At 36.6% G+C, this 144,179-nt stretch overlaps 3 protein-coding genes and 1 non-coding gene across 4 annotated transcripts; 2 read left to right on the top strand and 2 right to left on the bottom strand.

Moving 5' to 3' along the window:
- Nucleotides 1–19,410: 19,410 nt before the first annotated feature.
- LOC132282646 (small nucleolar RNA R71) lies at nt 19,411–19,517 on the bottom strand. The gene has a single exon (XR_009471809.1). It is a non-coding gene; the product is annotated as a small nucleolar RNA R71 (small nucleolar RNA).
- Nucleotides 19,518–79,672: 60,155 nt separating this feature from the next.
- On the top strand, nt 79,673–117,997 carry LOC132282108 (probable sugar phosphate/phosphate translocator At1g48230). The gene is made up of 10 exons (XM_059783757.1): nt 79,673–79,983; nt 93,907–94,207; nt 110,163–110,270; nt 111,823–111,854; nt 111,952–112,002; nt 115,386–115,447; nt 115,536–115,797; nt 116,732–116,997; nt 117,224–117,318; nt 117,397–117,997. The coding sequence occupies exons 2-10, from the start codon at nt 94,124–94,126 to the stop codon at nt 117,583–117,585; spliced, it is 1,149 nt and encodes a 382-aa protein (XP_059639740.1). The 5' UTR covers nt 79,673–79,983; nt 93,907–94,123; the 3' UTR covers nt 117,586–117,997.
- Nucleotides 92,230–93,141, bottom strand: LOC132268941 (uncharacterized). Its single transcript, XM_059769876.1, has one exon. It carries the CDS (start codon nt 93,139–93,141, stop codon nt 92,230–92,232), a length of 912 nt encoding a protein of 303 aa, XP_059625859.1.
- Nucleotides 117,998–137,867: 19,870 nt separating the features above from the next.
- LOC132282016 (wall-associated receptor kinase-like 2) lies at nt 137,868–143,754 on the top strand. Its single transcript, XM_059783677.1, has 3 exons — nt 137,868–137,933; nt 138,221–138,262; nt 142,048–143,754. Exon 3 carries the CDS (start codon nt 142,308–142,310, stop codon nt 143,235–143,237), a length of 930 nt encoding a protein of 309 aa, XP_059639660.1. The 5' UTR covers nt 137,868–137,933; nt 138,221–138,262; nt 142,048–142,307; the 3' UTR covers nt 143,238–143,754.
- The last annotated feature ends 425 nt before the right edge of the window (nt 143,755–144,179 follow it).

Genomic DNA, 144,179 nt, shown 5'->3' with positions numbered 1-144,179 from the left:
TTCTTATGGTATACAATCATGGATTAATTAGCCTGTTAATTTACCATGCTTGTGTGTGGATTAAAATGCAATACCATGATATTGTGTATGAGTTAAGATTTCAATATTTATTTTATTGCTAGTACATCATGTTATACAAATGTACATACATCTCACATAAGCCTGGGGATGATGTTGGAATAAAAAGGAAAGTGCAAATGTTTCATTAAATGGTTTTGAAAATCGGATAACAGAGAGGTTCCTTGTATCCGTGAGTTTAGAAAAGAAAAGGGAATTGAATCAATGATTTCAAAACTGGATAAGGAGTTGCCTTGTCTATGCAGTTAATAAGAATCTAGAGAAAACGTAGGGAGTGGCTCTACGCGCAGTTGTGTCACTAGAGCCCCAAATGATCACAAGGAGTGGCCTTGTATCAGGGATAGATGACCAACTCTCTTCTCGTGGTACTGGGGAGCAGCCCTGGGCGGATTACATTAACTTTTTTGTGATGGAAATGAGATTTTGGGAAAGTGAGAAGTGTTAGTGGCATTAGCATTAGCATTCGCATTGCAAAGCACTTCATTTTATTATCCTACATGACATCATTTCTTTCCCGAGTTTGTATGATCCCATTATCCTTTATCTATTCTTTGTTTTGATTCAAGGAGGTACTAAGGAGTGCGCTTTAAGTAATTTCTGCTGAGTTGTGGTTGCTCATTCCTATTTTATTCATATCTTTTTAGGTCATAGCATGGATGGTGCGGAGTGTGTTCCTCCTCAGCTGTAGACAGACTCAGGGTTGGTGTTGTCATGTTTTCATTCCGCATAATAAACTACGTTTTGTATTATATTTCTTAGAATATCCCAGGCATGTAATAAATGTTATTTCTACCTTTAAAACTTTAAAGTTGTAATATTTTTATCTTATCTATTTATTTTCAGTCTTGTTTTGTAAAGGGAAATAGATAGGTGGATGTGTGGCTGAGATAGGTTACAGGGATATTCTTGATTTTAAGACTGTGATTGTTTGTGTGTTGTGTTCACAATCCGGACTACGATCTAGGGGCGTGACAGAAGTGGTATTAGAGCATGGTTCCTATAACCTAGGGACGACTAATAGAGGTCTGTCTTCAGCTGTGTGTGTAAGGGTTTGCATTGTCTTATATGCTTACATGTTTATCTATTATTTGCCTTGTAAGCATGCTTATGTGTATATGTGATTACGTGTTCATCTGATTATGACAAAGCATACTATGTGTTTAATGGCTTTTATTTATATGAGTCAGTTTAAGACTATGGATGGTGTCATTGTTATTGACTTGAATTTCATTTGAGTATGCCGCCTCATCGGAAGAGTAAGGCATTGGAAGGCCTAGGAGAGAATCCTAGTGTTAGACATGTTGGGGAGAGTTTAACGTCTTCTCCTATGAGACGGGAGGATGTACCGTCACCTGTAAAGGAGGGTGAACGACTTGTTTAATGGGCAGTGGTTTGGTGATAGAAGGCCAGTCTAGTAAAAGACCGAGAAGTGGTCTATCTTAGTCTGGAGGGTAGTAGCCAGTGCGACCTGCTCCTTCGACTCCTGTGCTATCGGGATCGGATAGGAGTGGAGTTGTATGTTTCCGATGCCAGCAGCTTGGGCACTATAAGACGGAGTGTCCGTAGTCATTTCGTACTAGAGTTTGCTTTGAGTGTGGTCAGCAAGGTCACAAGATTAGAGATTGTCCGAGGAGAGCTGGGGTTTGAGGTAGTGGTCGAGGTGCACAGCAAAAGCCGTCTCGGTCAGCCACAACACAGTTTGGATTTAGACCACCGCCACCACCACAGCCAATCTTCTCAGGGATCGTGGTGAGTTAGGAAGGATACTCCTATTGGGATTGGGCAGTAGCCTGGGGTTCAGGCTGGAAGTTCACAAGCTAGGCATCCCAGGGTTGTATGCTTGCAGTTGTTCTTGGGTTATTTTCAAGACCTTTAGCGGTGAAGGGTACATTTGTATTTGCATCGGGACTGGAGATCAGTTTTTTAGACAGAGCGTTATGGGGATATGCCGATTAGTGGTTCATGGGTATTGAGTAGCGTGGTGACCTCTATAGTAGTCAGATATCCTCATTGGACTTGGTTGGGTTTCTATTGTGAGGTGTTACCAATGTAGTGTAGTTTAGGGGTGCATTGATTAGTACTTAGCACATGTGAGCGTTTTACGTACATAATAGTGGAATGTTCAGTTATGATTAATAATTAAAGAGTCCAGAGTTGGATCCTGATGTTAGAGAAGTTTTCACTTAAAAGTCATGTTGGAAGTGAGCCTTAGTGACTTGTGCTTCGATTAAAGGGGGGTCAGTGATTCTGTTATTGTCGTTTGGGTATGGGATGGCCATATGGACAAGCCGAACATTTTGGATCATACCCAGCCCGAATGTACAATGTCAGGACATTGACAAAAAAGGGGATTGGTTGTAGCTTGAGTGATACTTGTTGTTCCGGAGGCTTCATAGTTGCCTTGAAAGGAGGATTTTGTTTTGATCTTATCCTTCTTGAGATGACAGGATTTGACGTCATTCTTGGGATGGATTGGTTATCATCATTTCATGCCACGATTGATTGCTTCAGTGGTAGAGTTTCAGTGTGTACGGCGGAAGGAGATTATTTTGTGTTTGTGGGAGATCGGGGCGATTCCCTGGTTTCAGCTTGTTATGGTGTTTGTGGTTGGGACTGCTGTGATTTCTTCTTAGTTAACATTTTAGCTAAAGAAGATGGTGATATGGGGACAGTTTCTCCATCAATTGTTTGTGAGTTCTTGGATGTGTTTCCGGATGACTTACCGAAATTTACCTCCCAGAAGAGAAGTTGAGTTTGTGATTAACTTGATGCCTGGTACAGCACCAATTTCTATGGCTCCATATCGTATGGCACCAGTAGAGCTGGAGGAATTAAAGAAGCAGTTGGATAATTTGAGGCTGAAGGGTTTTATTCGGCCTAGTGTTTCACCATGGGGCGTGCCAGTGTTGTTTGCAAAGAAAAAGGATGGTTCTATAAGGTTGTGGATCGATTATCGAAAATTGAATTATGCAACTATCGAGAACAAATATCCTTTACCGTGGATTGACGACTTATTTGATCAGTTGAGGGGACTTATTTGCTTTTCTAAGATTGATCTGAGATCTGGTTACTACCAGTTACGAGTTCGGGATGAGGATATTCCGAAGACAGCTTTTTGTACGTGGTATGGTCATTATGACTTCATTGTAATGCCCTTTGGGTTACCTAATACACCAACGGCATTCATGGATATGATGCACCATGTAATGACCATACCACGTACAAAAAGCAAATGTGGTAGCAGATGCCTTAAGCCGAAAATCTCATGGAGTTTTGGCTGGGTTAGCCATTCGGAAATGGAAGATGTTGGAGGATCTGGCAGAGATGGGTTACAGTGTTATGATAACAATGTTGGTTGTGAGACAGCTTTTCTGTTTAGTCTTGTGGTTCAACCTACTCTTGTTACACGAGTGATTGAAGCACAGAGACAGGACTCAGATTTAGCTGCCATTCATCAGTTGAGTTCAGGTGGGGACACCGTAAAGGACTGGACTTTACACACAAATGGTGGTTTACGGTTCAGAGGTTTTCTTGTGGTTCCTACGGTTTTTCGGGACGATGTGTTATGGGAGTTTCACACATCTCATTTTATTGTGCATCCAGGTGGTACTAAAATGTATCATAATTTGAGACGCCAGTATTGGTGGAATGGGATGAAGGCAGATGTAGCTCAGTTTGTTGCTAGATGTCTTACCTGTCAGTAGGTAAAGGCAGAGCATCAGAGACCTCCTGGTTTGTTGCAGCCATTGCCAGTAGCACAGTAGAAATGAGAGTGTATTGCTATGGATTTTGTGATAGGACTTCCAAGGTCACAGAGGGGTAATAAGTCTATTTGGGTCATTATTGATAGATTGACTAAGACCGCTCACTTTTTGCCTGTTAAGACGACAGATTCTGCTGAGGCACTTGACAGATTATGTGTCTGAGAGTTCGTTAGATTACATGGGGTTCCATTGTCCATTGTTTCGGACAGGGATGCCAAGTTCACGTTAAAGTTCTGGGATGGGCTTCATACAGCGTTTGGTTAACCGTTGCATTTCAATACGGCATTCATCCGCAAACGGATGGCCAGTCGGAGCGTACTATCCAGATCTTGGAAGATATGCTTCAGGCCTGTGTACTTGATTTTGGTGGTAGTTGGGAGGACCACTTACCTCTTGTTGAGTTTGCCTACAACAATAGCTATCAGTCGAGCATTGAGATGGCTCCTTTTAAGGCGTAGTATGGTAGGCCTTGTCGTTCTCCTATTTGTTGGACTGAGGTGGGTGAGACAGCTGCCTTAGGGCCATACATTGTCTTGGAAACCACTGAAAAAATTAAGTTGATGCGGCAGCGGTTGTTGACTGCTTAGAGCCGACAGAAAAGTTACGTAGATAGAAGGAGACGACCATTATCCTTTGAGGTGGGAGACCACGCATTTCTCAAGGTTTTTTCACAAAAAAGATTGCTACAGTTTGGAAAGAGTGGCAAGTTGTCACTTCATTTCATTGGGCCATTTGAGATTTTGGATCGAGTGGGTTAGGTTGCTTATAGATTGGCATTGCCACCACAGATGGACAGGGTCCATAATGTGTTTCATGTTTCGATGTTGCGGAAGTATGAGTCAGATCCATCACAGGTATTGAGTTGGGTTGATGTTGACATTGATGAGGATTTTTCTTACGAGGAGGGACCCGTTCAGATTCTTGACACTCGGGACATAGTGTTAAGGGGTAAAACGGTGACTCTTGTGAAGGTTTTGTGGCGACATCACGGTGTTGAGGAGGCTACGTGGGAACGGGAATAGGATGTTCGTTCTGCGTATCCGAGTTTGTTTTCTTCCCCAGGTACGACTTGATTTCGGGGACGAAATCCTTCTATGTTGGGGAGACTGTGAGGACTTGCATTTTTGCATTTTTATCATTTTTCGTACATGGTAGCATTCATGCATTTTATTTTATTTTTATTGTCAAAAATATGATTATTTTGCAAATGTGTGTTAAATTAATTAAATATCATTATGTGGTAAGAAGTATTATAGACTTTATTATGCAAATGGCATATTTGTCAATTAGTATTTCATAAAGGGCATTGTGGACTTCTTGTTCTACACATGGCATATATGGTATTTGATTATTTTATAAAGGGCAAAGTTGACTTTTATTTTTCAAATGGCATATTTGGCATTTGGTTATTTCATGGGGGTAGTGTGGACTTTTAACATGCAAATGGTATACTTGGAAATTGGTAAATGTGTGAAGGGTTTTTTAGTCATTTCATGGGTGCATGCTTTAGCTATGTATAGGCTTGACATGTGTGGGTGTATGTGGCTGCATTGTGTGTATGTATAGCTGACTATTACATTTCGTTGTGCACAAAGTATTTCGGCAGAACAATATTTCTCAGCATTTTGTTTCCTTCACCATGGTCATTGGCTTTATATGCTTAATTGGGGTTCTTGTGTGGGGATTTTGTTGTGGGTGTGTGAATGAGAAGTGAACTAGAGACCATGAGCTTACTTTTGGTGTAAAGCTTGTCATCATTTTTCCACTATTGGGTTGTTAAACTCTGTCTAGAAAGGGGAAGGTCTTTGGTTGGTCTACAAGGAGTGTTCTTCATTTTTCTCCAAAATTGGTGGCTTTGATTTAATCTTTTGGTTGCTTTAATTGTTCTTGCAAGGGTTTTCAAGCTTCTTTGAGGTACGATTACTTAACTGTCACACCCTTTACATTTAAGGAATCAATTCTATGTGTTTTATGCATAAAACAGTGCTGAAAAATGAATCTGCGAGCCTTAATTTCTACACAGCGACTTGAACTTCAAATGACCATAACTTCCTCATTTTAGATCCAAATTGAGTGATTTTTGAGTCTAAATTGATTAGCTCAAAACAAGATTTCTAATTATACCAATTTTAACCTTAGATTCCAACTGTGAAAAAAGTTATGACCCTTCAAACATAGGTTGCTACTTGTTTTTCACAATTCTGGAATCACAGCGACCTGAACTTCAACTGACCATAACTTCCTCATTTTAAATCCAAATTGAGCGATTTTTGAGTCTAAATTGACTAGCTCGAAACAAGATTTCCAATGATACTTATTTGAGCCTTGGTTTTCAACTGTGGAAAAAGTTCCTGTAAACATAGGCTGCTACTTGAAAAATTAGAATATAGGTTGTCATGATATTTCTTGAAATAGGAAGTGTTGTATTTGATTTTCTAAATGTTATTAAACACTATTTGTGTTGTTATGTGGTGAATGTGAGATAAAAATCATGTTTCTTATGTTATACAACCATAGATTAATTAGCCTATCAATTTACCATGCTTGTGTGTGGATTAAAATGCAATACCATGATATTGTGTATGAGTTGAGATTTAAATATTTATTTTATTGCTAGTACATCATCTTATACAAATGTACATACATCTCACATGAGCATGGGGATGATGTTGGAATAAAAAGGAAAGTGCAAATGTTTCATGAAATGGTTTTGAAAACCGGATAACAGGGAGGTGCCTTGTATCCGTGAGTTTAGAAAAGAAAAGGAAATTGAATCAATGATTTCAAAACCGGACAAGGAGTTGCCTTGTCTGTGTAGTTAATAGGAATCTAGAGGAGACGTAGGGAGTGGCTCTATGCGTAGTTGTGTCACTAGAGCCCCAAATAATCACAAAAAGTGGCCTTGTATCAGGGATAGATGACCAACTCTCTTCTCGTGGTACTGGGGAGCAGCCCTGGGCGGATTACATTAACTTTTTTGTGATGGAAATGGGATTGTGGGAAAGTGAGAAGTGTCAGTGGCATTAGCATTAGCATTAGCATTAGCATTAGCATTCACATTGCATGGCACTTCATTTTATTATCCTACATAACATCATTTTTTTCCCGAGTTTATATCATTTTTTATCCTTTATCTATTCTTTGTTTTGATTCACGAAGGTATCAAGGAATGCGCTTTAAGTAATTTTGCTGAGCTGTGGTTGCTCATTCCTATTTTATTCACATCTTTTCAGGTCATAGCATGGATGGTGTGGAGGGTGTTCCTCCTCAGCTGTAGACTGAGTCAAGGCTAGTGTTGTCATGTTTTCATTCCGCATAATAGACTATGTTTTGTATTATATTTCTTAGAATATCCTAGGCATGTAATAAATGTTATTTCTGCCTTTAAAACTTTAAAGTTGTAATATTTGCATCTTATCTATTTATTTTCAGTCTTGTTTTGTAAAGGGAAATGATAGGTGGATGTGTGGTTGAGATAGGTTACAGGGATATTCTTGATTTTGAGAATGTGATTGTTTGTGTGTTGTGTTCACAATTCGGACTACGATCTAAGGGCGTGACACTGATGGTCAATTGGAACGCACCATCCAGATATTGGAGGATATGTTACGGGCTTGTATCTTAGATTTCGATGGTAGTTAGGAGGACTACTTGCCTTTGGTTGAGTTTGCCTACAACAACAGTTACCAGACCAGTATTGCCATGGCACCTTTTAAGGCATTGTTTGGCAGGCCATGCAGATCTCCAGTTTGTTGGACTGAGGTCGGTGATGCCGTTGCCTTGGGTCCCAACATTGTCATTGAGACTACAGAGAAAATCAAGTTGATTCGACAGCAGTTGGTTACCGCACAGAGCAGACAGCAGAGTTATGCTGACAGGAGGAGACGACCCTTGTCTTTTGAGGTAGGAGACCATGTCTTTCTCAAGATTTCTCCATAGAAAGGGCTTTTGAGATTTCGACAGACTGGCAAGTTGTCTCCTAGGTTCACTGGAACCATTTGAGATATTGGAGCACGTCGATGAAGTTGCTTATCATTTGGCATTGCCGCCAGACCTAGATAGGGTTCACGACGTCTTTCATGTCTCTATGCTGAGAAAGTACGAGCCAGACCCATCGCATATTTTACGGTGGACTGATGTGGTAATTGACGAGGATGTTACCTACAAGGAAGGTCCAGTCAAGATTCTTGATTTATGGGAGCAGGTCTTGGGAACCAAGACCATTCCATTGGTCAAGGTCTTGTGGAGACACCACGGCATTGAGGACGCTACCTGGGAGCTCGAACAAGAGATTCACTCTTGATATCCCCATTTGTTTTCTCTTTCAGGTACGATTCAATTTCAGGGATGAAATCCTTTTAAGGAGGGTAGGTTGTAATGACCCAGTCATTTTCCTTCCTTTCCTTTTTTTCGGTAATTTCTTTTTTCGTCTTTTTCCCAATTTTGTCCTTTTCTCGTTTTTCATTTTTACTTGCATAACCTCACTTTTTGTGCCCGAATTTGATTCCGGCCTTGCATACATCCATGATATTTAAATTTCATGATATCTACATTTTTACTTTGTAGAAAAATATGTTATATATTTATTTTTCTTGTAAAGGGCATGGATGCATAACTTTTGGTAATTTTTTAAAACTTTTGGGGTTTTAGTGTAATTATGAAAAGTAATTATTTTTCGTCTTGGGGACCATTTTACAATTTAATTTGGAAGATATTTTTAAAAATGACCTTTTTGCAATTTCTGAAAAAGTGTGACAAGTGTCGCACTCTCATGGTGCCACTTGTTGGCATTGGGGTAGAGTAACTTGGAAGCTTAATTTCTTGACACATGGAGGGTGGAGGTTCACCCATTTGTTGGCCTAGGATTGGACCACTTGTAGGCTTAGATGGTTGATAAGTGTAGGCTTAGGATTAAGCCTAGGAAGGAGCCTTGGATTTGTGACAAGTGTAGGCATGAAATTAAGTCTTACAAGTGTGTGTGTGAGAGGTAGTGCAAGAGCACCTAGTGAGTGGAGAATCCCACCACATTTAACTTAAGGTTTTCATTACATTTTATTCATTCATCTATTTCCTCTCAAGAACCCTAAACTAGCCACCATTGAAGACAAAGCTTGGTTTAAGGCTTTGACTTCATTTTTTGATCTCCTTCCACTCACCTTAGACTTAAAACTTTGGAATACTTTTGCTTCCTCTCACTCTCCTCTTCAAAACCCTAGAAGGAAAACTTGAAATTCCTTTGCTTCCTTGGATTCAAGAGGAACAATCCTCTTGTGAGGTAGGGGGTGTTCTAAGTTATATTTTCAATGTTTTATATGCTTTATATCTTGATACAAATGGAATACATGTCTCTAATCTAAATTTTAAGTGAGTAATTAATAGTATATTGCATAAAATTAAGCTAGGGCATGATTTTTGGAAAGGCCATAACTTGATTCATAACATATATTAACTTGAAATCAGTGAGGGTTGTTTTGAAATCTAGAGAAATTAATCAATTAATTTAATAAATTTTCATTTATATGTTCCCATGATTTAAATTAAGTTTTGAAGGAAATTATGTAATGATCATGATATGTTTTAAATTAAGCATGTTTGGGTGAGAAATGAAATCTAGAGAAATTAATTATTTTTGTTTAATTAATTTCTATCCTTGTTATATCAATGATTTAAGTATGTATTTTATGTAGATTGCGTGTTTAATCATAATTCTAGACTTGTACTATAATTGTGAGATTGTGTTCTTAATATTGAAGGAATTATAATAAAGAGTAACAAGTTGCATAATGATTATTTAATATTCTTCATGCCATTATAGTGGTGAACTTAACGCATGTATTGTGTTTCCAAAATTGGTTTGTGCATGGTTGATAGTTTCACATTGTATATATATGTTTGTGTTAATATATATGCATTGTTGCACAAATTGTTGATTTTGGAAACTTGGGATGTCATTGTTATTACTAAGGCTAGGTTATGGTTCTAGTACGGGGGATTATCCCTCTACAAGTCTAGTGCGCACATAGGGAGGTTACCCATGGGCTAGTAACCCTAAAGTAACTATGGTATCGGTTTGATCCGGCATGATGTCCAAGTATCCACATTAGTTGATTTCGCACTTTAATTTCCAAGTTGATAACTTTGGGAAATTGTATTTTATTGTTCTATGTTAAAGGTTCCACTGTCATTTTAATAGCATGGACTAAATTCTATTGAATTGCAAATCTTGTAATATGTTAAACTTATGTATGCTCATTCCGTACGAGTAAACTTATTTACTCACCCCAAAGTTACCAGGTGCTTTTCAGGTAAAGAAGCTTTATTGTGGGATGCACAACACTCTTAGACTTGCTAGATTTCTTGGAGTAGTTTTGGCGACATTAAATATGCACTTGTTAGCATATCATGATCCTTTTTGGTGTATTGTATAAAAACTTGTATTTATTGTTCAAGCCATGTAACATGAACTTAAGTGCACCTTTTGTCACTCTTAGAATGTGTTTGTAATGAGGCCAAGGGCCAAAGACACTTATGTGATATGTATGCTAATTTTAACTTTATTCTTGCCTATGGAAGATATATGATTTAATGCATTGAAGGGTCATATTTTATTAATGACATGCCATGAGGCCGTAAGCCATTGAAATGCATCTACTTTATTGTATTAAGCATGCATACATGTTCACTTTGGCACACAATACCATTCTTAATGAACCAAAAACTTAAGGTTGCATTTTTTTTGGGTTTTTACCCTATTCTTTTCCAAGGGCATTTTGGGTATTTCATAATATGTTTTTTTTCATTTTTACCCACATTGTCGAGTAGAAAACTCAATTTTGAGGGGGGTTTCTCCTTTGTGTTTTTCCAGAAAATTTCATCTTGGCCCTCAAAATCCCAATTTTTTGCAAAAAAACCCTTGCTGCCAGGTTTTTGTTGACCTTTCTATTTTTTGCCTCGTAACCAGGTAGAAAGGATCTCGTAACCGGTTACATGTGCTTGGGCAGAATGCTGAACCTTCTATTTTGCTTCCTAACCGGTTAGGAAAGCTTGGTAACCGGTTAGATGACATAGGGTTGACTATTTTGACCTTTTTACCCCTATTTCTTCTATTAGCCATATTTTCTTCATCCGTACTCCGAATCAAGTGATTCTTGAGTCTAAGTTCATTAATTTTTTGTTGTCTTTCCAATGGTGTGCTCGGTAGTACCCACTTTTTCCTTGAAAATGACAATTTTTCCCCTATGTTCCTATTTGTCCTTTTTTGAAACGTCACTTTCGCATTTGTTTTTCTTTGGGTTCCGTGACCTCATTAAAAGTCACATGGATGTCTTAGAGATGCATTGTATCTCTAAAGACCGTTGTTTCACCTTTTGATTCCGCATTTTAGGTCCGTTAACGGGTCATCTTTTGGTCATCACTGACGCACTGGGTTTACAAAACTCGGGTCGTTACATGTGTCGTGTATACTTGTCTTATGCGCAATTCCATTTAGTTTAATATACTTATGTTGTGTACTTGATTTACAAGATTTTCATATTAAATGTATACTTGTGTAGATATACTTAGACATGGCATAACTTGTTTTAATATGGTTTAGTATACTTGAAAATGTATGCCTATTTGTCGTATAACATGTTTCAACATTGTTTAGTATACTTAAGCATATATACTTGTGTGCCATTTTTCATTTCAACTGCATAACTAACTTGAGATGATCCCTTAGTCCCACTTTTAACATAGACATTAGTTGGCATGATCCCTTTGAATTGTTTCACGTTAATGGGAAAACCTTGTAAAAGGTTAGGTCGATGCATGCTCATTCCCTACGAGTAACTTGTTTACTCACCCCAAAGTTATCAGGTTATTTTTAGGTATGGATGCCTTAGTTTGGGATGCATAATATAGTTTGGGATGCATAATATCCCTAGGTCATTTTGGTGGATTGAAGTTCTTTTAAATGTATTTATGTTCACATGCAAGTGTTAGCATATTTGATTTTTACTTTTAAAGTTATAATGCATAGATAGGCCAAAATGTCATTTTTTGCCTAGGACTTGTAATGTGTGCCTAAGCACACTTTTTGACACTTATTTCATGTATATGATATGTGGCCAATGGCCAAACTTCATTTGAAATCCATATATATTCGTAAATGTTGAAATTTGCCTTTAATGAGAATAATATGAAAAACTAGGGTTTAATATGTCATCTTTGCACCGGTGTGTGCATTGTGTATAAACTTCATCCTTTGGCATTCATTTACCATATATGAGGTGTGGCCAAGGGCCAAACACCATTTTTTTTTAGGTTTTACATTTTAGTTTCATATATTGTGGATTTGGTTCGAACCAGGATGGGGTTTCCCTTCCTTCGACTTCAAGACTTGATATCTTTGTCGTCCGAACTCCAAATCAAATGATTCTTAAGTCCATCTTTGTTAATTTTTCATTTTCTTTCCAATGGTGTGCACGGTGGTACACATTTTAGTATGGAATTACCATTTCTCCCTTAGTCCATTCCTTGGAGGGTTTTGAAACCCTAACTCCGGTCTTGCTCTGAGTCACGAGACTCCTCGGAAGGTCGTTCTTGTGTCTTAGGGATGACGTACATCTCTATAAACTTGTTCATGTTTAGCTTTCGCATTTGGGATCCGTTTCAGGTCATCATAAAACACACTGGGTTTGTAAAATCCAGGGTCATCATAAGAATCCTTCATAGCGTTATGATGTTGTATTGTGTGGTTAATATATAGTTGCACAATTATGGTAAAATGTAGTATGGCCAAGTTTAAATTTATAGAATGCCACTACCACTGCTAACTATTAATGTAGCTAGAGTAAGTAGGGATCGTCCCAAGGGAAATGAACAGTACTTTGGAATCAATGTTGGATTAGTAGGTCGAATGATCAAAAAAGGGTTTGTTGGTTGAATTATATTACAATTTAAACTAAAGAAATGCAATGTAAAACAACTAAAACAAATAAGATGTAGAGAATATGATAGAGGAGTCCTGGGATATAGAATTCACCACTAAGCATTACCTTCCTAGACATTTAACATTTGATGGATAAGGGGGATTATGTGTTGTAAACAAGGGGAGCACAATTAATTGGAATGACAAACTTGGATGGCCAAGTAAGCATACATTGTCTAAACAATCAAGTGAATAACACAACATATCAAATTAAGCCATTAATCCTTCTATAAGCCCATAACCAATACATACTCATGAATCTAGAGAAATATACTACTTCTACTCATAAGCATGGATTATTAAACAACAAGAATAAAATGTCCATCAATCTAAGAAAGTAAGGCAATTACACAACAACTATGCTAGTGACATGAAAAGTAAACTAATTAAACTAAGGAGGTGGCACAATCCATCAAGATATAAGTATGAATCATCAATAAACCATAAGAGTAATCCATTTAAGCATCATGCCTTGACCATCACTAGATTCATAATATCAACACACATAGACATGCATTAATGTCACAAAATCTAGAGATAAACACATGAACATCCATTCTTGTATACATTGACATATGGATAGAATTAAATGATCAATTAGAAGTATTAAACTACACAAATCATGTAGAAACAAGATTTATATATAAAAGAGGTCAAAACAATAGTTACAACACAAATCCCCATTAATTACGATCATCAAAGTCTAGGAAGCATGCTTAGGGCTATCTCTAGCCCCAAGAGAATAGTATAGCCACTCATGGTTGGTGTCATCCAACCCTCAAGGGCTTCCTCCATGGTTGAATTCATCCTCCTCCTTGGCTATTCTTGGTAGAAAACCTTAGAAGAATAAAGAACTCTCCCCAAAATACAATGTTTCTCTCCTCTAACTAACCAACTTCTTCTTTTTCTAAAATTAGCCAAATTCCTTATATAGGTAGCATAAATATCACACCCAATGGTCAGACCTCGTATACTAGGACCTCCCAATGATTGCACCACGAGCACACCTTCAATTCAGCGTGAAATTTATTTTGCACGCAATTTGAGATAGTTCAATCGATCACATGGTTGCTCTGATCGATCAAAGTAAGGCGGCGCATTTATTTGGATAAGGATAAAGGCTGAGATATTTATGGGAAAAGGACAAAAGTGGTAGGTGAGGATAAGATCAAAAGGTTCGATCAATCGAAAAAAATGTTGGATCGATCGAATAGGAAATTTTCTTGAAGATAAGGACAAGGGGTTCGATCCATCATGGCATAGTTAGAATGATCGGAGTGCGATCGATCATGGCTCGATTTGATCGATCATAAAAGACTTTTTCATCACTTTGCTCCTTTCTTCAACTAGACTTCAGATTATTTCCTCCAATGCTCTAATTCAGTTAATTTAACATGTTTTGGAGATAAGTACCTGAAAAGGGGGAAGACATGAAATTAGACTAAAACGGAAAAATAAGATAGATAAAGGTCCTAGAACATTCAAGCTTAGGGGGTTTAAATGCGCACTTTTCAGCGTTTATCATTGTATTTACGGCCAAGACGGCCCCACTTATATAGTTAAACTCTTTAAAATTGTGTAATGACAAATTGTATAATTTGATTGTTAAAGATGCACAGAATAATTGTTTAGATGGATGTATATATGTTGATCATGCATGCTTTCTGGACGTTGTATCATTTTTGCCATGAGTTGGGACGGTCTTATAGCAGTTTTAGCTCACAGATGAGCTAGGTTGATTTCAGGACCATAGAGGTCATAATCTGTAAATTTATCAATTTTCAGGGCCTGTCGTCCAGTTGGCAAAGCCTGCCTGTCGATCGACAATGCATTTCGAGGCAAGGGAGAAAGTTGACCGACCGACCGTGCAATTTCAGTGGCCGACATAAGGCTGTCAGCCAACCGACGCTGTCTTGCCATTAGCATTTGGGACCCTTCTGTGATATTTGGGATATGGTGTACTATGAACCTTGGAATGACATATATATATTATGCATTGACACTGGATTGGTCTTTAATGCGTTAGACAACCTCGAGTTCGGGTAAAGACCCGGATAGTGATTTGGACTACTGGGTTCGGGTCGTTACATGGCAAAAGCCTATGAAGTCCGATAACAGAATGGTCCAATTTTAAAGAAGACACCCTCAAACTTAGAATCAAAAACCTGCTTGAAAGAACCACAGTAGCACGACTCTCATCAATATCAATATAGAATATAGACAAGCAAACAATACACTATAAGGCAATATAGAACAAGATGAAAGAGAGAGATGAGAACAAGCCCTAGATAAAGAATGAAAGTATGAAAGATAATATATGACAGCACACAAGGGCAAAATAGTTTAAACCTGTTTAAATTATTATTATTATTATTATTATTATTATTATTATTATTATTATATTAAACTCGATCGATCACAGAGAAATTCGATCGATCACACAGGCAAATTATTTTTTATCTTTTTATTTTAGATAAAATAAAATAAATAAAAATAATTAAAAATAAATGAAAAATAAAAAGTCAAAAGTCAAAGGGTCAAAGCATGGATCAATCATAGAACTGGATCGATCATGCATAATCGATCGTACATGTTCGAACGTTCTATCTGAGAGGTGATTTTTGGGTAAAAACTCGAACTGTCAAACCGAGACCATGTTTTTTCGATGTTTCCAAAAAAATTCTAAGTATGGAACTGTAAGCGAACATGAGGAAACTTGGATCGATCATGACACAATTAGATTGATCATGAAGAACTCGAATAGTCAAAATGAGAGCTTGCATTTTGGAGATTTGAAAAATTTTCTAAGTATAGAACTATGATCAATTCAACACGAGTTCGAATGGTTAAACCGAGAGCTTATTTTTGGGAATCCCAAAATTTTTCTAAGTGTTGGAGTCCATGATCGATCCAAATCGTGGTTCGATTGATCTAACTGGCACTAAATGCCTCATTTTGAAATGGAAGTACAGAAAATCCTATGCTAAGACCCAATGAAGAAACACAAGGCTAGAAAATGAAGAATGGAGAATATACACAAGAACTTAGGGTTTGCAAACCCTAAAATGGCTAGGTTTAATGTCTCTAAGCGATGTCGATAATACTCATTAATCCAAGTAGATAGGATCCACCAAGAGGGCGGCTTTCACATCCCTTTAAATGGTATGTCCTTCAATATTGGGTTTTAACCTTTGGCTAATCACTTTGAAGGTTCTTTCAGCCTTCAAGCATTTGATCTCAACCACTCCATGGGGTGAGATAGAAATGATCTTATATAAACCATCCCACCTAGAGCAAAGCTTTTCAGGAAAGAAATTGAGTTTTGAGTTGAAGAGCCATGCTTTTTGCCTGGGTTCAAAAGTCTTTTTCACAATAAGACTATCGTGAAATGCTTTCAAACGTGCTTTATAGATTTTGGCATTGTCATAAGCATCATTTCTTAGCTCATCAAGCTCATTCAATTGAAGTGCACAGTTTTCTCCAGCTTTGTCAAGGTTAAGATTGAGTCTCTTGATTACCCATAATGCTTTGTGTTCTAGCTTGACCGAAAGGTGACAAGACTTCCAATAAACAAGTCTATAAGAAGACATGCCAATTGGAGTCTTGTAAGCCATCTGATAAGCCCATAATATATCGCTAAGGTTCCTTGACCAATCTTTCCGTTTTGGATTCACCGTCTTTTCTAGGATATGTGATAAGTGCTTAAATGTAATGCATTTTAGCACCTAAGTTAGGATATTTTAGTCCATTCATCTATCTTACTTTAATGTTTTAGTACTTATTTGTGTTTTTGTCTATTTCAGGTCAATAAGGTTCAAACAAGCTAAAAAGAGCCTTTTAGCTCAATTTTGGAGCTAAAGAGAAAACTCGGATGAAGTCAGGAAAATTTGCACTGAAGGATCTTTAATCAATCAAAGGAAGTCCCGATTGATCAAAAATATCTACAATTAATCGAGATCAAGGCAGTGCCAGCTCAATGGATAAGGTTGCCAGGTGTCAAAATATCTTTGGCACGTCAGCTTCGATCAATCGAAGTAAGTGTTAGATCGATCGAAGTCCTGTTCGATTGATCGAAGTGACTGCTGGTAATGTGCTGTCTAATTCCCAAGCGCACTCGGACTCTACTAACTTTTGTAGCTATGAATTTCCACCAATCAAATGCAGTATTTATGACTTGTTGCCTACCTAAAGAGGCTTGTATTGAAATTAAATGGACCAATTTGTATAGTTCCTCTATAATTGATTTTTTTTACCAATTACAGAATAGTTTCTCTCTAGAATTAGGATTTTGTGAAGAAAGCAAAGAGAAGGAAGATGGTGCCAACCTTGAAGATGATCCTTGAGGGTTCCATGGTCGCTACCATGAGTGGCTAGATCCTTCTCTTTGGGCTAGAGATAGCCCTTAGGCTTGCTTCCTAAACCTAGCATTTTGTAGATTTTTGGGGATTTTAGTTGTAAATGATGTTTTAATCATGAATAAATATAGATCTTGTGTTTTTACATGATTTGTATGAATTAATGCTTTCAATTGATCATTTAATTCTATCCATATGTTTATGTATGCTAGATTGATGTTCGCGTGCTTTTCTCTAAATTTTATGAAATTGATGCATGTCTATGTGTGTTGATATTATAGATCTAGTGATGGTCAAGGAATGGTGCTTAATTGATTATTCTCTTGGTTTGTTTGGTGGATCATGCTTATTTCTTGATAGATTGTGCTACCTTTTTAGCTTAATTAGTTTAATTTTCATGTCATTAGCATAGTTGTAGTGTAATTACTTTAATTTCCTAGATAGGTGGACAATCCATTCTTGTTATTTGATGATCCATGCTTATGAATGCAAGAAGTACATTTTTCTAGATTTTTGTATGCGCATTAATTGTGGTTTAATTGAATGGTTAATGGTTTTATTTGATAGATTGTGCTACTCACTAGATTGATTAGACAATCTATGCTTATTTGCCGTCCATGCTTAGTTTTCAATTGATGACACACACACATACAATTTACAACATGAATTTCCCCTTTAATTTACGATTGGTAGTGTTTGGTGAAGTGAAGCTTAGTGGTGAACTCTAAGCCCCAAGACCTTTCTCTCATACTCTTTTCCCTAATCTCTAGATTGTCATTTAATTTGCATTGTTTTAATTGAACCATTAGTTTAATCAACCAAACAAAACCCTATTTAATCATTCGACCTACTAATCCAACATTAATTCTAAAATACCTTGCAAATCCCTTGGGACAATCCCTACTCACTCTTCCTACGTTAGTAGTTAGTAGTGGTAGTGGCATTTTACAAATTTAAACTTGGCCACAACCAAATCACATCGCAAGTTTGGGACATCATAACGGCTAGTCACCAAGTTTTGGCGCCATTATTGGGGACTAGCAACATCATATTTGGAATTAATTAGGAATTAGTACTCCTTAGATCCTTATTTTTACTTTATTTTACTTTAATTTCTTATTGTATTTGTTCTTGATTGGCTAGGTACTGGGAGTAAAGAAAGCAAAGAAAATGGAACTTCAAAGCAAAGAAGCAAGCTAAGCTAAGCAAAAAGCATAAAAAAAATAAATAAATAATTGCAAAGCAAAGCAAAGCAAAAACCTTAATAATTTTTTGAAATTGCTTAAGGACCCTTTGTGAGCTATTCTAACTCCTCTTGCTTAGTTAAATCGTCGGCGCACATGGAGGCAATTTCTTTTCATTGTTTATCGTCGGCCCGCGTGGAGGCACTTTCTTTTTTTTGCAATTGTTGATAGCATGGGAGCATGGGATCAATGTATATAGAGGCTTGTTGTTGATTGATTTGTTGTGGAGGAGAAGTGATTGTTACTTGTTATGTTTGTTGATTGTTTTGATTTGCATTGTGCATGTATGGTCATAAGTCTTTGAATCCTACTGTTGTCCCATTGAATTTGAGTCTTGAATCGATTATTCGTAATCCAAGGGGAAGGGGTAATTCAAATGAGTACATTTCATCAATGGATGACCATATTAAGGACCATGTTGAAGACCTTGGTCACATAGAACAACAAAGTATTCTTCACCCTAATGTGCATCAACAACATAATAATATGCAAGTTCCTCTAGGCATGCCTAGACCTTTTGTTCCACAACCACAAGGGCAAGTTCCAACTGGAATGCCAAGGCCATTCTTTATACCACCTCCACTTCCAGTTGTTCAAGCAAATCATGGGGCTTATGTAGAGCCACCAATTGCAAATCCTCCCATTTCTTTAAAAGATCATTATGTGTCAAATGAGTATAATGCACCAACATGCATTCAACTTCCTCCATTTAGAGCACATCACTATGAAATCAAGCCACAAACTATTCAAATGCTACCCAATTATCATAGGCTACCTAATGAGAACCATAAAAGCATTTGGATGAATTTCTTAAAATTTGTACCACCGTAAAATATATTGACATGCCGGAAGAAGTTTTGAGATTAAAACTCTTCCCATTCACCTTAAAAGATAAAGCAAAATATTGGTTTAACAATTTGGGACCTTTTTCTATAACTTCTTGGGCAGAGATGCAACAAAAGTTATTGAGAAAGTACTATCCCATGTCTAAAACCAATGCAATGAGAACTTCAATTCGTGAATTTTCACAGGGGGATGGGGAAATGTTTCATGAGGCATGGGAACGGTTGAATGATTTGCTTAGGAAATGTCCTCATCACGACATTCCTAAATGGCAATTAGTTTAATATTTCTTTGAAAGTTTGTCAGATAACCATAAAGGTATGGTTGATGCTTCTATGGGAAGTTCCTATTTAGACAAGCATGAAGATAATGTGTGGCGCTTATATAAGAGCATGAGTGAAAACTCAATGCACATATCTTTATCGTCTAAAAATGGTAGAAATGTAGGCAGAAGGAAGAATGCAAGCTTATATCAAGTTGATAATTTTAATGATATAGTTGCTGAAGTGAAGTCTTTATCTTAAAGGTTTGATCAATTTTTTATTAACCAAAACTCGGCTCATCAAGTGTCTTCCTCCCCTAATCATAATCATCATCATTCCAATGAATCTTGTATGACTTGTTCTAGTGTGTTTCATTCTACTTCCAATTGTTCCCATGGACATGTGCATAGTTAACACCATGAACAAGTGAATATCGCTTTTGTTAATTAAGGGAATAATCCCTATGGTGCTCATTATAATCTCGGGTGGAGGAACCATCCAAACATCTCTTGGAAAAGCTAAGAGGAAGGCTCAAAGCCTCCCCAAAGTGGTTTCCAAAGCAAGTTTGTTCCACCCCCTATGCAAAGCCAAGGTCCCTAAGGTTATCGTTCATCTTACCAAGCATCAAATAGAAATCAATTTTCAAATTCTCATTTTCTAAACCAACCATCATATTCTCAAAGTCATTCTAGAAGTCCCGCATTTGAAGAGAAAGTTTTATCCGCTTTGGGTACTTTGGAGGCAAATACTCAATTGCTTTATTCCCACTCCCAATCGATTGCAAAGCTAGAAACCCAAGTAAGGCAAATAGCGAGCACTTTGAATGCGAGGGAGAAAAGAAAAATGCCTTTGAATCCTCCACTGAAGCAACAAATTGTTGTACAGACCACTCCCCCTTCGGAAGGTCATACACTTGAACATGGGAGTGCGGTGACTACATTGAGAAATGGAAAGGTTGTTGACAACCAAGGTGTTTCAAATGAAGAGAGTAAACCGGTGCAACCTAGTGTTGACACCCATCCCGTTTCACATCCCACTCCTCCTTCATTTAGTGAAAAGGAAAAAATTGTTCAAAATATTTCAAATAATGTTTTTAAAAAATCTTTTGAGCCAAAGGATCCATTTCTGAATGCTTTGAAAGCATCCACATCCTTTGAAAAATAACAAAGCAAAGCTAATGAAATCATTGATGTGTTTAGGCAAGTTAAAATCAATCTTCCTATCTTGGATGCAATTCGACAAATTTCGGCTTATGCCAAATTTTTGAAAGATCTTTGCACTCTTAAAAGGAAAAACAAAAGCCAAGCACCTAAGAAGGTCGTTCTTACTGAGCAAATGAGCTCCATCTTGCAACACAACACCCTCCCAAAATTTAAAAACCAGATTCACCCACTACTTCATGCACTATAGGTGATCATGTTATCAATCGGGCTCTTTTGGATTTAGGAGCGAGTGTGAATCTTCTCCCTTATTCGGTTCACGTTTAATTAGGCTTAGGTAATTTGAAACCGATGTCGGTAGTTTTGCAACTAACAGACCGATCCGTTAAGAAGGCCCGGGGTATTATAGAGGATGTTTTGATTAAGGTTGACAAATTATTCTTCCTGATTGATTTCGTTGTCATCGACACGGAACCGGTCCCAAATCCTAAGAGCTAAATTTCTGTTATCCTTGGTCGTCCTTTCTTGGCTACCATTAATGCCAACGTCAAATGTAGGACAAAGATAATGAAGATCTCTTTTGACCACATGAAAGTGAAGTTGAACATTTTTAATCCAACTCCCAATTCTATGGACAAACATGAAGATATATATGCTGTTGAAAAATGTTTTGCAAATGAATTTGAAAAGAATGAATCCTTGTTTATTGTTGAAAAACTGAATGATTTGTTTTTGAAAAAGTTTTCAAAAGATGTTGTTTTAAAATCTAATGTTGAATGGCCATGGAAGCCTAAAAGTTTTGATAATTAAGAGCCATTGAAAGCACTTGAACCAAATCCAACAATTTCCTTAAGGAATGGTTTGTTGGGTGGGGTTCGAAGTTCCATTCACCCCATCGAGAAGGGGATGTCTACTAAGATCTTTGATCCGAGCTAAAAGAGCCCAACGTCTTGCTAGAGACGTTAAAGACTAGTGCTTCGTAGGGTTTTCCAACCCTATTTCTCCCTCATTTCTTGTTTTGTTATTTTTTGCATGGTCTAGCATTTTGAGTTGATCAATCCAGTTTTCGGGCAGTTTCTTGCATTTCATCCATTTCCAGTGCCTTTTCGATCGATCGAAGCCAATCTCGATGGATCGAAGTTCCACTTCGATCGATTGAACCCTTTGAATTTATAGCTTTTCATCTTCCATTTGGATCGATCGAAGCTCATCTCAATCGATCAAAATTCATTTGGATCGATCGAAGTGATTGATCGATTGAAACCCCTTCGATTGATCGAAATTATGTCTTTTGAAATTCTGATAAATGCTTTAGCCGTTGGCCTTCCCACCCCAACCCTAATTTTTTTTCTTTTTTCTATTTTTCTCTCGACTCCCTTATTTTCTTTTTCTCTTTTCTTTCTTTTTCTCTCTCTCTACCTCCCTCTCAACTCTCGGTTTCCTCTCTCTCTCCCCACAAAATCTCTTCTCTCATTCTCAATCTCTTTCTTTCAATCCCTCTCAACTACGGTGAACCGAGAACCCAAGGTAAACCAAATCCCTCTCAACTACGTCACTCTATCTCTCTCGGAACCTCTCGTTTTAGTCATCTCTGGCCGATTTAGGCCAAGGAGACCCCGATCACCATCTCCAGTAACTCTCTGAACTTTCCGACAAACTCCGGCAAGCTTCTAGTCACCATCTTCGGCCACAGTGAAGCCAAACATTCTTCGATTCTTCCCAAATCCCTCTCTTTTCATTCTCTCTTCCAATCTTTGGCCCAGGTAAGTTGGTTTTCATTTTTATTGTTTACTTTATTTCATTCATTTTCTTTATTTTTTTTTTTATTTTCAATTTATTGTTGTTTAATTTTTATTTTTTATTTTATTTTTGTGTATATATCATGTTTGTTAAAATTTAAAAAAAAAATCAAAAATCAAAATAATATATATATATATATATATATTAAAAAATAAATAAATAATTAAAATTTTGTTTTAAAAAAAAATGGAACAATGAACCTTGGATTGTGACTATTGAATACTGTAATTTTGGTTGAATGGAGGATGGAAAAACCTTGTTAGAGAATGGATTATTGTTGTTGTTGTAGTTATAAAGAGAATGGGCATTTTTCATTATGGATTACGTTTGTGGGCAGTGTCCCTTGTGCTGTGACTGGAATTAATTGAATGTGTTGGTTGATGTTTACAAATATGCATGTGTGCCTTTATTTGAAAATTTTGGGAATATCCATTTTTAGGGGAAACCATGCCAAATTTTTGCAAAATAAATTTGAACTTTGATTTTAAATTCCAAATGGCATGTGGTCTATTTTTGAAAACTTGAATTGAAAATTGAAATTTAAAGTTAAAAGTTTGAATTGAAAAACAAAGAAAATAATCAAGTCTTTGAGAAATAAGTTTTGAAATTTCAAGTTGAAATGAAATGTGAAGTTGAAATAGTTTGATTGAATTTGGAATTTCTAAATGTCATGACTTTAAAAGTTGTTTGTTTTTCTTGAAATTTGACATGAAATGGAAATTTTCTTGAACTTGAAAAAATTCTTGATATTTTGAACTTGAAATGGCATTGCAAATTTGAATTGTTGTGAGACTGATTCCCGACTTGTTCATTTGATTGTTTTGAGTATGAAATGCATGGATGTGTTTGATCTTAAGTTATCTTAAATGCATGCAAGCATGACTTGACTTGAAACTCGTGCTTTTGAATTTGAAAATGCAAAGTCTTGTTTACAAATGCTTGAAAGTGTTTCAAATGGAAACTTTTTGAAAGTTTTGATCTTCACTTGCCTTTAGCTCATGACTCAAGTGCATTCCTTTGGTAAAATGATTTTTGAATGTTTCAAATGCTTTGAGATCACACTCGTTGGCATCCAATTGTTAAAAAAGAAATTTTTGAACTTTGTTTTGAAAATGAGAAGTCGAGTTGCTTAATTCCTTCTTTTGTTATTCATTCAATGCATGATTCTTATTATGAAGCTTTTATACAATGCATTCAAAAGTTTTGACTCTAAAGTTTTCAAAAATTCCAATTTGGCCCCAAAAGTGTTCAAAAATTCCAAAAGTTGACTAAAACGCCCTTGATTAAGTTAAAACTTGTTCCATTTAATTCTTTTCCATCTAATCTCATGTTCTAAGTGCTTTTGAACTTGTGTATGCTAAATTCTTAATTCTTGCCATGCTAGGGCAAAAGTTTGTTGTCTTTGCCCCACCTATCATGATTTTGAACTTATCTTGAAAAATAAGTTGAATTGCCATTCCAACCCAACTTTTTGAAGTCAAATGATTCCATTGTTTCTTTATGAACTTGAAACTTGTCAAATGTGATCTTCTTTGAATAATTGTGTGCAATTTGGAATAATTTGCAACTTGTTGCTTGTATATATACACTATTTTGCACACACTTATGTTACATTGATGGTTTTGAGAGTCTATATGCATCCTTAAAACATATCTTCTAGGAATTGATCTTTGAATAAGTTTAGGGGGATGTTTGGAGTTCCAAATTCATGTGTGGGATGTCATTGCTTTTCTTTGGCCTTAGTACCACTTCTTGAGCTTAATTAGAATTTTAAATGCAATTTGAACCAAGTTTGGGGGTACGTTTGTCTTGACTTGGAAAGATGTTGTTTAAATGCCATTTGCTAGTTTTTATACACTTGTGATCCATTTATGCAAAGCTAAGTAAGGGCTTGAGACTAATGTTCTTTCCGGTCCTGACTTTGATTCCAAAATGGTAAGCTTTTTTCATTCTCGGTTTTTGACCATTATTTGCTTCATTTAAGCTTTAAAGGGGGTCGCGAGCCATAATCGATCATTTTTCTATTTATCTATTGCTTAGAGGGGGTCACAAGCCATGAGTGATCATAGGATGTTGATTTTGTTGAAATATAGTATGGGATATTTCTTTGTCTGGAGTTTGTTGATATTTGTGCATCATTCAGATATATGCCATTTAGTTGTATAACATGTCCATGATTCATTCTTGAGCATGTGTGTCATAGCATGCCTTGGATTGAAGTGTTTTGCAACAGTACATTCCACTTAGTCTTTATTACATGATATACATGTTTCTTTAGTCCTAGGTTGACATTTGCTATGTTTATATGCTCCATGTTATCCTGCTTGCTCCATTTGATCTAAATTGCTGAATTTGTAGACATTCTTGCTTAGGAATTGATACGATGTCATCCTAGCGTCTACTTGCCATGAATTTCAATAATCTTCTTAAATTTTTGGTTTGTGAATGCACGTTACATCATTTATGCACATCACAGCCTATACTTGTCCTTTTGATCCTATTTCTGCTCAAAATGTTCCAAAAGTGACTTTTCTGCCCTCTATGATATCATTGTATTGTTTTGCTATCTAAGCTTGCTTATTATGCCATGATCTATTCTGTCTAGTTGAAGCATGTTGAATGATTTTCTTGAAGCTATCTTGATCATTTCTTGCACAAGCATGATCCTATTTGTCTATTCTCTGTTTCTACTTGATTTAGACATGCTTTGTGTTTTCTTATCAGATGCTTACCTTATTCTATACCTGTGCACTAATTTTTACTTGTTGCTTTTGCAGATACAGCGCAAACAAAAGACTCTTGCTAGAAAAAGAGTTTACAGAGCTCCACAGCCTCCTCCATCTCTAGAGGCAGAGTCTTTATCATCTACATTTTCTGTAGCTACAACATTTGCATCAGTCCATTCAGAGCCATCTCTTATAGAGGCACAGGGTCCTATTATCTGAGCAGTACCTTCTCCCTCTTACTCTAATAGGAAGCTTGAGCCAAAGTTCATATTCGACCACAATATATTTTTCGAGTTGGAGCAGACTAAGTGGTCTTATGATGAGCTCACTCATAAGGGCATCGATGTCATTATGACAGTGGCAGACACTGTAGTATATCCCCGGGTGGTTGCATTGTTCTTCCAGCACCTCCGGTTAGATGAGGATGACAGACTCTTGATGCATACGACTATAGATGGCCAGGAGATCGATATTTCTATCCTAGTCATAGCTGTTGCTTGCCGATGCCCCCATTTCTCTCCATTGGTCGCTGACTCTAAGGATCCATTATATCCCAACTCTTCACCTTATCCCTCCAAGATGACCATAGTTGTAACTCTATCTCCACATGCTACCTTTGAGGGCAATATATTTGCAGACCGGGTTGATATTGATCCCTAATACTGGTTTATAAATTATGTGTTTTACCTTAATGTATTTCCCTTAGGACATTGTATATAGAGGCAGAAGGGGATTTTCTAGGCTTTATACTATTTGAGCCAGGGTTATTAGAAGAATCAAATTTTGGAAGAATCAAATCTTCACACATAATTCTAAAGCTGATGTTTGGCCCTTACCATTTGGCTACCTGATTACACAGATGTTGATTGACCAGGGCTATCACTTTGACCCGGATGAGATTCCAGAGACTGATACACAGAGAGCTAGGAGGGAATATGACTTGGCAAAGTGGACAAAGACTCATAATTCTTGCCTCAAGAATAGGAAGAACCGAGATCAGAAGAGGAAACGAGTTTAGGAGAAAGTCGAAGAGGATGCAGCTGCAGAGGAGGAAGCCGATAGATCACCTCTTAGACAGAGTCGTCGCACGACTACTTCCGCATCTACCTCACAACCAGATGTACCTATTGCATCTCAGCAAGTCGGCCCCTCTCATGTCCCTCCTACAAAGCTGATGCCACAGGTCAACACTCGTTCCCCGCATGCCAGTTCAGATTCTAGCTACAAATCTAATGTCACTCAACTCATACAGACTTCATTTCCTTCAGAGCTGACATGACCGGGTGGCACGAGGATATTACAAGGTGGCATGATGATTTAGTGAGGAGACATGACGACTTAGTAGGGAGGCACAATGATTTAGTTCGGCGATCTGATGACTTGAGGACAGACATTGTTGAGGTAAGGCGAAACCTTGGAGCATTGTGGATAGATCTCATGACTTCTCTCACCCGACACAGCGGGAGATGTTTGACATGCCGCGGCACATTGCCTACATGATGACACCGGATCCTACTTCCTGATTCCACTATTTTCTCTCTCTATTACTCATTATCTGTTCTGATACACTGCTATTATTGGGATATTTTTACACTGTCTTGATATTTGCACTGGTTTTGGATACTTTGGATATTTTTGCACTGCACTTGATATACATTGATTTTTAGATTTTTGGTTTTGGATTTACTTGCTATATATGAAGTTTTGGATTTTGATATCGATTTTTGATATTCTGAATTTTACATTGATAGATGTCATGATTTTTTCCCTGTTCTCAGTTTCACCTCTCATTTAAATCATTAATGCATATGTTTCGACAGTTGCTAGTGTGACCATTTTCAGACAAGTTTTCAGAATCTAAGTTTGGGGGTGCTCCTTCCACTGCTAAGCTTCCGTTGCCGGGTCCCATTTGCTGCACCCACTTGTTATACTCTTTCCATTATTTGTTACTTCTTTACACGTTGAGGATAATGCACAGATTAAGTTTGGGGTGTGCTAGCATATTTTACATATCGCATTTAGTTTCTATGCATGTGGTATGAATTAAGAGTCTGAGCCAAGATTTTGATCTTTTGAGGATCATGATACTTAGAATTTAAAAATTACTTGACTTGAGAGTCCAATACTCCTTCTATGCCTTGTGAATGCCATTTAAGAGTAAATTTTTCAAAATATTGATTTCTTGCTTGCATTTGTGGTCCATATCATTGTAATGACCCGGTCATTTTCCTTCCTTTCCTTTTTCCTGAAATTTTACAGATAAATTTTTTCCGTTTAGTTTTCTTTTCTGAGCTCTGTTTCCTGTCGCTTAATGTCATCTCGAGTGCCTAGAATTGATTTCTGAGACTCTTTCATGTGGATTGACAACTTCTTTTGAGGATTGAGTCATTTTCGCATTTTCACTTTTCGGACACTATGCGCTATTTCGTCCTTTTCCCTATTCCGTCTTTTCCCCGTTTGTCACCTTGTTGGCATAACCTCACTTTTCATGCTCGGAGTTGGTTTTTGACTTCACGTGTCTTCATCTTCAGTGATTTTCTCAAAATACGTATCTTTACTTTTGCAAGAAAGTACTCTGGTTGCTCCCGGTGTCCATAGGGGCATGAATGCACAATTCTACAGAATCTTTTTCTTCTCTTGGGGTGTTTTTCATAAATATCTTTTGAAGATATTTTATTTCAGGGGCATCTAAGAAAATATCTTTTGGAAGATATTTTCATTCTGGGGCAGTTTCGCAGTTAACCCTTTTTGTAGGGACCATTGTGCAATTAACAAAAGTTATTGCAAAAATACCTCATTTGGAGCCTGGATCCTCGTACGTGATTCATTTTCACATTTCGTCGAGTCACGAACTCTTAGAATTTCCTTTTAGTCATTTTTCTCCAGTTTCAGAGTTTCTAGACCCGGTTGCCGCTGAATTTGTTTAGGGCATAACTCTATGCTCAGGACTCGATTTTTGACGCCGTTTCTTCCATTGTTCATATTTTCTCATTTTGAATCTTTTTCATTCACAGAGTTTCACTATTTGAGCGCATTGTCTTAAATTCCACTTTTTCGGACCTGACGGGGCCCTTTCGGGGCACTTTTTGAGACTTATTATAAATAGGGGACTTAAAGAAGAAAATTCAAATTTTCTTCATCTTTTCCACCATCTTGGCCGGAAGCCGTGGGAGCTCCTTGGCTGCCACCCTTTCTCCTTCTCCTCCACTTGATTTCCTTGGTAGAAATTCTTCGGCCTTTATATTTATTGTTCCCCTCGATGTGCTCTACCATTCCCCCTTATTAGAATCCATTTATGACCATTTCTTAAGTTTGGGTTTAAGGTCAAGTTGTGATTTTCATGGGGCTTCCTTCAGATTCATGTAGATCGTGTTATCCCCGACAAAACTCTTCGGTTTCGGTAGATTCGGAAAACTTTTGTTTTCAGTGGGGATTTGAGGTTTTCATCTCACAATTGAGTTAGAGGGTGTTATAATTTATTTTCTTGCCATATTACATGCTTGTGATGCTTATACAACTGGATTACATGGTTGGATATAAAATCTAGGGATTTTATTATTTATTTTTCTTGTGAAGGATTTAATTTTCCTGATTGTCCATAGCTTTGTTTAATCATGTGGCATGATAGAATATTATCCCTTAATATGTTGATTGACATACATTAAACCTAGATCATTTGGACAAGTATTGAAGATTTTATTTAATATTTATCTTGAATAAAATATTAAATCATGTGGCCTTAACTAGCTCGAAATCAATATGTATTAGGCCTTGGCATGCTCTCCAACATAGGTGAATTTGAGAGAAATTGGAAATGTTTTGAAATCTAGTAATATTTAATTAATTAGATTAATTAAATTGCTCCAAGTGTACTATTCATCCCGTTGGAATTCCGACTTGAAATTCTTGATGTGCATGGCATGTAGTTTCATATATATTAAATCTAGAATATTTGATTAGGTTTTGAAACCTTTCAATTATTATTTTTTTAGTATTAAAGTTTAATACTCAAGGTAGTATCTTACTTCAAACTTACTTGTATCATGGTTTTAAAACAAGTCTTGACATGTTGTATAACATACTTTAATTTGAGGTCATTTGGATGACTTTTAAAATCTAGAGATTTTAATTAAATGAATTAATTAAAATCCATTCAATGGTTCCATGAGCTAGATTAAGTTTCTAACATTGTATTCATAATTTCCTTGGCAAGTTCTTTCATGTGTATCAAATCAAGAATAATCGGATAAGTCTTCAAACTTATATTTAATTAATTTCCTTGTATGGAATTTAATTCACATGGTTGCATCTTGTATGTAATGGACTTGTAATTTGACAATGAACTTGACCTTGACATGATCCTTGAAATAACTTGTTCGTAGAACATTTTGACTCACCTTGAAATCTTGATAATTTAATCCTTGAGTAGATTAAATTTCCTTATATGTTTCCATCGAGTTAATCATGCCTTGTTAGTGAATTCTTGTTACACTTGTGAATTTGACTTGAATTCTATGGACTTTATTCTTTTTGTCAAGTATCGTGAACACTTGTATCTTGATCTCATTAATGTACTTAACGAACATGCACATTTGTCTTGCAATGGTTTAATCACACATGTGTTGCTTAGAAAGTAATTAAATCATGTATCTTATACTTGTGGTATATTTACTTCAATGAACTCCATGTGCTATGTATCTTGGATGTTGTCTATATAGTTGCACATTATAATTTCTTGACATTTCACATGCCATGATAATTGATGAACTTAGGGCATGACTTGTGTGTTCCAAAATCTTGGTTGTGCATGAAATGTGGTTAATGCATTTATTGTATTTGATACAATCTTGGGTGCACAACTTGTTGATTTTGGAACTTGGGATATCAATCAAGAATTGTCATGGCTAGGACTTGGTTCTAGTACGGGGGATTGTCCTTCTACACTATAGTGCGCAATAGGGGAAAGGTACCCATGGGTTAGTAGCCCTAAAGTGATCTCAAGAGTACGGTTTTATTCCGGGCGATATCCGAGTTTTCACATTTGTTGATTTCACTCTTTAAATTTCAAGTTGCTATTCCTTGAAGAATTAAACTTGTCGTGTATGTGAAATGCTCTAATCTTGTTTACTTGCATAGATATTATGCCTTATTCTTGATTCATGTATAACTCTTTTTGTGTTTCATGGAATGTTCCATTCTTGTTTACTTGCGTAGATATTATGTCTTGCTCTTGATTTCGTGTATTACTTCTATCGCGTTAATTGGAATGCTCCAATCATGTTAACTGCAGTGATAATGTAACTCGTGTTAAATTGTATCCGAGTATACTTCTTGTCGTGTTAATTGGTATGTTCTGAACCGTGTTCAGTTCCATTAATAATGTGATACTTGTATTCTAGTACTTTCTTGTCGTGTTGTACGAATTTTTCCAAACCTTGTTTAATTGAATTAAAAATGCAATTCATGTTGATCTGTACTCAAGCATCCTTCTTGTTGTGTTCTTTGGATTATCCAATCTTGACTTGCTTCATATATGTAGATATATCATGATTCTTGTTGCTTATGCTCTATAGTAGCATAGGATGATCCCTGAGTCTAATCTTTGACATAGGCGTTAGGTGGTATGATCCCTTTTGAACTATATCATGTTAGTCCTAAAAATTTCTAAAGAAATCGAGTTGATGCATGCTCATTCTCTACGAGTAAACTTGTTTACTCACCCCGAAGTTCCTGGGGGATTTGTTCAGGTCTGAAGACTTGGTTCGTGATGCTCGTCGCTCCTTCGAAGGCTTATAGCTTTTGCATTTCCATTTCATGCAAGTGTTCGCATGAAATGCCATGTTTGTAACCTTTTGTATCAAGCTTGTATTATTTGATTCCATTATGTAAAGTGTGCATAAGTACACTCTTTTCATTGTATTCAACATGTATCAAATGAGGCCGGAGGCCAATAACATGTAACATGTATTCCATACACTTTTGTTTTCAAGGCTAATTACGAAAATATTGAAAATTCATAAGTCATTGTAGCATAACTTTTGCATCGGGTGTGGGAATTCCATTCTTTCTTTTTGATACGGTTTCTATGATCGTGTATGAGGTGTGGCCAAGGGCCAAACACCATTTCATTCTAGGTCTTGCATTGTAGTTCCATTTATCCCATTTTTAGGCATTTTTGGCCATTGATAGGTCATATTTTGCATTCTTGACATTTTGAGGTCGCGGACCATTGGGACGCGTCTTAAATGTCTTTTTACGCGCGCGTGCATGTCCACATTTCACAAAACCCTTGAGTTTCAACTTTTGACCTATTTTTGGACGATTTATTGAATCTTTATGAAAAATTCCTCCATGGGGTGTCATTTTGAGTTTCCCCTTGTTTTAGTATGTTTTGAATGCTTCAATGATGTTAAGAGATGCTTTCAAACTTGTTCGGATCATGTATAAATCTTAGAGAGCCTTAGAAATGAACCTAGCATCGCATACACCATTACAGTAGCTTTTCATAGCAGCAGCAGGAGTTTCGGTCGGCTGATGAAGCTCCATCGGTCGGCTGACGATTCCCTCGAGACCATTCCAGTAGGCTTTTTAGGAAAAACCCTTATGTCGGCCGGTTGACTATTGGGGTTTGGCCGACCGACAATTGAGTTTCAGCCAGCTGACCCTTGCCTTCGGTCGACCGATCCTCCCTGGAACCCTCTCCCTCATAGCATCTATTGGACAGCTTTGTTGTTCCAACTTTGGGAGGTCATAACTCTTTTATCTCGAATCCAAATCTAGCCATTCTTGACTCTGGACTCAAGAGCTCGAAGTTAGCTATCCATTGGTACCAACCATTCACCAAAACTCCATCTGTAGTATGAGTTATTCCAGTTCTAGTGGGATAGGATTATGGTAATCCTTAAACAGTGAAGGCCTCCTTGTTTTAAATTCATACATTTTCCGTCCGTACTCCAAATCATGAGATTCTTGAGTCTATCCTTGTTCATTTTTTTGTTGTCTTTCCAATGGTGTGCAAGGTGGCACCCATTTCAGTGTGAAATGACCATTTTACCCTTGGTTCATTTCTTTTTGAGTTTGGCATTCTTGCTTCATTGTTTAGCTCATTTGAGTTTCGTGGCTTCATGGGGAGTCATCTAGGTGCCTTAGGGATGACGTACATCTCTTGAGGCAATTTTTCCTTCTTTTTTCTTCCGCATCCTGGATCCGGTTTGAGTCATCATAAGACACACTGGGTTGAAAAATCCAGGGTCATCACAGGTGGTATCAAAGCATCCGGGTTCAAATACCTTGGATGACGGGTTTTGGATGCATATCATGCTTGTGTTGCCATGCTCTACGTGTTTAAATGTTTTTTGATAACATGCCTTGTTTGATAACATGTTTTGTTTGATAACATGTCTTGTTTGATAATATGTCTGTTCCCATGCTTAGGTTTTTTGAGACGCCTATTATTTGTTAAGCATGTCTTATGTGTATATATGCTTCTTGATAACATGATCTAGGTGGCTATCATGTCCTACTGTGATAACATGTCTATGTGTTTATGTTAGCATGACCGTATGCGACGCATACCTTACGTTTTTCATTCACGTGTATTGTCGTACCATGTACTTATGTGCTTCTGGATAACACGTTTTGGTTTGATAACATGTCTGTTTACTTATGTGGCACCTTGAGTAGATAGTCCATTGTAATGTTGCATGCTAGTTGTTTACTTTTATGTCTTATTTTGGCATTGCCTCTTAAGATCTGTCGTATCCCTTGGATGCGTTCTTATTTCATGAGTTTCTTCCTTGGATATGAGAAATTCATTTTGTAAGGACCCATGTCGGGAACCTGTTTGTCTCTTTTCTTGGTTGGGTGTTTCGAGACCTTAGTCTATCGATTGATGCAAGTAAGCTAGGCTCATGTGAGCATAGTGGACTGCGATTCATTTCTTTTCCTTGTCTGGTGGAGTGAGACGTGGGCCAGGGAGGCACCGCTTCATTCCCTTTTCCTTCGTGGCTTCTGGATCTAAGGCCTTAAGCGAAATGGTGTTAGTGTCATTGTTGTCAGAGTTTTGGGATTAACTACCCCAAATCTCGCAGATGCCTGGTTCCCATGGTGCTTTTGGTAGTGATCATTTTCGACATTGATGTCATCCATATCAATTGGTTTCTCAGAGTTGACCTAGTTTGGGACATGTTATGAACTAGTACCTTATACTGTCATACTACCTTGCTGACGAGTAAGTGTGGGTGGGTTTCGGTCGCTATTCGTACTGCCTTGTCACTCTCTTCTTTTAGCGTGTTCTAACATTTCATTGTCTTGGGATTCTCTCAGTGGTTGACGTTGAGTTAATGTGCCGATTCGTATGAGGTGTTGTCTTCTATTCATGGTTTCGCGTTCCTCTAGTTAATCTTGAGATCTCTAGGGTTGTCCTTCAGTGCTTTATGAGCTGTCATTGGTTTGACCTTTTGTTCCGTCCGTGTTCTGTTCTTTTCCAGTATGTTCCAAATTTTAGGGACGAAATTTCTTTAAAGAGGGTAGGTTGTAATGACCCGGTTATTTTCCTTCCTTTCCTTTTTCCTAAAATTTTACGGATAAATTTTTTCCGTTTAATTTTCTTTTATGAGCTCTATTTCTTGTCGCTTAGTGTCATCTCGAGTGCTCAGAAATGATTTTTGAGACTCTTTCATGTGGATTGACAACTTCCTTTGAGGACCGAGTTATTTCCGCATTTTCACTTTTCAGACACTATGCGTTATTTCGTCCTTTTCCCTATTCTGTCCTTTCCCCGTTTGTCACCTTGTTGGCATAACCTCACTTTTCATGCTCGGAGTTGGTTTTTGACTTCACGTGTCTTCATCTTCAGTGGTTTTCTCGAAATACGTATCTTTACCATTGCAAGAAAGTACTTTGGTTGCTCCCGGTGTCCATAGGGGCATGAATGCACAATTCTTCAGAATCTTTTTCTTTTCTTGAGGTATTTTTCGTAAATATCTTTTGAAGATATTTTATTTCAGGGGCATCTAAGAAAATATCTTTTGAAAGATATTTTCATTCTGAGGCAGTTTTGTAGTTAACCCTTTTTGTAGGGGCCATTATGCAATTAATGAAAATTATTGCAAAAATACCTCATCTAGAGCCTGGATCCTCATACGGGATTCATTTTCACATTTCGTTGAGTCATGAACTCTTAGAATTTCCTTCTGGTCGTTTTTCTCCAGTTTCAGAGTTTTTGGATCCGGTTGCCGCTGAACTTGTTCGGGGCATAACTCTTTGCTCGGGACTCGGTTTTCGATGCCGTTTCTTCCGTTGTTCATATTTTCTAATTTTGAATCTTTTTTGTTCATGGAGTTTTTCCGTTTGAGCGTGTTTGCTCAAATTCCAATTTTCCGGACACGAAAGGGCCCTTTCGGGGCACTTTTTGAGACTTACTATAAATAGGGGACTTAAAGAAGAAAATTCAGATTTTCTTCATCTTCTCCACCATCTTGGCCGGAAGCCATGGGAGCTCCTTGGCTGCCACCCTTTCTCTTTCTCCTACACTTGATTTCCTTGGTAGAAATTCTTCGGTCTTTACATTTATTGTTCCCCTCGACGTGCTCTACCATTCCCCCTTATTAGAATCCATTTATGACCATTTCTTGAGTTTGGGTTTGAGGTCAAGTTGTGATTTTCATGGGGCTTCCTTCAGATTCATGTAAATCGTGTTGTCCCCGACAAAACCCATCGGTTTCGGCGGATTCGGAACACTTTTATTTCAGTGGGGATTTGAGGTTTTCATCTCAAATTGAGTTAGGGGGTGTTATAATTTATTTTCTTGCTATATTACAAGCTTGTGATGCTTATACAACTTGATTACATGCTTGGATATAAAATCTAGGGATTTTATTATTTATTTTTCTTGTGAAGGATTTAATTTTCCCAGTTGTCCATAGCTTTGTTTAATCATGTGGCATGATAGAATATTACCCCTTGATATGTTGATTGACATACATTAAATCTAGATCATTTGGACAAATATTGAATATTTTATTGAATATTTATCTTGAATAAAATATTAAATCACGTGGCCTTAACTAGCTTGAAATCAATATGTATTAGGCCTTGGCATGCTCTCCAACATAGGTGAATTTGAGAGAAAGTGGAAGTGTTTTGAAATCTAGTAATATTTAATTAATTAGATTAATTAAATTGCTCCAAGTGTACTATTCATCCCGTTGGAATTCCAACTTGAAATTCTTGATGTGCATGGCATGTAGTTTCATATATATTAAATCTAGAATATTTTATTAGGTTTTGAAACCTTTCAATTATTATTTTTCTAGTATTAAAGTTTAATACTCAAGGTAGTATCTTGCTTAGAACTTACTTGTATCATGGTTTTAAAACAAGTCTTGACATGTTGTATAACATACTTTAATTTGAGGTCATTTGGATGACTTTTAAAATTTAGAGATTTTAATTAAATGAATTAATTAAAATCCATTCAATGGTTCCATGAGCTAGATTAAGTTTCTAACCTTGTATTCATAATTTCCTTAACAAGTTCCTTCACGTGTATCAAATTAAGAATAATCGGATAAGTCTTCAAACTTATATTTAATTAATTCCCTTGTATGGAATTTAATTCAGATGGTTGCATCTTGTATATAATGGACTTGTAACTTGACAATGAACTTAGCCTTTACATGATCCTTGAAATAACTTGTTCGTAGAACATTTTGACTCACCTTGAAATCTTGATAATTTAATCATTGAGTAGATTAAATTTCCTTATATGCTTCCATCGAGTTAATCATGCCTTGTTAGTGAATTCTTATTAAACTTGTGAATTTGACTTGAATTCCATGGACTTTATTCTTTTTGTCAAGTATCGTGAACACTTGTATCTTGATCTCATTAATGTACTTAACGACATGCACATTTGTCTTGGAATGGTTTAATTACACATGTGTTACTTAGAAAGTAATTAAATCATATATCGTATACTTGTGGTATATTTACTTCAATGAACTCCATGTGCTATGTATCGTGGATATTGTCTATATAGTTGCACACTATAATTTCTTAACATTTCACATGCCATGATAATTGATGAACTTAGGGCATGACTTGTGTGTTCCAAAATCTTGGTTGTGCATGAAATGTGGTTAATGCATTTATTGTATTTGATATAATCTTGGGTGCACAACTTGTTAATTTTGGGACTTGGGATATCAATCAAGAATTGTCATGGCTAGGACTTGGTTCTAGTATGGGGGATTGTCCTCCTACACTATAGTGTGCACTAGGGGAAAGGTACCTATGGGTTAGTAGCCCTAAAGTGATCTCAAGAGTACGGTTTTAATCCGGGCGATATCCGAGTTTCCACATTGGTTGATTTCACTCTTTAAATTTCAAGTTGCTATTCCTTGAAGATTTAAACTTGTCGTGTATGTGAATGCTCTAATCTTGTTTACTTGCATAGATATTATGCCTTGTTCTTGATTCATGTATAACTCTTTTTGTGTTTCATAGAATGTTCCATTCTTGTTTATTTGTGTAGATATTATGTCTTGCTCTTGATTTCATGTATTACTTCTATCGCGTTAATTAGAATGTTCCAATCATGTTAATTGCAGTGATAATGTCACTCGTGTTAAATTGTATTCGAGTATACTTCTTGTCGTGTTAATTGGTATGTTCTAAACCTTGTTCAGTTCCATTAATAATGTGATACTTGTATTCTAGTACTTTCTTGTCGTGTTGTACGAATTTTTCCAAACCTTGTTTAATTGTATTAAAAATGCAATTCATGTTGATCTGTACTCAAGCATCCTTCTTGTCATGTTTTTTGGATTATCCAATCTTGACTTACTTCATATATGTAGATATATCATGATTCTTGTTGCTTATGCTCCATAGTAGCATAGGATGATCCCTGAGTCTAATCTTTGACATAAGCATTAGGTGGTATGATCCCTTTTGAACTATATCATGTTAGTCCTAAAAATCTCTAAAGAAATCGAGTCGATGCATGCTCATTCCCTACGAGTAAACTTGTTTACTCACCCCGAAGTTACTGGGGGATTTGTTCAGGTATGAAAACTTGGTTCGTGATGCTCGTCGCTCCTTCGAAGGCTTATAGCTTTCGCATTTCCATTTCATGCAAGTGTTCGCATGAAATGCCATGTTTGTAACCTTTTGTATCACGCTTGTTTTATTTTATTCCATTTATGTAAAGTGTGCATAAGTACACTCTTTTCATTGTATTCAACATGTATCAAATGAGGCCGGAGGCCAATGACATGTAGCATGTATTCTATGCACTTTTGTTTTCAAGGCTAATTTTGAAAATATTGAAAATTCATAAGTCATTGTAGCATAACTTTTGCATCAGATGTGGGAATTCCATTCTTTCTTTTTCATACGGTTTCTATGATCATGTATGAGGTGTGGCCAAGGGCCAAACACCATTTCATTCTAGGTCTTGCATTGTAGTTGCATTTATTCCATTTTTAGGCATTTTTGGCCGTTGAGAGGTTATATTTTACATTCTTGACATTTTAAGGTCGCGGACCATTGGGACGCGTCTTAAATGTCTTTTTACGCATGTGTGCATGTCCACATTTCACAAAACTCTTGAGTTTCAACTTTTGACCTATTTTTGGACAATTTATTGAATCTTTATGAAAAATTCCTCCACGGGGTGTCATTTTGAGTTTCCCCTTGTTTTAGCATGTTTTGAATGCTTCAATGATGTTAAGAGATGTTTTCAAACTAGTTCGGATCATGTATAAAGCTTAGAGAGCCTTAGAAATGAACCTAGCATCGCATACACCATTATAGCAGCTTTTCATAGCAGCAGCAGGAGTTTCGGTCGACTGATAAAGCTCCATCGATCGGCTGACGATTCCCTCGAGACCATTCCAGTAGGCTTTTTAGTAAAAACCCTTGTGTCGACCGGCTGACTATTGGGGTTCGGCCAACCGAAGGTTGAGTTTCGGCCAGCTGACCCTTGCCTTCGGTCGACCGATCCTCCCTGGAACCCTCTCCCTCTCAGCATCTATTGGACAGCTTTGTTGTTCCAACTTTAGGAGGTCATAACTCTTTTATTTCGAATCCAAATCTAGTTATTCTTGACTCTGGACTCAAGAGCTCGAAGTTAGCTATCCATTGGTACCAACTATTCTCCAAAACTCCACCCGTAGTGTGAGTTATTCCAATTCTAGTGGGATAGGATTATGGTAATCCTTAAATGGTGAAGGCCTCCTTATTTTAAATTCATACCTTTTCCGTCCGGACTCCGAATCAGGAGATTCTTGAGTCTATCCTTGTTCATTTTTTTGTTGTCTTTTCAATGGTGTGCTCGGTGGCACCCATTTCAATGTAAAATGACCATTTTGCCCTTGGTTCATTTCTTTTCGAGTTTGGCATTCTTGCTTCATTGTTTAGCTCATTTGAGTTTCGTGGCTTCATGGGGAGTCATCTAGGTTCCTTAGGGATGACGTATATCTCTTAAGGAAATTTTTCCTTCTTTTTTCTTCCGCATCTTGGATCCGGTTCGGGTCATCATAAGACACACTGGGTTGAAAAATCCAAGGTCGTCACAGATGGTATCAGAGAGTCCGGGTTCGAATACCTTGGACAAGGGGTTTTGGGTGCATATCATGCTTTTGTTGCCATGCTCTACGTGTTTAAATGCTTTTTGATAACATGCCTTGTTTGATAACATGTTTTATTTGATAACATGTCTTGTTTGATAATATGTCTCGTATGATAACTTGTTCCCATGCTTCGGTGTTTTGAGACGCTTATTATTTGTTAAGCATGTCTTATGTGTATATATGATTCTTGATAACATGATCTAGGTGGCTATCATGTCCTACTGTGATAACATTTATGTGTGCTTATGTTAGCATGACCATATGCGACGCATACCTTACGTTTTTCATTCACGTGTATTGTCCTACCATGTACTTACGTACTTCTTGATAACATGTTTTGATTTGATAACATGTCTATTTGCTTATATGGCACCTTGAGTAGATAGTCCATTGTTATGTTGCATGCTAGTTGTTTACTTTTATGTCTGGTTTTAGCATTGTCTCTTAGGATTTGTCGTATCCTTTGGATGCATTCTTGTTTCACGAGTTTCTTCTTTAGATAGGAGAAATTCATTCTGTAAGGACCCATGTCGGGAACCTGTTTGTTTGTTTTCTTGGTTGGGTGTTTTAAGACCTTAGTCTGTCGATTGATGCGAGTAAGCTAGGCTCATGTGAGCATAGAGGACTGCGATTCATTTTATTTTCTTTATCTGGTGGAGTGAGACGTGGGCCAGGGAGGCACCATTTCATTCCTTTTTCCTTCGTGGCTTCTGGATCTAAGGCCTTAAGCGAAATGGTGCAAATGTCATTGTTGTTAGAGTTTTGGGATTAGCTACCCCAACTCTCGCAGATGCTTGGTTCCCGTGGTGCTTTTGGTAGTGATCATTTTCGACATTGATGTCATCCATATCAATAGGTTTCTCAGAGTTGACCTGGTTTGGGACATGTTATGAACTAGTGCCTTATACTGTCATGCTACCTTGTTGACGAGTAAGTGTAGGCGGGTTTTGGTAGCTATTCGTACTGCCTTGTCACTCTCTTCTTTTAGCATGTTCTAACGTTTCGTTGTTTTGGGATTCTCTCGGTGGTTGACGTTGAGTTAATGTGCCAATTCGTATGAGGTGTTGTCTTCTGTTCATGGTTTCGCGTTCCTCTAGTTAATCTTGAGATCTCTAAGGTTGTCCTTTAGTGTTTTTTTAGCTGTCATTGGTTTGACCTTTTGTTCCGTCCGTGTTCTGTTCTTTTCCGGTATGTTCCAAATTTCAGGGACTAAATTTCTTTAAGGAGGGTAGGTTGTAATGACCCGGTCATTTTCCTTCCATTCATTTTTCCTGAAATTTTACGGATAAATTTTTTCCGTTTAATTTTCTTTTCTGAGCTTTATTTCTTGTCGCTTAGTGTCATCTCGAGTGCTCAGAAATGATTTCTGAGACTCTTTTATATGGATTGACAACTTCCTTTGAGGACCGAGTTATTTCCGCATTTTCACTTTTCGGACACTATGTGTTATTTCTTCCTTTTCCCTATTTTGTCTTTTTCCCGTTTGTCACCTTGTTGGCATAACCTCACTTTTCAGGCTCGGAGTTGGTCTTTGACTTCACTTGTCTTCATCTTTAGTGGTTTTCTCGAAATACGTATCTTTACCTTTGCAAGAAAGTACTCTGGTTGCTCTCGGTGTCCATAGGGGCATGAATGCACAATTCTTCATAATCTTTTTCTTTTCTTGGGGTATTTTTCGTAAATATCTTTTGAAGATATTTTATTTTAGGGGCATCTAAGAAAATATCTTTTGGAAGATATTTTCATTCTGGGGCAGTTTCGCAGTTAACCCTTTTTGTAGGGGCCATTATACAATTAACGAAAGTTGTTGCAAAAATAACTCGTCTGGAGCCTGGATCCTCATACGGGATTCATTTTCACATTTCGTTGAGTCATGAACTCTTAGAATTTCCTTTTGGTCGTTTTTCTCCAGTTTCAGAATTTCTGGACCCGGTTGCTGTTGAACTTGTTCAGGGCATAACTCTCTGCTCGGGACTCGATTTTCAACCCCATTTCTTCCATTGTTTATATTTTCTCATTTTGAATCTTTTTCATTCATAGAGTTTTGCCGTTTGAGCGCGTTTACTCAAATTCCATTTTTCTGGACCCGGCGGAGCCCTTTCGGGGCACTTTTTGAGACTTACTATAAATAAGGGACTTAAAGAAGAAAATTCAGATTTGCTTCATCTTCTCCACCATCTTGGCTAGCAGCTATGGGAGCTCCTTGGCTGCCACCCTTTCTCCGTCTCCTCCACTTGATTTTCTTGGTAGAAATTCTTGGGCCTTTACATTTATTGTTCCCCTCGACGTGCTCTACCATTCCCCCTTATTAGAATCCATTTTTGACCATTTCTTGAGTTTGGGTTTGAGGTCAAGTTGTGATTTTCATGGGGCTTCCTTCGGATTCATATAGATCGTGTTGTCACCGACAAAACCCTTCGGTTTCGACGGATTGTGAACACTTTTATTTCAGTAGGGATTTGAGGTTTTCATCTTAAATTGAGTTAGGGGGTGTTATAATTTATTTTCTTGCTATATTACATGCTTGTGATGCTTATACAACTTGATTACATTATTGGACATAAAATCTAGAGATTTTATTATTTATTTTTCTTGTGAAGGATTTAATTTTCCCGGTTGTCCATAACTTTGTTTAATCATGTGGCATGATAGAATATTACCCCTTGATATGTTGATTGACATATATTAGATCTAGATCATTTGGACAAGTATTGAAAATTTTATTTAATATTTATCTTAAATAAAATATTAAATCATGTGGCCTTAACTAGCTTGAAATCAATATGTATTTGGCCTTGGCATGCTCTCGAACATAGGTGAATTTGAGAGAAATTGGAAATGTTTTGAAGTCTAGTAATATTTAATTACTTAGATTAATTAAATTGCTCCAAGTGTACTATTCATCCCGTTGGAATTCCGACTTGAAATTCTTGATGTGCATGGCATGTAGTTTCATATATATTAAATCTAAAATATTTGATTAGGTTTTGAAACCTTTCAATTATTATTTTTCTAGTACTAAAGTTTAATATTCAAGGTAGTATCTTGCTTAGAACTTACTTGTATCATGGTTTTAAAACAAGTCTTGACATGTTGTATAACATACTTTAATTTGAGGTCATTTGGATGACTTTTAAAATCTAGAGATTTTAATGAGATGAATTAATTAAAATCTATTCAATGGTTCCATGAGCTAGATTAAGTTTCTAACCTTGTATTCATGATTTCCTTGGCAAGTTCCTTCACGTGTATCAAATCAAGAATAATCGAATAAGTCTTCAAACTTATATTTAATTAATTCCCTTCTATGGAATTTCATTCATATGGTTGCATCTTGTATGTAATGGACTTGTAACTTGACAATGAACTTGGCCTTGACATGATCCTTGAAATAACTTGTTCGTAGAACATTTTGACTCACCTTGAAATCTTGATAATTTAATCCTTGAGTAGATTAAATTTCCTTTTATGCTTCCATCGAGTTAATCATGCCTTGTTAGTGAATTCTTGTTACACTTATGAATTTGACTTGAATTCCATGGACTTTATTCTTTTTGTCAAGTATCGTGAACACTTATATCTTGATCTCATTAATGTACTTAACGAACATGCACATTTGTCTTGGAATGGTTTAATTACACATGTGTTGCTTAGAAAGTAATTAAATCATGTATCTTATACTTGTGGTAAATTTACTTCAATGAACTCCATGTGCTATGTATCTTGGTTGTTGTCTATATAGTTGCACACTATAATTTCTTGACATTTCACATGCCATGATAATTGATGAACTTTGGGCATGACTTGTGTGTTCCAAAATCTTGGTTGTGCAAGAAACGTGGTTAATGCATTTATTGTATTTGATACAATCTTGGGTGCACAACTTGTTGATTTTGGGACTTGCTATATCAATCAAGAATTGTCATGGCTAGGACTTGGTTCTAGTACCGGGGATTGTCCTCCTACACTATAGTGCGCACTAGGGGAAAGGTACCCATGGGTTAGTAGCCCTAAAGTGATCTCAAGAGTACAGTTTTATTCCGGGAGATATCCGAGTTTCCACATTGGTTGATTTCACTCTTTAAATTTCAAGTTGTTATTCCTTGAAGATTTAAACTTGTCGTGTATGTGAAATGCTCTAATCTTGTTTACTTGTATAGATATTATGCCATGTTCTTGATTCATGTATAACTCTTTTCGTGTTTCATGGAATTTTCCATTCTTGTTTATTTGCATAGATATTATGTCTTACTCTTGATTTCGTGTATTACTTCTATCGCGTTAATTGGAATGCTCCAATCATGTTAATTGCATTGATAATGTAACTCGTGTTGACTTGTATTCGAGTATACTTCTTGTCGTGTTAATTGTTATGTTCCAAACCTTATTCAATTCCATTAATAATTGATACTTGTATTCTAGTACTTTCTTGTCATGTTGTACGGATTATTCAAACCTTGTTTAATTGTATTAAAAATGAAATTCATGTTGATCTGTACTCTAGCATCCTTCTTGTCGTGTTCTTTGGATTATCCCAATCTTGACTTGCTTCATATATGTAGATATGTCATGATTCTTGTTGCTTATGCTCCATGGTAGCTTAGAATGATCCCTGAGTCTAATCATTGACATAGACGTTAGGTGGCATGATCCCTTTTGAACTATATCATGTTAGTCCTAAAAATCTCTAAAGAAATCGAGTCGATGCATGCTCATTCTCTACAAGTAAACTTGTTTACTCACCCTGAAGTTACTGGGGAATTTGTTCAAGTATGAAAACTTGGTTCGTGATGCTCGTCGCTCCTTCGAAGGCTTATAGCTTTCGCATTTCCATTTCATGCAAGTGTTCGCATGAAATGCCATGTTTGTAACCTTTTGTATCAAGCTTGTATTATTTGATTCCATTTATGTAAAGTGTGTATAAGTACACTCTTTTCATTGTATTCAACATGTATCAAATGAGGCCGGAGGCCAATGACATGTAGCATGTATTCTATGCACTTTTGTTTTCAAGGCTAATTTTGAAAATATTGAAAATTAGCATAACTTTTGCATCGGGTGTGGGAATTCCATTCTTTCTTTTTCATATGGTTTCTATGATCGTGTATGAGGTGTGGCCAAGGGCCAAACACCATTTCATTCTAGGTCTTGCATTGTAGTTGCATTTATTCCATTTTTAGGCATTTTTGGGCGTTGAGAGGTCATATTTTACATTCTTGATATTTTAAGGTCGCGGACTATTGGGACGCGTCTTAAATGTCTTTTTACGCGTGCGTGCATGTCCACATTTCACAAAACCCTTGAGTTTCAACTTTTGACCTATTTTTGGACGATTTATTTAATCTTTATGAAAAATTCCTCCACGGGGTGTCATTTTGAGTTTCCCCTTGTTTTAACATGTTTTGAATGCTTCAATGATGTTAAGAGCTTTTTTTAAACTTGTCTGGATCTTGTATAAAGCTTAGAGAGCCTTAGAAATGAACCTAGCATCGCATACACCATTACAACAGCTTTTCATAGCAGCAGCAGGAGTTTCGGTCGGCTGATGAAGCTCCATTGGTCAGCTGATGATTCCCTCGAGACCATTCCAGTAGGCTTTTTAGGAAAAATCCTTGTGTCGGCCCACTGACGATTGGGGTTCGGCTGACCGATGGTTGAGTTTCTGTCAGCTGACCCTTGCCTTCGGTCGACCGATCCTCCCTGGAACCCTCTCCCTCTCAGCATCTATTGGACAACTTTGTTATTCCAACTTTGGGAGGTCATAACTCTTTCATTTCGAATCCAAATCTGGCCATTCTTGACTCTAGACTCAAGGGCTCGAAGTTAGCTATCCATTGGTACCAACCATTCACCTAAACTCCACCCGTAGTGTGAGTTATTCTAGTTCTAGTGGGATAGGATTATGGTAATCCTTAAACGGTGAAGGCCTCCTTGTTTTAAATTCATACATTTTCCATCCGGACTCTGAATCATAAGATTCTTAAGTCTATCCTTGTCCATTTTTTTTTTGTTGTCTTTCCAATGGTGTGCTCGGTGGCACCCATTTTAGTGTGAAATGACCATTTTGCCCTTGGTTCATTTCTTTTCGAGTTTGGCATTCTTGCTTCATTGTTTAGCTCATTTGAGTTTCGTGGCTTCATGGGGAGTCATCTAGGTGCCTTAGGGATGACGTACATCTCTTAAGGCCATTTTTCCTTCTTTTGCTTCGGCATCTTGGATCCGGTTCGGGTCATCATAGGACACACTGGGTTGAAAAATCCAGGGTCGTCACAATCATCCTAATTTTGTGATTGTTTTGAGATTCAGTCTAGGATTCTACACTAGCACAGGCACACACTAGTATTCATTTATGGGGTACATGCTTTGTTGACTATTGATTTGGTTATATCCCAATTAAGCTAATAGTGCATTGAAAGCTTTCATTCTTGACAAAGGTGGATAACAAACCCTTTTCACTAAGTAGCCGGGATTCTAGCCTCATCAAGCACTAAAAGTTTGCAAAAGCAAATAAAAGTAAGGACTTCTCCTAAAAGGTGAGAAGTGAGAAATGATTAGATGGAGGTTATTTTGATTTGTAGCCTAGTTGATTTGAGCTTGTAAGTCCTTAAGGGTGTTTTAACACCTAATGCCCTAAAACCGTATGGTTTGGGAGTCATTGACCTAATACTCGACCTCATAAATAGCTAGAAAGCTTAATAGATCACAATATTGCACTATGCTTCCATCTTTGATCCTATTAAAAAAATAAAAAGAAAAAAAATTCGAGTAAAAAGAATAAGTGTACCTAGATGAATAAAGCATTAATAAAATATTCATTCTTTGTCTTGATGATCGGTACTAGATTTGTGTGCTAGCTTGAGACCAGATGTGATCGTTTCTTTAGTTGGCTTAGGTTGCAATATATTTGATGTTGGTTCACTTAAAAGGATTCTAGAGTTATTTTGATTTGCATGATCATTGTTGTGATGTGTGGAGGACCATACTTGCTTACTTGATGTTGAGATTTTGGAAGGTTGCTTGGAAATGGTTGAAAAATTGCATACTTAAGGTAGTTTTCTCCCAATGTTTGTCTTGTATGTCGGTGCCTCTTTAGTGAGAAAGAGCTAAATGTTTATGAGAATCATTTCTGGAAACCCTCACGAGACTTCACTCGTCTACTAGGGGGTAACCTAGGGGTTTAAAAGGCTTGTTGCATATGTTAAATGCAATCCTTTTCCCTATGAAAGTGGCGCTATCATTTCATTGATTTCTAGTTCATAGTTACTTAATTGTTTATTTCTTATTTTTCTTGCAGTTTATTGCTAGGGACTAGTAATATCTACGTTTGGGGGTGTGATAAGTGCTCAAATGTAACGACCGAGTCATTTGCCTTCCTTTCCTTTTTCCTGAAATTTTATGAATGAATTTTTTTCGTTTAATTTTCTTTTCTGAGCTCTGTTTCGTGTCGCTTAGTGTCATCTCGAGTGCTCGAAATTGGTTCCTGAGACTCTTTTCCATGGATTGACAACTTCCTTTAAAGACCAAGTCATTTTCACATTTTTTCGTTTTTCGGCACTATGCGCTATTTCGTCTTTTTCCCTATTTTGTCTTATCTTCGTTTGTTAGTTTTTGGCGCAACCTTACTTCTCATGCTCGGAGTTGGTTTTTGACTTCACGTGCCTTCATCTTGAGTGATTTCCTCGAAATACGTATCTTTACTTTTGCAAGAAAGTACTGTGGTTGCTCCCGGTGCCCACAGAGGTAAATGCACAATTCTTTAGAATCTTTTTCATTTCTTGGGGTATTTTTCTTAAATATCTTTTGAAGATATTTTATTTCAGGGGCATCTAAGAAAATATCCTTTGGAAGATATTTTCATTCTGGAGCAATTTCGCAGTTAACCCTTTTTGTAGGGGCCATTGTGCAATTAACGAAAGTTATTGCAAAAATTTCTCGTCTGGAGCCTGGATCCTCGTACGGGATTCATTTTCACTTTTCGTTGACTTGTAAATTCATAGAATTTCCTTCTGGTCATTTTCCTCCAGTTTCAGAGTTTCTGGACCCGGTTGCCGCCGAACTTGTTCGGGGCATAACTTTCTGCTCGGGACTCGGTTTTCGATGTCATTTCTTCCATTATTCATATTTTGTTATTTTAAATCTTTTTTGTTCACTGAGTTTTGCCGTTTGAGTGCGTTTGCTCAAAATCCACTTTTCCGGACCCGACGGGGCACTTTTTGAGATTTCTATAAATAGGTTGCCCTAATTTTTAAAATCAGATTTTTAGACCTTCTTCCTCCTCTTGGCTGGCAGCCATGGGAGCCCAAGGGGCTGCCTTCACTCTTTCTTCTCCTCCACTTGATTTCCTTGGTAGAAATCCTTCAGCCTTAGCATTTATTGCTTCCCTCGACGTGCTCTACCTTTTGCCCTTATTAGAATCCATTTTCGACGATTTTTTGAGTTCGGGTTTGGAGTCAAGTTGAGATTTTCATGGGCCTTCTTGCGGATTCTTGTTCACGGCGTTGTCCCTGACAAAACCTAGTAGTTTCGTCGGATTCGGAGCCTTTCCATTTTGATGGCTTTTGAGATTTTCATCTCAAATTGAGATAGGAGATGTTCTAGGTTTAAATTCTTGTTATATAGCATGCTTGTGATGCTTATACTACTTGTTTGCATGATTAAATATAAAATCTAGAAATTTTATTATCTATTTTTCTTGTACGGGATCTAATTTTCCCGGTTGCTTATGACTTTGTTTAAATATGTAGCATGATTTTATATTGCCCCTTGATATTCTCATTGTCGTGTATTAAAATTGGAACATTTGAATAAGTATTAAAGATTTAATTTTAGATTTATCTTAGGTGAAAGATTAATTCACATGGCATTAACTAGCTTGAAATTAATATGTGTTAGCATATTAAATTAGGCCTTAGCATGCTCTCCAACATAATTGAATTTGAAAGTGATTGGAAGTGTTTAGAAAATTAGTAATTATTAATTAATTTGTCCCGAGTGCACTATTCACCCCATTTGAATTCCGACTTGATATTCTTGATCTACATGCCATATAGCTTCACATATATTTGATTTAGAATATTCGGTGAGGTTTTGAAACCTTTCATTTAATTAATTTCCTTGTTTAAAATTTAATTCTCATGGTGATATACAACTTGGAATTGAATTGTGGCATGCTAGAAAATTAAGCTTTGGTGTGGTTGTTCACATATATTAAATTGGGATTAATTGCATGAGAATTGTAACCTTTATTTTATATTTAATTTTAGTGAAAGTTTAATTTACATTGATGTAACTTGCATGAAATAAGCTTGTAATATGATATTACATTAGTCATTGGCATGTTCTCTAAGATATGTTAAATTGAGAGCATTTGGTTAAGTTTGAAAATCTAGAGATTTTAATTAAAAGAATTAATTAAAATCTCTTTTGTGGTCCCATTAGCTTAATTAAGGTTTTAACTTGATGTTTGTATTGGCCATGACTTGTTTACTAGTATATATTAATTTGGGACTGTTTGAAGTTGTTTTAGAACCTTGGGATTTAAATTAGCATGATTTAATTAAAGTTCTACTTTGTTGTTCTAACAACCTAATTGAGTTTTAGAATGGATATAGGTGATGACCTTGCCATGTCCTTTAACATATGTTAAATTGAGGTTAATTGGAATTGAATCGGAATCTATAGAATTTAATTGTGTTTATCTATTTAAATTCTATCAATTTGCTCCATGATCTAGTTGTGTTTTAGAAGTGGTTTCTATATTCAAATCATGGACTTCGACTTGTTGTATATTCATTTGGTTATGTTTTGAACATTGGATAACATAGTTACTATATTTGTACTCATGAGAATATGTTTTTCTTATTGAATATATTGTTGCCTTGTGTAATGATTTGCACACTTCTTATTTAACATCATTCATGCATAGCGTGTAACGAATCGCACACTGAAAATTCGACATTCATCATATCATATTAGTTGTGGATTTAGAGCATGTATTGTATAGGTTCCCAAATTTGGTTGTGCATAGTAGATAGTTGATTATCTTGCATATTCCTGTTGATATATGCGTTGTTGCACAACTTGTTGATTTTGGAAACTTGGGGATGTCGTTGTTTGACTATGGCTAGGACGTGGTTCTAATACGGGGGATAGTCCCTCTATATATGGTCTAGTGCGCACATAGGGAGATTAACCATGGGCTAGTAACCCTAAAGTAACTATGTTGTCGGTCTAATCCAGCGTGACGTCCGAGTATCCACTTTGTTTGATTTCGCATTTCGTTTTCAAGTTGATAACTAGATGATGTTGTAACTTGTTGTTTCTTATTTGTCGTCCCATTTTAAGTTACATGATGTTAACTTTGCGAAATTGTGCTTTATGTGTTCTATTGGAAGTTCCAACGTTGGTTAAATTGCATCGATATTGAAAATTGTGTTTTGACGTTCTAACAAAGCTTAGGATTGATCCTATTAATTCATTTATAACTTAGACGTTAGGTGGTATGACCCACTTCTGTTGTTTTCGTGCTTTAGATTTCAAGTTGATAGCTTTAAGAAATTGTATTTTGCTGCCTTGTATAATATGCTTTTATGTGGTTAGATTACATTGAAGTTGAAAATTGTGTTTTGATTGTTCAGCATGGCCTAGGATGATTCATTAGACTTATTTAGAACATAGACGTTAGGTGACATGATCACTTTAGTTGTTTCTGTATTCGAGATTGCAAGTTAATACCTTTAAGAACCTATATCTTATTGCTTTGTATAACGTGCTTCCATATTGTTTAAATGGCATAGATGATGTGATTTATGCTAGAAACACTCTAGGGTAGCTTAGGATGCTCTCTGAGTCTCATTTCGATATAGACGTTAGGTGGCATGAACCCCTTTAACATGTTTCACCTTAAGTTGCTAAATTTGTAAAATGCTAGGTCAATGCATGCTCATCTCCTACGAGTAGCTTTATGTTACTCACCCCTACTATACTGGGGCATATTTTAGGTACGAAGACTTGGTTCGTGAAGCCTAGCATTCCTTGGATGTCGTGTAGCTTTCAAGTTTCCATTTCATGCAAATGTTAGCATGAAATGTCATTTTGTAGACTTATATGTCAAAATATGTATATTTGATTCCATGTATGTAATGTGTACTTAAATACACTTCTTTCAATGTATTTGATATGTATTAGATGAGGCCGGAGGCTAATGACAATTATATTGTGTTCTATGTACTTTTTAACTTCGTGAAATATTGTGAAAATCTTGAAAAATCGCAAGTCATTGCTTCACCATGGTTGCATCGGGTGTGGGAATTCCATTTTCATTCTTTCATAGGGTCTTATTAATCATGTTTGAAGTGTGGCCAAGGGCCAAACGGTCATTTGATCCCGTTTTGTATTTTTGGATTCCGAGTTTTCATTCCAAGTTCCATTTTTGCCTTTTTGCCCGTTAGGGGGTCGGATTTTGTATCGGTGGTATATTTAAGTCGTGGACCATTGTAGCACGTCCAAATAAGTAAGTTACGTTTGCGTGCAAGGTCGTTTCCAGGCAAAACCTTATCGTTTGTGTTTTGAGCCTCTTGTGAACTCATTTCGCTTTTTTTTTTGCATATTCTGATCTAGGAGCATTATGGACCTTTCACGGTAGGTTTTTTTTCCTCTTTCAACATGGTTGAATAGAAAACATGATTTTAGGGGGGGTTTTTTTTCCGTGTTTTTCCAGAAAATGTCGTCTTGATAACGGAAATCGCATCCGAAGTTCAGCTCTCAGTTTTTAAATTTAACAGCTTTTTGGACCCTCTGGACCAGTTTTCTTGGGAAAGCATTTTGAGAATTTCACAATGAGTTTTTTTCGATTTTCTTTGCTAGTCATGTTGAAAACTCAATTTTGAGGGGGGTTTCTTCTTTATGTTTTTGCAAAAAAATTCATCTAGGCTTCCAAATTCAGCTTCTGATCTGGATTTTTCTGGAAAATAACCCCATAGCAGCTTTTGGGCTGCTGCTGCCAGCCATGGTGCACTCAGCGCGCGCGCGGCGTGCATGGGCGCGCGCATGGGGGTGCGCATGGGGCTGTCATGGCCCCTCATCGAGTCGCCGCAACGTCAATTCTTCTTTTGGGCTTTTCTCCTTCGTCCGGACTCCAATTCAAGTGAATTTTTTTTTTGAACTTGACTAATTTTTCGCTATCTTTCCAACGGTGTGCTCGATTGCACCCGGTTCTTCCTGGATAATTACCGCTTTACCCTTTTTGCCTTAAGTGCTCGTTTTTCTTCGTCATGCCATTTCTCCTTCGTCCAGACTCCGAATCATGCGATTCTTGAGTCCATCTTGATTAATTTTTCGTTGTCCTTCCAGCGGTGTGCTCGGTGGCACCGAATCTACAGTTTTCAGAAATAACTATTTTGCCCCTGGGGGCTTATTTGTTATATTTTTTATCTTTTGCTTCCGCATCAGTTCTTGTTGAGTTCCACGACCTCATGGAAGGTCACTTTGACTTCTTAGAGTCTTATTTTCTGTTTTGCTTCCGCATTCGGATCCGTTATCATATCATTCTTAAGGTTCATCACAGGACACACTGGCCTAAAAACCAGGGTCATCACATCAAATGTGATGCATTTTAGCACCTAAGCTAGGTATTTTAGTCTATTCATCTATCTTACTTTCATGTTTTACTACTTATTTGTGTTTTTGTCTATTTCAGGTCAATAAGATTCAAACAAGCTAAAAAGAGCCTTTTAGCTCAATTTTGGAACTAAGGAGAAGACCCGGATGAAGTCAGGAAAATTTGCACTAAAGGATCTTCGATCGATCAAAGGAAATCCCGATCGATCGAAGATATCTACAATCGATCGAGATCAAGGTGGTGCCAGCTCAATGGATAAGGTTGCCAAGTGTCAAAATATCTTTGTCACGTTAGCTTCGATCGATCGAAGCAAGTGTTAGATCGATCGAAGTCCTGTTCGATCGATCAAAGTGACTGCTGGCAGTGTGCTGTCTAATTCCTGAACGTGCCCGGACTCTACCAACTTTTGTAACTATGAATTTCCACTAATCAAATGCAATATTTCTGACTTGTTGCCTACTCAAAGAGGCTTGTATTGAAATTAAATGGACCAATTTGTATAGTTCCTCTAGAGTTGATTTTTTTTACCAATTATAAAAATAGTTTCTCTCTCTAAAACTAATGTTTTGTGAAGAAAGCAAGGAGGAAGAAGATGGTGTCAACCTTGAAGACAACCCTTGAGGGTTCCATGGCCACTATCATGAGTGGCTAGATCCTTCTCTTAGGGCTAAAGATAACCCTTAGGCTTGCTTCCTAAACCTAGCATTTTGTTGATTTTTAGGGATTTTAGTTATAAATGATGTTTTGACCATGAATAAATATAGATCTTGTGTTTTTACATGATTTGTATGTATTAGTGCTTTCAATTGATCATTTAATTATATCCATATGTCTATGTATGCTAGAATGATATTCATGTGTTTTTCTCTAGATTTTATGAAATTGATACATGTCTATGTGTGTTGATATTATAGATCTAGTAATGGTCAAGGCATGGTGCTTAATTAATTACTCTTGTGGTTTGTTTGATGGATCATGCTTATTTGTTGATGGATTGTGCTACCTCCTTAGCTTAATTAGTTTAATTTTCATGTCATTAGCATAGTTGTAGTGTAATTTCTTTAATTTCCTAGATAGGTGGACAATCCATTCTTGTTGTTTGATGATCCATGCTTATGAGTGCAAGAAGTAAATTTCTTTATATTTTTGTGTGTGCATTAATTGTGGTTTAATTGAATGGTTAATGGTCTTATTTGATAGGTTGTGCTACTCACTAGATTACTTAGACAATCTATACTTATTTTCCATCCATGCTTAGTTTTCAATTGATGACACACACACACACACACAATTTACAACATGAATTTCCCCTTTAATTTACAATTGCTAGTGTTTGATGAAGTGAAGCTTAGTGGTGAACTCTAAGCCCTAAGACATTTCTCTCATACTTTTTTCCCTAATCTCTAGATTGTTATTTAATTTGCATTGTTTTAATTGAACCATTAGTTTAATCAACCAAACAAAACCCTATTTGATCATTCGACCTACTAATCTAACATTGATTCTAGAATACCTTGCAAATCCCTCGGGACGATCCCTACTCATTCTTGCTACGTTAGTAGTTAGAAGTGGTAGTGGCATTTTACAAATTTAAACTTGGCCACAACCAAATCACATCTCAATTTTGGGACATCATAACGACTAGTCACCAATATGCTTAATTTGCTGATCAGATACCTCAACTTGCCCGCTTGTTTATGGATGATAAGGGGTGGCAACCTTATAAGTGACGAAGTACTTCAAGAAGAGTTGTCACATGAAGTGATTACAAAAATGTTTTCCTCCATCATTAATATTTGCTCGAGGCATCCCAAAATGACTAAAGATGTTTGATTTAATAAAAATAATAACTACGGAGTGGTCATTCATTTTGGTTGCACAAGCTTTGATGAGTGCTCAAATGTGTTGCATATTAGCACCTAAGTTAGGGTATTTTAGTCCATTCATCTATCTTACTTTCCTGTTTTAGTTCTAACTTGTGTTTTTGTCATTTTCAGGTCAACAAGGTTCAAATAGGCTAAAAAGAGCATATTAGCTCCTTTTTAGAGTCAAAAAGAAAATCCAAAAAAAGTCAAAAAAATTGCATTGGTTAACCTTCGATCGATCGAAGGAGTTCCCGATCGATCAAAAATATCTACGATCGATCAAAATAAAGGTGGTGCCAACTCAATGGATAAGGTCACCAGTTGTCAAAATATCTTTGCTACGTCATCTTTGATCGATCGAAGTAAGCTTCAATCCAACGAAGCTACTGCTGGCAGTGAGCTATTTAATTCCCGAGCGCGCCCGAACTCCACCAACTTTTGTAGCTGCAAGATTGCACCAATCAAGGCCTATTTTCTAACTTGTTGCCTACTCAAATAGGCTTGTATTTAAATGAAATTGGACCATTTTGTGTGTTACTTTTTAGCTCCAACTTTTGTTCCTAATTTTAGCTAAAAAATAATATAGTTCTGAGATAATTTTCTCTCTCTAGATTGGGGTTTTTGGGAGACCAAAGCAAGAGGAAGAAGATGATGCCTACATTGAAGAAAGCCCTTGAGGGTTGGATGACAACAACCATGAGTGGCTAGGTCCTTCTCTTGGGGCTAGAGGTGGCCCCTAGGCTTGCTTCCTAAACTTTAGTACTTTGTAATTTTTGGGGATTTTAGTTGTAATTGATGTTTTGACTTATAATTATATAGATCTTGTGTTTTTACATGATTTGTATGGATTAATTCTTCTAATTGATCTTTTATTTATATTCATATGTCTATGTATGTTAGAATGAATGGTCATGTGCTTACACTAGATTTTATAAATTTAATGCATGTCTATATGTGTTAGTCAAGGCATGGTGCTTAATTGACTGCTCTTATAGGTTATTTGATGGATTATGATTATTTCTTGATGGATGGTGCTACCTCATTAGTTTAATTAGTTTAATTTCCTTGTCATTGGTATAATTGTAGTGTAGTTGCTTTAAATTCCTAGATAGGTAAACAATCCATTCTTATTGTTTGATGATCCATGCTTATGAGTGCAAGTAATAGATTTCTCTAGATTTTTGTGTGCATCAATTGTGGGTTTATTGAATGGTTATTGGCTTAATTTGATAGGTTGTACTACTCACTAACTTGATTAGACAATTTATGTTTACTTTGTCATCCATGATTAATATTACAATTAATAGCACACGCTTATTTTATAACATGAAATTCCCTTAAATTGTCAAATGCTAAATATTTAGTGAAGTGAAGCTTAGTGGTGAACTCTATACCTCAAGACATCTCTCTCATTCTCTACACCTTAATCTTTAGATTGCTTTTAATGTGCATGTTTTTAATTAAATCATTAGCTTAATACAACTAATCAAACCTCTTTTTGATCATTCGACTTACTAACCCGAATTCAATTCTATAGTACCTTGCAAATCCCTTGGGACGATCCCTTTTCACTCATACTATATAGTATAGTGTTAAGTGGTTTTTATAAATTTTAAATGTAGTGGCCACTTCTTACACTTACACTTTTTACATCATTTTGAGGTCTCGGTCCGGTATCACACCACGTTTTTGGCGCCATTGCCGGGGATTAGCAACGCCATATTAGGAATTGAATAGGAATTAGTACTCTTTTGATCCTTGCTTTATTTTATTTTATTTGGTTTCTCACTTTGTTACTCTTGATTGACTAGGTGCTTGGAGCAAAGGAAAGCAAAGCAAAGGAACCTCAAAGCAAACAAGCAAAGCATAAAAGTAAAAATTGCAGAAGCATAAAAATAAAAATTGCAAAAGCAAAGCAAAAGGATGATGAGTGCTCAAATGTAACGCATTTTAGCACCTAAGTAATGGTATTTTAGTCCACTCATCTATCATTATTTTCCCATTTTAGTACTAATTTGTGTTTTTGTCGATTTCATGTCAATAAGGTTTAAACGGCTAATTTTGGTCCATTAAGGCCTTTTTGGAGTCAAACTAAGTCTTGATGAGAAGCTGGAGCAAAAGGAGGCTGATGCTGAAAACTGCCAAGTTGGATCGATCAAACCCTGATTGATCACACCATACCTCTGATCAATCACACTGTTGGTTGGATCGATCGAACTATTCGCAGAAGTTATAAAAAAACAGATCTAAAGCTCATTTCAATCCAACTCGGGCTGTGCTTAAAAGGGGAGATCCTAGGGTCGAGTTCTCGCATTTTTAGGCTCTAAAAGCCTTGTACATAAGAGAGATTAAACCATTTTTGTAGAGAAATTCATATTTTTTTCATTGTAATTTCTATATTGTTGTAGTTTCTCTCTCTAGAAAGTTAGAGATTATGGTTAGAAGAAAAGAGGGAAGTGGAGGCATATCTCAAGAACACATCTCTAGATCAACATACTCTCTATCTCTAGAGCTTCGAAGAAGAAGATGAAGAAGAAGAGAAAGAAGAAGATGGAGCCATGTTTGGAGCTTGCCTTTGAGGACTTCATGACCATATCCACCTCCTCCATGATTGGCTAGATCTACACTTAGGGCTTAGATGAGCACTAAGTCTTGTGTAATCTAAACCTCTGTATTTTTATTTTTGGGGATTTATATATATATTGTTATGATTAGTGGTTAGTCTTGTGATTGTTGATTCAATTCTTCCTAGTGATTCTTTATTTTAATTACATGTTGTCTTATGTGTGATTATTTGGGAATTGATCTCTACACTAGATTCTCTATGTTGGTTGCATGTCTATGTGTAATTAATTAAGGATTTAGTGATGGCTAAGCATGGGTTTTCATTGAATGGGCTTATAAACTAATTTGATGGATTATGCTTATACTTGATGGGTTGTTCTACAATTTAATTCATACTTGTAGGTAGGTAGACAATCTTTGCTTGGTTTGATACTCCACACTTATTATTGCAAATTCCATGATTCTCTAGATTGATGTGTGCTCTCATTAGATACATTTGTTAATTAATTGATGGATTATGCCTTTGTCTTGGTGGGTTGTTCTACACTTAGTTTACTTATTGGTTAGGTAGACAGTTCACTCTTGCATTAGATAGTTCACACTTTTACATGCAAATTGTGTTTATGTTTATGGCCACATCTTAATTGCAACAATGTATTCCCCATTAATGGAAAGCAAGTGATTAACTACACGAGCTTAGTGGTGGTTCCAACACCCTAAGACCTCTTTTCATATTTCTTAAATCCCTACCTCTCAATAGTTTACTTCACTTGCATTTTAATTTCAGTTTACCTTAGTTTAATCAACCAAACCCTCCTTTGTAATCATTTGATACTTTAGAGTCGAAGTTAAATTCCAACACGTATAATCTTTGTAGACGATCCCTATTCGCTATACTTCATTAGTTGTAGTAGTGGTTTTTATAAATGTAAATTTGACTAGAAAGGCTTCCGAAACCACATTCATATTTTGACCTTGCGAAGCGACCTCTCGCATTAAAAAGTTCATTTCTAAACACTTAGAAAGGGGCTCATCAAAAGGCTTAAAAATTCTTGACGTAGCTTAAGGACCTTTGTGAGCATTTTTAAACTCCTCTTACTTAATTAAATCATCAGCCCATGTGGAGGCATTTTATTTTATTGTTGATCATCGGCCCATATGGAGGCAACTTAATTTCTTGCATTGTTGAAAAGTATGGGAACAATGTATGTGGAGGAGTATTGTTGATTGTTTTGGGTTGTAGAGGAGAAGTGTATTTGTTATTTGTTGTTTTTGTTGTTTGTGTTGACTTATATGTGCATGCATGGTCATAGATCTTTAAATCCCCCTCTTGTTTCTTTAAATCTTAATCTCGAGTCATTTGTGTGAAATCCAAGGGGTAAGAGCAATTTGAGTGAATCCATTGTATCAATGGACGATCGTATTGAAGACCTTGGTCATGTAGACCAATAAGGCATACTTCATCCTAATGTGCAACAACATGATAATATACATGTTCCCTTAGGTATGCCTAGACCTCTTGCTCCTCAACCACAAGGCTAAGTTCCACTTGGAATGCCAAGGCCATACTTTATGCCACCACCACCACCACCCATGGTCCAAGCTAATAATGGAGCTCATGTAGAGCCACCCATTGCAAATCCTCCAATTGCTTTAAAGGATCACTATGTGCCTAATGAATATAATGCACCCACATGCATTCGTCTTCCTCCATTTGGAGCACATTATTATGAAATTAAGCCACAAACCATCCAAATGCTCCTAAACTATTTTGAGCTAACCAATGAGGAACCTTATAACCATTTGGATGAGTTTCTTGAAGTTTGTTCCACCATAAAGTATATGGACATGCAAAATGAAAAGCCTTTTTCTTTTATTCTTCACGTCCAAGATTACGTCCAGGATCATTAGATAGGAATCCAAAGATGAAAAGAGAAACAAAGAATATCAACAACTCAAGATAATCTACTTAGGGAATATAAATATACAAGTACGTTATATACGATCGAGAGTAATAGCAAAAAAGATTACGATAGCTCTAATGTTGAATTATGGAATATTCATCTTGACAAGAAATTATCTACACAATAAAATAGGTATTACAAACACGAGCAAAGAAGAAAATATGCCAAGTGCCAAGGAAATTCTTCACTTGCAGATGTCACTTGGTATGAGTAGAATGATCTTTCTGTCGATGCTTTTCATATAGTAATTAGATACAATATTTCGAGCAGAAAGAAGGCAAAAAATCATCCAAAATTCATCAATACATTGCATCCTCCCTCCGAGCATGAACCTGGTCTGGAGGGCGGAAAAACTATAATTTAGCTACGAGGTGCCCAACGAACCTTTTTAATCTTATAAAACCTTTCCGGGCTTTGGATTGATGCAAAAATGACTTTTTTTTTACCTCTTAACCAATTTTTCCATTGATTCATTCCAAAATTCCAAAGTTTCTTATGGCTTAATTCAACATGAAATATACCTTGTGTTCCAAAATAATCCTTTATTGTTCAATTCTATTTAAATATTTTTTAATTTGAATCCTTTTATTCGCGAGGAGCTGGATATATAGTTCATCTGGGGGAGAGATCAAGCTTCAAGAAATAGTGAATGGTCTTATCAATACACAAATGTATAACTCCCCAGGAATTTCAATTGTGCTCATATTCATCACTGTAGGAATTGGGTTCAAGTTTTCCCTAGCCCCTTCTCTCTTTTAGTATCTCATCAAAATTTACATTTTTTTTATAAGTTTATTGAAAAAGTTTTATTTACTCAATAAATTTCCCTCTCTTTTTTTGTTTGTCCGCTACTTATTATATTATATGTAAAAAAAATAAAAAAATAAAAATAAAAATAAAAAATGGTATGGTTTGTTACTCTAATGATGAATTAAAAACATGCAAAGTAAAACAATTTAAAGCTAAGATAGTAGAGTTTAGAAAATAGGAGAAGAGTCTTATGGCATAAGAATCACCACTAAGCTCATTCACTAAACCATGAGCCTTCGTCTAATTGGGAAAAAATCATGTTATAAACCAAATGTGACTACTAATTGCAACAATTGGCATAAATATCAAATTCAAGAATGAATTATCTACTTAACAACAAGTAAACTAATGTATAGTACAACTCATCAAGTCTAAGCATAAACCATCCAATTAATCAACAATTGTAGCACACATCAATATAAAGAATCATACAACTTGTAAAAATAAGCATGGATTATCAAACTCAAGCATGGATTGTCTACCTATCTATGAATTTAAATGCAATTACACTACAATCAAACTAAGACAATGAAATAGACAATTAACTAAAGGTATAGTACAATCCATCAACTACAAGCATAATCCATCAAATTAATCAACAAGTGTATACAATAAAAACCATGCATAGCCATCACTAAACACAAGCATAACATAGATCTAGTGTAGAGCATAACCCTCCATTAATTACACATAGACATGCAACATAGAGAATTAGTAGGAATAATTTAACTATAGAAATCATAGGAAAACCCAAATTTCATTATATACACAAGGCTAAGCATCCATTACAAAATAAATTCCCCAAAAAGATAAAGAACAACGGTTTAGATTACAAGCCTAGGGCTCATCCAAGTCCTAAGATCGTGTCTAGCCACTCATGGAGGAGATAGATGTGGTCATGGAACCCTCAAGGGCAATCTCCAAACATGCCTTCATCTTCTTCCTTTAGGTCTTCTTGGTAGAAACCCTAGAAATCTTGATGTTCTTGCCTTTTTTGTTCACAAAACCCTAATTCTAAAAAGAGAAAACTATGTAACAAAATATCTATCTAATGAAATATTAGCTAACCCTTACAAAAGTGGTTCATTTGCCCTTTTATACAAGATCTTTAGAGCCCAAAACAAGTCAGAAATGTGCCCAAAATTGATTCAATCCCGTAGCCATGTTTATAGGTGAAATTGGGTGTAGAGACCGATTCCTCTTTTCCCATTTTTGTGTATTTTCCTTTTCTTTTATTTTGTTCTATTTTTCTGTGTTTAGGTTTTGTCCATTCGGGTTGAGTCGAGTGCTCGGGAATAGTTCCCGACACTTCTTCCATTTGATATATGTATTGTCCTTGTTTTTACCCATCTTTCATTACTTGGGGGTATTTGTGTAATTAAGTTTAGAGAGTATTTTCATTTTTGTGGATACTTATGTAAATATTTTTTGGAGATATTTTATTTTAGGGGTTTCTGAGAAAGTATCTTTTGAAAGATATTTTTCTTTTGGGTCATTTGTGTGAATTTTTTTATAGATATTTTAATAAAGGGGCCCTTGTGCAATTAATGAAAGTTAATGCCAAGTGTCCTGTTTTGGGCTAGGATCCTCGTACGGGATTCATTTTCGCATTTCATCGAGCCACGTAATCTTAGAAATGAATTCTCGACTTTTTCCCAATTTTCGGGTTTTTTGACCCCGCGAGTCGCCGTTCTTGCTCGGGGCATATCTTTCTACTCGGGACTTATTTTTCGACACCGTTTCTTTCGTTGTTCATCATTTTTCATATCAGTGCTTTTTTGTTTACGGTTTTATTCCGTTTGAGTACATTTCGATGATTTTCACTTTTCGGGGCCGCATAAGGCCCGTTCAGGAGATATTTTCAAATTTCTATAAATAGGGGCAAGGAGAGAGAAAATTCAAATTTTTCCTCTCTTCCCACGCCATTTTTTCTTTTTCTTTTCTCCTCTTCCTTCTCTCCTACTTTCGGCTTTCCCCTTTGATTCACCCTTGGCAAGGTCTTCGTTTCCATCCATTTAGATTTTAGTTTTGTCCATTTTTGAATCTCAGTTTTGAGCTCGGGTTTGGATTTGGGTGTTGCCGCAAGAGAACTTGTCGTTCTCCCCATTGTCCCCGTCATAACCCCGAAGTTTCGTCGCATTCAGAATAATTCCGTTTTGGTGTCATTTTAGATTTTCATCTCAAATTAAGGTAGGGGTGGCTTATGTTTGTACCTTGCAATTTCTTTGGGTTTTTTAGGATGTAGATTGCAAAGCATGCATATTTATTATATGATGAAGTGAGCCTAATTGTTTATTTTGTATATGTCGTTGTTTATATTATTTAAAGCATGTTATTATTTGCGTCTTAGGCTTTCATTAGGTTTTAGAAATGTCAAGCATGATGGGATAGGGTAAATTGTGATATTTGGTTAATATATATATTTGCCTAATCATGTTTACACGTATTTTGTATCGTTGTGGATAATTATGAGTGTATGTGTTTGTATACTTTTAGAGTATTTGATTAAATGTCTACTCGAGTAGTTTAGTCATTTTCATTGCATTGAGATGCATTAGGTTATTTTCATCATGTTTGGGTCATAGTGTGTATACCACTTTGGCCATGGGTTCATTGTGGTCATCTTTGGGTTCATGAGTGCATTAAGTGCGTAGCACGGCATTCATGACATATATATATATATATATATATATATATATATATATATATATTATTTGATCGATAGATGTTATCCATAGGATGCGGAAGGGCATTCATTCATTTTTAGGTGCAGATTTGATCTGGCACAACATCATTTCGCATTCATAGAGTTATATGTGTGAGTAACATCATGGTGGAGTTCATAGATTGTATTGAGTTCATAATTCATAGGATTATGTGATTTTTGTTTCGGACATAGCTCTATGGTAGCCATTATCTGATAAGGTGCCTTATGTGATTTTTGGTTCATTGTGTTAGTTTTGGAAGACTTAGTACATAAATGCGTGATTTGATTCTATGCCTACTTGAGTTGAGTCGGACTATCATGTTACGGAAATTAAAGTTAAGATGTATGATCCCCTTTTTATTTCACGAAGCTTAGGCATTAGGGTGTATGACCTTTCATCCTTGGGAGGCCTAGCATTTTGCATGTCTTTGGGATTCCAAAAGACACATTTACTTATATAATACATTCCCTACTAAGAGGCTTGCTCACCCCCTATATTCCAAACATTTTTCAGGAATGGAATAGCATCGGATGATTTGAGTTGAAGACTCACCTTTGGGTTCCATTACAAACATTTGTCCATTTTTTTTTTTTTTTGCTTTTCGAATTTATTTCAAATGTAATCATACTATCATGTATATTTTATGATTTCAAACTTGTTGTAGTTGATGTATTAACCTTTTACTTTTGGAAATGTAAATCCATGTTTAATTTGGAAAAGTATGCATAATTGTCTTCGAGGATAGTAATTGAAGCCAATAAGTCGTTTTTAAATGTTTAATGTATGTTTCACATGTCGTATAGTTAGTTATGCATGTTATGAGAATTTATCAATGCTTCTTAGCACTACCATGCCATATTCCATCTTGCATATCACGTAGGAATTTCAATTTTGAGGTCTTTTGCATTATAGGTTCATAGCAGAGTTTTCCGCATTTTTTCGAGCTAATTCGGTTAACTGAATTCCCATTTTGGGCGACCGGTTGCTTTTTGATCCAAATTTAGTTCATTTTCTAGTAACCAAGTCTCATTTTGGGTCACAACCGGACGACCAGTTTCCCATTCTAGACGACTGAAGTACCTGGCTTCATTTCAGTTGAGCCTCCTTCGCACTTCAGACGGTTGAAGTGATTGGGTTCATTTCAGACGACCGAAATGCAACAGGTTCACCTGCTTTGATTTTGATTGTTGACCTTGCATGTTAGTACCATCTATTATGCTTCCTTTTATACTTTGACCTTGCAAAAGCCATTTTATTGCGTTCATGGCCTAGTTTGACCTAGTTCATGTTTTTTGACCGTCATCGATGCTGGAAGGTTCTGTTTAACCTTTTTAACCTTAGCTTCCGCATTTGTTTCATATTGAGTTTCGTTACCTCATTAGAGGATCTTCCTTTGTCCTAGAGGTGGTATTCGCCTCTATTGACCTTCTCTGTTGTTTCATTTCCGCGTTCGTTTTTTACTCGAGACTTATGATCTCTCGGGAGGTCACTTCGTTGTCTTAGAGGTAGTGACTATCTCTAGAGACTCTTATCCTTTTTTGCTTCAGTATTTCAAACTTGATGTCGGGTTAAGTTCTGGGTTACGCACTGACACACCGGGTTCTTAGAATTCGGGCCGTCACATTGGGCGAAATCGAAAATAAAATAGCTTGCTGCTAGCACATTACGATTGAATATAAATTAGGTGTGATCGATCATAAATTTTGTGATTGATCATTCTGACGTGGCATCGATCCTTATCCATTTTTGAACTTATCCGCTGACTCATCACTGCAATCGATCGTGATTCATCTACGATCGATCGTGAATTCTTTGAATGATAACGTGGCAGCCTTATTCAATTGCTGACATAGCTACGAACGATGACGTGGCCAGCGATCAATCGTGAAGGATTTGTGATTGATCTTGACTTCTACCTTAGCATTTTTCTGACTTTTTTGAATTTTTTTGATGCATTTGTTTAACTCCAAAAAGGCTTTAATAGACCATTTTTAGCCCGTTTGAACCTTATTGACCTGAAATTGATAAAAACACAAATTAGAACTAAAACGAAAAAGTAAGATAGATGAAAGCACTAAAATACCCTAGCTTAGGGCTAAAATGTGCAACATTTAAGCACTTATCACTTGTTCCTCCTCGATGTGCATGGACACTTCTTCTTCTATTTTAGACACATTATTCCAGAATTTCAGCCACGTTGTCCATGATCCCTGACCAGCCCCTTTCGAGTTCCAATTTAATTTAAGAGGTCGCTTTACAATATCAAAATATGAATATGGTTTTGGAAGCTTTGTTTAATCAAATTTACATTTATAAAACCACTACTACAACTAATAAAGTATAGCGAGTTGAGATCGTCTGCATGGATTAAACACTTAGTTGGGATTTTAACTTCGACTCTACTGATTCAAGAGATTGCAATGAGGGTTGGTTGGTTGATTACACTAAGATTCAATTAATGAAATTGCAATTAAAATAAAACTAAGTAGAGATAGGGATTAAAGAGATGGGAAGTGAGGTCTTGGGGTGCATTAGAATTGCCACCAAAATCGTTCACCAAACCACACACTTTTAACTAATTTAGGGAAAACATTCTTGTAATCTAGATGTGACTACCATTTGCGATATTAAGAATGGACCATCAAATTCAAGCATGAATTGTCTACCTAACCGACAAATAAACTAAGTATTGCACAACCCATCAACTCTAAGCATGACCCATCAAATTAGTTACAATTGTAGCACACATCAATCTAGAGAATAATGGAAGTTGCAACAATAAGCAATGGAATATCAAATTCAAGCATAGATTGTCAACCTAACCAACAAATAAACTAAGTGTAGCACAACCCATCAAGCATAAGTATAATACATCAAATTAATTGACAAATCCATTCAATAAAAACTATGCATAGCCATCACTGGATCATCATCTAATCACACATAGACATGCAACCATCTAGAGAAACTAGTGTAGAGATCAATTCCTAAATAATCACACATAAGACAACATGTAATCACATAGAGAATTAATAAGAAAAATTAAACTATTGAAATCAAGAGAGAACCCAAGATTCATTAAATTCATAAGGCTATAACATTAATCACAAGATATTATTCCCCAAAAAAATGAAAGATAAGGGTTTCGATTACAAGCTTGGGGCTCATCCAAGCCCCAAGGAGAAGCCTAGCCAATCATGGAAGAAGTGGATATGGTCATGGAAACCTCAACGGCTATCTCCAAACATAGCTCCATCTTCTTCCTTTTCTTTTTTGTTAAATTCTAGAAAGAAAGTGTGTAGATTTAGAGAGATGTTCTTCCTTGTGTCTCCACTTTCCTCTTTTCTTCTAACCCTAATCTCTAAATTTTCTAGAGAGAGAAACTAAAAATTACAATATAAAATAATTGATACAATGAAGATTGAAAGATACAATGAAATGGTTCAATTCCCCCTTTTATACAAGTCTATTGGAGCTCAAAAATGTCAGAAAATAAGTCTTGAAAATATCTAATCCCACAGCCAAAAGTTAGGTGAAGTTCAGACACGTTCAAGAATTAAACAGCTCACTGCCAGTAGGATCAATTGCCAAGTTCGGTGATTGATCGTAGATGACGTGGCAATCCTATCTTAACAACTGGCAACCTAATCCTCTTAGCTGGAGATGACGTGACACTACAAACGATATCTAATCTCAGAAATCGATCGTGACTTTGACGATTGATGACATAGCAGCCTTATCCAATGCTGAAGTGGCTACGATGGATCGAGGACTTTGGCGATCAATCATGGCTTTTGGCGATCGATCGTAGATGCTCCAGTGCAATTTTTTTGACTTTTTCTGGATTTTCTGCTTGACTCCAAAAAGGGCTTAATAGGCTATTTTTAGCCCGTTTGAACCTTATTGACCTGCATAGACAAAAACACAAATTAAAAGTAAAACGGGAAGGTAATATAGATGAATGGACTAAAATACCCTAACTTAGGTGCTAAAATGTGTCACATTTGAGCACTTATCACACCCCCAAACTTAGATATTACTAGTCCCTAACAATGAACTTACGAAGTAAAGAAAGAAATGTACAACTATACAACTATGAACTAGAAAGCAATAAAAGGATAACGCCACTTTCGTAGGGATCAAGGTTGCATTTAGCATATGCAACAAGCCTTTTAAACCCCTATGTTACCCCTAGTGGACGAGTGAAGTCTCGTGAGGGTTTTCAAAAATGATACCCATAAACATCAAGCTCTTTCTCACTTAAAAGGCACTAATATTCCAAACAAGCAATGAAAGAAAACTACCTCAAGTATGCCATTTTTCAACCATCTCTAAGCAATTCTCAAAAATTCAATAACAAACAAGCAAATATGGTCCTCCACACATCAAGCAAGATAATCATGCAAATCAAATAAATTCTAGCATGCTTTTGAGTGAACCGGCATCAAGTATGTTGCTATCTTAGCAAATCAATGAAATGGGTAAACCGGCCTCAAACTAGCACACAACTCTAGTACCAATCACCAAGACAAAGAACGAACCTCTTTATTCAATTTATTTGCACCATGCTCTCTTTTTCTTTCCTTTTTTTTTTTTTTTTTCTTTTAGATTATAGATAAGAGTATGGTGCAATTTAGTGATCGCTTAAGCTTTCTAGAATATTCATGTAACGAGCGTTAGGCCAATGACTCCCAAACCAGATGGCTTTAGGGCACTAGGGGTAGAGACACCCCTAAGGACTTACAAGCTTGAATCAACTAAGTTACAAATCAAAACAATTCTCATTATGTCATTTCCCTACTTCCCACCATTGGTGAGAAGTGCCCACTTTTTTTTTTCTTTTTTTTTTTTATGTGTGTGGGCCCTTCACTTTTCTGCGCGAGAATTCAATGCTTAATGAGGCTAGAATCTGAGCTACTTAGTAATAGGGTTTGTTATTAGCATGCAAGGTCACTTTGTCAAGAATTAAAGCTTTCAAAGCTTACTAGCTCAATTGTGATATAACCATCACAATAATTAACTAAGCATGTACCCCACAAATGAATGCTAGTGTACGCATGTGTAATTATAGTACTCAAAAATTAATCTTCAAAGCATTCTCACAAACAAGATGATGTGGACCACAAAAGCAAGTATGAAATCAAACAAGGCAAAACACAAGCCTCAATTCATGATCCCGAGAGCTATAAAACAGGGCAAAACAGGGGAGGTGAGGGTGGCGATCAATCGCACTAGGCGCTACCTGGGCACAAAATGCTAAATTTTGAAAAAATTTCAAAGGCAGAAATTTTTTTTCTAAGGCCAAAAATGCAAGACATTGGTCAATGAAATGCCATGGATCATATTTAGACGACACAAGAATGAAAAATAAAAAGAAATGAAGGAGGAATAGAGTTGTAAAACTCTATGAAAAATTTGTATTTAATGTCCCTACCAAGACATTAGATCGACTCACTAGTCAAAAGAATCAAAAATCGGATATGAACCATCATCATTGACCCTCTTTTCAATTTTCTCATTTAATTCCTCACTTATAACAATGAAATCATCCTCCAAAAGAATGACTTAAAAAGAAATAAAAGAAATAATTTCGTTCCTTTCATCCACGATCTTGAAAACAAAATCAATAATGGTTGCCCTTACATCTTTTTTGTGGTCTTGAAGTGTATTCAAAGAAGGATCAAAAGAGTGATCAAGTCCATAATAAGATAATACATGTTGAAATAAATTGGACTCAATTTCATAAAGAATAAAATATAATGAAGGAGCATAAGGTTGAGGGAAGTAATTCCCCCCCAAACGTGGATCAAATAATTCCTCCATTCACACTCAAAATCCAAATGCAAGAAAAATTAGCCTCGACAAAGACCGATGCATATAACAATGAAAGTAAATGGCCTTGACAAGGACCTATGCTTGGCAAAAATATAACAATAAAATTAGCCTCAATAAGGTTTATTCCTTAAGCATATAAAGAAGTGCACAATTAAACTACAAAAGTTTCAACAATCGCTCACAAAGGTCCCAAGCAACATCGGTTCCTAAGTACCTAATTGAACAAATAATAACAAGAATGAGAGAAGAATAAAAAATAGAAAATAAAATAAAATAAAAATAAACAACTAAGTGAGCACTATTGTCTAATTTAACTCCAATAAAACCGTTAATCCCCGGCAACGGCGCCAAAATTTAACCGGCCCCTTTCGAGTACCAATTTAATGTGAGAGGTTACTTCACAATGTCAAAATATGAATGTAGTTTTGGAAGCTTTGTTTAGTCAAATTTAAATTTATAAAACCACTACTACAACTAATGATCTATAGTGAGTAGGGATCGTCTGCAGGGATTAAACACGTAGTTGGAATTTTAACTTCGACTCTAGTGATTCAAGAAATTGCAATGAGGGTTGGTTGGTTGATTACACTAAGATTCAATTAATGAAATTGCAATTAAAATAAAACTAAGTTGAGATAGGGATTTAAGATATGAGAAGTGAGGTCTTAGGGTGCATTGGAATCGCCACCAAGCTCGTTCACCAAACCACACACTTTCAACTAATTTAAGAAAAGCATTCTTGTAATCTAGATGTGACTACCATTTGCGATATTAAGAATTGACGAGCCCTCTCTTATACGATAGAAAACTGACTTTGTAATGCGAGAGATCGCTTCGCAAGGTCAAAATATGATTGTGGTTTAGGAAGCCTTTAAAAGTCAAATTTACATTTATAGAACCACTACTACAACTAATGAAGTATAGCGAGTAGGGATCATCTGCAAAGATTATACGTGTTAGAGTTTAACTTCAACTCTAGCGTATCAAAAGATTGCAAAAGGAGAGTTGGTTGTTTGATTACACTAAAATGCAATTAATTAAAATGCAAGTAAAGTAAACTAATGAGATATAAGGATTTAAGAGATATGAAGAGAGGTCTTAGGGTGTTGGAATCACCATTAAGCTCATGTAATTAACTACTTGTTTTCCATTAATGGGGAATACATTGTTGCAATCTAGATATGGCCATAAACATAAACACAATTTGCATGTAAAAGTGTGGACTATCTAATACAAGTGTGAATTGTCTACCTAACCAACAAGTAAACTAAGTGTAGAATAACCCAATAAGACAAAGGCATAATCCATCAATTAATTAACAAATGTATCTAATGAGAGCACATATCAATCTAGAGAATCATGGAATTTGCAGTAATAAGTGTGGAGTATCAAATCAAGTATAGATTGTCTACCTACCTACAAAAATGAATTAAATTGTAGAACAACCCATCAAGTGTAAGCATAATCCATCAAATTAATTTATAAACCCATTCAATGAAAACCATGCTTAACTATCACTAAATCCTTAATTAATCACACATAGACATACAACTAACATAGAGAATCTAGTGTAGAAATCAATTCTCAAATAATTACACATAAGATAACATGTAATTAAAATAGAGAATCACTAGGAAGAATTAAATCAACAATCACAAGGCTAACCACTAATCACAACAATATATATTAATCCCTAAAAATAAAAATACAATGCATTTAAAACTCAACTTTAAGTAGAATGCAATAAAGACACCTTACCCCCAAATGTAAACCGTACATTATCCTCAATGTGCAATGAGAATAATGGAAAATATGGAAAGAGTATACCATGGTGGCGAAAGCCTATGAAGCCCAGCAATGATCCAATATGAAGGATGTCTCCCCCAAACTTGGAGTCAACAACCTATTTGAATAACCACACTAGCAAACTCACATCAAATATCAAATGGGATAAGAATAATCAAATTATCCGTTCTAAGGCAATATAACACAAGATAAGAGAGATATGAGATCAAGCCCAATAGAAAATATAAAAATAGCATAACTACACGTAAGGGCACAATGATGAAAAGTTTTTATATATATTTTTTTTTATGAAAATATGTACAATGAAACAAAATGCAAGAAAAATAAAGAAATGAAAATCAAGATGAACTATACAAGAGATAAAAGACACAATGTGTCATGTGCGTGCTAAGTTTAACGTCTCTAACAAGACGGAATGTTACTTTGAACAACCATTTTTTTCTTCTTCTAAGAACATAACATGTATGTACACAAACAACAATAAAATGCAAAGAAATAAAAATGCAATGAATGAAAATGCAATGAAATAAAGAATGCAAAAAAAATTTATTTTTATTTTTATTTTTATTATGAATAGTGGTAGGACTCCGATCGATCAGGCTTGGATCGATTAAACCTTTGATCGATCCAAAGGTTCGAACGATGGATAGAGACTTGAAAATCGACAGAAAAATTCGAACGATGGGACAGAGGCCTGAAATTTGCAGAACTTGACTACAACAAGGTTCGATCGATCGAGCTTGCACTTGTGATCGATCGAACCAGCACTAAATGCCTAATTTTGAGTTAAAAGTGCAAAAAATCCTATGCTAAGCCCTAATGATGGTAACAAGAATGGAGATTGAAAAATGGATAGAAGAATGTACACAAGAACGAAAAATAAAAAGAAATGAGGGAGGAATAGAGTTTTAAAACTCTAGGAAAATTAATGTTTAACGTCTCTAGCAAGACGTTGGGTCGACTCACTAGTCGAATGAATCAAAAACTGGATATGAAACATCCTTATTGACCCTTTTTTCAATTTTCTCATTTGATGCCTCACTTACAACAATGAAATCATCCTCCAAAAGAATGACTTGAAAAGAAATGAAAGAGATTATATTGTTCCTTTCATCCACGGTCTTGAAAACAAAATCAATAATGGTTGCCTTTGCATCATTTTTGTGCTATTGAAGTATATTCAAAGAATCACTTTCCTTGTAAATTGGCAAGGTAATGTCTTTCAAAGACTCATTTGAAATATCAAGAAACACTTTCTCTTCATCCCTCTTCTCTTCCTCAAAAATAACCATCTCCTCACCCTTTAAGATAGCCACGGAGTCCATTAGAGAGTTCACTTCATATATGGAGCTCTTAATGTCAAAACCACATCTTTCATACATTTTCAAAAGGCACTCCTCAAGAAGGTCCTTGGAGAGAATAAAAGGAAGGTTTTCTTCAAGTTTTCTCTCCTCTACCTCTATAGTGGTTAACATCTCCTCACTCTTAAAAGTATTAATGGTCGGAATTAAATCATGATCAAAATAAGGAAAATCCTCATAAGTCATGTTATGCTCTATTAGATTAGCCATTAGTGGATTCATCAACTCCTCAAATTACTCACTTGCTACTTCTTCCTCACTCTCCTCATCCTCATCTATGTAAATTAGAGTTCTTGCCATTTTTTCATTTGCCTCTTCTTCCTCCTCTTGACGAGAAAGGGTACTTGCAATTTGCTCAACTTGAGCTTCTAACTTGGCTCACATTTGAGAATGAGAATTGATAAGTTGAGTTTGTGAAATATACATATCAAGTAAAGCTAACACTTTTTCTTGAAATTCGGGTAAATACCTAGAAGGTGGTGGATTTGGTTCTTCATAAAATGGTGGGGGAGGGTAATAATCATAAAAAGTATCAAAAGAGTGCTTAAGTCCATAATAAGATAATGCATGTTGAATATTGGACTCAATCGCATAAGGATTAAAATATGATGGAGGGGCATAAGGTGAAGGGATATAATTTCCCCCCATACTTGGATCAAACAATTCCTCCTATCATAATTAAAATCCAAATGCAAGAAAAAAAAAAATTTGGCCTCCACATGGGCCGATACTTGGACTTAAAATAAAGCAATGAAATTAGCCTCAACAAGGGCTATTACAAGTATGCAAAGAAGTGCACAATTGAAATACAAGAGTTCCAAGAATTGCTTACAAAGGTCTTTAAGCAACTTCAAATTCCAATGTTAGCTTTAAACTCTAATGATTGTTTTAAGATTCAATGTTTGCCTTCCTTGTAGTTAAGTACCTAATTGACAAATAATATCAAGAATAAGAAAAGAAAATACAATAGAAAATAAAATATATAAAAAATAGAAGCAATCAAATGAACACTATTGTCTAGTCTAATTCCAACAAAGCCGTTAATCCCCGGCAACGGCGCCAAAATTTGATGAGCCCTCTTCTATATGTTAAAAAACCGACTTTGTAATGCGAGAGGTCGCTTTGCAAGGTCAAAATATGATTGTGGTTTAAGAAGCCTTTAAAAGTCAAATTTACATTTATAAAACCACTACTATAACTAATGAAGTATAACGAGTAGAGATTATCCGCAGAGATTATACGTATTGGAATTTAACTTCGGATCTAGTGTATCAAAAGATTGCAAAGGAGGGTTGGTTGTTTGATTACACTAAGATGCAATTAATAAAATGCAAGTAAAGTAAACTAATGAGATATAGGGATTTAAGAGATATGAAGAGAGGTCTTAGGGTATTGGAATCACTACTAAGCTCATGTAATCAACCACTTGCTTTCCATTAATGGGGAATACATTATTGCAATCTAGATGTGGCCACAAACATAAACACAATTTATATGTAAAAGTGTGGACTATCTAATGTAAGTGTGAATTGTCTACCTAACCTACAAGTAAACTAAGTGTAGAACAACCCAACAAGACAAAGGTATAATCCATCAATTAATTAACAAATGTATCTAATGAGAGCATACATCAATCTAGAGAATCATGGAATTTGCAATAATAAGTGTGGAGTATCAAATCAAGCATAGGTTGTCTACCTACCTACAATAATGAATTAAATTGTAGAACAACCCATCAAGTGTAAGCATAATCCATCAAATTAATTTACAAACCCATTTAATGAAAATCATGCTTAGCCATCACTAAATCCTTAATTAATCACACATAGACATACAACCAATATAAAGAATCTAGTGTAGAGATCAATTCCCAAATAATCTGTGATGTTTCCAATTTTCGGCATTTTTCCTTTTTCCGGAATTTTTGTCATCTCAAGGGCATTTTTGTCTTTTGCCATTTTTCGTACCGGACACTAAGGAGTGTGTCGGTTGTGTCCAAGAGTGGTTTGGAGCATTTCATTAAGTCCAGGACTCTTTGAATGCAAGGGTGATCGTTTTGGCATTTTTTTATTTTTTATTTTTTTTTTGTGCCGGACGGTTCCGTGTGGGATCCGCTACCGGAATTGTTACATGCGGGAATTTTAATTTGGTCCATTTGCATTATATTAATTTTTATTTAATGTGTTCCAAGTGATTTTGAATTAAATTTGTATAAATGCATATGTGTGTGTGTGTGATGTAAAATGAAAATAAAAGGAAAAAGGAAAAATGAAATAAAAATGGTGGGACCCACCACCACTATTATAGTGGTCTAGAGACCACAAGGGTCTCAATTCTCTCTCACTCCCGTAACCCTCTCTCTCACCCTCTCAAAGTTTCTTTTTCTTTTTCTTTTCACTTCAAAACTTTGATCCTAGATTTCTCCATCAATATTTGGAATTTTTGGAAGCCGTTTGCGGCAATTCGAAGAGCTCGGCGAGACCTTTACGTTGATGTAAACAATATCTTGTTTGGCTAAGCTTGCAATTTTGAAAATTCTAGGGTATAAATTGGGAATTTTCATCTAGCTTGAGGTAGGGGTCTCTCATCCATACAATCTTGTACCTTTGTGAGTTAATTTTACTTGATTTATGTCATAACATGCTAATTTGTGTTGATTTTATTCTAAAGTGATTTAATTGTGTATATGAATTATATGACTTTATGTGTAGTTAATATTGTGCAAATTAACATGCTTAATTGGTAATATTTCTTGCCTATTGTACTTAGAATTTGCTAAATTTTATGTTGAGAAAGCATGATATTCTTTTGGGATTTCTTATGATATTATGTTATGTGATATGAACTTAAATTTGGTGTATGATAATGGATAATGGTATAACATGATGCATTCATGCGTAATATCGGGCAAGGAAAAATAGGAAAGTTGTTTTGGAATTTTAAGAAAGGGGTTTTGGGAAAAAAATTTGATAAAAAGAGTTTTATAAAAAAAAAACCCGGACGCCAAAGGAGTATCGAGGGTCCGTGACGTTAATGTAGCCTAGAGGGAACTAGGGAGATCGCCCTAGTGTGGTTGAGCTATCTGGGTCCAAATGACGCTGCGGGGTTACCAAGAGTCAGGGACAGTAGCCAATCCTTCTCTCGTGTCGCCAAGGGAGTACTGAGGGACGGGTTACGTTAACGGTTTGAAAAGTGAAGTTTTTGAGGTGAATTAAAAATTGGGAGTGACATGCGTAGCATTGCATTCATAGCATGGAAATTTGTTAGTCTTGAACTTGAGAAACTTATGTTGTATTTCCCCGGCTTTACATGACCCTAATTCCTATTGTTCTATTCATTGTTTGAATTCACGGGGTTACAAGAGGTATATCTTAAGCATTACCAACTGAGCAATTTGCTCACCCCTTTATATTTTACATTTTTTTTCAGGCCACGAAAAAGAAGTAGTGAAAGATAATCCACCCCATTCTTAGCTCGGAGTAGGAAAATGTCTCTTTTGCTATCTTTTGTATTTGGGCCTAATTTTGTAAAGTGTTGACTAAAGATGTATTACTTTGCAACAAGTGATTATTTAGGTTCATTTTGTATATGACCATTGGGGAAATGTAATTAAGTTTTAATCACACTAAATCCTTTAGTGTATTTAAGTACCGTGTGGTAAATTATGTTAACAATGTGGTTGTTGTTATTGTGTTAGGTGTTGAAATGTATTTAAACATGTACGTGAGTGTAGTGGTGTGGGTGGTTGGGTATCAAAGTTGGTGTATCTCGGTTTCCTTCAGACAGTGGCATTTTGGGTGAGGATAACCCAACCAGTCGACGTAAAATCCCATACGTTGACCGAATGACCTGAACCCATCGACGTGAATTTCCCACACATTGACCGGTATCTTGGCAGTAAGCATTTCCACTGTACAAGTCTTTAACCAGTCGACGTGTAGCCTTCCATACGTCGACCGATATACTGGCAATGGGCTTTTCCACTGTACACGTCCCAAACCTGTAATGTATACACATTGACTGGTTCCTGTTCCATACATTTTTTATTTAGTTTCCCTAAATATTTCTTACCACCTATCTAAAGTTGTGAAATTTACTTTATAACCCAAATAAAATACATTAATTATATTTTAATAACGGAAATGACTGTTTGGCCCCCAGATTTTTACATTAATTAATATGCTACATAAGTAAATAACTAATATGCCTTTTGAGTCTTAAACCATTAGAACTGTGACAAATGACCATCTTATCCTTGTTGGACTTTAAAAATATAAATTTAATGTGAAAGGACCGTGTTACCCTTGGATGATCTAGGGTCAGGCAAGGACCCGTTTAGTGATCCGAATCCAGTGGATTTGGGTCGTTACATAATTACACATAAGATAATATGTAATTAAAATAAAGAATCACTAGGAAGAATTAAATCAACAATCATAAGGCTAACCACTAATCACAATAATATATATAAATCCCCAAAAATAGAAATACAAGGGTTTAGATTACACAATACTTAGGGCTCATCCAAGCCCTAAGTGAAGATCTAGCCCATGGTGGTAGAGGTGGTCAAGGTGCCAATAAGGTCCTCCTCTAAGCATGGCAACATCATCATCTTTTTCTTCTTCTTTTAAGCTCTTTAGAGAGAGTGTGTGTAGATGTTCTTCAAACCCTTGTGCCTCCACTTTCCCCTCTTCTTCTAACCCTAATACCTGACTTTCTAAAGAGAGAAACTAACTATTACAATGTAAATTAAAACATTATCTTTACAAATGGTTCAATTGGCCTTTTATATGTGGCCTTCGGAGTCCCAAACAAGTCAAAAATACGCCTAAAAATGGTCCAAACCCATAGCCCACTCGTCCATGAAGTTTAAGTCCGAACTGATACTAAAACTGCTTTCAGCACGATCATTCACATGTATGTTCGATCGTTCAAAGCTCGCTCGATCGATTAAAGCTGTGGTTCGATCGATCATAGCATGTCGGTGCATAATGTGGATAATGACAAAAGCTGAGATATTTATGGGGATAAGGGCAAAAGTAGTTATGAGGATAACATCAAAAGGTTTAATCGTTCAGAGCTCGATCGTTCAGAGTTTGATCGTTTAGGGTTCGATCATTCAGAGCATGCAGTTTTTAGCATCAGCCTCCTTTTGCTCCAACTTCTCACCAAGACTCAGTTTGACTCCAAAAAGGCCTTAATGGATCGAAATTAGCCCGTTTGAACCTTATTGACCTGAAATAGACAAAAACATAAATTAGTACTAAAATGGGAAAGTAAGATAGATGAATGGACTAAAATACCCTAACTTAGGTGCTAAAATGCATCATATTTGAGCACTCATCAAGAATGGACAATCAAATTCAAGTATGAATTGTCTACCTAACTGACAAATAAACTAAGTGTAGCACAACCTATCAAGTCTAAGCATTACCCATCAAATTAGTCACAATTGTAGCACACATCAATCTAGAGAATAATGGAAGTTACAACAATAAGCCATGAAATATCAAATTCAAGTATAGATTGTCTACCTAACCAACAAATAAACTAAGTGTAGCTTAACCCATCAAGCATAAGTATAATCCATCAAATTAATTGACAAATCCATTCAATGAAAACTATGCATAGCCATCACTAGATCCTCATCTAATAACACATAGACATGCAACCATCTAGAGAAACTAGTGTAGAAATCAATTCCCAAATAATCACACATAAGACAACATGTAATCACATAAAGAATTAATAAGAAGAATTAAACCAAAGAAATCAAGAGACAACCCAAGATTCATCAAATTCATAAGGCTATAACATTAATCACGAGATATTATTCCCCAAAAAGAATGAAAGATAAGGATTTAGATTACAAGCTTAGGGCTCATTCAAGCCCTAAGAAGAAGCCTAGCCAATCATGGAGGAGGTGGATGTGGTCATGGAACCCTCAAGGGCTATCTCTAAACATGGCTCCATCTTCTTCTTTTTCTTCTTTGTTGAATTTTAGAGAGAGAAAGGGAGAGTAGATCTAGAAAGATGTTTTTCCTTGTGCCTCCACTCTCCTCTTTTCTTCTAACCCTAATTTTTAACTTTTTAGAGAGAGAAACTAAAAATTACAATTTAAAATAATTGATACAATGAAAGATTGAAAGATAAATGAAATGGTTCAATTCCCCGGCACTTTTATACAAGTCCATTGAAGCTTAAATTGTCAAAAAATAAGCCTTCAAAATATTTAATCCTGCAGCCAAAAGTTAGGTGAAGTTTGGGCGTGTTCGGGAATTAAACAGCTCACTGCCAACAAAATGGTGATTGATCGCCAAGTTTAACGATCGATCGTCAATTTCGGCGATCGATCATAGATGGCGTGGCAATCCTATCTTGACAACTGGCAACCTTATCCTCTTAGCTGGCGCTGACGTGGCACTACGAGAGATCGCCAATCTCGACGATCGATTATGACTTTGACTATTGATGACGTGGCAGCCTTATCCAATGTTAAAGTGGCTGCAATGGATCGAGGACTTCGGCGATTAATCGTGGCTTTCGGCAATCGATCGCATATGCTCCAGTTTAGTTTTTTTTACTTTTTTTTAATTTTCTGCTTGACTCCAAAAAGGGCTTAATAGGCTATTTTTAGCCCATTTGAACCTTGTTGACTTGAAATAGACAAAAATACAAATTAGAACTAAAACGGGAAAGTAAGATAGATGAATGGACTAAAATACCCAAGCTTAGGTGCTAAAATGTGTAACATTTGAGTACTTATCAATCCCAACCCATTCTATCAGTCAACGGTAGCAGTTTGCATGGAAAGTTATCAATCTTCATCTGATGCACAAGCATACAACCAAGTGTCCCACGTCTTTGATGATTCCCACTTTGTATTCTCCTCATATAGATTACATATGTATCATGCATATATGTGTCTGTCATTGTGCATGCATGTTTTTCCTTAATTTTAGTAACTTCTCTTTTGGTTAGACTTTCCTTTTGGTACACTTCTATGGCATCACGTACTCCACGGTTAAGTAACCTCTTTTCTGTGTATATAAAATTGGCATACATATACATATATATATTTATTTATACACTTCCCATTTTTCGGATGATCACCAATGTCCCTATTTTTAGAAGTTTTTTTTGACTTGGCATGAAGATTTGATGAACTTGGACATAATGGCTGAATATCTGTTGAAACTTCCCTACAAAATGGGTGAAATTACAGCACCACATTTCCACTTCCCTTCTATTACTCAGTTAATCCATCTTGCGAAATCTTAGGGGTTACCATGTGGCAATCGCATGCCATATAGACTAAAACTACTCTGACGCCACATAGCAACATCTAACTGGCTCCATTAAAAAAAACTAACTGTAACGTAGTAGTGCAGACCGAGTACTAACATCCTGGTTATTTGATCTCAAGGATTTTAATAAGATATGGCAAGTTTTATGGAACTCGCCATATGTTCTTCTCTGATTGGTCTAAACAACATTGTTTCCTTTAATCCTTTTCACAAATCCCATGTGGCAATGTCTGATAGCTCCACGTGTCATGTCTTGAATAGTCAAGTGAGATTGAAATCTCTATGCAATCTTTACTTTCAAGAGATCGGTGGGAGATTGTGAGAAATTGATCTGGTGTGGCAGGTCTTATGAGACTCTCCATATTCTTGCTTAATGGATTCCATGTGGCGGAACACAATTGGCTTAATGGTCTTTGCCCTAGATTACTACGTGAAGTCATATATGTGTAATAATGCTTGTGACCTTCTTTTCCAAGTTTGTTAGAATTGTGATATAATAGGGCAAGCTCTATTAAAACTTGCCATATGCTTCTTTCTTATTGGTAGACAATTTCTTTCTTAATTCTCACCTTATGTGTGAGTTCATGTGGCAATACTTGGATGCGGTGTCCCTTATTTGATTTAAGTAAACTTGAATATATGATTTTCTAATTTAATTCTCCTTTTCTTTGAACTTGCCATATTTCGTATTTTCATTTGTCCAAAAATAATGAAATAAACACTTTATTTTTCAAGTTTTTAGAATTGAATACAGCCTAATCAGGTACATTCAATCTTCAATACTCCAATGATTAAAAAACTCAATTTTATCTCTTGAACTATGTGTCAATTTCTTTTCTTCATCAAGCTGCACCAACTACAAGAAAAGACCCCATCCACCCCACTCGTTTACTTGTTCAAAGTATGGAATTCAGTGTAGGCTGTGTAGCATAGCTCAAAGTGCTGTTGTTGTTGCATTTATAATCACCATTATCCCTGGACTATTAAACATTCCTTTACTTTTTATATTAAGATCATTTCAAGTGTGACTCAAAGGTATTCCATACATGTTTTCAAGCCATTCTGAAAAATTATTGTATTGAAACTCATCTCAGTTTCATAATATACTGACTCAATAACTAAGTACTACAATTAACATAAAGAATACATTAAAGAATGAAACGACACTTTAGAATTGAAGTTGAAATGAAAGGAAATTTTAATATTTAATTCCTAGACAATTTGATATTTCTAGACTCTCATATATATATATATTTTCAATGGTAATATACTTACGGACCCATAACTTGAATTCTTACTAAATTATTTTAGGAGGCAGATGAGACACTATGATATAACTTTTAATGACATCACTATGATATAACCTTTAATCTTGAAGGATTGGAAATGCAAAAATTCAATCCTATCACATAAACATTGGTATATACTATATACCAATTTATTCTCATCAAAAATCATTTTTTTTTTCAAAAAGAATTAAGAAAGTTAGGTGCGACCTGGAAGATTTAAAATAATTTTTATTTATTTTTTATTTTTTAAAATCATAAAAATATTATATATTTTCACGTGATAAAAAAAGGTTACATCTACAAAAATTCAACATTATCATTAAATATATAACTCCAACATTTTAATTTTTTTTCAGATCATATCATGATCTGAAAAAAAGATTAAAAGATTCGGGTTCGAATTCAGATTCTATTCAAATTCATTCAGGTGATGCTAATTTAAGTTTTCGAATTGATAGATGAGAGTCTAGAATAGTGTTTGCAATCAAACAATTACCACGCGGAATAAACTTTGTACAGACAATAGATGCAAATTTGGGCAAATTGGAGGTCCATCACAGATCAAAAAAAGGCTCATTTGTAGCCGTCTGATGATACTCTCTATCGCTCTCATTGTATAGTCATGTCTGCCAGTAGAATAGGGGAAATTTAGAGAGAGAAACAGGTGTTGGACCCACTGTACGAAAATAGATTGATTTCTTCACACAGAAAAGCTCTGATTTCTCACATGCTTTGTGTTGTGTTAGTGTTCTTCTGATCCCCACCATCGATAACTCCTATCCAAGCATTTACTTCTACTACTGCCTTCCAAGTTCCAATACTCCTGCTTCCGAGTTCCCCCATATACTCTCTCTCTCTCTACAGAAACCTCTCTCTCTACGTAAACTCTCTCGAACTGTCTTTCTCCTTCCTGTCTCTCTATTGTCTTCATTGATCGGTGAAGGAAGAGTAGGGATCTGTAGAGGCACCGACATATTTGCAGTTGTTTGAAGGTGTCGGCAATCGATCTTCAGGTAAAGTCCTGTTGAACTTTGAAGGAGTTTTTGGTTGTTATGCTTGTAGTTTTTTGGATTTTCTTTCTAACGTATTAGATCTGGTTTCGCATTGAATGTTCTAAGTAATTTTACTAAGGTTACACAAAAATGCAAGATTGGTAGTTGTTTCTGAAACTGTATTTTGTGTTTTTTTTTTGTCTGTTACTATAATTTGTTGCATGATTTGTGGGATAGAATTAGAAATGAGCACATTGGGGAGATGGTTGAACACCCATTATAGACTAAATGAGAGAATCAATTAAGATGGTTTGAACATGTGCAAAGAAGACCACTAAGTACATATGTTAGATAGAGTGACAAGGTCCACATTGACTGTAATGCTAGAAGCTCAAAATTAACATGTGTAGAGTTAGTAATGGAAGACATGATAAAATCTGGTTTGACTAAAGCTGTAACTTCAGATAGAGCACAATGTAAAAATATTATTCATGTAGCTGACTCAAGCAGTTCGGAAAAGGATTTGCTGAGCTGATTTGGGAGAGAACAAGGCTCTCTGTATTGAGATGTATGCGGGTCTGTGTCAATCTCTGGATTATACGTGTTTATTGTTTAGATGCATGTATGAACTGTTTTAATACTAAAGACATAATTATGCAGGATAACACTAGATTTTCTTCTAGTAATAGGTAAGTTCTAGAAAACATACAATTTTGCTCACTGATAGAGGCTATGATAAGCTTGTGGGTTTAGTATTCTGAAAATTTGAACAGAGGTTATCAGCTTTAAGAATTGAAAACAAGTTGTAATTTACTTTGTTTTTAAATTGATTCATCGTTTCTTGGGATTTCTAGACATCTAAGTATTTTGTGGTTGTGATGTCAAAATAAATACTGATGTTTTGCTGGAAAGAGATTGAATTGATCAAATATGGTTGTTTTTGCCCTTGTAATGAAGGTAAAGAAAACATTACCCTCATGAAACGATATAGAATTCACTTTATTCTTGACCGCTTTCCTCGTGACCAACCTCTTGCTTCTTTGTGCGATCCCTTCTTAAAATCTTTATTTATCTCTTCAATCTTATGTTATTCTACCAATATGGCTTTGGAGTTACACGTGGAACCTTGGAGTTCGTCGATGGCGAACAACATTGTAGAAAACCCAATGTGCAGTCCGTTGAAAGCGCGAGGTCTTAGGCAAGGCTTATTGATGTCATTCTTATAGATAACCTTGCTTGCTTTAAGTGCCCAGTTCGTACTCATCAAACAAATCGTTGATACCATCAAACTCTTTTTTTTGGGGAGGTCAGTGTAATTTCTGAAAACATAGGAAAGTTCCACATAATTTTGCTGAATCTCTTGGAAGGCTGTGTAATTTATCCAAAAGCAAGGTGAAATCATTGGTCACTTATTCCTTCCCCCCCTCCACACCCCCCCCACCCCCCCCCCCCCCCCCCCCCCCCCACACACACACACACACACACACACTAACAAACAGAGACAGCAAGTCAGGTGCAACACTAAAAAACATAAAAATGGAATACGTGAGAAAGAGCTACATGAGGAAGCCCTCACTTGCCCTCAATTGTTGGAGTAATAAACTATGAAATCAAACATTCGATCCAACAATTGAGAACACAATCTTATTGTGGGAGTGCCCTCATGATAAAATATACTCTACAGTAAATGTGACTATTTTCTCATTTTTGATACACTTAACCATAGACGTATAATATTATCATTAAATTAATAACTGCAATCCTTCAAAAAGTGTTTTTAAAGTTCATTGTAACTCAAAAAAAGAGTTAAGGCTCTAATCAGATCAGATAAATGAATGGATTTCAAATGAAGAAATTTGAGTTTAAAAATAATATTGCTCTTTGAAATTGGATTTAGAAACTCAAAAGGGAATATTATATTAGAGGTAGTAGACATTTTATTTCAATATTGTGTAGTTAAATTCCTTGCTGCCAGATTTCAAATAGCTTCTTTTAAATTTGGAGGGGATTAGTCTCACCCAAAGGGTGTCTCCATAGGTTGTTTGAGACTTACGACACCCTTTGGGTGAGACTAATCCCCTCCAGATTTCTAAGGGAACTTAATGGAGTTTAGAATGGCTTTGGTTCAATTCTCGTAAGGGTAAAAATTAAGGTAAATAGAAAGATGCAATCCTTAGATGTTCCATGATCAATTTTCTTTCATTTTCTTATTCAAAATATAGAGTCTAGTCTAGGTGGCTCATTTACCTGTTTTTGTTAGAAAGTGAGCTTTCTTCGATCATGACGTTTTTACCTTTACCATTGGGATCAGCCTGGGCCTGTTCCTCTATCACGAGTGGAACAAACTGGACATTGAAGCGCTCTGTCAGCATCTGGAAATTCTCAGATAGCTGCTTGAAAGCCTCTGGAGTGATGACCGGATTGTCATTAGTGGGATTGTCAGTGCTTGTATCTTGTTAAACCATTATTTACTTTTTATATCAAAGGATAAAGTCAAGGCAAGTATGGCTAGGTCTTGCTCCTGTCAAAGGTTCAAATGGAGCGTAGCATACCCTACTAGATGTTCCATACATGCTTTCAACCCTTTCTAAAAAAATAAAATTTGAACCAAAATATTTTCTTATTTCAAGCCAATTTCTGAATATAAAACTTGTTTTTAAGTGTCTTGACACAATCTAACTAGATATTAAGTGACCCCTATGTATTAATCTATCAATAATCTAATTTACTTATCAAAAAAAAAAAAAAAAAAAAAAAAAAAACTATCAATAATCGAATTAACCAGTAAGCCGTGTTATATAAATGAACAGTATTCTAGCTTACTAAAAACATTTAGTTTTTCTTTTGAAAAGCAAGGAAGTCGGGTGCGACAATAAAAGTCTTAGGGCCTGTTTGGCAACCTTTCGGTTTTCGTTTCTGTTGTAAAGCATAAAACGAAAGCGAAGAGATAAATAAAGCAAGTAGAACACACAAATATTATGTGGTTCAGCCATTAGGGCCTACATCCATCGCACAAAAAGCCCAAAGGGCTACATCACTTTTATAATACTCTCTCAATTCATACACTATAATGGTGGAGGCTCATTTATATAAGAGAAGAAATAATGATAATGGAAAGAATTAGAAAATAGGAAAACGAGGAGAATTTTTCTCCACTGATACCTCTAGTAACACCAAATCTTCAATAATAGAAAACAACGTCAATTACTGAAAGATTTTCCTCCACTGATTCCTCCATTAAATCTTCAATAGTTTTTGTTTTCCTCCGAAACAGAAACAACATTTTTGTTGTTGAGTGTGTTCAATAGTGATTGGAAGCATGTTTGGTAACGTAAAATTTGTTGCAAGATTTTTGGAAGCAATAACATGAAAACATGTTTGGTAAAAAAATGTTGCAAGATTGAGAAACAAAATGGATAGTTAAAAAAGACCATCTAGAGTGTTTTTGTTTTTCTTGTTGGTACTATTCACAGCTACATTGTTTTTTCTACAATGTGAAAACATTAAGAAATACCAAGTTTCTATTTTGGGCCTCTTTTCGGCAACAAATGCAGTATTATTTGAATGACAACAAAATTACCAAACGTGTTGCAGTGTTTTGATTCGCTATAGTACACCACTCGCAACATAGAACACGAAACAGAAACGGTTGCCAAACAGACCCTTAAAAATGAAATAGGTGAGAAAAGCTACATGAAGGCACTCTCACAAGCCCTTAATTGTTGGGTTAGTAAAGTATGAGATCAAACATTCAATCCAACAATTGGGAACATGAGCTTATTGTGGGAGCACCCTCATGATAAATGTGCTCTACAATAAATGCAGTTATTTTCTCCGTGCATAAATACAGTACGTCAACAACAACCAAGCCTCTTTACCAACTACCGGGGGTTGGTTACATAAATCCTATGTTTCCATTCTGCTCTTTTTCTTTGATAAGTATGTTTCCATTCTGCTCTTCATAGGATTCATGTTCATATTGGTCATGACAAAGTTTTACGCTGGCTGTCAAGGTACCTAACACAAACCTCTTTTAACGGGCTTGGGACCGGCTGTGTAAAGAAATACAGGTGGAGTTTCCATGCACAAATACAACATTATCATTAAAAAAAATAAAATCCTTAAAAAAATAAAATAAAGTATATCATGATTGAAAAAAGATTAAGGCTCCAATCAAATAAATAATAGAAAGGATTTGAGTTTCAAATAGGACCATGCTACTTAAACCGAGGACTTAGGCTGAAGTCCTCGGCCAAATAAGTTGCATCCATTAGATGCATATAATGGGACCCAAACTTTGGTTCCACCATATGCATCTAAAAGATGCAATTGCTTCTGCTGAGGACTTCGGTTGAAGTTTTCAGTTTAACTGTCTTTTCAAATAACTCCTATTTTGGTGACTAGAGGGGTGTCCCCATCCTTTGGGTGAGACTAATCCCCTTTGGACTTCAAATAAATCCTTCCACTCTGTTATTTGAAATCCAAACATATAATACATTTGCATATTGTTAAATTTTAACTTAAAATTACTCAGTTTAGATTTCTATTACAATCCATTAAATGATTGAGCATAAATCTATTCCTTTCAAATCCTTCAATCCAAATGTAGCTTATGATTTATACTAATGCGAGTAACATTAATAATTTAATAAAAGACTATGAATTAACTAGATTAGGGAGTAATACAAATTTCCTTCTGTTATATTTGCATTCAGCAACTACCATGCAACTAACTTGCATACACAATATATGCAAATGTTGGCAAAATGGAGGTCTGTCACCAATGATAATTATCAATGATAGGCTCAACTGTAGCCTCCTGATAATATCATCTAGCCATGCTAGTCAATAGGTGCAGCAGAGAAGCAATTCTTCTCACATGCTCTGTACTCTGATCCATCATCAATAACTCAAATCAGCACCCCAAACATTTAAGTCTACTGTTTGTCTGAAGGCATCGGTAATTGAGCTTGAGGTATAGTCCTATTCAACTTTGTTGGATTATGGATTTTTGGTTCTTCTTGCTTCTCGTATTACATCTGGTTCCGCATTTCATTCTACATCTTGTTTTCAATATTTTTCATATCATCATTTGGTTCCGTTTTGCTAATAGTTTGTATTGTACGAGGTTGTTTATAATTTGATGTAAAACATATAGGGGTACTTATGCATATATGCAAAATGATATACTCAGTAATAAATATTAAATGCAATTTTACTATGTGACACAAAATAGGCAATCTTAAAGATAATGTAAGGTTGGTAGTTGTTCCAAAACTGTGTTGTTGTCTGATAGTAGAGTTTATTGCAAGATTTGCAATGGAGAACAAGCCTCTCTGTATCTAGATGCATATGTATATGGGTGTAGGTCAATGTCTGGATATATCTGTATATTATTTGAATTCATTTATGAATTGTTTTGACAGTAAAAGAACATAATTATGTAGTATAGCACTAGACATCTTCGTAATTTGGGGTCGTGATGTCAAATTATATTCCGACGTTTTGTGGGAAAGAGATTGAACTATGAAATTAGGCCTTTGGAATAAAAAGTAAAGAGAGTGTTGGTTGTGAAAATACAATCGAATAAAATTTAAGAAAAGAAGAAGAATGAGTAGTAGAAGGACAATCTTCTAGGAGTTTCACCCAAAATTCATTAATCTACATCCCTTGAGGTTGTATTTCACCACCATCATGCAATATTTAGTTTGTCAAAATATCAACTCTATATATTGATATCTGTTACTGAAGTTCTCCTACTTCTATTTTGACTAGAACTCCAAATTAACATTCTGAGTTCTCTCCTTTTTTTATGGTATAGGAAGGGTTTGTAACTTTGGGAGGATTTTCTCGATATTTTGGATAGCTTAAGGATGTAAAGATGTATTCTTTTGTGCTGTTGTTCTTTGCCTTTGTTCTGGTTTAAGTGTTTTTTTTTTTTTTTAAATGAATTTTTACTTAACAAAAATAAATAAAGTGTTTTTTTTTTTTTTTTTTTTTTTTTTTTTTTAATGAATTTTTACTTAACAAAAATAAATAAATAAACTTTGACTACTAAGTTCATTCTAGACTTGTAATGGACTATATACGAAAATCCAATAGCTTCATATGGGAACAAGACAAGGATGCTGACGACGACGATGGCATCGAAGATCCAACAGCATTCTAGACCTATAATAAGACTGGACCACCATTACAGCTAATGTTGAATAAATCCATATAATTGAAAATTAATAACAATTATAAAATTAACCAACAACATATTGATTCAAATTAAACATTAAGTAAGTACTCGACAAATCGAAAATTTATTACACAAGGTCCAACGTGTATTCCATATGAAAATTTCAATTTATTTATTTTATTTTATTTTTTTATTTATTTTATTGCTTCTTTTCCTTGTTGTCATCTTTGCATCAGATAACTCTCTCTGTTACTTATACCGTGGGTTTGGTATTCTGGTTTAAGTTCGAGATGTCTTACAAGCTGACTACGTTACATGGACTCTTCAAAATCAGTGAAGTATCCGTGTCGGACACATATTGCTCGGACATGGGTATGGGATATGTGTCCGATACTTTTTGTTAGACATGTACTTAAAAGGCATATCCAAGCATTCAATTATATTATATTATTACTTTAAAATGAGTTAAATGCCTATATTGAACATTTTATTAGATAAAAACATTGTTTTACTCTAGAAAATAAAATAAAATAATTAATAAAGTGAATATTTAGCTGTGTCCGTGTGTCCTTCTATTTGGAGATTTGACACGTCCGACACATGGATACATACTCGTGTCTGACACACGTACTTGAGTCCATGTAACATAGCAAGCTGATCTCTCTTTTACTATTCGTGACTCACTATTAATAGGTGACCTATATATATATATATATATATTTAGTGATTTTACAAAATTTTGGAGGGACCGCATATTAAGTTTTTCTTACTATTTTCAAACTCTTGAAATATTACAACCATGGTCCAATGGCAACCTCACCACAATCAACTTCATTTGCAAAGTTTCATAGTTCTAACTAGTCTCTCAAGGTTCTATCATACCAAGGGGATTGCATCTGAGCTTCATATTCAATTTTCTTTCCTCAACAACCATGTAGAGTTGTTCAAATGAAAAGAGAAACTGTTAAGAGTACAAGTTTTACTGTTCTTTTGGAAAATCCTTTATCCCAGTTATGCTTCAGAGGATTTCTTGGCATAATTTGAAGTTGACCAAAGTGCAATTCAAAAGTGCAACTGCTTCTTTTAATGGTTGTATGTTGGGTATAGGGCCTTTTGAATTGCTTTGAGTGCGCTTTTAATGAATTTACTTATAAAAAAATATGTAAGAACTAGAATTACAATGCAAAGAATTTTAAGATAACTTATTTCGTTACAAAAAGAAATTAGAATGATATGATACTCATTATATCACAATTGTGAGCATTAACTGTCTTTTTAGTTGTGCACCCTAAGTACAAGTACTCCAAAACATCTGATAAATTCATCAAATCACTAAGGCTGTCCTGCTCATTAAACGATATTATCAGACATATATAACAATTTAATGTGTCATAATGAAATGCAATCCAGCAAACATAAACAAATTAATTGGATTTAAAATCAGATTTGAATTGAGCATATGCATATTTGAATCTAAACAAGCCAAAACTTTTGATAAATTTGGAAGTTTTAAATTGGGTTATGAATAAAGTACCAAAATACACTTGTTCTGTAAAACACAAAATACTCTTTTTATTTGATAAGTAAGTAGGATTGTGCCAATTCATTTTCCTCTAATTATTTTATTGACGTAAAAAAAATAATATGTGAGACATTAACTTTTGTTGTGACATATAAGCCGCCGTTTGGAACTTTCAAATTGTCATCACCCCCTTGTTTGAAATACATACCTTCACTGAGCTATATATTATTGTGAAATTGATGACACATATTAGCTGGGAACTGAAGTAGTAACAAGTAAAACCACTCCTATGTAACCTGGAACATAGGTGGAGAACTCCCTCTGACCATGAAATGATTAAGAAGGGGGTTCTTTGTCAAGAATGAGAAATGAACGCCTGCTGTATCTTCCCATTCCGGTGAAGTTTTTTTCAACTGTTTTTTTGTTTTATTGAACATAAATGTATACCTTCCTTGATTGCAAATAAAGCTAAGAAGTCTTTAAGGATTTCAATGTTTTTGTACTTGTTAATTTTTCAGACAAGATTGTCTTCTTAACACAGTTATAAATGAGAAAACCTACCCTTGAAGCTATCATTTATTAATTTTTTTGTGCTCTTATATAATAATCTTGTACATTTTCTATAGAATAATATTGTCCGGAGGTTATTTAGCAGTTTTCCTCCATGCTTACTCTTCATTTTCTCAATTTTTGTGAAATAATTTATTTCTTTCCAATTTATCAGATCAACCTGTGGGTTGTGTTACTCATTTTGGTTGTCTTTCAGATCGTTACAGTAGAAATATATAAAAAGAAGAGAAAAGAGAGAATTGCGTAAAGGCTTGAATGAGATGAATTACTCATTCACAGCTCTAGTATTTATAGATAAAATGAGCACATGCTCATATTACAAGAAAGGAAACTAAATCAAATCACAACTTATTCTAAAGCATATTCTATGGCATATTCTATAGCAAAATCAACTCTCTGCTATTATGGTAAGTCATACCATAAATCGTGGTATCATATATATGCTATTATATGCATAGTCAAATCTCTACTATTTTGGTAAGTTATTCCATAAATCGTGGTATCATAAATGCTAACACTCCCCCTCAAGTTGGTGCGTGGATATCTGAAATGCCCAACTTGGACAGTGCATTCTCAAACACAATCTTGCTGATGCCCTTTGTAAGAATGTCTGCAAGCTGCTGAGAGCTTGTGACAAATGGAGTGCAAATTTGACCAGAGATGATCTTCTCTCGAATGAAGTGACGGTCCACCTCTATATGCTTAGTCCTGTCATGCTGAACGGGATTTGTTGCCATGCTAATGGCAGACTTGTTGTCGCAGTAGAGTGAGAATGGAAGTGACACTGGAAGGCACAAGTCTGTCATCAAGGTTTTCAGCCAAAGCAACTCACCCACCCCAAGAGCCGTAGCTCTATAGTCTGCCTCTGCACTAGATCGAGAGACAACATCCTGCTTCTTACTGCGCCAAGTAACCAAGTTACCACCAATAGTGGTACAAAAACCTGAAGTAGACCTCCTATCTGAAATTGAACCTGCATAATCAGCATCTGTCCAAGCTTCAACACGTAAGTGACCATGATTAGTAAACAAAATGCCACGGCCTGGACACCCTTTTAAGTAGCGAAGAATCCGAATAGCTGCATCAAGGTGTGGGGCACGAGGAGAGTGCATGAATTGACTCACGACACTCATGGCATAAGCAATGTCAGGTCGAGTCATGGATAAATAGAGGAGCTTCTGCATCAAGGTGTGGGGCACGAGGAGAGTGCATGAATTGACTCACGACACTCACGGCATAAGCAATGTCAGGTCGAGTCATGGATAAATAGATGAGCTTCCCCACAAGTCGTTGATACTGACCAATATCTGACAACAACTCCCCCTCAGAATCAGCCAACCGATGATTCTGCTCAATCGGAGTATCAGTAGGACGAGCGCTAAGCTGACCAGAAGTAGAAAGCAAGTCAAGAACATACTTGCGTTGAGAGATGAAAATGCCAGTCTTGGAGCGAGCCACCTCAATACCCAAGAAGTACCGTAGGGGACCAAGATCCTTAATCTCAAACTGACGGCCAAGATAGCTCTTAACCTCATTAATTCCGGTAGTATCATCGCCGGTAAGAATAATATCATCGACATACACAATGAGAGCAACTGTCTTACCGCCTGAATGACGTAAAAACAAGGTATGATCAGCTGTACTTTGATGGAAACCAAACTTGAGCATAGTAGTGCCAAAGCGATCAGACCAAGCTCGAGGAGATTGCTTGAGGCCATATAGAGAACGACGAAGACGACATACCATACCAGAATGAGCAGGAGAACGAAAGCCCGGAGGAGGAACCATGTACACCTCTTCCTGCAAATCACCATTAAGAAAGGCATTCTTGACATCTAACTGAAATAGAGGCTAAGATCGAATTGCAACAACGGAAAATAATACACGGATGGTATTCATCTTGGCAACAGGGGCAAAAGTCTCTTGATAATCTATGCTTGTAACGAGCAACTGACCCATCTGGATTATGTTTAACTGTAAACACCCAACGACAACCCACAACCTTTCGTCCAATAGGAAGCGGAACCATGTCCCAAGTCTGATTTTTCTCAAGTGCTTGTAGTTCTTCTGTCATAGCATCATGCCATTGAGGTTGTGCTAGTGCATCTGCAACACTGGAAGGAACAGGAACCGAGGCAACAGAAATAAGAAAACTCCGATAGGATGGTGAGAGAGCATAATCAGAAACAAAATTAGAAATAGGGTAAGTGCAAGAACGCTTATCCTTTCGAAGAGCAATGGGGCGATCATCAAGCGAAACAATAGCTTGAGAAGGCGGAGCTGGTGCCGAAGGAACAGGGCAGTCGATCGTGGGAGTAGAAGCTTGTACCTGTTGTCTCCGACTATAAACCAGTGAAAAAGGAACAATTCCCCCTGCTGGAGGGGTATCACGAGGAGGAATTATAGAAGAAGAAACAGGTAATGGTAGAGGAGTTGAAGACGGAAGAAGGTGATCATCCATTATATTCAATGGGAACCATTCACTCTGAGAACCACCTGAACCACTATAGTATGGTGTATGCTCAAAGAAAGAAACATCCATGAATATAAACCGCCGATGACTGGGAGGATGGTAACACCTATAACCTTTTTGAGAGTGAGAATAGCCTAAAAATACACACTTCAAAGCCTTGGGGTCAAGCTTTGTACGAGTTTGCCCTAATTGCTGAACAAAGCACACACACCCGAAGACTCGCGGAGGAATCAAAAATAGAGATGAATTGGGATGTAAGATTGAGAGTGGGGTTGCAAAGTTAAGAATCCTAGAAGGAGTCCTATTAATGATGTAAACAGCGGTAAGAACTGCATCTCTCCAAAATGACTAGGGAACATTCATACCAATGCAGATTGCTCTGGCTAAGTCAAGGATGTGACGATTCTTTCTCTCAAAACGACCATTTTGTTGAGGAGTTTTAACATTAGCCAGCTGATGCTCAATCCCAAATTTTGTACATACTTGTTGTACCTCCCCATAAGTGTACTCTGTACCCTGGTCAGATCGGAATTTTTTTATGGTACGACCATATTGAGTCTGAACCATTGTCATAAAATTTTTAAAAATGGTGTATACCTCATTTTTGGTTTTCATAAGATAAACCCAAGTAACACGACTACGATCATCAATGAACAACACGAAATATCGAAATCCAAGACTAGAAGTAACTGGGCAAGGACCCCACATATCTGAATGAACAAGATCAAAAGGTGTTAAAGCAGATTTATTACTACTAGCAGGATAATTGGAACGAACATGTTTAGCCATATGACATGTTTCACAGGATAAATCTGACACTGCCATGTTGCAAAATAAGGAAGGAAATAAATGTTTCAAATAACCAAAAGAAATATGTCCTAAACGCATGTGCCAACGCATAAGTTGGGCTTTATTAGATGAAACAATATTAGAAAATGAAGCTGAATGTGCTTGAGGTGACAAAGGAGCATCCAACAGGTATAAACCGTCCACTTCACGCCCACTGCCAATCGTCCGTTTCGACACCAGATCCTGAAAAATACAATGAGAGGGAAAGAACGTTACACTACAATTTAATTGTTTGGTAACGCTACTAATAGAAATAAGATTTGTAGTCAACTTTGGAACATGAAGTGTATTTGACAAAGTTAATGAAGGAGTAACTGATATGTGACCCTTCCTAGCAATGAAAGATGGAGAGTCATCCGCAAGGCGGACCTTGCGTTGGCCAGAGCAGATACTATAAGATTAGAAGAGTGAGGACATACCAGTCATATTGTCTGAAGTACCAGAATCAATGATCCATGGTGTTGAAGATGTAGATACGCTATGTGCAGACGCAATAGTACCTGAGTGGGCATAAGTGGAGGTTGGCTGAGATGATGCCTCGATTTGGTTGAAGAATTGCTTGAACTTGTCCAAATCAGCTTGAGTTAAGGTAACTGTGGCAGAAGATGTAGAGGCAGGGTTGTCAGGAGTTGACAACGAGACTAGTTATGTAACAGAATGTGTAGAGGATCAAGGCTGTTGTTTCTGTTGCGGTGGACGTCCATGTAGAGCATAACAACGAGATTTGATGTGACCAATTTTTCCGCAATGGTCACACCGTCCACGTTGTCGTCCCAGAGGAGGACCGGTGGTAGTGCTCTGAATTGACTGGGATGGTGAAGTTCCTGAAAGGTTGGGAATCCGAACTGCCATAGCAGAACGATCAACAGAAGTAACACCTAATGGATGAGTCCGGCGGCTCTCATCTGACAACACATGGGAATATGCATCCTTAAGAGTAGGGAATGAAGATAAGCCCAATAAATGAATACGAGCATACTCAAACTCGTCGTTCAACCCGGCAAGAAACTGAAACACTCGATTCTTTTCCACAATTCCTGCATATAAAACTGCATCATCTGGATCCTTCCAAGAGTGGAAGGAATCATAATATGACATCTCCTCCCAAATAGCACGAAGCTTGGCGATGTAACCTGAAACTGTCAAGTCACTCTGAGAAATCCTGGTGATATCTCGCCCCAGTTGGAAAATTCGTGCATTATTCTGCCTCTGAGAATAAGTGCGTTGAACTGAATCCCAAATCTGCTTAGCAGTCTTCATAAACATATAACCAACAACTATGTTTGGTTGCATCGAATTGACTAGCCAAGACATAACCATAGCATTATCTGCAAACCACTGTGGATATGCCTTCTCTGACTCAGCTAGCTCTTTCTCAGAACCAGTAATATAGCCAATCTTGCCTTTGCCACCAATGAACATCTTGGCAGACTGTGCCCAAATCAAATAGTTGGAACCATCCAACTTCACTGTGGTGATTTGAAGTCCTGGATTTTCTGATGAGTTGGTGGGAAAAATGGCACCACCACCCACAGAACGTGAGCCAAGAGAATTAACAGTCGAGGACTCTGAATCTGCCATAATCTGTCACACGATAATAAAAAGAACTCCAAAAAACACCACAAATTCTGTTAATAAATCAAAGGGTCTCCTTAGACCATTAACAATGTCTCCTCAGACCATTCCCGAAAAATCCAAATACATACCTTTTTTTTAAGGAGCGCTGCCCGCTTATATATAGCCAGACAGCCTCCTCCTTAATATTCGGAACCTCTTTGTAAACTATTTTTTTTTTACCCAAGCCCTTCTAAATGATGGAAACCAACTATCCCAATTTACCCGATCCTAGAAGAGTGAAAAAGAAATTGTAAAACTTAAAAATACCTGTTTTCGATCACAAAACAGCAACACAGAAAAACATGTTTAGGCAACGTCACATGATGTCACAAACAGCCTAAGGTAGCTGTCGTACAAGTAGTAAGGCTGCTGAAAGGTGTGGAAAGGTATTGGCTCTGATACCAAGTAGAAATATATAAAAAGAAGAGAAAAGAGAGAATTGCGTAAAGGCTTGAATGAGATGAATTACTCATTCACAGCTCTAGTATTTATAGATAAAATGAGCACATGCTCATATTACAAGAAAAGAAACTAAATCAAATCAAAATCAAATCACAACTTATTTTAAAGCATATTCTATGGCATAGTCAACTTTCTGCTATTATGGTAAGTCATACCATAAATCGTGGTATCATATATACGCTATTATATGCATAGTCAAATCTCTGCTATTATGGTAAGTTATTCCATAAATCGTGGTATCATAAATGCTAACAGTTACCTTTGCAGATTGCTGAAGTATAGTAGCTGGTTCATGAATTCATCATAAAGATTATTGGTGGTTGTGGAGATCAATTTCCTCTTTGAATTTTGGTAACTGTATTAAAAGTCTGGTTCAACATATCAGGAATTACTATATTTCTGGTTTCAGTGGAAAGCTATTTTTTGGATGGTTTAGAGTTCAGAAACTGTTAGAGCGTCGATTGTGAAAGAAAAGAACAGGAAAATGATCAACAAATCACTTTTGTTGACCTATCTGTATCTGCTAATCTACATTTTGCTTTCATCCGGTGTTATATTGTACAATAAGGTAATGCACGTTACTGTTCGATTTATATTATCAACATCTGTAATTATTGGCTGGCCTATCAATTTCTATTCTGTACCATTATCTCAATAGTTTTTCCCTTTAAGATTGCATTCGAATAATATTTTCATGCAAGTATTGGAGTTCTAAGCTTTGAAATTCCACATAAAAAATGTGTAGAAGATGCCGACACATTCTGGAAATTGCATTGTCATATTGATATTTGGCTAATCGCTCTCATAAATTTGTACTTTACCACCTAGCTTTCATTCTTATATGTATGACACGTGAAACCATATAGAAGAGCTCATTCAGTCATAATTACTGAGTCCAGATTTTAGTTAAATGGGTATTGATGTTCTCCTTTCCATAAATCCTGTTTATCATATGACGAATACTCGTGTACAATTTTTCTCGTTCTTTCCAAAATTTACGCAGAGCTATTGTTTCCACCTTCATTCATTAACCCCTCAAGCTTCAGCTTTTATCTGCATCCTTCAATAATTCATTGTAACATGTCAGTGATATTTTATATCCTACTTAGTTTGTCTGAATATAGATGATAAAATAACAGAGGTTAAGACTTAAGGCTATCTGTATTGATCAATTGCCGTTTTGTTCTTAATTTATATTGCAAGAATTTGAATTATCTTTTCCTTGAACATCTAAAAAGAGAGCATTATTGGCCCTTGTTAGATTCTTTGCTGTATGAGCAAGTTCAGGTCCAATGAATCTGAACAGGAAAACTTAAAGTATCTAAAGAAGGTCCTTGCCGACTACGACCTTGATTATCAAATTGGCTACCTATTTTTCTACCCTAGGTTCTTCTTGCTCCCTTGTATGCAGTAGCTTTTTAGAGATTGATTTACCAAGTTGTTGCACTCATTTGGTAGTTTGTAATGCATAGTGAACATTCTGTGAGATGCAGGAAAGCCTATGGTTTCTCAGTGTTTGTAGAGCTGAACTACGATGGAGTAGTGGGCTAGTTGATGAAAAATAAGGGTATAAAGTTAGGGTTCGTAAATCAGTGAATTTAAATCCATTGATTCAGATTTTTCTATTTAAAAGAGAGTGAACAGTGTTATAACTGAATAATATTCGGTGAACTCGGAAGAAAATAAAGTGAAATAGGGAAAAAGTACCCTACTTTACTAAGGCTTGATTGAGATGCACTCATCAATCAACAGAAGGCTTCTTATTCATTCCTACCAACAAAATCTATTCATTAACTGCTAATCTCATTTTACTGCAATATTTCTTATCAATATATGTTAGAAAACACTAGACACACATGTAAATCTTCTAAAATTTGGGCCATCCGGATTTGCACCAAACATGAATCGGTTACATCAAAATATAATATATCTGAGGTAGCAATGGACTAGATTGCAATCCAATAAAGCTTCAAATCTAATTCAAAGTAGGACTCAGAATATAGAAAGAAAAAAAAAAAATTTGCAACTTGAGTAATTATAATTTTTTTTGATAGGTAATCAGTCAATATTATTAATAAAAATGCTCGGCAGAAAAAAGGGGAGCGAACACTTTACAAAAAGTAAAAAACGAATACAAAAAAAACACCACTATAGAGAGAAGTTGTTCATAAAGTCCATCAAAGAAGACGTAGATGAACAGCTTCTCCCGGTCACCCAGAAATAAATAGAGTGCAAGATATTTGATTTAAGCACCCAAATAGGAGATACAACTCCATCAAATGCTGTACTATTTCTCTCACACCAAATGCCCCACCACAAACAGAGTGGAGTAGCCCTCCATACATCTCTAACTCTCTTAGCCCCTTGCCGACCATGCCAAGCCTCGATCATTCCTTTTGTGTCCTTGGAAACAACCCAATCCACAACAAATAAAACCAAGAACATGGCCTAGATTTCTGATGCAACAGGACAATGTAACAAAAGATGATTCACAGATTCCCCTGCTTTTTTTGCACATAAAGCACCAATTAACAGCAATCTGGTGCCTTTTCCTTAGATTATCCAATGTAAGAATGCTTCCAAGAGACGCCGTCCATGTGAAGAAGGCTACCTTAACTGGTGTTGAAGTCCTCCAAACAGCTTTCCAAGGAAAAACCGTGCGAATGGACTCCGTGAGACTTCGATAAAATAGCCTTATCTCAAACCCTCCTTAGATCCTCCTTCCCGCATCATTACATCCCTGTCCTCCCACTTTAGAGCTTGCTGATACAGTAAACCCATAAAATCTGTTATCTCCAAAAGCTCCCAATCATTAAAACATCTACGGAATAGCACATCCCAAGTTACTCTCCCATTTTCAAGCCGATAATAATCTGCAACCATGGCATGCTGATTCACAACAATCCTACACAAACGTGGGAATCTACTCTCCAAAACTTCATCTCCACACCATAAATCCTTCCAAAATCTAACCTGATTCCCATCCCCTAATATGTTTTGAAAACTCATCCCATCCCCTCTGAATTCCTTTCCAAACACCTACACCCGCTGAATGAGTCACCTCACTAGACTTCCATCCACCCCCCTCTTCTCTATGGCGGCAAGCAATAATCCGCCTCCACAACACATGCCTCTCATTCCCAAATCTCCACAACCACTTACCCAGGAGAGCTTTATTTGCCAAAACCAGCTTGCGAATCCCTAGCCCCCCTTTAACAATAGGGGTACAAACTTTTTCCTAATTAACAAGGTGATATTTAAACTCCTCCCCCATACTACCCCACAGAAAATTTGCTTGAAAACGGTTAAGCGTTTTTGCCACAGTGCTGGGAATCGGAAACAAAGACATAAAATACGTAGGCAAATTGGAGAGAGTGCTTTTCAAAAGGGTAAGTTTGCCTCCTTTTGACAAGTATTGCTTCTTCCACCCAGAAAGCCTCTTCTGGAATCGCTCAATAATAGGATCCCACACAGCCACCCTCCTCATAGAAGCTCCCAAAGGTAGTCCTAGATAAGAAATCGGCAAAGACTCCACCCCACATCCCAATATTCCTGCTAGTTCTTGAATATTCGGCACCTCCCCTACTGGTACAATCACACTTTTCCCGACATTTATTTTCAGTCCTGAGACCACTTGAAAGCAAGCCAAAACACATCTCAAATGTCTCATCTAGTCACATTTGCATCACAAAAAACTATAGTGTCATCTGCAAATAGAAGGTGTGATGTAGTAATCTGGTTTGAGATGCTCCCAACTGAAAAGCCTTGAATAAAACCCGGCTGCTCCGCCGTTTTCATTAATCTTCTAAGTGCTTCCATAACAATAATAAAAAGAAAAGGGGAAAGAGGATCCCCTTGACGTAACCCTCTGGAGCTTGCAAAGAAGCCTGCTGGAGTCCCATTCGCTAGAATAGAAAAGCGAGCTGTAGCAATACAGTGAAAAATCCAGCCCCTCCATTTGGGCCCAAATCCCAGCCTTTCCAACAAGTACATCAAGAACTGCCAGTTCACATGGTCAAAAGCTTTATGAATATCTAATTTGCATACAATCCCCGGCTCCCCACTCTTCAATCTAGCATCAATGCATTCACTTGCAATAAGGACTGGGTCAAGAATCTGTCTTCCTCCTACAAAGGCATTTTGGGATTCGGATATCACTCCATCCAATACCTTCCACTATCTAATGGATAAAACTTTAGCAATAATTTTATACATTGATCCCACCAAGCTTATGGGCCGGAAATCCTTGGCCTCCACAGCCCCTCCCTTCTTAGGGATGAGAGTAATGAACATTGCATTCAAACTTCTTTCGAAATAGCCATTCACAAAGAAAGCATCCAATGTTCTCATAACCTCCATCTTCAATACCTCCCGGTTCTTTTGAAAAAAGGTAGTGGTAAACCCATCTGGACCCGGCGCTTTATCCCCATCACAACTCCTTAAGGCTTCCAATACTTCATCTTCCCCGAATGGTCTTTCTAACCAATCCTTGTCTTCATCAGAAATGCTGTTGAACTCAAGATCATCCAATAAAGGCCTCCAACTTGCAGTCTCTGTAAGAAGATTCTGATAATATGATACGAAGCCTGCCCGAACATCCTCATCAGATGACGCCAAAACCCCATCAAAAATAATTCTCCTTATATAGTTCCCTCTTCTATGGGCATTAGCTAAATGATGGAAAAACCTTGTATTCCGATCTCCTCCTTTAAGCCATAAAGCTCTAGATTTTTGTCTCCATGATATTTCCTCCATCGTCAAAATCTCTCCAAACTGAGTATTACATTCCTCTCTCCTGTTTCTATCAAACGGAATCAACCCTTCAGCCCCCTCCTTTCTATCCAACTCTGCTATTTCATTAAGAAGACGATTCTTTCTCCATTCCAGTTTTCCAAACTCCTCCTTATTCCAAATTTTGATATCATTCTTCAAACGTTTTAAATTTTCTGCTAACTGAAAGCTGGGACTTCCCCTAATATCGTACATACACCACCAGTTCTTTACCCTTTCGCTGAAATCTTCCACCCGCAGCCACATATTTTCGAATCTGAAAGGAGATCTTCCTCTCCGAATTCCTCCACGGTCAAGTAGGATGGGAATATGATCAGAAACAACCCTAACACAAGCCACCTGAGACACATCAGGAAATTTCTCTTCCATGTCCGCAGACAGTAGAAATCTATCCAATCGAGACATGACAGGAACTTCGCGCCCACTAGACCAAGTAAATTGACCTCCTTCCATAGGTAAATCCAGTAAGCAATGAGCCTCCACAAAATCTGAGAACCCTATCATCGCTCCATCTAAAGACCCCTAGAGGATCTCTCATTTGGTCTGAGAACAGCATTGAAATCTCCCCCTATACACCAGGGAGCGTCCCATCTGCTTCTAGCTTCACCCAGTTCCTCCCACAACGCTTTACGCTCACTATCAATCACTGGCCCATGTACTCCAGAGAAAAACCACTCTGATCTATCTTCATCAATCTTGAATAGAATGGACAGTGAGTGCCTCCCTTTCCATACATCGACCTTCGTCACCCATCTTTTATCCCAAAGAACAGCAATGCCCCCGGCCGTCCCCACCACATCAATGATCTCCCATTCCACAAACCCACCTCCCCATAAACTTTTCATGACCTTGCTCTCTGTAACCGCAAGCTTAGTTTCCTGCAGACAGACAACATGAGCCTCCCACGTCCTAATTAACTCCTTCACCACCCTCCTTTTGTTCGGGTCATTTAGACCCCGAACAATCCATGACAGAATGTTTAATTTCATTAGGACAACTTGATCCCTCCACCCCCCCTCCTCCTCTCTGTCCCTCCTTTGCTCCTCCCTTCATAGTTGATATCTAAAACAGGCTTTTCAACTCCCTTATTCCCTTTGAGTTGGACCCCATCGTCTTCTTATTCTTCATACCCCATTCATCATCAACTGCTTGAAATAAGCCCTGCACTTGCTTGTCTTCACTTGCCCAAGATAGCCCCAACTGCTTGCTTTCCCCTTCGATATAACTCATAAACCAGTCATCATTCGCATCTTCCAGTTCCTCGATAAATTAGTCTTCTCTATTCACTGCAAAAGGAGTGTGTACTCTGACCCACCCTTCATCATCTGTATTTTCTTCCCTAACAGAGGCGGGAAGGTCCATAGGTAGACTGAAATCAGGAAAGCTCTCAGAAAAATCGCAAGGAGACAGTGAGCACACGTCGTCATTACCATTAGCCCCTTCCCATCTTTTCTTTAACTCTGCTCTCAGGACTTCTGCAGCTTCCCCATTGAAAATCATTTTAATCCCGCGTCCCACGCACAGAACAGTCCTATTAACAGAGAAACTCGGATCCAGCTTGGTCAAGTCACAGTTATCGCCATCCTTTGTAATAACAGCAGTTGCATCATCCCCTGCATCAATAGACCCGTGGAGCTCCCCATCTGGCAATTCAACATTCTCTCCTTCACCCTCTGATTCAGGCACCGGCGAAAGACACATAGATCCCAGATCAACCCTTCTACCTTTCATCTTGCCCATTTTCCTCATCACCCCAGGAGGAGTAGAAGTAGAGGAGAGAGAAGAGACAGTAGGGAGAGGATTAGAGGACATACTTGGATGCACTCTACTGGAGGCTACCCATTTTTGCTTCTGATTTTGCGACCTTCTAGCCCCTTTCGATCGTGTCTGAACCTTCGCGATACTTCTCTCTCGTTGCAAAGTATCTTTCCACCCAATGTTGCCCTTATCGATGATATCGAGAGTCCCAATATTACTCCCATATTGGTCGATACCAGTCAGCACTGCTTCCACCTGGGCCTCAACATGTCCATCCTCACACAATGGCCCAAATTGATTATCCAGAGCAAGTCCATTCAGCCCAAAAACCGCATAATCTTTAGTTGGCCCATTTGGCTGGAAGCGGTTATTGAACCTAAAACTCTGGTCCAAACAAGACAGCCCATCCCCTTTGTTCAGTCCATGTCTTCCTTGGACCCTCTCCCAACCTAAATCCCTTTTGGCTCCTTTATGCTTGGGCTCAACTTGGGCCCGATCAAAAGGCCTGTTCAAACGACCACGATCGCTGGCCCTATTGAGAGCGGCAGAATGATCACGTGGCCGCCTCTCCTTATTGCTCATCCCAAAGCACTTGGGTGATTTATTCAAATCTGCTACAGAAAAGTTAGTGCGATCTGGTTTCGCAAATCGAGGATCTCCATGCGTGTCATTTCTCCCTTCCCTTGGAACGCTTCTGATCGGCGCGTGACGAGACATCGTCTTCCTCCCACAAACCTCAATCCTCTGAAACTCTCTCCTTCAACCACTCCTGAATTTCCATGGCCCCCTTCACCCCCTTACTATGGATCCTACACCATTCCTAATATATATATTTTTTTTTCCTAGTTGGGACTCACACACACTGCCTCCACTAAGGTTCGAACCCCTGACCTCCTTTTGGGAAGTAGAAGCCTTGTACCGCTAGGCCATAGGCCTGTTGGTCTACACCATTCCTTCTCTGTCATCAGAAAAGCCCCATCACTTCCTTCTAAGCTCTCTGTTGTGGGCACAAGATCACATTGTGTCTCTTCCCACACTGAAACTTTATAGCAGAGATTGTTATCATGTATGAATACAAATTTCGGGCAAATAGATCCAACTCTCACTGTGATCTTAACACTTTCTACGTCTCTTGATTCATCCGCTTCGACGTTCACAAATCCACCACACAAATCACCCACTTCCACGTACAGGGATTGACACCATAGATGTAGCGGTAACCCAAACAAATGAATCCGCTTATAACCACTATTTTTGAGCACACCAGAGCATCCGACGCTAAAGGAACATGCATCTATCCTCAGCGTAGTAGTACCCCACTGTCTTCTTCCTTCCTTCAACACCCTTTGAGCCTCCGATGTGGATGGAAATCTAAATAGGTAAAGAGAATCAGATAAAGGCGTCACACCCACCCCAGATGAAGTGTTCCACGCTCGCGACGCCCATTCTTCAATTCTCTCACATCCCCCAACCTCTTTGTCAAAACCCCCAACCAAGCATGAACGTAACGTCGATCTCCTTCCTTCAACAGAAACATCATCAAGGTACAATGACACTCTATGAGGAGTAGCAGACTTCACAGTCCCCCCCAAAGATAGCCGTGGCAACCTTGCAACCTCGGGAAAAGATTTCATCCTCAATGCGGCAAATAGTATTGTTGCATTGCAGCAGCAGTTTCTCGGAGATGTGTGTACTACTGAAGTTCTATGCTCTATTCTAGACCTGCACAAAACCACTAGGTTGCCCCGACAATGACTTAAGAAGAGGAGTGAATTGAGTCTTTAAACATGCTTAGCAACTTTTAGAGATTTGGGGCAAATACTTGTAGCACAAAACATAGTCTGTCAATGGAGTATTTGTGTCCACTGAGTATGGATTTGGGTGCTCAAACTCTTGTGCATAAAATAGAGTATGAAGGTGAAATGGAGTGAGTTGGGTATATACTACGCTACCAGTTTTGAAACGAAACAAGCACAGAAACAAAGTATGCAATGCTCAACAAATAAGAGTTAATTGATAAAGAAATTGCTAACTCAAGACACCAAGATTTACAGGGTTCGGCACCTGCCTACCTACATCTTTGCCTCTAGGAGCACCTCCTGAGGATTTCCAAATCACGATCTCACTTCACTTTACCAGGCAGAGAAGAAAACGTTATAATCTCTTTTCCCAAGCTAATAGAGGACCTTTACAATTGCTCCACAAGCAGGCGTATGGCACCCATACACAAGTGGGTTATCTTGCAGTCAAATGGACTCTAATAGCATGTTTGGTTGGAAGGAAGGATGGAAGGGAGAAAGGATAGAAGAAGCACCCCATGTTTGGTTGAAAGGAAGGGAAGAGAGGGAGGAAGCAAAGAGGAGTAATTATAATTAAAGAACTTCTAAAAGTAAAGAACTTCAGGCAAAGTAATATGTTCCAACTCTTTTAGTGACTCGAGTATTCCCAACTACGAACTAGATATAATATAAATAGATCATAGAGATTTCCGAGTTGGAAAGGAAGGAAGGAGAGCAGGGCTTCAGTGATTGGAGAAAGAATAGATTGCTCTTAGAGATTTCCGAGTTGAACAGGAAGGAGGGAGAGTAGGGCCTCAATTATGGAGAAGTGAGTGAAAGGGAACAGTGCAAGACTGAGTTTGAAGATATTGTGGTGATGGAGGAAGTTTCTTGGAGACAGAAATCTCGAGCTTTGTGGCTTAAAGAAGGGGAGCAGAACACAAAATTCTTCCACCGCTTGGCTAATGCTTACAAAAGAGGCAATCACATTGGGAGAATGCTCTTTCATGGCATTTTGGTTACTAGGGAAGAGGACATTTGGAATGGGTTTGTGTCGTTCTATGAACAACTTTTCACAGAGAACGCTTCTTGGAGACCTTCGTTGGACGGGCTCATGTTTGCGATAGGGGTGCAACTTGGGTTGGGTAACCCGAACACAGCTCGATTTTTCATGGGCTTGGGCAATCATTTTTACAAATAGGGTTGGTCTTGGGTTGAAAAATCTTAACCCGAATTTAATTAGGGTTGGGCTTGGGTTGAAGTGCTAGCAACCCGAACCCGAATTCTAATAATATTTTCATATATATTTCTACTTTTAAATACATTATATATATTATTTAAACTATGATTACTTTTTTTCTTTTCAACTTCTTTTGTTAAATCAAAACTTATTGTATGTTAATATTTAGGAGAATTAATTTTCTAAAAGTTTGTTTGTAATTTATTAAAAATCTAGAAAAAGTTTTTAAACTTTTTCTTGTTTAAGAGTAATTTAATCTAAAACTAATTTAAGATCATATTAAATTTTCGATGTAAGGATTAGCCATATGAGTAACCCGAATTAACCTAAAGTTTTTACCCGGAATCTAAGCCCAAGTTGCAAGCCCGAATTTAAAAGTAGAAGGAATGGGTTGGGCTTGGGTTGAGTAGTTAAGGTTGAGGATAAGGTTAGGGTTGGGCTTGGGTTTAGCATTTCATATGGTGGGTTGGGCTAAAGTTATACCTCAAATCCACCCAACTCGCTCGAGTTGCAGTCCTAGTTTGCGGGAATTTCAGAGGCTGATAAAGATTAGATTGAGAGGCCATTTGGGGAGGAGGAAGTGTTAAGGGCCTTGAGGAGTTGTGATAGAGATGAAGCGCTAGGGCCAGATGGATTCACTCTTGCTTTTTTTTTTTCAGCAGAATTGGGAAGTGGTGAAGAAAGAAGTGATGGCAGCCATTCATTTTTTTTATTCTGATGGGATGTTCGAGAAGAGCCTGAATGCATCTTTTATTACCCTTATTCCCAAAAAGGGAGGTGCTATGGAGGCTAAGGATTTCAAACCAATCAGTCTTGTGGGTGTTGTCTATAAGATTATCGCGAAAGTGTTAGCAATCCGCTTGAGGAGAGTATTGGTTGGGGTGATTTCAGAGTCACAAAAAGCGTTTGTTGGCGGCAGACAGATTTTGGATTATGTCTTGATTACTAGCGAGTGCATTGAGGCAAGGGTTAGAAGCGGTGTTCCAGGGATAGTATGCAAGTTGGATGTTGAGAAGGCCTATGATCATGTTAGCTGGGAGTTTTTGATGTATTTGTTGCAGAGAATGGGGTTTGGGCACAAATGGAGGAAATGGATTTATCACTGCATTTCATCAGCTCAGTTTTCGATCTTAGTGAACCGTTGCCCCAGGATTTTTTGCTAGTTCTCGTGGTCTACGCCACGGAGATCCTCTCTCCCCATTCATGTTCAGCATTGTTATGGAGACATTTAGTATATTGATGGGAAGGGCGGAAGAGCTTGGATTTATCCAAGGATTTGCAGTGGGCAGACTTCCTAACCAGTTCCTAACCAGTTGACAATCTCCACTTGCTTTTCGCGGATGACACGATTGTTTTTCGTGATGCTAGAGCTAATCAGTTGAGTCACTTGAGATCTGCATTGGCCTGTTTTCAAGTGGTTTCGGGGTTAAAGATAAATATGGGGAAGAGTGAGATAGTCCCAGTGGGGAGGGTTGAGGAGATTTCAGGAGTTTGCAGACATCATGGGATGCGGAGTTGGTTCTTTTTCGATTTTGTATTTGGGGCTTCCCTTGGGGGCGTCACCGAGAAGATTATCAGTTTGGGATCCGGTGGTTCACGATTTGAGAGGCGGCTTGTGGGGTGGAAAAAGCAGTAGTTGTCGAACAGGGGGAGGCTGATGCTTATGAAAAGCACTCTTTCAAATTTGCCTACATACTTTTTGTCCCTATTTCCGATGCCTAAGACAGTGGTTTAGAGACTTGATGTGATTTAGAAATTTTTTTTATGGGGAGGCATGGGAGATGAGTTCAAATATCACCTAGTCAATTGGCAGAAAGCTTGTACTCCTATTTTGAAGGGAGGCTTGGGGATCCGTAGGCTTGATGTGTTCAACAAAGCTTTGTTAAGCAAATGGTTATGGAGATTTGGGGGCGAGGGGGAAAGATTATGGAGGCGAGTTATCTCTTGTCGCTATGGGGAAGGAAATGAAGGGTGGTTTTCAAGGGAAGCGAGAGTCCCAGTAGGTATGGGGGCTTGGAAGCTCATTCAGAAGGGGTGGGCTGAATTCTCCAAACGTATCAGGTTCAAAGTTTGAAACGAAAGACGCGTCAGATTTTGGGAGGACCGATGGTGCGGGGATTTTTCTTTTGCTTCTAGATTTCCTTGCCTTTTCGGAATTTCTGTGAATAAACATGTTGTAGTTGCTGACTATTATCGGCTTGATTATGGAAGGGTTAACTTACTTGGGATGACCAATTTTGCATAGAGTTTCAAGATTGGGAGATTGTGGAGGTCACTGATTTCCTTGCATTGTTATATTACCAGGTGGTGGAGGGTGTGGGAATGGATGAGATGGTGTGGGAGGCTTCCTCGAGAGGGGTGTTTGAGGTTAGATCTTTTTATCGGAATCTGATGGAGACTCCTAGCCAACCCTTTCCTTGGAGAGCTCTTTGGAGGACGAAAGCCCCTTTGAAGGTGGCTTTCTTTGCATGGATTACTGCCCTTGGAAGCATTCTCACTTGTGATAACCTCAGAAGGAGACGTCAGGTCATGGTGGGTTGGTGTTGCATGTCTAAGAAGGCGGGGGAGTCTGTGAACCATCTTTTGCTTCATTGTTCGGTGGCGAGAGATATTTGGGATATGTTCTTGGTTGCTTTTGGATTGGCTTGGGTGTTTCCTGAGTCAACGTTGGACTTGCTTGAGGCTTTGAAAGGGTGTATAGTGGAGAGCCGAGTGCGTGATGCTTGGAGGACCACTCCTCTATGTATATGGTGGGGGCTGTGCAGTGAGAGAAATAGGAGATCCTTTGTTGGGGAGGAGTCTCCTATTTGGGCTCTCAAATACAATATATTGAATTCTTTGTGTTTTTTGGGTAAATGGGTGGAATTGTATATATACGGATAGTCTTTTGGATTTTTTGGATAGCTTAAAGTTGTAGCGTCGTGGCTCGCGGCATGTGTTTTCTTTTGGGATCGCTCCCCTTTTGAGCGCCTTTAATGAATTTTTACTTATCAAAAAACAGAGAAGATGATCACACTAAAGGAATTAAAATTAAGCTAACTCCTAAAGTCTAAAATCTTCATAAGAAGTGAAACCTAGTGTAGTGCAATATTCCCAATAAAGCACTCTAAATAATGGTAACTATCAGAGTTTAAAGTACATTTCCCACCAAACTTCCATACAGTACTTAATATGTACATGATACGAAGGTCCATAATATACATTACGAAACAAGATACTTTGATCTCCAAGACATGTAACATCAAAACTCACATAGTCCATTTAGTTAATGCAAGTTAACCCCAAAATAGAACATGGCCCAACTCTATGAGCTAAGTCTTCCAAAAAAAAACACCTCGAGTCCTCCTTAAGCTGTTTTCTTTACAGCAACACCTCTTGTTCGAAAAATTCACTAAAAATAAATATTGTTCAGTTCAGTTTTTCAGCACAATCATACATTTGAAAATCTATCGATTTTTCATAATTAGACAATTTCAAATCTATGTTCCACATGTGAAGAACCATTTTTATAAATTTTCTAATTTTTAACGAATTTAAAACAATATTTCAAAATAGGTTGAAGTGAGGAAATCTTCCTCCCTTGAAGCTTTTTGCACAATTTGTCCAATTTTTCTCAAGCTTCTCTCTCTCTCTCTCTCTGCTTTTCTATCTGAAGCTTTCTTGTTCTTCTTTGGTTTTTCCTCTTATGAAATATACCTATTCCTGTATATATAAAGGTCTAGAGAAGGCTTCATTTTCTCCTCACTTCTTATATAACATGTATATATAGAGAGACTTCACTTAAAGCTTCTCTTGGAAGCTATTTGGCAACTATATATATATATATATATATATATATATAACATACTAGCCATATGTTCTTTGAGAGACCACATTTGTTGCATCTAGAAAGTGCAGGTGTACACATGCACACATGACACCTAACATGCACACTTGCCACTCGTTTCTTTCCTTATTTTTTATTTTTTTGCAAAACAAACATAGATTTCCTATGTTATATGGTGCGGAATGTTGGGCACTAAAAAAGAACACAAATAACCCATCCATGTGGCGAAAATGCGAATGTTAAGATGGATGTTAGGAATAGCTATGAAAGATAGGACTAACCCAAGGATTAGAGAGAGATTAGGCATGACGCCTGTTAGCGATAAAATAAGAAAGAGTAGACTTAAGTGGTATGGGCATATTCAAAAAACACCCCTACAATATACAGAAGGTGCAATTAACCCCCTCTTGTTTCAATTTGTGCAAATAAGGACATTATGTCAATTTAGCAATTGAAATGTCTAAAATACCCCATAAAGAATAAAAAATTAATAATGGAGGAAAATGTTTTCTCTCCCCTCTATATCTCTCCATTTTATTTTTTAATTTTTTTATATAAGTCACCATTTTATTTTTTGTCCGTCTCTCTCTTCCGGCAACCTTCTTCCCGACCACTTCCATACTTTTTTGGTCCAAATTGTCTAAATTGCTTTTAAAATTTCCATCTACCTCCTCTCTCTCTACCCCCTCTCTGTATATACAAACGCAAACATGCACATAAATAGTACCATGCCTATTTATCGATGAATCATTCTTCCAAATTCCACTGGAAGCACACATATGGCAGAGGTTTGATTTGGGGTTGGTGGAGAGAGAAATTAAAAATAAAAAATAAAAAAAATTTGGCTGACTGTGTGACAAAGAAACCTGTGAATCCATCACCAATACCCACCTCCTCTCTCTCTCCTTATCAATTGAATAGCGTAATTACCCAAGGAATGCTTGTTTAATTTTGGGTTCAACTTGGGATGCCTTGTTTAAGTTTGGGTTCAACTTTGGCTTCCCTACTGAGTTTCCTTCTCGCCGGTTAGTGGTTCGGTGGTGGTGGTGAAGCACGGTGATGCTTTATTTTTTATTTTTTTTATTTTTTATTTTTTTATTTTTTATTATTTTTTTTTTCCTGCGATTACAATATATATATATATATATATATATATATATATATATATATATATATAAACACCTATGGTGGTGGTGGTGGTGGTGGTTATTCATGAATGGTTTGGAAGTTATATCACAAAGTTATTGAATTCTTAGATGAAGAGATTTGAGTTGGAGAGTTTGGATGGTAATTCTATTCTAGGGAAGACAAAGACGTTTAGATTTAAATAAAATAAAATTCATACTTACATTAGGAGGGCATTTTGGAATTTTTATTAAAAAATTTGGTCAAAATTGATGATTATGGGTCAATTTGCTCAAAAGATAGATAATACAGGGATTTATATGCACTTTTTTTCTAATAGGGGTGTTTCTTGCACACCTTTTGTATAGCGAGGGGTTTTTTTGCACTTAACCCATGTATATAACATACTAGCCATATGTTCTTTGAGAGACCACATTTGCTGCATCTAGAAAGTGCAGGTGTACACATGCACACATGACACCTAAAACATGCACACTTGCCACTCGTTTCTTTCCTTATTTTTTATTTTTTTGCAAAACAAACATAGATTTCCTATGTTATATGGTGCGGAATGTTGGACACTAAAAAAGAACACAAATAACCCATCCATGTGGCGAAAATGCGAATGTTAAGATGGATGTTAGGAATAGCTATGAAAGATAGGACTAACCCAAGGATTAGAGAGAGATTAGGCGTGACGCCTATTAGTGATAAAATAAGAGAGAGCAGACTTAAGTGGTATGGGCATATTCAATGCCGACCTATAGATGCACCCATGAGGGGAGGAGGATTGATTTGCACGGACGGAAAGAGACAAAGAGGTCGAGCAAAACTAACATGGAATGAATTGATAAGAAATTATTTCAAATAATTTAATCTAGTAGAAGATATGACATATAATAGAAAAGAGTGGGGAAAGAGGTCGAGCAAAACTATCATGTAGTGTATAGGCAAGAATGATGTTGATGACAGTTTTCTCCACCATTAACCTATTTTGCATATTTATTCCAAGCCCATTGACATTTTTCCCATTTTAGTCAAATCTCTAAACTCTCCACAACTCATTTCACTACCATTGTTCATTTCTTTTTCTTTTTTTTTTGCTTTATATTTGTCACCCTCAATACCACTATAGATAATCGGTTTTATTAAGATTAATCTACTAAACCATCAAACTGCACCATGGTATTTATAATATTTCTTAATGTAGCCATCCTTTTAGGTCGGGTCATAATTCTATGTCCAATTGAGATATCACAAATCTGGCTATAATTTAATCCTAAAACCATAATATTAATTAAAAAAGCTTTATTAAAAGTTAAGGATATTACATGAGGACTAAACCTTGAGGCTCTCGGGCATAAGCTTTTGATCTTTGAGTTCTTATGAATTATATAATATATTAAAAGCAATAAAAATGAATGAAAATATTTGATAAAAAGTATGTGAAGTTAATAAAAATATCCATCTTCAGCCTACTGAAATGTAGGGCTTGAAATGGAGAGGATTTTACCCAAGATCCGGTTCCCATTTTAACGGATTTTGATTCTGAGTTCAAAAACAGTTCGGATCTTCTGGATTTTGCCCAAGATCAACCCAGATCAAGTATATTTTACTCTATTTGAAATTTTGAATCATGTTTATATTGGATACGGATCGGATATGGATGATCCATAGAATCTGAGGGATTTGGATCCGGTTATGGGTCATGACATAATATGGATTTGGGCGTGGATTCACATCAATCTGCTCCATTTCGAGACTTACTAACATGGTTAATCATGGATAATTACCAAATAACATTTTATACAAATAATTCAGTCATTAGAGAAAAACTTCTGCTTGATGCTAGCCTGGTGCTTATTATCTGTTATCACTGTTTTTTAATGGCGTCTTATTTGAGTACAGTGGTTCATAAAGTTAAAACTGAAATTTAAACTATATTTTCATTGTTTTTCTAATGTTAAATTCATATTAATTTGTGATACAATGAATTCATTTGCAGTGGGTTCTATCTCCGAAGTATTTCAATTTTCCATTTCCTATAACACTTACGATGATTCACATGGGATTTTCTGGACTGGTAGCATTCTTTCTTATTCGTGTTTTCAAGGTATGGCTCTCCATGGAAGTTTGAAAATTTTCAGCTTTGGATACTCTCTCACTTTACCAACTCAATTTCTAATACATTGATGATTTATTTATCAAACTACTTTTACAACTAGACTAGTAGACATATAATAACTTTCTTTGCCCTCTCTCCCCCTCTTACAAACTGATGTGCGGTTTTCGTATCAGTGTAGCAGTTAGTGTCTAGAATTTGCCATCTTTCAGTGTTGACGGGTAAAAAAAATCTGTTTCTGTAACTTAAATGGACATTATTACATGTCATAGTAATGTAATTTTCATTACAAACTGATGTGCAATTTTCATCAGTGGAGCAGTTAGTGTCTAGAATTTGCCATCTGTCAGTGTTGACGGGTCAAAAAGAAATATGTTTCTGTAACTTAAATGGACATTACATGTCATAGTCCCGGAACTTGTATTGCTTGTTAATGTTTAGATTTGTGGTTTCTTTTTGCATGTGTTTGAGAGAATGTATTAGATTTTTCACCATGTCCTCAGAATTAAATGATGATATTATCTTTTTGTAATGTGAATCGAATGTGAGTCGTGCCTATTTTCCTGATATGCTTATCGGATCATATCTCATGTAACATTAAGATACCATAACATCTTTAGAAGTAGGTAAGAGAATGGCATGCTCATACAAAACATAAATATACTGCAAGAATGAAGTATTAACAATGTATAACAAATAATGTGACAAACAAATTTGGCTTGACATGAAATTAATATATCTATTACATAAAAAGTGAAAATTAAGATTATGTAGGTTAACTATAACAAAAAACATGGCATTTTGTTGCATTAATATTAGAGCTGCTAGTGGATGAGTTATTCACAAATTACTTGGGCTTGACTCATTTAAAGCTCAAATCATGCTCGTTAATTAATCAAACGAGTTGAGCTCAAGCTTATTATGATGCTCTCTTGTTAAACAAGTCCCAAACAGTGTTTGACTTGGGTTTGTTAGACTCGTGAACAAGCCGATAAACCCGTATGATTTCAAGGCCCGTGGTAGATTTATTAGTTTTCATATAAGCTCAACCCACACAATATTTTTGAAGTTCCAAGTTTTTAGCGTAAAGACCATTTATGCTTTACAGGTAAACGAAGGGATTTCTCTAGTAGGTAGCGACAGGAAGTGAAGTTCTGTCGACAATTCTCTTAGACTGTCAATGTGCTCCTCGATTCTAGTACAAATAAAAAATTAGTCTAGTTCCTTGACTCTCATTCTTTATTGTATTTTCTTCTTCATGTTCCTTAATATAGTCATCCCTGCTCTGTATACGCGCCCTACCGGCACCGAGTTACCATAAATCTAGCAATCACAAGAAGGTGACACTAAAGTGGCAGTGGTTCTTGCTACTATGCTTATGCTACACGAAGTCATGATCATATTTTTATGCCTTTATTTTTACTGGGAACTACTGAAAATGACTTTAGAAATCTGGACTTCCTCTTTCTAATTTATCGTGGTGTTCCTTCTAGTTGAACATTATAATGATTAGGAGGATCTTATTTTTATTTTAAATGTGCAGGTTGTATCGCCTATTAAGATGACATCTGAAATGTAAGAGATGAATTCAGAGATGTAGTTTCTTGTTTTAACTATCTAATTCTTCTTTTCTTATTTTATCTTTAAACTCTCTTCCTTTGCGTAATTGTAGATATGCAACATGTGTGATTCCTATAAGTGCGTTCTTTGCATCAAGTCTTTGGTAAGTGCTCAATTAGAGCAATAGTCATCTCATTCTTTGCAAGGATATGAGTTGGTGAATTTTTCTAGATTGTTTTTAATAATGTCTTAGAAAGGAATGAATTTTGAAGATTTTCTAATGCTAATTATGAGAATGATTATGGTATATTTGCATAATGACTATAGGTTGTGGTAGAAACTCTAAACAATTTTGCGAAGTTGTATAGGCTTACCAATGGTGTAATTTCTCATGTTAATCTATTGATTTCATCATTTTCTTAGTTGCTAGGAGCAAACCTTACGATTCCAGGGAAATTTAAAATAAAGTTGTGGTTGTCTACACTGATTACGTGTTGGTTTTGAGGTTTTAATCAAAACCCAAAGATATTGATTGATCCATATTTCTAAGGTCAAATGTTACTGCTAATCACCATATGAGGCTGTAACTTAAGTATTAATTATATCTTTAACACGTCCTATCACACCCCCCAAATTCAAATACAAAAACATCTTATCTCACACCTGAATATGGTCTGTGCTCTAATAGGTTATCTTTCCAAATTATATCCAATTCATCAACCTCAATGGAATCAATTAACTCAAAAATAAATTAGTGAACTATTAAATGAATAAAAAAATACATCCGTCCTCGCTACAAATGAAAAGTTCAGCATTTTTTCTCGGTGTTCACTGGCAACTCTCTACAACCACCAACTACTAGGAAAGCTCAACAAGATTATAGTCAAACAAATGAAATTTAACTCTATTCTAATTACAATTGTGTAGGTATATACGCGCAATGCTAAGTGATATCACTATAGTATATCTTTAGGTTAATAGGACTTACGTAGGCAAATTTTGTAAAACAAAACTAGAGTTTGTAACTTTTGTTTTTGATTTCTAGTTTAGATTAGAAATATCAAAGATAGTGGTAGTTGTTAGCTCGTGCTCATGGTTGAAGATGAAATTGAAGCTGCATACAAGGGTAAATGTGTAGTCTTCTTCACCAAGGGAGAAAAGGTAACTTGACACTTGGATGCACACTCCAATTAGGATTTATGCATACATGCATTAGGGTTTCTAATAAAAGAAGAAGTTTTGGGTTTTGGCTTACTCAAACCGAGAGCCAAGAGCTATATTTATATACATGAATAGGGTACAAAGAAAGGAAACCAAATCAAAGAAAAACAGAAAATATGCCAAAATCTACGTGATCTTATGATTATGGAGATCTTATCTACGTGATCCCATGATAATAGGGATCTTACATAAAACACCTAATAAATGGCTAAAAACAACTGATAAATAATAATAATACAGATATTTCAACACTCCCTCTCAAGCTGGAGTGAAAATATCGATCAAGCCTAGCTTTGGTAATCAAGGAATGAAGCAAAGATGGACCAACGGATTTGGTGAACACATCTGCCGACTAATTAGAGGACTGAACAAAGCACGGATTGATAATTTCTGAACGAACCTTCTCTCTGATAAAATGAATGTCCACCTCTATATGTTTAGTCCTCTCTTGAAGAATAGAATCTGAAGCAAGCATGATGGCTAACTTATTATCACAAAACAAGTCTGAGGACTGTTTTTCACTTAGCCCTAGTTCCTCCAAGAAAGATCGAAGCCAATGAATCTCACAAGTACCCTGGGCCATGGCACGATACTCAGCCTCTGCGGAAGATCTCGAAACTACAGGCTGCTTCTTACTTTTCTAGGATTTAAGATGATCTCTATAGAAAGTACAGAAGCCAGATGTGGAACGTCTGTCAGTCTTGGACCCAACATAGTCTGCATCACTGAAACATGATAGCCCAACCTACCTGTTAGAAGAATAGAATAATCTAAGTCCGGGGCAAGACTTAAGATATTGAAGAATATGATATACCCCGTCCATATGAGTTATACGAGGAGTATGCATAAACTGACTCACAACACTAACAACAAAAGCCAAATCAGGAACGGTGTTGGTAAGATAAATTGATCTTCCTACCAAGCGCTGATATTGCGAGGGATCAGAAAGGAGATCTCCAGACTCAGCCGAGATCTTCATATAAGGATCCATAGGAGTGGAAGCAGGTTTACACACAAGCATACCCATGTCTCGAAGAAGATCCAAGACATACTTCCTTTGTGATAAAGAGATACTCTGTTTGGATCTAGCAACCTCAATTCCCAAGTAATATTTGAGCTACCCAAGGTCTTTCACATCAAAAGCTTTAGCCAATTGAAGCTTTACTTGAGCAATCCCAGGGATGTCATTGCCAGAAATGATGATATCATCAACATAGACAAGAAGAATGATACATCGACCAGTGGAGGAACGGTGGATAAAACATGTACGGTCAAAATGGCATCTAGTAATAAACTTCATGGATATAATTTCATCACTGAAGCGGCTGAACCAAGCTTTGGTAGATTGTTTTAACCCATTCAAAGACTTCCACAATCGATACACCTTTCCAGCATACTCCCCCTTAGCCCGAAAACCGGGTGGAGGATCCATATAAATAGTTTCAAGAAGATCACCGTTAAGGAAAGCATTCTTCACATCAAGCTGATGAAGAGGCCAATTGTGAGAGGCAGCTAGGCCATTGGAGCGAAGGTATCATTAAAGTCTTTTACCAGGAATCTGAGTAAACCCTTTGGCCACCAAGATTGCATGTGCACCTGCATCTTGATGCCCACACTTTCTTCACCAGATCAGCATATGTTACTAAATGAAGACATACGCTGAGGATCATTATGAGATACTGCCATGGAATTGTTCCTTGACTCCACACCATGATCCTGGGAAATGCGTCATATTAAACCTCATTGTTCTCTGCTATGGTGCTGGTCTCCCATCAGTGTTGCTAGTTCATCAGACCATGTGACTCACACTACTCAAGGGTGGTTTCGAGGTCCTGGCTCTTGACCTTGGATCTGTAGTTGTGTCATCCCTTTTCTTTAACCCTCTTCCCACAAGTTATATAATTATTTTCAACTCGTAATAACTAATTCCGAGTAGTAATAATTTCTTTTTTTAATTAAATTAATTCTCAGTTACCACAGGTATAATAAATCTTGTTTGTCAGTCCATTTTTCACTTTATAACCTATACTTTTTCTTGGCCTGCTCTCAAATTTGTACTTGCTCAAAAGAACTTAAGTACAAGATGTTTGCTTGCGTAGAAGTTTTCCCTAACCTTTCAATTAGAAAGCTACTTAACAAATGCATGGCACATGTTACATATGATTTGCGTTTTGTCAATCACTTAGATCCCTAGAGCCCAAAGGGCCATCACGAAAGCTTGCGGGGTATTTTGACAGCAATGCTTTATACTAATTTATCTCTAAAATGCCGGGTCTAATTGTATTTTGAAGAATGACATTGTTTTCGATGTTTTTCTTGTCACAGGTTCGGTAACACTGCTTACTTGCATATTTCTGTGGCATTCATCCAGATGCTCAAATCCCTAAGTATGTGAAAAATAAATTCCAATGTTTTCCTTAATTCATTACGGTGCTTTTTCAGATCCTAATATAAAGATGCTTCTTGATGTTACAGTGCCAGTGGCAACATTTCTAGTGGCTGTTTTGTGTGGCACTGACAAACTAAGGTGGGACGTATTCTCGAACATGGTGCTCGTCAGTGTTGGAGTTGTCATTTCCTCATACGGGGAAATTCATTTTAATGTAGTTGGTACGGTTTACCAGGTTACGGGCATCTTTGCAGAATCTCTGAGGCTGGTCTTGACTCAAGTCCTTCTGCAAAAGAAGGGTTTGACCCTAAATCCTGTTACCAGCTTATATTACATAGCTCCATGCAGGTATACAAAAATTAGACAATTTCTTTGATTTTTCAATAGACAGAGATGAGTAACTATCTACACAGTTTATGAATGTTTTATCAAAATTTAGAGTGACAATCTACTAGGTGATTGCATTGTCCATCAAATGATGATCAAATCTTGATCTTTTTTATGTTGTTATTTCTGGTACATTGCTGGTATGGACACTTTTTCCAAGCCTATATATTGTTATTGTCTCCTAGAATCGTCACATTTGTATAGGTTATTGTTTGCTTGCTCAACTTAGCTTCCCTATATGGGATAAAGGCAGGGATGATAACGACAACAACGATGATGATCAATTGCTTACATAATTTATTTATCAAAGTTGAGGTATAAATCAAATTCAGCTCATGAAGGAAAATTATCTTACTTTTTTATCTCTATGATATTAAAGGTTCGTATGAAAAAAAATTGTACAGTTCCATTACCGAGGCCCAATTGCTTACAATTAAGGAGAGTCCAGATGATGATGGGTGTGTGATAAAACTAGAAGTAAATACATTCGTAAGATTGTTGAAGTAGCACCTACTGGTGATAAATGAGACAATCAACTATATGGTATGTTCATGTGATGTGGGGGGACCAATAATGCACTTAGTGATGAACAGTGATGTGATTCACATTGAGGGTAATGCAATGCAAGAGGGAGGAAAGCTATGAGTGTGTGGTATAATTAAGTTGTGGTCGTTGATAGATCATAATGGCTAAATAAAAGTTGAACGGAGACTAGTGCCTATCATCCATGGGAGTATGCCATGCTCTTGTTTGTATTTTGAACTTGTACACGCTATATGTATGCATAGTTCTATTGTCATGATGTGTCTTTAGGTGGGTTAGGAGTGACAGCTATCTAATTGTTACTTTTTATAGTAATTTCACTTTTTCATACTTTGCCATTTGTCATGTGCAGTTTCGTGTTTCTGTTTATACCTTGGTATTTCCTGGAGAAGCCTGGGATGGAAGTTTCACAGATCCAGTTCAATTTCTGGATCTTCTTCTCTAATGCTCTTTGCGCCTTGGCATTGAACTTCTCTATTTTATTAGTAATTGGTAGAACTGGAGCAGTTACCATTCGAGTTGCTGGTGTTCTGAAAGATTGGATACTAATAGCACTTTCGATTGTTATATTTCCGGAATCTACAATTACCGGGCTGAATATCATTGGCTATGCAATAGGTAGTTTTCTGTTTGCATGAAGTGCTGCTGTAGTTGTCAATCACAATACTTCTTAAATGTGAATTTTTTCTTCCTCGCCTTCCAAAGTAGAAGATTGAGGATTCAAGTCCCCATAGGGGCAAGTGGGTGTGTGAGTGTTTCTTTCCAAGGCAGAATATATATATATATATAGATGTATGTATGTATGTAGATATATATATAAATTTAACTTGAATGCTTTCTGCAGCACTATGTGGTGTTGTCTTATACAACTACTTGAAGGTTAAGGATGTTCGGGCATCTCAACTTCCTCCTGAAAGTATTCCAGAAAGAATTGCCAAGGTCAGATTTTGCAATAATTAAATGATAGCTTTAGGTTGTGTGGTCTTCATCTTACTTGTTTATTTATTTTCAATACAGGATTGGAAATTAGAGAAGAAGTCATCTGATATTTACAATCCTGATAGTAGTGATAAAAATGGAGGAAGTACTAGAGGGAATAGTACTGCATCCGATTTGAATGTAGATGAAGAGGCTCCTCTAATTTCTTCATCGAGGTTATCCCATATTGGACGTTCACAACTTAGTAATCACAGTGCATCGTTGTGACATCCGAAATGCAGATAAGATAAATAACCATTTATTAGCGGAAGCACATAAGAAGAAAAGCTGGCACAATGGCATCCCTGCATCCTCCTATACAAAGTAAAAGCTCATTATTTTGTGGGAGAAGGTTTGTTACACGAGAATCTGGGCGCAGTTGTCCCATTCTAGCCCGTGCATTCATGCTTTAAGGGCGGTAATTTTGTTCTCTTTTAAGGGAGAAGGCTTTGCTATTCACGACCTTTAATTCTTGTTGAACATGCAAATCATACTCTATTAAGGGCGGTAATTTTGTTCTCTTTTAAGGGAATTTTGATTTTGATTTTTTAATGGCTTCCATTGATAAGTAAAATAGAGCTATTCAAATCTAATAGAACTTGTATTTTTGATTCAGCAAAGGTGCTATTCTTAGCAGAAAGTTTTTGCAGCTCTACTGAGCCTCTAAATGATGAGCAAGTGTGGCAAATAATTTCTTTAGATGGAGAAGATCATTGTTAAGCTGGTATGTTTGAGTTGCACTTGTCATATTAAAAAAAAGTTGAGATTTAATATTAATCACACCACTCATCACAATGCTTTTGAAATGCAATAATTATAATATTATAATAATAAAAAGAAATAATACAATAGAAAAATTGTAGTCTTGGTTTTGTTGCTGTTAATGATTATTTGTCCTGATAGTGTATCTACTAAAGTTTAAAGATACCCAATTCTGTCAAAAAGTTTAAAGACAAGCATGAAGATGTTCGGCTCACATAGACTCTTGAGACCTGGATATTCTGTGGCCCAAGCTTAGTCAATGGGTCAACCACTTGGAATGGTCTGCGAGACCCTCTTTGCTTTAGTTTTCTTCTATTGCAGCTGTATGTTTCATTTTATGACATTGACTAAAAAAACTCAGAAAAAGAGAAAAATAGGTGCTTAATAAAGTGACGTTCTGGGGTGATGACGATGGCGAATATGAGAAAATAAAAACTATTAATTTAAATAATTGACGAAATATTATGAGTAATTTTCAGGAATGACTAAAAATTACAATCTCATGATAGCCAAGCTTAATTTGTTGTTCAATTAATTCTTTATTTCTTTTATTTAATGAATGTTACTTTGATTTTATTTATTTTTTTATTTTATCATTGGCAAGAAATTCGTATTCCATTTTGTTTCTTTGGAGAAAGATACTATTAGTCCACAAGGCCCTTGGTGGATGTCACTTCGATTAAACACTAACTTTTCTTAAGATTAATATATTTAAAGTATTTTGTAGTAGCATGATGGGCTTGTATTAAGTTTGTTTTATTTTTTAAAACATCTGTGTTGTTATAGTTATATTGTGGGTCATTGTAATAGTATAAAATTTTGTGAGGACAAAAATAGAAAAATAATCCATGAATATGGAAAAATTTTAGTACAACACCACCAATTTGTTTGTGGACGTGTGGACCACAAGGTCACCAAATGACTGTCTATTTGTAATTTGCAATTTAAACTCTTGATAGTCATCTGGATTCTATGTCATGGGTCTAATTCTTATAATAGTTAGTGCATTCACAAGTCTAAGCAAGTAATATAATATCTGTTTCGACCTTTTTGAATCTAGATGTTGGTGTTTGGTCGAATCTTCCAATTTTATAGAGCTATTTGAATTCAACTTATGAAATTTGATATTATTTTATTTCATCACAAATACTTTTCAATTCTGTTTCCTCTATATTTTTTAGAATAACTACTCGAGAACTAAAACACAGAAGAGAATTTCTTTAAAAAGTGAGATACAACTACGTCTATATTATTGAATGAATATGCAAATCATACTCTAATAAGGACTCCTCATCTGGTAATTTGTTCTCTCTCAAGAGAATTTAGATTTTTTAATTTATTATTGGCTTCCATTGATAAGGAAAATAGAACTAATCAAATCCAATAGAACTTGTATGGCAAGTTGTATATGGGACTCTTCTTATAAAGGGGATTATTGTTAGGTGCTGTGAGCCGTGATCAAAGTTGCACACATGCTCTTGCAAGCTTTGTCATAAGTGCAGTAACACCAAAAATAAAATAGAATTTACGTGCAGTAATACCAAAATAAAATAAAATTTAGACGTACACAAATATTAAATGACAAAAGGTTGAGATTGTATATTAGTCACAAAAGTCATTTATAGACTCACAATGCATTGAAAATGTAATAATTATAATATAAGAATAAAAAAATAATAGAATAGAAAATTTGTAATCCTTGATTTTTTTTTTTTTTTTTGTGTCACTTGTTTTGGTTAATGATTATAAATTTTAAAGATATTTAAAGATATATGTGCATTCAGTGGCCGAAGCATAGTCAACCACGGCGGCTTAGAATGGTCTACAGGACCCCGCCCCCTATTGAGCCTACCATAAATAATTGCAAACATGATAATTTTTCCAAATGTGACGAGGACAATATTGAGCTTTCTATTATTTTGTCTTCTTTTGTTTCCCAATCACTCCAAAATTTGTCTTATGGATGAATCTTGAATTAAGATTAGTTGAAGAAAAAAAAAAATTTAAAATTAGGTGTGATGCAAAATAATTAAGGATGCAATTTGGTCTTCCCAACTCTGAGTCTACTATAATTTTTAAAGGGCTTGAGTAACCACTTTTACAATTAGGGTTGGACTTATCTCAACTCAAACTCAATTAGAATTGGATTTGGTCTCAACCCCGAGCCTAACATGAATCCAAACTTTAATATTATTTTTGTACATATTTTTTATTTTAAATATATTATATATAATATTTAAATTATGATCAATTTAATTTCTTAAGAATTTATTTGTAATTTTTAGAAATTTACATGAATGATTTAAAAAAAAAAAAAAAAAAAAAAAAAAAAAAAAAAAATTGTGCTTATGAGTAATTTAAATGAAACTAACTAAAAATCAATTTAAAAATTTAATGATAATGGATTGGATTCGAGTTGAATAGTTAGGATTGGAGGTCGAGTTAAAATTGTGTTAGAGTTGAATATTTCATTTATCGAATTAGGCGTGAGTTACAAAAATAATAGAGTTTAAGAATCCATTAAAAATAAACCTTAATTGTGCCTGTGCTAGGGGTACACATGCCCGGTTCAGTTTGGACTGATTTTTAATTCTTTTGGAACGAATCCGATCCTAACGGTTACAGAAAATCTGAAACCAAATCGAATCATTTGATCAAAGGAACCAAACAAGATCAAATCAAACCAAACAGTGAGAAACCGGTTTGGTTCGGTTCGGTTCCACAGTTCCTGTATTTTTTTGTTTTTTATAAAATTATTCATATTTTCAACATCCAAATGTATAACAATAAACCAAGTTAACTAACATATTCAGAACTTTTAATTTGTTTTTTTTATGTAACTTTTTGAACTGAAGTGAATACATTCAGAATTGCTAATAACCTAACACATTAAGAATTACTAATTCAACAACAAACATACAACCACAATTTAGAAAACTAACAAAATTTAGCCACTCTAAATCAATCAAAAAATAAGAATTATCTAATAAATTGATAAAGACCTAAGAGAATTAAGAGTGTACTGTATGATTGATAGTTGCTACAAACTTCTAAATAATTTGGACTATAGAATTATATTATATTATATATATAATTTAACATATATATAAATATATATAACTTAACGGTTATTTAGGAAAAAAATATATAAAACTTAAAGGTTTGGGTTCGGTCCGATTTGGTCCTAAAGGACCTCAAACTGTAACCAAACCGTATCTTTACGGTTTCACAAATTTGAAAGCATGATTGAACTAAATCGTTAACAAACCAAACCAAATTATCCCATCTGATTTGATCCAGCTTGAATTTTAAGTTTAACGGGATTTTTATGCCCCTCTTTGTCACACCTACGCTGACCATCCAATAAAATAAAACCATGGTTAAATATGATATGTTGAACTTTCCTTTCACATTTATTGTTTTGTCTACCTTGATGAATACAGTGTTTGATTAATAGGAGTGACACTAATAAACCAAAGTACTTTTCTTTATGTGAATTTTTATTTTTTCTTTTTTATTCTCCACAAAAAAAAAAAAAAAAAAAAAAAAAAAAAAAAAAAAACAATATATAATATAACAAGTAGTATGAGAATCTCACAAAAAATTAAATTAACTAAACTTGCTAAACTGAAATCTCAACCAAAGTTGTAAATATGAGATTAAAAATTCAAAGTGGAGATGGACTTGTATTAAATATTTAGGTTAGTGGTCAGGTTAGAATTAGTTGAATTTTTCATATGAAATTGGGATTGAATTGTATCTCTAACTAGTTCAACTCATGCAGCTCTAAAAATAAACCTTAATTGTGCATGTGCCCTCTCTCTCTCTCTCTCTCACACACACACACACATCATCCAATAAAGTAAAACAATTGTCAATTATGGTATGCTGGACTTTCCTTTCATATTTGTTATTTAGTGTAACTTGATGAATACGTTGTTTGATTAGTGTGGAGTGACTAATAAACCAAGGTACTCCTCTTTGCGACTTTTCTTTTTTCTCCAAAAATTCAAAATTGAAATGGACTTGTATTAAATATTTAGGGATAGAGGTTGAGTTAGAATTACGTTAGAATTGAATATTTCATATTAAATTGGGATTGAATTGTATCTCTAACTCGTTCAACCTCTAAAAACAAACCTTAATTGTGCCTGTGCCCTCTCTCTCTCTTTCTCACACACACACACATACATCATCCAATAAAGTAAAACAATTGTCAACTATGGTATGCTGGACATTCCTTTCACATTTGTTATTTAGTGTAACTTGATAAATACGTTGTTTGATTAGTATGGAGTGACTAATAAACCAAAGTACTCCTATTTGCGATTTTTCTTTTTCCTTTTTAAAATAGATTTGAAGTCTATATATTCTCCAAAAAAAAAAAAAATAAATAAAAAAAAAAATAATATCCAATATATAATATAATAAGTAGTATGAGAATCTCATAAAAAGGAGAGAGGGAATTAAAAATTGATGATTGAGTTGATGGTGTTAGTATTAGTGGAACAAACAAGAGGAGGAGGAGCATCATCATCAGCATCTCTACCAATAGCGAAGTATGATTGTCAAGACAGATGCGGAAACATTACCATTCCTTACCCTTTTGGGATTGGAGTTGGTTGAGTAATTTTCAGGAATGATTAAAAATTACAATTTCATGATAGTCAAACCTAATTTGTTGGTTAATTAATCCTTCATTTCTTTTATTTAATGGATGTCACTTTGATTTTTATTTTTATTTGATTTTTTTTTTTTTTTTTTTTTGGCAAAAAACTCACACACACCATATTCAGACATCACTTTGTTTCTTTGAAGACTCAAACCGTCATCATCCATTTTGAAAAGTAGAAGAGATATTATTGGACCACAAAGCCCTTGGTGGATGTCATTTTGATTAAACACCAACTTTTCTTAAAGATTAATATATTTAAAGTATTTTGTAGGAGTATGATGGGCTTATATTAAATATATTTTATTTTTTAAAGCATTTGTATTTTTATAGTTATATTGTGGGTCATTGTAATAATATAAAATTTTGTCAGGACAAAAGTAGAAAAATAATCCATGAATATGAAAATTTTTTAGTAAAACACCACCAATTTGTTCGTAGATGTGCGGACCACAAGGTCACCAAATGACCATTTATATTGATAGTCATTGGACTCTATGTCATGCGTCTAATTCTTTTAATAGTTAGTTTGTTCACAAGTTTAGTATGTGTTGTAAGAATTTTATATGTAATCACTCGTAAGCGTAAGAATTTTTGCAGATAGGACTTATTTGTAAAGGTGTCGTACTCAAGAAACTCGTGTTAATGAAATTATCAATAGTTTTTTTTAAATTTTAAATTAACTTAAAAGTAGGATTACCAAATTTTAATGATTTATTTTAGATAAACTAAGTAAAAAAATAAAAACAATAATTAAACGAGATGCATGTAGAAAATAAGAGAAAGGGAATTAGGGACATGATTTTATCTCTAACGTTGCACTATCAGTCAATTACATTAATTTATTGAAGATATATAAAACATGTATAATGAATTAATCATGACTACAAGTACATGTTAATTCAGTTAAAAAATAATATAAATTAAAATTAAGCATAGATTATCTTTGATTAACGTAAACCTATTGTTAATGATTATAAATTTTAAAGATATACGTGGATGTGGGCTACTGCAATCATGAGGATATGCATGAGGATATTTGGCTCACATGGACTTGAGACTTGGAAATTCAGTGGCCAAAGCTTAGTCAAGGGGTGCTATCAATCAATCAACCATGGTGACTTATAATGGTCTACAGGGCCCCGCCCCCTGGACTAATTGCAAACATGATAAATTTTCCAAATGTGGACGAGGACAATATTGAGCTTTCTATTATTTTGTTTCCGGATCACTCCAAAATTTGTCTCATGGATGGAATCTTGAGTTAAGATTAGTTGAAGAAAGAAGAAAAAAGAAAAATTTTAAATTAGTTGTGATACAAAATAATTAAGATGCAATTTGGTAGTCTAATCCGCTTTTTAAGGTCTTGACCAACCACTTTTACAATTACAGGACTCGTCTCAACTCAAACTCAATTAGAGTTGAATTTGGTCTCAACTCAAGCCTAACATGAATTCAAGCTTTAATATTATATTTGTACATATTTTTTATTTTAAATATATTATATATAATATTCAAATTATGATTACTTTAATTTTTTAAGAATTTATTTGTAATTCATTAGAAATTTACACAAATGGTTTTTTTTTTTTTTTTTGAATTGTGCTTATGAGTAATTTAAATGAAACTAAATAAAGATCAATTTAAAAATTTAATGATAATGGATTGAATTCGAGTTGAATAATTAGGATTGAAAGTCTAGTTAAAGTAGGCTTGAGTTATACCTCCAACCCGTTCAATCCACCCAAGTTATAGCTCTAAAAATAATAGAGTTTAAGAATGCATTAAAAATAAAGACTTGGATCCCCAAAGTTAAACTTTAGTTGTGCCTCTCTGTCACACTGATCGTCCAATAAAGTAAAACGATTGTTAAATATGATATGCTGAACTTTTCTTTCATTCCGTAGTGGGAGTGACGCTAATAAACGAAAGTACCCTCCCCCAATCCTAATCTTAGTCCTAATCCTAATCCATTTATGGAGATTGCACTATCAAATGCCAATTAGTGCTGATAACCCAACTCCCCCATCTTGCCTAAAATCATTGTGTCTAATTAGCTTTTACAACTTTTAAAACCCCTACAATTCCTAATCAACCAATATATATATATATATATATATATATATAACACTATAACTCAACCACCCAATATCATCAATGCTGCCTTTTATATTAGATATTTATTTTATTTTGTTTTTATTTTCTAGAGAGTTAGTATCGCAGTTCCACTCAATTTAGTTGTAGTTCGTTCCAATGACATCGTTTCCAATGTGGAGGGATACAAATTAAAGATAGGGAATGGGACGGACTAATTGAATACCACGATCTGAGTTAGTGGGGGAACCATGATGGAACCAAATGGTTAACAAATCAAAACAAATTGTCCCGTTTGATTTGTTCCGATTTGAATTTTTAATTTTACAAAATTTGTGTCCCTCTCTGTCACACCCACACTGACAATCCAATAAAATAAAATCATTGAACTTTCCTTTCATTCCTTTCATATTCATTCTTTAATCTACCTTGATGAATACGGTGTTTGATTAGTAGGAGTGATACTAAAAGTAATGAACTAAAGCATTCTTCTCTATGTGACTTTTTATTTTTTTTAAAAAAAATATATAAATAAAAATACCAATATATAATATAAAAAGTAGTATGAGAATCTCACAAAAATTTAAATTGACTTGACTTTCTAAACTGAAATCTCAACCAAAGTTTTAAATTTGAGATTAAAAATTCAAATATAAAATAGACTTGTATTAAATATTTAGAGTTAGAGATCGAATTAGAATTACGTTAGGGTTCAATATTTCATATGAAATTGGGCTTGAGTTGTAATTTGTAACCCTAACTCGTTCAACCCATGAATAAACCTTAATTGTGCCTGTGTCCTCTCTCTCTCTCTCACACACACACACACATCATCCAATAAAGTAAAACAATTGTCAACTATGGTATGTAGACTTTCCTTTCACATTTGTTATTTAGTGTAATTTCTTGTTTGATGAATATGGTGTTTGATTAGTATGGAGTGACTAATAAACTAAAGTAGTAAATCTTAGATTAAAAATTCAAGGATGAGATGGACTTGTATGAAAAAGTAAAGATTCGACCCATGCAGTCCTAAAAATAAACCTCAATTGTGCCTGTGCCTCTCTCTCTCTCTCTCTCTCACACACACACACCATCCAATAAAGTAAAACAATTGTCAAGGACTTTTCTCTCTCTCACACACACACATCATCCATTAATATATGTATAATGATGAATAGAATATCGATTAATCCAGATTTAGACCCCAACACAAGACAAGACCGTGAAAATTGACCATGGACATAGACGCCCGGAAAAAGGTGCAAACCGATGAACTGATATAACAAAGATTTAACAAAAAATAATAATTTAACTAAATAAAATCTTGGGAGCTTTAAAAGTAGTTATAAAAATTGTGAAGTATGGTAAATTATATCGACCTCGGCTGCGATTTAATCTAACTACACGACATTAAATTTATGTATTTTGTTGCACCGTATCCTCGGTTTGCTAGCTCCATTATAAGGCATACTCCCTTCAGTCCAAAATTTGGCCAATTAGAAAATTTAGTTGCAATGATCAAAATATTCATAAACACGTTACTACCCTTATATTGCCATAAAATTATAAAAAAAAAAAAATTACAAATAAAAAAGGTCTCATTTTCATGGACAAAAATACATCTCTCTCTTCATCTCTCTATGCCCACTATATATACAATATATGTCAAAATATAATTTGAATCTACCCTCAATTCAACCTACCAAGAAATATGGATCAATAAGTCAAATTAAATTACTCAATAAATCAAGACTCATTTTTTTTAAAGTGGATAATTATGATAATAATTTCACCTACCAAGAAATATGGTCCAATAGGTCAAGTCAAATTACTCAATAAAGTGGAAAATTAGGATAAATTTTTTTTGCCCTTTTTAAGCCGGATTCCGGAACATGCCACAAATTGGTGACTAATAAACCAAAGTACTCCTCTTTGCGACTTTTCTTTTTTCTTTTTTTGTTTTTCCTTTTAAAAATAGATTTGAAGTCTATATATTCTCCGATAAGTAGTCTGAGAAACTCACAACAAGTAGAGAGGGAATTAAAAAATGGTGATTGAGTTGATGGTGTTAGTATTAGCGGGGCTAACAGGAGGAGCATCGTCAGCATCTCTACTAATAGCCAAGCCTGGTTGTCCGGACACATGCGGAAACATTACCATTCCTTACCCTTTTGGGATTGGAGTTGGTTGTTACGCGGACAAGAGCTTTTCAATAGCTTGCGACAACTCTTCCAAGGCTTACTTCACTAGCAACAAGCTTCCGGTGCTTTATATTGATATGTTTGGCTATAGCAATAGCTCTGGCACCATTGGCATCCTTCATCCGGTGCTAGCTTATAATTGTCCAAATGGTTCGAGTCATCCACTTGTGAATTTGTCGAGTCATTTTTGGTTCTCTTACTACGAGAATTATTTCAAGGCCACAGGTTATAACAACCTGGCCTTAATGATGAGGCAAGACCAATAAATTATAGGTGGGTGCACATCAACATGCAACCCCAACATTTCAACTGATGAAGGAAGTTGCTATGGAATCAAATGCTGCCAGACCTCAATTCCCCCATTTCTCAACTTCATCAATACATCTCTCACCAGATTTATTAATGATAATTCGAAAGAGTGCAATTATGCGTTCATCACTTCTTCTCCAACCTCGATCAATGCATCCAATACATCATTGATCAATGACATGCAAGAAATGAAACCTGTTTTTGATGCTATGCTGGAATGGGGCATGCCCGAAGAGTGCAACGAATATTCGCCTGCTAATAATACATTATTATGCGGACCAAATGCTTTTTGCCGTCCAGGAAGTAACTTTACTTACCGATGCTGAAGATGCATGAAATTCATCCTCCCTTTCTCTCTCTAGAATTCTTACCTTTCAACCAAAAAATATCTCCCCCTCTTCTATCCATTACTTCTTCTATTTATAGATACTTACAAACATTGATGGGCTGCTAGATCTAGGCCCGTTCCTCTGTGAGTTTTGGTCATCTTTGATGGGCTATTCGCGTTCGGCCCATATGGCAGTGTCTTTTTATGGGCCTGACCCATCTGTACGGACCGGATTTCGCGTTTGCAGGTCAGATCCGGCCCATGTCACTTCGGGCCTCCTCAACTGCCCCCATAATTACCCCTTGTTTAATAAGGGGGTAATTATTGAAGGCGTCTCATCATGACGTTGACGGCTCGAGAAACACATATGGGGGAACGGACGGTCAGATCCGAAATCAATGTTCCGGGGCTCGATGAATTTCTCGCCTTCCTGACGCTTCGGCCCTCGGGTCCCCCTCGCCTTTATAAGGCTCTAGAATACCACTTCATGCCTTTTTACCGTCTCCATCATCAGTCAAATCTCTTGCTCATCTTTTTAGAACAGTGCTAAATTTCTTCTGGTGAAATCCTTCAAGAGTCATTCTTCCAGCGATCTTGCAGTGCTCTTTGTTGCTTTCTACCTCAGAGGTTAGTTTTGTTCCTTTTTACTTTCGGCAGACTTCTTTTTACCCTTTTAGATCCTTCAATCGCTTCCACCATGGTTGTAGATCTAGATGTTCTTCGTATGAGACTTAGACTTCCTGACAACATCGAAGTTAGGGTTTGCCCTAAGGATGTTAATATTATGACCGGTGCCGGCCTTCTTCCCGGCGAGGTTTTATTTACAAACCTTCAACTGAATGTCGTTAGGTTCCCTCTGTATCCCTTCTTTAATTATGTTTTCAATAGACTGGGGATATCCCCCCTGCAGGTAAACCCCAATTTCTTTAGAATCATATCCGTTATGCTACTGTTGATTCGTGACAGAAGTCTGGACCTTGACCTCATAGATCTTCTTCTTTGCTATAAGGTCAGTAAGATCCGAACTAACGAGCCATTCTACCACCTTTACCCGATCGACAAGATGTCCATATGTACGGATACAATCAAATCCGAAAAGGGTTGGAGGGATAACATTGTGGGTGTTAGTGGGGCCTGGTCTTCGCCGGCTGCAGAGGATTACCCAATCCCAAGCGCCTTTGGCGTCTGCTCTGTCTCCTCATATAAGAAATTCAAATCTCATAAAAACGATTGTCCCTGCGAAACATGTGTTCCTCGCTTTTGTACTTTCTTATGTCGCTCCTTAGGCATACCTTGTGATGACTTGAGCTACAGTGTTTGCAGGGATAGGAATAATTACTTGAAGAAATACGTTCTGAAAGATATTCCTTCTTGCTCAGACCTCCTCACTTCAGACAACCTTCTAGCGCTCTCATCCCTCGGCTATACCATGAGCAGGCTTCAGATTCTTTCCTTTGGTAGAAGGAAAAATACTCCCCCAGCCACTTCTGCTGCTGGAGCAAACTCCTCTCCTGCATCAGCCTCTTCTTCAGCCACCATCTCTGACACCATCCCGAGTACGGTGGCTATTGATCCTGTTGTCAGCACCCCTGCTACCAACCCGAGCGCGTCTCCACAAATCACTGCTATCCCTGCTGCCGCTGGGGGCGCTCAGGACAAAGAACGAGGCAAAAGGCCTCATCCTGACGGCGGAATCGACCCTGAGGAGGAACCTCTTATAAGAAGGACCCGAGTCTCTGGGCCGAGTGCTCTCTTGCATCGCCCAGTCAGAGCTCCTGCCCCCTCCGGGCCTGCTGCAGCTGGTGCCTCTGCTTCTGCTTCAGCTTCTCCTTCTTTTCCCGTTTTGCCACCATGGGCTCCTCGGTACACCCGAACGGATGGGACGTTCGTGAAACTGAACGAGACCATGCTAAAGGATGGCCAGACCGCCATGGCATATTATAGGAGCATGTGGACTCCGAAAGACCTTGAGGCGGCGAAAGGTCTATCCCAAAAGGAAGTGTTCAGCCGCTTTCCCCAATCTGCCATGGAGGTGACTTTTATTTTCTAACTCATGAATCCTCTCATACTATTTGGTCTTGCCTTCGTCCGACCAGGCTATCGGTTTAACCAGTATTCATGTATATCTATGCAAACTTTGTTCGGTATGATGGCTATGCAGAAGCAGGTGGAAATGGGGAACGCCAGGGCACGTAAGTTCTCTGACAGTCTAGAGGTGGCTAATAAGGAAAACGACCTTCTCGCCAGCAAGAATACCGAGGTATTGGCTCGGCTTGAAGAAACCGCAAAAGAAAGAGATGTCCTGAAGAAGGAAAACGACTCTCTTCAGGATGAGAAGGATGCCCTCCAGCTTGAGAAGAGCATCTGGCAGACTGAACGTGATTCAATCAGAGACGAAAAGGCAGAGCTCCAGCGCCTTCTGGCTGATGAACAGTCTGCTCGGATGGCTTTTGAGAAAAGAGCTCTGGACGAGCGCAATGCTCTGATTGATACCATCAGCAGAGTGAATGGTGGAATGCTGGCTCTTCATGCTCGGTTCTCAAGAGTCGGAGCTCTTAGATATGCTCAGGGATTCCGAGATGGTTTCTCCGACCGAGTTCCGGCTGAAGGACAGACCAGCTCAACTCCAGATGAGATTGATAAGGATTTAGGGATTGATCCTCTGGGGGTTTATGTTGACCTAGAACCCACCGAAGCTGAGCACATATTTGATGAATGTCAGGAGATTACTTCCTCTAGGATCACTACAGATCCTCCTACCATTCAGCCTCTAACCGCTCTTCATTCGTCAACTGTGGTATCTCCCATAGTCACTGCTGACGTTGGCCCCCAGGAGAATGACTCTGTTATTCATCTTGATTCCCCACCTCGTGAGGGTGAGATGGCTGACGGGACCGAGGAGGCGGATCGGCACAATCAGGAGGCTGTCGGTACTGAGGCAGCTAGCTAGGACACCTCCAGACTTTTCGATTTCATACTTTTGTGTAACAATGTGACTTGAATACTTCATTTTTTGTAACTCCAATGCTTATCATGAATGAGATGATAGAACTCTTTTTTTCTCTTTTTTCTTTGTGTTATGCTCTGTTCAAACCCATTTTCAATATATATATATATATATATATATATATATATATATATATATTAACTTTGTTGTGTGCGTGTTTTTGGCAAGTGCCTAGCGTTCGGCTTATGGTGCCAGCTGCCACTTATCTTGCCTAAGTGCCTGGCGCTCGGCTAGAATGCCACTTGCCACTTGGCTTTTTATTTTTTAGCAAGTGCCTGGCGTTTGGCTTATGGTGCCAGCTGCCACTTATCATGCTTAAGTGCCTGACGCTCGGCTAGAATGCCATTTGCCACTTGGCTTTTTATTTTTTAGCAAGTGTCTGGCGTTCGACTTATGGTGCCAGCTGCCACTTACCTTGCTTAAGTGCCTGGCGCTCGGCTAGAATGCCACTTGCCACTTGGCTTTTTATTTTTTAGCAAGTGTCTGGCGTTTGGCTTATGGTGCCAGCTGCCACTTACCTTGCTTAAGAGCCTGGCGCTCGGCTAAAATGCCACTTGCCACTTGGCTTTTTATTTTTTAGCAAGTGTCTGGCGTTTGGCTTATGGTGCCAGCTGCCACTTACCTTGCTTAAGTGCCTGGCGCTCGGCTAGAATGCCACTTGCCACTTGGCTTTTTATTTTTTAGCAAGTGTCTGGCGTTCGGCTTATGGTGCCAGCTGCCACTTACCTTGCTTAAGTGCTTGGCGCTCGGCTAAAATGCCACTTGCCACTTGGCTTTTTATTTTTTAGCAAGTGTCTGGCGTTCGGCTTATGGTGCCAGCTGCCACTTACCTTGCTTAAGAGCCTGGCGCTCGGCTAAAATGCCACTTGCCACTTGGCTTTTCATCATCATTTTTTTTTTAAAACCCCTTAAAAAGGAAAGCTTATTTTTATAAATTTTAGGAATTTGCACATTCATACGTACTTGATTGAAAACAAACGACACCCAACAAAGCTGAAACTTAGCTTTTATTGGTAGTACCTCTTCAGAGACGTAGCATTCCAGGGCTTGTTGACCAACCTTCCCGCCATAGTCTCTAATGTATATGCCCCCTTCCCTATGACTTCTGCAATTCTGTATGGGCCTTCCCAGGGTGGCATCATTTTTTTGACTATCCCCACCTTTCTTTTCAGAACCAGATCGCCAGGGGCAAAATCTCTGTGTTTCACTCTTTTGTTGTGACTATTCGCCAATACTTGCTGGTATGATGCTAACCTTATTGCTGCAGCGTCCCTCTTTTCGTCTATCATATCGAGGTTCAATCTTAACATTCTGTCGTTCTGATTTCGACTCCATGCTAAGCTTCTGATAGTTGGGACCAAGTGCTCAACCGGTATAACCGCCTCGGTACCATACGCCATTGCAAACGGGCTCTCCCCAGTTGGCCGCCTTGGGGTGGTTCTGTAAGCCCAGAGGACGTTCGGGAGCTCATCCAACCACTTCCCTTTATAGTCCTCCAGCTTCTTCTTAATGCAGGCGAAAATTGTTTTGTTTGTAATTTCTGCTTGTCCATTGGCCTGGGGATGACTTACTGCAGCCAACTTCTGATTAATTCCATACTCCTCCAGCAGCTCTCTTACTTGCTTGCTGTCGAGGTTTGTGCCATTATCCATGACTATTGACCTTGGAACGCCGAAACGGCAGATAATATTGCTCCAAATAAATCGTCTCACATGAGTCTGAGTCATGCTTGGATATGGTTCTGCTTCCACCCACTTAGTGAAGTAATCCGTGGCCAGTAGCACATACTTGTTCTGAGCTCTTGCCGTTGGCAGAGGACCGACCACATCCATCCCCCATTACGCGAAAGGCCATGGTGAGGCCATTACGTGCAATTCCTCAGGTGGTTGGTGGATCAATGGTCCATATCGTTGGCATTTATCGCACCTTCGAGAGAACTCCTCCGCATCTCTTGACATGTTCGGCCAGAAATACCCTTGGGTCATTGCTTTATGCGCTAACGATCTTCCCCCAGAATGATTGCCACATACGCCTTCATGAATAGCTCGCAACACCTGCTGCGACTCTGCGGGGGTGACACACTTCAAGTATGGGCCAGAGTAGGACCTTCTGTACAGCTGGTTATGCACGATGGCGTATTTTGCAGCATTCTTTTTGATTTTCCTAGCTTCATCCCTTTGCATAGGCAAAACGCCATCTCGAATATAAGTGATGATGGGGTCAATCCAACTCGGTTCATACGGTATGACATTGACCTGCCAAGGGTCAGAGTCCAAAGGTTCTTCGAAAATAGATGGCTGAGTCAATATTCCTATTGGAATCACCCTCGCCAATGTCTCACCAGAACTCGAAGCACTACACGCTAACCGGTTCGCATCTGCGTTCTGTTCCCTCGGTAACTGTATGAATTCAATCTTTGCAAAGTCCTTGGCTTTATGCAGAACGACAGAACGATATGCCTCCATCGTGTCATCCTTGGTCGCGTACTCACCATTTACCTGCCGAACAATCAACTGTGAGTCACTACAAACAGTCAAATTTCTGACCTGTAGCTCTCTGGCCAACTTTAACCCATTCAGCAACGCCTCGTATTCCGCTTCATTATTGGTGGCTCGGAACTCAAGTCTGAGTGCTTGACTCAAAGAAGTACCCTCTGGGGTTTGCAGTTTAACCCCAATTCCAGCCCCTATCTGGTTAGAGGAGCCATCCACATAAAGTTTCCAAGAGCCGCACCTAAGGTCTTCTTACGTATCCTCAGAGTCACATTCTAGCAGGAAATCGGCTACCGCTTGTCCTTTGACAGCTGTTCTCGGCTCATACGTTATGTCAAATGAACTTAACTCTATGGCCCACTTTGTCATTCTGCCCGAGAGCTCTGGCTTATGCATAAGCACTCTGATTGGAAAAGTTGTTAGAACAGCTATAGGGTGGGATTCGAAATAATGCCTTAACATTCTTTTTGCGTTGACAAGTGAAAGTATCACCCGTTCGGCCTTCGAGTATCTTCGTTCTGCCTCGGTCATTGTTTTACTGACATAAAATACCGGGTGTTGCACCCCTTCCTTGCAACGAATCAGAACGGCACTTGTCGCAACACCAGATACTTCAAGATATAGAAATAACTTTTCTTCTGGATCCGGGGCTGATAGGACTGGTGGATTCTGCATATATTCCTTCAAATGGGTCAATGCTTGTCGTTGCTCATCCCCCCAGACCTGTCTTCCATGACTCCGAATTGTGTCAAAGAACGGCTTGCAGCGATCTGACAACTTTGAAACGAATCGACTTAATGCAGCTATTCGTCCTGTGAGGGTTTGCACCTCTCTGATCGTCTTTGGCTCGGCATTCTTAATCAAAGCCTTTGCTTGAGCGGGGCTAACTTCGATGCCTTTGCGGTTGACCACGTGTCCCAAAAACTGACCGGAACTCACACCGAATGAGCACTTGGTTGGATTGAGCCTCATCCCATATCGCCTCAGCACATCAAATACATCTTGCAGATGTTTCAGATGTTCATCCTTCTTTCTACTCTTTACCACCGTATCATCAATATAGGCTTCCACAGTCTTTCCTATTTGATCCTTGAAAATTTTGCTAACAAGTCTTTGATAAGTTGCTCCCGCGTTCTTTAGTCCGAAAGGCATAACTTTGTAGCAGTATGTCCCTCACTCAGTTACAAAAGAAGTTTTTTCTTCATCTGCCGGGTCCATAGGGATCTGATTATAACCTGAATAAGCGTCCAGAAAGGTCAAACGCTCATACCAGGTGGTGGCATCCACCATTTGATCAATCTTTGGCAGCGGGAAGCTATCCTTCGGACAGGCTTTGTTCAAATTGGTGAAATCGATGCATACTCGCCATTTCCCATTCTTCTTCTGTACGACAACGACGTTGGACAACCAATCAGTGTAGTGCACTTCTCTAATGAATCCCGCATCAAGCAGCCTATCAACTTCCTCGGCTATGATTTGGTTACGTTCTGGAGCAAATCTTCGTTGCTTCTGTTTTACTGGTTTGAAATTGGGATTGACATTCAAGGAATGACAGGATACAGAGGGATTAATTCCAGGCATGTCTAAGTGACTCCATGCAAATACATCGGCATTGTGAGATAAGAAGTCAATTAATTCTTGCTGCTCTTCCCTGGTCAGTCTTACTCCTACTCTGGTAGTTCGCTCTGGCCTGGACTGATCGATCTGCACATCCAGAAGGGGCTCTTCGGTCAGGTCAACTAGCTCCTCCACCCTGTTCTGCTTGGGCGGAGGTTCCTGTAATTGCTATCTGGGGCTCGCCGATCGGACGGGCGCCTTCCCTTTCCCAGCATACTTTAGTGTGACGGAATAGCACTCTTTGGCTGCAACCTGATCCCCACGAATGTCTATCACCTTATTTCCATCGGGTCCGAGGCACCTCATGACCTGATGCAGAGTTGAGGGTACACCTTGGACTCTGTGAATCCATCCTCTTCCCATCAGGAGATTGTACGAGGGGTGAATCTCCACAACCACAAAAGTTTCCATAAGAACTCGTTCTGCAGCTTGAACTTCTACTTCCACCATTCCGACGGGCTCCACCCTCTTGCCATCGAACCCTAACAGGGGATTTCCAGTGGGCTTGAGCCTCTCTGGTTTAATCTCGAGCCGATCAAATGTGTCCCTCGGCATGACATTCGCACTGCTCCCGGGATCGATCAGAACTCTGCGCACCAGGCAGTCCGCCACTGTCAAACTGACTACCAACGGGTCTTCATGGGGGACTTGAACACGCTGTAGGTCTGTCCTGTCGAACTTTATCTGCATCGATGTGATCTGCTGGTGTGGAGTATTCACACTACTGACCCTTTTCTTCATCTGCGCCTGCCGTAGGCGCGCTCGGAGTAGCTCATCTGAATCTTCGCTGGGCTCGGGTCGACCGTGGATAGCATTGATTATACGAACTAGTTGTGAATTATGGGAGCTTTGTTTATGACTCCTTTTTATTTGTTCCATCGGTCGATTCTGCTCTGTTGCCGAGCCTTGAACATAACTCGCGAACTCCCCTCTAGCTATCAACATCTCCACTTACCTTCTCAAATTCCTGCATTCGTTAGTCTGACGACCGAAATCGGAATGGAAAGCACAATGTTTAGTCTGATCCCTCTGTTCGAGGGGTTGCCTAATTGGCAGTGGTGGATGGAACTTATCTTTGTTCTCCTGATATAGCCTCGCTAGAGTGACCTTTAGCGGAGTGATCAGCTCTTCCTCCCTGGACCTCTTTTCTGCCTTCCAGGAGGTTTGACGTTGCGGCTGAGCCTGCTTCTGCCTGATCTTTGCCTTGGACTTTTCCTCGGTTGACACGAGCGACGCTGTCCGAGCATTGGCTGCCTCCTCTTCTTCTAGGCGCACAAAGCCATCGGCTCTTTCATTGAGTTCATCCATAGTCGTCGGCGTGTTCACTACCAGACTGGTATGGAACGGAGTGCCACATGTCATGGCTAACTTGAAGGCTTGAACTGCTGTAGAAGGGTGGCATTCGATCACCATACTCTTAGTGAGATTAAACCTGGTGAAAAAAGCCTGGAGACGTTCATCTTTGTGCTATCTCATTGTGAATAGGCTCGAGATGTCCTTCGGCGGACGCTTGTTCCCATAGTACTGGCTTATGAACCGATCGCACAGGTTTCGGAAGCTACCAATGGAGCTCCTAGGCAAGTTCTTGAACCAGCTGAGCGCCAGTCCAGCTAGGCTTGTGGGGAAACATTTGCACATTAAAGAGTCGTTTTCCGTATTCAGGGCCATCTTCAACTGGATATGGTACACATGATCGATCGGATCGGTTGTTCCGTCAAACAGAATAAAGACTGGCATAGCAAACTTCCTTGGATGCGGGGCATTCAGGATCTCGTCAGTGAATGGTGAATCAACCGTCCGAGCCGCGGATCGGAGTGCTTTATTCTCTCTCTGGAGCCCAGCGGTAGCTCTGTGAGCTACGGTTCTACTCTCCGAACCGCGATGAGTGATAGTAGCCATGGAGGGCCGGTAAGACGGATCGAACGACCGTTCCTTTATGAGCTCTCTTTGCCAAGGCGACACAACTCGACGGCGATCAACCTCTATCACTTCCTCTCGGTTGAACCTTTCCCGATGCGGATCGAAGGTCATGGCCTCATTCTGTCTGATCTGCTCATGTCGCGGATCAACGTGAGTCGATCCTTCGTGATCCTCAACTCGACGAACATTTGGCGGCAAATCGTCCATCCTCCTTTCATCACGGTGGAGAGCTGACTGATTGTTCTCATCCTGCTCGCCTTGATGCGCGATATTAGATTGAACACCTCCTTCACCGGCCGGAAGTGGATGCGAAACCGCGGGTATTTGCTGATGTTGCATTCCAGCTTTCAATTCTGCATTCTCTTTTTTGAGAGCTTCAATCAAGTTCATTAACTCCTCAAGCTTCGTTTACTGGACAGCCTCTATCGGATTGGAGCTTTCACCTATCATTATTCCTGAACGGAGTAAAGGCATTAATCTCAAATTCGTGAATAGATCTGAGCTTCGTGAGTGCGAATTTTTCAGATCTGGTTTTGAATTCTCCGAATTATGCTTACGGTTGACGAGATCTGAATTGTCCGAATTCTAAATCCGTCAGATCCTGCCACAATCGAACAACTCGTTGTTGTGTAGATCTGAAGCCACTTTCGCCAAAGCAACAGGAACTAAAATTCCTCCAGAGTAGGTCACAATCGCTCAGATCTGGATCCAACTCCCAAAGATCGAGTTTCGTTTCCACAAATTGGTCTGAATCCACACGATATTGATCAATGATCAATCAATCTTCAACGCTTCCCACAGACGGCGCCAATTAAAGATGCATGAAATTCATCCTCCCTTTCTCTCTCTAGAATTCTTACCTTTCAACCAAAAAATATCTCCCTCTCCTCTATCCATTACTTCTTCTATTTATAGATACTTACAAACATTGATGGGCTGCTAGATCTAGGCCCATTCCTCTGTGAGTTTTGGTCATCTTTGATGGGCTATTCGCGTTCAGCCCATATGGCAGTGTCTTTCTATGGGCCTGACCCATCTGTACGGACCAGATGTCGCGTTTGCAGGTCAGATCCGGCCCATGTCACTTCGGGCCTCCTCAGATGCTTTTGTAATTTTATCGGAGGATACTCAGATCGGGATCCAAACCCATATCTATCCGGTGGATGTCCAGGTATGCATGTACATATTTTAATTAACTACTCATTCTGCAAATATAAATTTGGTCCTAGCTCACATACAAAAAATATCAATCTGCATGCAATAATAGTACTGAAAACATAATATCTTAACCATCTGCCTATTACCGAAAACATAATATCTTAACCATCTGCCTAATACTGAAACACGTCTTGTACTTTGTGATAAATTTCTGTCAAGCTAAGCACGCGGCATACAAATTAGTTGGGTAACCATTTTTGTTTGATTTTGGTTAATTATTAAATATTGATGAATGTGCAGGACCTCCAGCGGACAAGAAGAAAATTCGAATTACTATCATAGGTATGCCCCTTCTTTCACATAAATGCACAGGCACCCTAACAGAGTCAAGACAATTTGTTGTACCAAGTTAAGACCAAAACTACGACATTAATTCTAAAACACCATTTTTCAGTAAATATTGGATCTAGTCCTTCAATAGAAATGTGATGCTGAAAAATATTTAAGAAAAAAGAAAAATAAGAATGAGAAAGAACACTACTTCATCCCAACTTGAGCCCAATAGAGTATCTCCTTTTCAATTTTGAGATGTTCTAAAATAAGTGTCCCTTTCAAAACTCTTAATTTCCTAAATTTTGCTGTTATTAGTACGGGTTTTGGATCCCTACTTCTACTTATTGGTACATGGTGGCTGTATAAATTGGTGAAGAGAAGAAAGAAACTCAGGCTCAAATGAAAATTCTATAAATGAAATGAAGGTTTGTTATTGCAACAATAATTGTCTTCCGCTGATTAAGGTTACGTTGAGCAAACCAAACTGTTTATTTTAAAGAAGTTGGAAAATTAATATCCTCCATTTCGTTTAAAGAATTTTCATCTCGAATTTTAATTTGAAAATTCGACATTTGACCTTGAATCTAACGTGGTGATAACTAAAAAGACCATAATATCCTCTATTTTAATACACATTACACTTTATTATTTTTTGCATTTGTGTTTCATATTTTAACAAAGTAAACGAATTGGCAATTGAAGGAAAAACAAATAACTAACAATTACACTAGGTTTTTTTCTCCATCTCTCATTTGCTTTTCTCCATTAATATTTTCTATTATCTATTTACCCTATAAAAGTGTATTCTATTTTTATTTTTTATATACACTTTTTTGAAATAATAATATATACTAGATTTTAATATTTTATAAGCATCGTTTCCGTTTCAAGTTGTTGTTTGAAACTTTACAACTGTTCATTTTATTTGTATTTTTTATATACAATTTTTGGTAATAATAATAATATATACTTGATTTAAATATTTTATAAGTGTCGTTTCAGTTTTAAGTTGTTTGTTTGAAAATTGAAAGTTCACGACTGTAGAACGTTGCTGGTTAGAACTTATATAATGTCAATTTTACATTCATTTTTTCCAAAAATCTGTATATATCTTATATAAATGATGTCTAAGTTGAACTCATGTTGCAAACTATATCTCCCTTTCTACTTGTCTATGTAAAAAGATCTTGTCTCGTGTTTTTTTCTAATGTTCAATCTACAACTTTGAAACATGAGAGTAATAATTTGGTTCATGTGCAACAGCCTTATTTTTTGGAAAGTATATTTCTTGCAATGTTTTTAATAAATAAATCTGTTTCTCCTATGTTACTAGAATTTTACGTTGTGAGTTTCAGATAATTTTTGATAATACACAATATATATTAGCATTATCCATCTTAAGAAAATAGATAACACTATTGAGTCACAAATGAAGATGAGTTTCTTTAATTTTTCATTATTTCTTACTTTTATTGCACATAAAATTCATATGGCAGTTTTTTTATTTATTTTTTAAAATTTTTAAGTGCTCACATTATAGATTGAGACGCAATATTAGAGCATGAGACCTTTAAAGTATTAAAACAAAGAAACAATCGTGTAATGTTTATTGTTCTACTATTTTTATAAATTTTTTAGTTATTTTATGTTGTAAATCCTATGAGAATAAATTATAAATCTTTTATGAATTATTAATTATATATTTTCATTTGCGTTTTAAAATTCGTTCTTTTCTATTTTGAAAGTGAACGGTGAATCATTTTTCTCTCATTGCCAATCTTAATGATCAGTACCAATGTTGCATAAATTTTTAATATTCATACAGATTTAAACTATTAATTTTTTTATTATTTATAACTCTATAGCTTTATTGGATTTATAAAATTTATATACATTTTAAAGTAGATCTTTAAATTTAAAAATTATTTATTTGTATTTTTATGTTTTAAGAGTTACCTTTTTAAAATTAGGTTATTGGTGGTCTATTACAACTACTAACTAACTATTATTTAATAGTTGTGTCTTTTTAGATTTCTTTCTAATGGTTATCAATCAATCGTTCTTTCAGAATTAATATGATTATTTAGAATTTAAAGCAGTTATTTTAATAAATAATTGTTTTGTGACTTTTCATGTTTTAAGAGTCACCAATAATTTAGGTATTAACTACTATAAGAGTTGTGTGCTTTCAAATATCAAGAGTTGTGTGCTTTCAAATATCTTAATATTGAAGAGTGGTGACTTTTAAAATTTTATTCCTAATTAGTATTTACATACAATTGTTATTCCTATTTCTTAATAGTTTGATACTAACGACTATTTAAGAGTTGTACATTTAGAACACCAAATTTGTTACTATTGAGGAGTTGTGCCTTTTATAAATATCTTTTTAATTAATATTAATCAAATCATTTGTTCCCACATCTCTTAATACAATCTACTATAGTTCTTGAAACCTAGGCATTTAGGTGCAAAATTAATCAACCTCTCTCTCAAGTTTGGTTTTTTTTTTTTTTTTAATATTTATTTCCTTTTCTAAAGATAAGTATTAAAAGGATTTTATAAATTTGTAAATTTGACCCACTTATAAATTATATATTTTAAAGAATGGCTTATTATCGTGATATGTTATTTAATCAAAATTTAATTTTTTTTTTTTTTAGAACATCATCAAATCTTATGTTATTATTAGTCCACTAGACCTCGACTAGCAAATCCTCATTGGTTAGGAAAAACATATCCACTTTAGGTATCATTCTTTATTGCAATTTTCCTTTGCTTGTTCTATTGCAAATTAATAAATGGATTGTGTTGTTTTAGATGTGTGTAGCATTTTTACTCTTATTCTCCAAAGCTTCATTTTTTTTTCATTTTAATTTCTTATTTTTAAGGAAAAATCTCTATATAATTTTTTTTTCCCTTTGTCGCGTATCAACCATAACTCTCTATCTCTTCAAAGTTTCAATGTTTAATATTCTATATATAATATTTTTAACAATCTAGTGGAGTAACATTGAGTTTGACCTTATAATCCAAATAGTTGTCCTTTTACAAGATTTTAATGTCTTTGTAATTTTATAAAGTTGATTCTAATATATATATATATATATATATATATATCATAATTTTTTTTCATTTTTGAAGGCAATTTTTTTACACTTTTCTATGATATGTATAAGCAAACAAAAATAAACTTTCTTTTATCTCTTCGAAGTGATTTTTTTTAACTAAATTTTGAAGGTTGTCATGATTTCATAAATTTAATAATAATGTGATATATCTATATATATATGTATGTATATATATATATATATATATATATATATATATATATATATATATATTCTCTTCTGTACTCTCTTAACTTCTCTACATTTTTGTTGGGTGTCTCTTTAAAAGTTAACCAATATTAGAAAATTCCAAATCAAAATATAATTATAATAAACTTTAAAGGATTATTTAAATTATGGTTCTTATTCACAAGAAAGATGTCACTCATTCATCGTAAAAAATTGTAACTTCTAGTTTTAATTATTTGAACATTTAATAATAAAAAAGTCTCCCAAACAAAGATATATAATAACATAATTGAATTTAAGTTATTAAGTTATATTAAGGTTCTAATTCTATAATGATAAGTTTTGCTATTTTTTCTCTCTTTCCTATATTAAAAAAAAAAAAAAAAAATACTTGTAAAACACACAAAGCAACCAAATAAGCTGACAAATAGTATTTAAATTCAACCATCAGATGTTTAGGTTGATTAAATGACCTTTTCCAACTAAGTTTTGCAGGTTTAAGTACAAGTATTGGATTACTACTTCTACTTATTGGAATATGGTGGTTGTATAAATTGGTGAAGAGGAGAAAGAAACTCATGCTCAAATGAAAAATCTTTAAAAATCTGTTATTGCAACAACAATTGTCTTCGGGTGATCAAGGTAATGTTGAAAAAACCAAACTTTTTCCCTTAAAGGAGTTGGAAAAGGCGACTGACCACTTTAATGATAACCGAATCCTTGGTCAAGGAGGGTAAGGTACTGTATACAAAGGAATGCTGATTGATGGTAGAATTGTAGCAGTTATAAAGTCCAAGACAGTGGATGAAAGCAACCTTGGACAATTTATTAATGAGGTTGTTATTTTGTCACAAATAAACCATAGGAATGTGGTTAAGCTGCATGGGTGTTGTTTGGAGGCAGAATTTCCCTTGCTGGTTTACGAATATATCCAAAATGGAACCCTTTACCAGTATATCCATGAGCAAAACGAAGAGTTTCCACTTACCTGGGATATTCGTATTCGAATTGCTATAGAAGTTTCGGGGGCTCTAACCTATCTTCATTCAGCAGCTTCCTTACCAATTTATCATCGGGACATCAAATCCACAAACATTTTGTTGGATGACAAATTCAGAGCAAAAGTGTCGGATTTTGGGACTTCAAAATCAATTGCCATTGATCAAACTCATATGACCACACTAGTACAGGGAACCTTTGGATACTTGGATCCGGAATACTTCCAATCAAGCCAATTTACAGAAAAAAGAGATGTTTATAGCTTTGGAGTAGTTCTTGTTGAGCTCTTAACTGGACAAAAACCAATCTTATCAACTAGATCTGTAGAACGAAGTTTGGCAGCATATTTCAAATTGATGATGAAAGAGAACTGTTTATTTGACATTCTTGATGCTCGAGTTTCCAAAGCGAGTGGGAAAGAAGAGATCACGCGAGTCGCAAACCTTGCAAAAAGATGCTTAAACTCAAGTGGGAGAAAAAGGCCTACAATGAAAGAAGTTACAATTGAATTGGAAGGGATTAGAACGTTGCATGGAGTATCTACTATTCAACCAAATTATGAAGAAGATGAATGTGTAGTAAATGAACTCACAATGTGTTGGGATGTTGCTTCAACTTTGACACGGTCTCATTTGGGTAGTAGTGTATTGCCATCACAGGATGCCCATCCGTTGTTATTTAACTAATCATGAAAGGGGTATTTTTTTTTTTTTTTGAATAAGTTGTGTATTGATCATCACCCTTATATTTCCTATTTTTTTTTGTTTAAGAAATTGTGATATGTGTCTGTAACAAACTTTGAATTTTATGCAACACTATAGTTGGTTCCATTATACGAAGCCATCTGAGTCATTAGGATTTAGAGCTCACTTTTATCGTTCATCCATACGTTCTTCAAACCACGAACAATTAAATAAATACTTGTACGTGTGTTCTGAAAAATTGGATACTAATAGCCCTTTTGGATTGTTTTATTTCCGGAATCTACAATTACCGGGCTGGATATTATTGGCTAGCAATAGGTAGTTTTCTGTTTGCATGTAGTGGAGTTGTAGTTCTCAAATCACAATACTATTTAAATGTGAATTTAATTTCCTCACCTTCTAACGTGGAGGCAATAGTTCTGTTCAGGGGGCATTGTTAAGAAAAAAAAAAAAAAAAAAAGAAAAATAATTTAAAGAAATAGAAGGAAAAGAAAAATAATCGAAACTTAGAAGAAAAAGAAAATTAGAGTTTAATTTAAGAAGAAAATTTTAACTTTTTTTGGCCACTCCAAATTTTACGGGAAACTCTTATCCAAGTTGTGAGGCATCTAGTTTAATATGAATTTAAAGAGTAAAAGAGAAAAGAATGAAAAAACTAGTACTCCCTCATCTCAAAAAGAGTCATTTTTTTTTGGAGAACCATGTGAGTCACGATTCCCTAAAAAAGAGACTCTTTTTTAGATCGAGAGAGTAGATAATTTTAGAAATTAATAATTTTGTTCTCTTTGAAGAGAATTTTGAATTTTTTTAATGGCTTCCTTAATAGAGATTTTCAACTCTAACAGAACTCTTATGGCAAGTTGTAGATGGGGATATATTTTTGACTCAGCAAAGGGACTCTTCTTAGTTGAAACTTTTTGCAGC

The sequence above is a fragment of the Cornus florida genome, unplaced genomic scaffold (assembly GCF_030987335.1).
Source record: "Cornus florida cultivar Cherokee Brave unplaced genomic scaffold, ASM3098733v1 CherokeeBrave_3.0.0_Hap2_Chr01, whole genome shotgun sequence".
In the NCBI taxonomy this organism is placed as follows: domain Eukaryota; kingdom Viridiplantae; phylum Streptophyta; class Magnoliopsida; order Cornales; family Cornaceae; genus Cornus; species Cornus florida.
Note: the sequence above shows the minus strand (reverse complement) of the source record. Positions and strands in the feature narration are given on the sequence as shown.

Coding starts and splice junctions, on each gene's coding strand:
- LOC132282108 (XM_059783757.1), top strand. CDS start 94,124: ATGATCAACAAATCACTTTTGTTGACCTATCTGTATCTGCTAATCTAC. Junction 115,798..116,731: donor TATTACATAGCTCCATGCAG/GTATACAAAAAT, acceptor TGTCATGTGCAG/TTTCGTGTTTCTGTTTATAC. Junction 116,998..117,223: donor TATCATTGGCTATGCAATAG/GTAGTTTTCTGT, acceptor TGCTTTCTGCAG/CACTATGTGGTGTTGTCTTA.
- LOC132268941 (XM_059769876.1), bottom strand. CDS start 93,141: ATGGCAGATTCAGAGTCCTCGACTGTTAATTCTCTTGGCTCACGTTCT.
- LOC132282016 (XM_059783677.1), top strand. CDS start 142,308: ATGCTGATTGATGGTAGAATTGTAGCAGTTATAAAGTCCAAGACAGTG.